The sequence below is a fragment of the Schistocerca piceifrons genome, chromosome 3, assembly GCF_021461385.2.
Source record: "Schistocerca piceifrons isolate TAMUIC-IGC-003096 chromosome 3, iqSchPice1.1, whole genome shotgun sequence".
Lineage (NCBI taxonomy): Eukaryota > Metazoa > Arthropoda > Insecta > Orthoptera > Acrididae > Schistocerca > Schistocerca piceifrons.
Genome location: NC_060140.1, coordinates 778,478,480 through 778,622,658, shown reverse-complemented (window position 1 = coordinate 778,622,658; position 144,179 = coordinate 778,478,480). Strand labels below are relative to the sequence as shown.

Sequence of the window (144,179 nt, the reverse complement as noted above, 5' to 3'; positions counted from 1 at the left end):
AACTTTAATTCATAATTGGTGTACATCGCTCTTGATACGTTAATAACAATCTCAATATAAACTGGTAATGGCGCCTTGCTAGGTCGTAACAATTGACGTAGCTGAAGGCTATGCTAAGTATCGTCTCGGCAAATGAGAGCGTTTTTGTCAGTGTAGCATCGCTAGCAAAGTCGGCTGTACAACTGGGGCGAGTGTTAGTAAGTCTCTCTAGACCTGCCGTGTGGCGGCGCTCGGTCTGCAATCACTGACAGTGGCGACACACGGGTCCGACGTATACTAATGGACCGCGGCCGATTTAAAGGCTACCACCTAGCAAGTGTGGTGTCTGGCGGTGACACCACAAAATCCTTAACACTGACACACACACGAATAATTATCCCCTCCAAAAATAAACACACAACTACACACAATTTAATTTGCACTCTACTTACTATTTTGTCACCGGAGGTTTCTCATGTGCATATGGGTTCGATATTCCGCACAGAGGTACACAGGATGCTTGCACAATAGGCCTTACCTTTGTTATTTCTCTTTCATGTAATTCTTTTTCTTTTCTACAATTTTCCTTCCCCAGATCTCCTCAGGGTGTGGTTTTGTTGTTGTACATGTAAAAGAATTCATATAGGCATTAATATTTTACAACACTTAGGCGCATACATAATTACATTCATTACAATAGTAAGTATCATATTAATAAATCTCGCATTTTCTTTTATCGGGCCCAAAATTGCGGCGCCAATCTCGCTTCCGTCGGCCGTCGTAATTTAATTTATTATTTACTACAGAAATTGATTGGTAATGGTGATTGTTACCGACTTGCGCGGTGGACCTTAATCAAAATGATATTTCATTCAATTTTGATTTACAATTAAATGATTTTGTGAAGTTCTCTTTTTTAACAATAATAATCATCAGTGGAAATTATTTGTTACGTTAATGACGTAAGACTCACTGCATCTTAAAACATGAGCATATAAGTTTAACAATGGAATAAATTCATATTAATTTCCTCGGCTAGTCAGCTCACTTTAAAGCAAAAAACTTTAGTTATTAATTACAATTGCGGCCCACACACGCGCGAGAGTATTTTTTCTTCCCTCCGTTAACCATTGCATTGTAGTCGGAGTCCTTGGCTCTGGCTCTTGGCAGTTGTACTAAAAATAAGAATCTTAAAGCTACGTATTTTGTGCAACGTCGGGCGGCTGTGGAGAAAAATAGCGGGCGAGTTTTTCGCTTCCGGTAATTTTTATAGGTTAATATCGCCACGCAATGGCGTCGTTGGCTGCATCGGCCGCTGCGATTCCTGCATTGTAAATTACTCGAATGCAGGTTAATTCAAGGAAGGCGGACATGAAATCGGGATCACCTCTTACAAATTAAAAGTGAACAATAATATTAAATCAATGTATTATCTGCTTGTTTAGTACAAATATGCTTACAATTACCAGCACTCGCAGGAAGTCCGTCAACACGCAAAAAAGACAAGAGAAGAAGTGAAGACGTCTACAAAATTAAAAAAAGAGCGTACCTTGTCGTCTCTTCTGATCATTTTGTTTCGAGTGTTCTGTATATTTCTTTGCTCTCGAAACTTACACAGAGAAATCATTACAATTTTTAAGTGTCTCTTCTTTATAAATACTGTTTTTAAGTCTTTTCTTAGTATTTCACTGGGGACAGTATACAAGCAATGAGGTTAGAGGCTGGTAATAAATTGTACATTATGAAATCTTTGCAGTATCTCTTCCATAATTTCTGGTCTATCCGTTCCACGTTGAACACCTTTGTTCAGCGTACGTGCATCTATCACGATTCTGAGACTACGATCTCTTTTTCTACTATGATCAAGGGATTGTTATAGGGACTAGTAGTCGTCTCTATAACGTTCCATTCCAGCATTTGATCTATTTCTTGTTGTACAGCCTCTTCTTCGGACAGCGTTACCGCGTACAGTCGTACAAAGAACGGTTTGTGAGCCGTTACATTTAATTTGCACTGATATCCAGTAACAAGCCCCGGTTTATTAGTAAACATGTTTTATTTCTCATAATTACGTTATAGAAGGATGATTTCTGTTCAGATGTAGCGTTTGGTACTCCGTCCACAGTACTCTCTAATTCGTCTTCCGAACTATTGTCTACATTTAGATTTCACATACTGTAGTATTGCATATTTCTGCTTAAACCAATGTCATCAGGCAAGGAACAATGTGAATAGTTTGGTATAGACTACTCACATTTTCAGCAGCTTCTTAAAACTCACACTATTTTAGATATTATCTTTTGAAATGCACATCATTGTTTTATTGTTGCAGTCAATTATTGTGTATTATCTCGGTGCTCAAATCTAGCACGACGATAAATTGATATTCAAATTGTTCCCCTTGGATTTCCAAACAGATAAATATTTGATGGGATATACGTTAGCTACTTTTTCCCATAGAACTGATTATTTTAACTCCGAGTATGGGCATTACTACTACTACTCCTGGTCTTTCTTTTAACAAAACGAAAATTTTTCCGGACATAGGACTTTGCTGTGCTCTGGTATCTATTACAACTTGCATTTGTAGGCCGTGCAAATCGACGGGCAATATTATTCGTCTACAGTTATCTGTGTCTACTTCTTGGCTTTCCCATAACAAGTCCTCATCCACATCAAGGCCATTCCAGAAAAATTCGTGCGTTTCTGACACCGATAGCGGTGTATCTGGTAGTTTTTCAATTTTCTTTTCTTGGACATTCATAATTTCTATATGGCTGTTGTGCGATTGTTGAAGCCGTTTTGCCCCAACACTGTAACCTTTTTATTAGTTTCCTCGATTAACGAACTTTGTGTTACCAACAATTCGCTAACTGTCAAGTCAGGTAAATTCTCTTCGAAAAGACGGCTATCATCTTTCAAACTGCTTGGAAAAATGTGCTCTGTTTCTGCTTAACTCTTCTCCCGGCCTCACGAAACCCATACCACTCTCGTCTGACTGTATGACGTCAGTTTTAACTTCGTAGATGAAGTATTCTACGTGGTTTTCAATTAATTGTACCTGGTCATGATCGGCAAACTCATCGCGCACCTCTTCAGAAATTTCGCCTCGGTTTTCTTTAGGAAAAGCGTTGTGGTTGGCCACTTCAGTTACTACAACATTTGGACAAGCCTGCCTTTTCTTCAAAAACGTTCATTTCATGAGGGTTGAGCAGCGTCAGATATGTCCGCTCTCCCTTTAGCACACCTCCTATAAAATCCTCTGTAACTCATCGGTTCGTCACATATCCGACCGAACTGACCTAGCTACACCTCCTCACGTTTCGCATTTTCCTGAGCGATAACGAAAGTTTTATCTCACATCAGCTTGTTTAATTCCGCCTGCGAGACAGGCTGTATTGGAGACTGCGTTACCGTTGTTGCTTTAACAGCGACCGCCACTTCCTTAATGATTCGCACTCTATTTTCATCGTTATTACGGACAGTAATCGCTTTATCGACTGTCATTTCAAATTCAGTTCTGTTACCGCGGACGCGTTACTTGCTCTATCGTCTTGCACATTCTACCGTCGCCGATATAAATTTGCAATACTTCTGCACATAAGATAAACATTATTTCATCATTCCCATATTTTAGTAATACCCGAAGGTCAGTCTTACTTGATCACTGTTCCTACCCAGTAGCAGAATCTTTGCAACATGTGAATTACGAAGCATAAGAGAAAAAGGAGCAAAATATCTTTATACAAGTAGTGCAAGCTGTCCTGTATATTAAGCCAATCGAACAAAGTCACCCCTCAAAAAATGGTGACTTATATTTACATAACATCAGATATTATACTATATACTTATATTAAATTAACAATAAAGTATTAGAACCTAATAAAAACGCAAATTTGGAAGTGTCGAGACGCGAACCACCGCCCTAACATGCAACTTAATAAGGAACAGTGACACTACTCATTACTCTACACCAACTACACACTTCTTATGTCCACTTGCTGGACACCTTAATAGTAGACATGTTACTAATAGAAATTTAATTATAACAAATTGTACCAAGAACAATGCGTTTTGGGTGGATCTTCAGTGTGTCGCTGCCTTCAAGTAGCATACTCTTATAATAAGCAAGTTACAATAATTCTCTTGCCACGAATATGATGTTTCTCATTATTTTATTGGAATGAATCACACAGTTAACAACGGATTATCCAGTGATTCTCAGTTTGCTGGTGCTCGGAAACGGCATATGTATTAAAAGGCTTGAAATGAATGCCAATATGGCGCCTCACAACTCCGTACTGAAGGAAGACGGCGTGCGTGTGACAAGTGGCGTTGTGCCATCTCATTGATCAACGCTCAGACGCACGCTCAGAATATCTGACATGTTAGATATTGCTCTGCACGTTCAGAAAGACTCCCTAACGTGCTATTCCACGCTATGACGTATGAAACTCGGCACGCTCAACGTTCGGGTGCACGGTCCGTGTGCCGACGGCTTTAACCTCGTCCGCTAGCACGCCGATCGCCGCGTTAATTTTTCTCTTAACCGTCCACGGTTCAGGCAATGCCCTTTCGCAATTTTAGTTGAAGTCGGTAGCGTGCAATCCACCCTGCTTCCCTGCTTTTTGAGGGAATCGAAACGCTCATCCTTCGCTAAGATTTTAGTATCATGTGCGTTGCATGACACATAGTGCAGCTTTTCGTTTAATATATTTTCTACTTCGGTTACTTTTGTAACTGCTTGGCATATGGCAGTCGCTAGCGTTTCCACTTCCCTGTTTCTTGGCTCTAGCATCTACTTCTGATACTAAAGTTTGCAAATTCATAACCATTTCCCTATCGTCCTTTCGCACTACTTCCACCTTTTTAATTACTTTATATTAAAAAAAATGTCATCAATAGACTTCCCAGTTTCTGTTCGATCGTCTCTACATCCGTCTCAAAGCGACTATTTATGCTTCCTATATTTGACTATACCTCTGTCATGTCCTGTTTAAAATGACCGATTTCGGTATTCATTACAATTATTTCTCTCTTGATTTAATTCATTTTCGTGTTAACAACTTCAATATCATTGTTAACCGTCTTGGCTGCTTTGTCCTGATCATCCATTTTACTTAATTGTGCATCAATTTTACTGTTAATAGATTTGAACTGAGCATTGTTTTGGATTGGGCTTTTATTGATGCGGAGTGAGCATTAATTGATAAAGACTGAACATTAATTGCACTGATCAACATGCTCAACAAATCGTTTGTATTTCCGGATATTACTGGTTGTGACTCTAGCTCTGGTTCTTTCTCAATGGTTTTCTTTTATCCACCGTCAATGGATTCGATTTTTATTTTGATTCCGAATTCTGTAGCATCTGCAAATTTCAGGAATTCAATTTTTGTTAGTTGCTATGTTTCAGCGGTAGCGTCCGTGATGCTAACCGCCGGATCCTCAACAATGGGTTCCGCTGCCAACGTTCCCCTTAGTCCTACCGATTGTTCTCCGTTAAGTACGATCAAATTATCAGTTTAATTCATGTTCATCAAGTTGCCTGTTTTAATGATTAATGCAAACTAAGAAATTTTGTGGCTTGTTCTACCATTTACTATTGCCATTTGTGAGTGCCTTTATTCGTAGCGAAAGGGTTAATTCGCTACGAATCTGTACAATGTAAAATTCGTGCCAAGGACAATACCAGATCGATACTGTCGTGTCAGTAGCGTTGCCACGTGTAACTTCCCCTTCTTAATCAGCCTACTGGATTGCGATATAACTGACCGTGATCGCGTATGCCTAACGAAATTTTACAGTGAGTAAAGCTAACGTTATCGAAGGAAAACAATACCGGTTAGTAGAAGGAAAGTGTACAACAGACCCTTCTGAAGAAAGAATCTATTCTAAACTTAATCTAAATACTGATAATAGTTTTGTAATGGACAAAACTTAGTGCAGTTGCTCACGAACCGCCGCGGGGGAAAACGGATACAAAATAATATTTAATACAAAAAAATACTGACTAACAAAAAAAGGGTAATTACGCGGATGCCAGTCCACTGGGGCAATTAATATCCAGAATCCTAAGAAAGGTAATGCCAAAGAAAATTAAACAGAAAATCATTGGCGTGGCAACAGAAGGAATCAGAAAGCGCTGAGTTTGCAGTTACTTAATCTGAAAGAGTAACTTTTAAAAGCAAAGTTAAACGAAGTTGACGGTTAAATAAATAAGTATAACTGAAACTTTGTTACATAAATAAAATGACTTTCAGTACCTTCACCGTAACGTAATGCAAAACTGGAAAAAGGCAAGCAATTTACTTTTAATTGAAAGATTGAATTGAATCTGCTTTAAGCAAAGGAACATCTGATTTCACTTTTAACATAAGAACAATAAGGTGCATACCAAGACAGAAAAAGTCACTCGCTAAGCTAAATACAGAATAAATGAACTGCACACTCTTAATTTGTGCTGTATCTTTAGTTATTAGTTTAGCCAATGAAATGTTACGTTACTTTAAGTTTGTGAAGTTAATATTCAAACTTGCAAACTCGTTAAGCCTCTGTTACACAATACAAGAATGAACAGTTACTGAGTTGTCTGGGGACAATGACAACTCAGTAGCCCTACAAGTTTTAACTACCGCAGGTTATTAATCGTGAAAGTTAGTCAAACCTTGTGAAAGACATGCCGCTAGGTAATGCCTGTACAATATTAACGGTGTTTTGATGTTGTAGCTGTGCAGATGACGAAGAACGTAGCAGACAACAATGCTGAGCTGCTGCTGGTTGAGAACCACGAGTCGCCTCCAGAGCCACGGATAACTATGGGACGGGCAACTGCAGCTTTCTCCGCTTGTCCACTACTACCGTGCTCCCAATACTCGCGGGTTAACAAAGTAGGCGCGCCTACACTGGCGCAATCATAGCTGCACACCGTGTATGGGGGCTCCCAACAAACTCTTCCACACTCTTTCATGACTCAAGCTGCACTGCTTCCTCTCCGCTCGCAGCGCGACAGAGACTCTACATACGTAAAGATAAACAACGGCACAGCTACTGCCATTTCGTCGTTGCTATCAATACATGTAAATAAAGTGTCCTTGGCTATTACCCAGTAATTTAAAATATTTATATTACAATTACAATCAGTTATATAGTTTCAAGAATAAATACACTATTGCACCCACTACATATTAAATATAGTTTCTGTAATAGAGCTTACAGATTCTGAATTAGGAGTAGAGCACAAATTTTCAATAGATGTTGAAATGGCAAAAATTTTGGATGGTGCGGAAGGTATTTTATCTGCATTTTCGGTGTTACTCTACAATATTGTCCTGATAAATTACCACATTGGCGAAACATGTTCGAGTAAGAGGAAATAAAACTATTTTTGCACGTGGCGTACCTGATCTAAAAAAATAAAAAAAGATAAGAGAAGCGGAATCTCACTAAAAATTTGTAGAAAGACTGAATACCTAAAGAAGCTACAAAGTCGTATTCCATGCTATTAATCAATCGTTTTCTAAGTTGCAGAGATGGGGGAAGGACCAGCATATTAAACAGAACAATCAATTAATGCAGGGCCTGTGTAATACCGCCGCAGAAGCCGGCAAAGACAGGCGTTTAAAATTATCTTTGTAACAAAAGCACAATGTACGGGGGATATTCAATTTTTTTTTCGACAACTTTTGTTTGAGTCTCGCTTGAGAGCACTTACGTTTTAAATCTCACACAAAAAGGACGTGTAATTTTTACTCGTGTGTCAAAAATGTAGTAGTAAATGACATGTGAGACAAAAAATATATAAAAAATACATGGATTAAGAGTTATCATAGACGCAAGAATATTTTCATTTATTACGCCAACGTTCACTCACAGGCATGACTTTTACCTGCAATCATAAGAAGAGGCAGTAATTTCTTCCATTCTGCAAGATATATACTAATCATCAAGATTTGGTGGCTGGACTGGCAACCACAGAAATTTATAGGTAATTTAATAATGTCAGCGTAAATTAATAGTGACTTCTATTAAATATATGTGTGTGTAATAAACGAACAACTGACTTTTTGTTAAGCACCAAGTTTGATGCGAAATATGGTTCGTGTGACTTCAGTATTGGCACGTTGGTTGTATTTTTCTTACATTGCGAGGAAGATTGTTCATGGCACCAATTTAGTTTCGTCAAGAATTCATACTTTAATTCCAGTATTGCAAGTAGTAATTATCTCTCATTACGTAAATTTCATGCTGATTTATACACTTTGTGTTAGCTGTTGGTCTGGCTCCCAGAACGGTTATTCCAAAATCGACCAACAGACATAGCACAAGCTCTGCAGTTTAAAGCCGGGTCGCAGGGGCGAAAACCGAAAAATTTCGAAGAATGCCACATTAGTCATCTTCGGGTAAAGCAGCAAGACATTGAGAAACAATTGGTTACCACCGGGTAACTGAGGTAGACCGCGTCTGCAAAATAGCTAAGGTAGTGGACTTGTATTAGAGATGTACAGAGTCAAAAACTCCCGCTGGTTATCCTTACTGAGCTTTCGCGTTGGTTCCCATAACCATTTGAGCCCTGGGACAGGATGGTTCCATACCAGATTCCGGTCGATTTCCTCCACCATTATTGTCTGATCTCAGCTAGTAGTATGTCTCGAGTGCCTACGACATTGACGATAAATTAAACTTTAACTTTCATTCCTGATACTTCCATGCGTAACAGAATGAATCCGTGAGACCCAGTTTAAAATATCCACGACCCGAAAACTGTTAAGGCAAGGTAGCAAGGATTCGTTGTGATACTTTCAGACTGGCGACAGGGACGTAAACTGATGCTGCGGTTACTTAAATTAATTATGCACGTTCTCATGCTTCAGTAGACTCCTCGATTGTTCCCTAATCAGATAGTCGTAGTATTGGCAATAATATCGGCTGCGTAATCTGAAAAACCCAGTCTTATCGATAATAGACAGAAATGAAACTCTTCGCGAAGCCGATCTTTGTTCCCGCTTCAGGTTTATCTCCAAGAGACTGTTCACATGATTGCTAGTAAAGGGGAAATATTAACACAAGATGGTGAGACACGAAAGGAATTCACATGGAGTCTGTACTTTCGAAAATGAAGTAATGACAATAAGAAGGGTTCAAACGCCAATTACGTCGACTGAAAATCTTTCCGGAATGTCATGTGAGTGATCGGCTTTGTATTCATAGGTATCGACAACGTATTACAGTTTGCGGCGGAGGTACGCTATGGACCATTGTCACTTCACTCCTTTCCTGTTGCAGTTGCGAGTGGTTCGCTGGTAGAACTACTGCCGGTGAGCCTCCGTGTTGGTTCGAATCTCTCCAATTTTATGTTCATGGTCTACATGTGCTGAGGGTTCTTCCAATGAAACTTAGTCTGGCTTCCGCCTGCCTTGCGATTGTTTTTTTGTGGTCATTCTACTCTAAATGGCTTCGTACCTGTACTTCTAGATATTTTGTGGAAGTAGCTGCTTCCAGTGACTGTTCTGCAATCGTGGAATTGTACATTAATGTGTCTTTCTGTCTTTGTATACGCAATACGTTATATATGTGTATGATAAGTATCATTTGCCACTTCTTGCACCAAATGCCGATCTTATGCAGATCTTCCCGCATTTTGCTACTACACTCCTGGAAATGGAAAAAAGAACACATTGACACCGGTGTGTCAGACCCACCATACTTGCTCCGGACACTGCGAGAGGGCTGTACAAGCAATGATCACACGCACGGCACAGCGGACACACCAGGAACCGCGGTGTTGGCCGTCGAATGGCGCTAGCTGCGCAGCATTTGTGCACCGCCGCCGTCAGTGTCAGCCAGTTTGCCGTGGTATACGGAGCTCCATCGCAGTCTTTAACACTGGTAGCATGCCGCAACAGCGTGGACGTGAACCGTATGTGCAGTTGACGGACTTTGAGCGAGGGCGTATAGTGGGCATGCGGGAGGCCGGGTGGACGTACCGCCGAATTGCTCAACACGTGGGGCGTGAGGTCTCCACAGTACATCGATGTTGTCGCCAGTGGTCGGCGGAAGGTGCACGTGCCCGTCGACCTGGGACCGGACCGCAGCGACGCACGGATGCACGCCAAGACCGTAGGATCCTACGCAGTGCCGTAGGGGACCGCACCGCCACTTCCCAGCAAATTAGGGACACTGTTGCTCCTGGGGTATCGGCGAGGACCATTCGCAACCGTCTCCATGAAGCTGGGCTACGGTCCTGCACACCGTTAGGCCGTCTTCCGCTCACGCCCCAACATCGTGCAGCCCGCCTCCAGTGGTGTCGCGACAGGCGTGAATGGAGGGACGAATGGAGACGTGTCGTCTTCAGCGATGAGAGTCGCTTCTGCCTTGGTGCCAATGATGGTCGTATGCGTGTTTGGCGCCGTGCAGGTGAGCGCCACAATCAGGACTGCATACGACCGAGGCACACAGGGCCAACACCCGGCATCATGGTGTGGGGAGCGATCTCCCACACTGGCCGTACACCACTGGTGATCGTCGAGGGGACACTGAATAGTGCACGGTACATCCAAACCGTCATCGAACCCATCGTTCTACCATTCCTAGACCGGCAAGGGAACTTGCTGTTCCAACAGGACAATGCACATCCGCATGTATCCCGTGCCACCCAACGTGCTCTAGAAGGTGTTAGTCAACTACCCTGGCCAGCAAGATCTCCGGATCTGTCCCCCATTGAGCATGTTTGGGACTGGATGAAGCGTCGTCTCACGCGGTCTGCACGTCCAGCACGAACGCTGGTCCAACTGAGGCGCCAGGTGGAAATGGCATGGCAAGCCGTTCCACAGGACTACACCCAGCATCTCTACGATCGTCTCCATGGGAGAATAGCAGCCTGCATTGCTGCGAAAGGTGGATATACACTGTACTAGTGCCGACATTGTGCATGCTCTGTTGCCTGTGTCTATGTGCCTGTGGTTCTGTCAGTGTGATCATGTGATGTATCTGACCCCAGGAATGTGTCAATAAAGTTTCTCCTTCCTGGGACAATAAATTCACAGTGTTCTTATTTCAATTTCCAGGAGTGTATGTTCTGGCGTTGCGACTTCCCCGTATACACAAGCATCTTCAGCGAAAGGACAAATGGAACTTCCAAAGTTATCCACTATGTCAGTTATATACAGGGTTGTCAGAAACAGTCTGAAAAGCTTGTAAGGATGAACAGTTTTTGATGTTGCTGAGCAACAGTCAAGCAATGATTTTTGAACGAACACACCGCCATTTGACTGTGTTGTTTCGATCTTTCATGTCATTTTCAAGTGTTTGAGTTTATGTCATTAAGATATGTTGCAACACATCAAGCTCCAAATTGGCCATAAATGAAGAAAAAAATTAGCTCCCCACGAAATGCCAGATGTCGAATCGTTATCTTGTAAAAAAATTAGTAATAATAGCTGAGTAACGTCGTATTTTTAAAAAAATAGGTTAACTTTGGTACTAGAAAACAGTCAAATGGCGGTGTGTTCACCTACAAAAAAAATGCTTGTAAGGGTGTTCCAGGATAAGTTGTGCTGAGAAATATCTGTTAAGAAAAAATTCGATACATTGCATCATTTCCAAATCAATTAGCACTGAAGTTAGCCGATCAGGCCATTGTGCAGGCAACTTGGAGCGGCCCGCCAGAGACGTGTTCTTCGTTTGGTTTCCTAAAACCGAACAAGAGAGCAATACAATAATTGGACATAACAGTAGCAAGAATCGAACCAGAAGCAAAGGCTGAGCAGTCTCGTGGGCTGTCACCTACGCTATGAGAACAATTGTCATCAAGTGTATCAGGTGGGCCGTTTTAATTTGCGTGCGCAACGACCTGATTGGTTAACTTAAAAGCTAATTGACTCGGTAAAGGCGCAACGTATCGAGGTTCTTTCTTAACAATTATTTCTCAGCACAACCTACCCTTCAACACGCCTACAAACTTCTCACACTGTTTCTGACCAAGCTGTGTATTCTGAAGAGTAATGCATCTGTAACACTCTCTTGGGGTAATCTCAAAGTTTCTAAAGACTTCTCTCCGTTGAGAATGAACGCCGTGTTTTGTTTACTGGAAACTCTTCTACATCTGTATCTACATTTATACTCCGCAAGCCACGCAACGGTGTGTGGCGGAGGGCACTTTACGTGCCACTGTCATTACCTCCCTTTTCTGTTCCAGTCGCGTATGGTTCGCGTGAAGAACGACTGTCTGAAAGCCTCCGTGCGCGCTCTAATCTCTCTAATTTTAAATTCGTCATCTCCTCGGGAGGTATAAGTAGGGGGAAGCAATATATTCGACACTTCATCCAGAAACGCACCCTCTCGAAACCTGGCGAGCAAGCTACACCGCGATGCAGAGCGCCTCTCTTGCAGAGTCTGCCACTTGAGTTTGCTAAACATCTCCGTAACGCTCTCACGGTTACCAAATAACCCTGTGACGAAACGCGCCGCTCTTCTTTGGATCTTCTCTATTCCCTGTGTCAACCCGATCAGGTACGGATCCCACACTGATAAGCAATACTCAAGTATAGGTCGAATGAGTGTTTTGTAAGCCACCTCCTTTGTTGATGGACTACATTTTCTATGGACTCTCCCAATGAATCTCAACCTGGTACCCGCCTCACCAACAATTAATTTTATATGATCATTCCACTTCAAATCGTTCCGCACGCATACTCCCAGATATTTTACAGAAGTAACTGCTGCCAGTGTTTGTTCCGCTATCATATAATCATACAATAAAGGATCCTTCTTTCTATGTATTCGCAATACATTACATTTGTCTATGTTAAGGGTCAGTTGCCACTCCCTGCACCAAGTGCCTATCCGCTGCAGATCTTCCTGCATTTCGCTACAATTTTCTAATGCTGCAACTTCTCTGTATACTACAGCATCATCTGCGAAAAGTCGCGTGGAACTTGCGACACTATCTACTAGGTCATTTATATATATTGTGAAAAGCCATGGTCCCATAACAGTCCCCTGTGGCACGCCAGAGGTTACTTTAACGTCTGTAGACGTCTCCCCATTGATAACAACATGCTGTATTCTGAAACTTCCTGGCAGATTAAAACTGTGTGCCCGACCGAGACTCGAACTCGGGACCTTTGCCTTTCGCGGGCAAGTGCTCTACCATCTGAGCTACGGAAGCACGACTGACGCCCGGTACTCACAGCTTTACTTCTGCCAGTATCTCGTCTCCTACCTGCAGAGTGAAAATCTCATTCTGGATGCTGTGTTCTGTTTGCTAAAAACTCTTCAATCCAGCCACACAGCTGGTCTGATATTCCGTAGGCTCTTACTTTGTTTATCAGGCGACAGTGCGGAACTTTATCGAACGCCTTCCGGAAGTCAAGGAAAATAGCATCTACCTGGGAGCCTGTATCTAATATTTTCTGGGTCTCATGAACAAATAAAGCGAGTTGGGTCTCACACGATCGCTGTTTCCGGAATCCATGTTGATTCCTACAGAGTAGATTCTGGGTTTCCAAAAACGACATGATACTCGAGCAAAAAACATGTTCTAAAATTCTACAACAGATCGACGTCAGAGATATAGGTCTATAGTTTTGCGCATCTGCTCGACGACCCTTCTTGAAGACTGGGACTACCTGTGCTCTTTTCCAATCATTTGGAACCTTCCGTTCCTCTAGAGACTTGCGGTACACGGCTGTTAGAAGGGGGGCAAGTTCTTTCGCGTACTCTGTGTAGAATCGAATTGGTATCCCGTCCGGTCCAGTGGACTTTCCTCTGTTGAGTGATTCCAGTTGCTTTTCTATTCCTTGGACACTTATTTCGATGTCAGCCATTTTTTTGTTTGTGCGAGGATTTAGAGAAAGAACTGCAGTGCGGTCTTCCTCTGCGAAACAGCTTTGGAAGAAGGTGTTTAGTATTTCAGCTTTACGCGTGTCATCCTCTGTTTCATTGCTATCATCATCCCGGAGTGTCTGGATATGCTGTTTCGAGCCACTTACTGATTTAACGTAAGACCAGAACTTCCTAGGATTTTCTGTCAAGTCGATACATGGAATTTTACTTTCGAAATCACTGAACGCTTCACGCAAAGCCCTCCTTACGCTAACTTTGACATCGTTTAGCTTCTGTTTGTCTGAGAGGTTTTGGCTGCGTTTAAACTTGGAGTGAACCTCTCTTTGCTTTCGCAGTAGTTTCCTAACTTTGTTGTGGAACCACGGTGGATTTTTCCCGTCCCACAAAGTTTTACTCGGCACGTACCTGTCTAAAACGAATTTGACGATTGACTTGAACTTTTTCCATAAACACTCAACATTGTCAGTGTCGGAACAGAAATTTTCGTTTTGATCTGTTAGGTAGTCTGAAATCTGCCTTCTATTACTCTTGCTAAACAGATAAACCTTCCTCCGTTTTTTTATATTCCTATTAACTTCCATATTCAAGGATGCTGCAACGGCCTTATGATCACTGATTCCCTGTTCTGCACTTACACAGTCGAAAAGTTCGGGTCTGTTTGTTATCAGTAGGTCCAAGATGTTATCTCCACGAGTCGGTTCTCTGTTTAATTGCTCGAGGTAATTTTCGGATAGTGCACTCAGTATAATGTCACTCGATGCTCTGTCCCTACCACCCGTCCTAAACATCTGAGTGTCCCAGTCTATGTCTGGTAAATTGAAATCTCCACCTAAGACTATAACATGCTGAGAAAATTTATGTGAAATGTATTCCAAATTTTCTCTCAGTTGTTCTGCCACTAATGCTGCTGAGTCGGGAGGTCGGTAAAAGCAGCCAATTATTAACCTAGCTCGGTTGTTGAGTGTAACCTCCACCCACAATAATTCACAAGAACTATCCACTTCTACTTCACTACAGGATAAACTACTACTAACAGCGACAAACACGCCACCACCGGTTGCATGAAATCTATCCTTTCTAAACACCGTCTGTGCCTTTGTAAAAATTTCGGCAGAATTTATCTCTGGCTTCAGCCAGCTTTCTGTACCTATAACGATTTCAGCTTCGGTGCTTTGTATCAGCGCTTGAAGTTCCGGTACTTTACCAATGCAGCTTCGACAGTTGCTTGGTCCCCGCATGTCCTGACTTTGCCCCGCGCCCTTTGAGGCTGTTGCCCTTTCTGTACTTGCCCGAGGCCATCTAACCTAAAAAATCGCCCAGTCCACGCCACACAACCCCTGCTACCCGTGTAGCCGCTTGCTGCGTGTAGTGGACTCCTGACCTATCCAGCGGAACCCGAAACCCCACCACCCTATGGCGCAAGTCGAGGAATCTGCAGCTCACGCGGTCGCAGAACCGTCTCAGCCTCTGGTTCAGACCCTCCACTCGGCTCTGTGCCAAAGGTCCGCAGTCAGTCCTGTCGACGATGCTGCAGATGGTGAGCACTACTTTCATCCCGCTAGCGAGACTGGCAGTCTTCACCAAATCAGATAGCCACCGGAAGCTAGAGAGGATTTCCTCCGATCCATAGCGACACACATCATTGGTGCCGACATGAGCCACCATCTGCAGATGGGTGCACGCTGTACCCTTCATGGCATCCGGAAGGACCCTTTCCACATCTGGAATGACTCCCCCTTGTATGCACACGGAGTGCACATTGGTTTTCTTCCCCTCTCTTGCTGCCATATCCTTAAGGGGCCCCATTATGCGCCTGACGTTGGAGCTCCCAACTACCAGTAAGCCCACCCTCTGCGACCGCCCGGATCTTGCAGACTGAGGGGCAACCTCTGGAACAGGACAAGCAGCCATGTCTGGCCGAAGATCAGTATCAGCCTGAGACAGAGCCTGAAACCGGTTCGTCAGACAAACTGGAGAGGCCTTCCGTTCAGCCCTCCGGAATGTCTTTCGCCCCTTGCCACACCTCGAGACGACCTCCCACTTTACCACAGGTGAGGGATCAGCCTCAATGTGGGCAGTATCCCGGGCAGCCACAGTCGTAGTCCGATCGGGGGATGCGTGGGACGAGCTGGCCGTTCCCGACAAACCCCCATCCGGACCCCCACAGTGTTGCCCATTGGCAACAGCCTCAAGCTGTGTGACCGAAGCCAACACTGCCTGAAGCTGGGAGCGAAGGGATGCCAACTCAGCCTGCATCCGAACACAGCAGTTGCAGTCCCTATCCATGCTAAAAACTGTTGTGCAAAGAACGCCTGAACTAATCTACAGAGAGCACAAACAAATCGACACAAAATTTAAACGGTTATTAAAATACAAGACTGCCTAGTAAATGCAGTAATGCTGCTACTTGCGCACTGCTGACACACTGCTCGGCGGCGGAAGGAGACTACGTGATTTTACACTATTCATGTATTAAAACTCGATGCTACAACTCTCAAATACTATAATACGCCAGAAATTTTTGAATTAAAAAATGCAAGTACCAAAAACACGCAAAGAAATTAAGAATTAAACTATGTAACAAATAAGTGAGCTAGGAGTATACGACTTTCTGCTGGCAGCTGCTTATTCAACGGCGGCAGGGAGCACACTGCAACGGAGTGAACGCTGGTATGAAACTTCCTGGCAGATTAAAACTGTGTGCCGGATATGGATTCGAACTTTAGTTTCATTGTCAAGTACTCTACCGACTGAGCTACCCGAACAAGAAGCTTCACATCAGCGCACACTCCATTGCAGAGTGAAAAATTCTTTCTGGAAACATTCCCCAGGATGTGGCTAAGCCATGTCTCCGCAATATCCTTTCTTCCAGGAGGGTTAGACGTGCAAGTTTTGCAGAAGAATTTGTATAAAGTTTGGAGAGTAGAAGTGAAATATTGGCGGAAGTAAAACTGTGAGGACGGCTCGTGAGTCATGGTTGGGTAGGTCAGTCGGTAGATGGTTCAAATGGCTCTGAGCACTATAGGACTTAACTTCTGAGGTCATCAGTGCCCTAGAACTTAGAACTACTTAAAACTAACTAACCTAAGGCCACCACACACATGCCCGAGGCAGGCTTCGAACCTGCGACAGTAGCGGTAGCGCGGTTCCAGACTGTAGCGCCTAGAACCGCTCGGCCACTCCGGCCGGTTGTAGGTAGAACACTAGCCCGCGAAAGGCAAAGGTCCCGGTATCGAGTCTCGGCCCGGAATACAGTTTTTATTTGGCAGGAAGTTTCATCTCTTCAATCCGATCACACGGTTGTTCTAATATTCCGTACTTTCGTAGTTTGTTCATTAGGCGGCAGTGCAGAACTGCATCCAACTCCTTACGAAAATCAAGGAGCACGGTATCCAGGTCGCCTATGATCTAACGTCTTCTGTGTCTTGTGGACGAACAGAGCGAGCTGGGTTTCACACGATCGTTGTTTTCGGAAGTCAGTTTGGTTCCTACAACTCAGATTTTCGGTCTACAGAAATATCTTAATACGCCAGCATGAAACATGTTCCAAAATTCTACAACAGACCGACATCAGAGATATGAGCGTATAGTTTCGTGCGTCTGCGTCGAAGACCTTTCTTGAAACCGGGAATGACCTTTGTTTTTTGCCAATCGTCAGAAACTACTCACTCCTCGAGAGACCCACGGTACACTGCTGCTACAAAAGTGGCAAGTAGTTTTTGCTTACTCTGTGTGTAATTCAACTGGTATCCCGTCAGGTGGGGTGGCATTTCCTCCGTTGAGCGATTTCAGTTGATTTTCTATCCCACCGTCACTTATTTCGATATCTGTCATTTTTATGTTCACGCGGGGATTTTTCTTTGTGATACAGTTTTGGAAAGAGACGTTTGGTATGTTTAGCATTTCGGCCTTTTCTGTGTCATCCTCCGTTACTATACAGTTATGGTCACAGAGTGTCTAGACGTATGTGTTCGATCCATTTATTAATTTGGGCTAAGACCAAACCTTGTTAGAATTTTTTGTCAAGTCGATAGATAGAGTTTTACTTTCGAATTCGTTGAACGCGTCGCGGATGGCTGTCCTTAGGCTGCTTTGATTCGTTTAGTTTTTGTTTGTATGTGAAGCTATCGCTACCTCTTAATTTTTGCAATGAAGTTCCCTTTGCTTTTTTTAGCAACTTTATAACATGGCTGTCGAACCAAGGCGTGGCTTTTTCCTGCCCTACAACTTTGGTCGGCACGTATCTGTCTAAAGCGTATTATACAATGCTCTTGAACTTTGTCGACTGATATGGCCGATAACTCAGTGCTCTTGTTAATTATTTCTGAGGGACAGAAGGATGGTTGGAATTTAACGCCCCGTCCACGATGAGGTCATTAGAGGTGGAGGACAAGCTCAGAATGCAGAAGGATGACAAACGAAATCGAGCCGACATTCGCCTTACGCGATGTAAGGAAGTCGTGGAAATCCAAAATTTGGATGGCTGGACGAGGACTTGAACGAACATCCTTCCGAATTCGAATCCAATGTCTGAAGACGCTGTTATATTTATAATAAATAAGAAATCAAATAGTTTCCCGAAAACTAGTTACCCTTAAGAGCATCGCAAATACACTCCCGGAAAGAAGTGCAGTACTCTCAAGGCTGGTGTTCAGCTACGCCAGCGTATAAAATGTGTGCATTCTAAGAGGTTGCAGCGTTAATGATTCATTTGTCACGGTCATTGGTGATCAGAGTTCTCAGGAGACCTGTATGGGCATCCTATGTGTTTGACTTTGCAGGCAGTAACTGTGGTGAGTTTTTCAAATCATGTTTCAAAAATAATTTTTTATTGGTGAAAAGTCCCGAGAACATGGTCCCGGGTTCGATTCTCGGCGGGGTCAGGGATTTTCACCTGCCCTGACATAACTTGTTGTTGTTGTGTCGTTTTCATCATCATCATTCATCCCCATTACGGTCGGAGAAAGGCAACGGCCAACCAACTCCATTAGGACCTTGCCTAGTACGGCGGTGCGGGTCTCCCACATTGTTCTCCTACGCTCTGTCAAGCAGCATGGGGTTTCATTTCCATTTCCATTGATGAAAAACACCCTATCCTGAATGATATTACACGCAGACATGTTAAAATAGCTTTAAAGCTCAAAATAATTAGTTACGAAATTTTGAAAATCACCAATGATAAAATACCGAGCATACTTGTGCACTGGACTATGACTAAAATATCCTGAAACTTGAAGTAACTTTTTATTTTCTGTGTAGCTATGAAGAGTAACTATGTATTTGTCAACGGTTACCTATGAACATAAGTCTTGGAGGAGCTAGCTGGAGCACAGTGGATGTATTTATCTTGCACCACTGGCGAACACTTGTCGCGCAACTGGCGAACTGTCGACACTTTTAGTCTCTAATGAAGTAACATAACATTCGTCTTCACTTTCTGAACCGCTAAATTCAGTGTCAAACACAGATCACTATAGCCATCCCTTTTTGAAAGCATTTCCTTAATATCAATAGAAGACAGGGCCTGAAAGCGCACTTTTTGATGTCGAGGATCCAAAGCTGCATACAGTAAAGACGATATGTAGTGGCAACTACCTCAGCAAAAACACAACCAGGCTACAAATGTAGTGCCAAATGCTCTCTAGCCGCCGAGCATTTAACTGTCTGTCCCGAAACGGATATAATCGGGGTTTTATTTTGTCGAAGGTCCGTTCTTACTGAAGTCGGGTATATAAGACTCTAGAACCATAATCAGCAGGCGCGGAGTGGCCACGCGGTTTGAGGCGTCCTGTCACGGACTTCGCGGCCCCCACCCGCCGAAGGTTCGATTCCTCCTTTGGGCATGGGTATGTTCTTAGCATAGGTTAGTTTAAGTTAGTTTAAGTAGTGTGTAAGTCTAGGGAACGATGACCTAAGCGGTTTGGTCCCTCAGGAATTCACACACATTTGAACATTCCATAATCAGCACATAAATCTCATAGGCGAGGTTTCACACAAAGGAAAATTCCGAAGTCTGGTATCTCGTGTACGAGATTCATGTGGTGATTTGTAGTTCTAGAGTCGAGTATTTTACTGTTCGTGTAGTTTCTGCATGATCTGTCATTGACTGTATCAATACCCGTTCGCACTGTGATATATTCGTACTGTTATTGTCAATTGTAGGCTTGAACTCAATTGTATTCTCTTAAAATTTTTTAGAATAGTAGACCTATCCTCGTTCAAAAAAATCTTTCTATAATTTCATTGTATAATTACGTGAGAAACAGGTTATTTTTGAGAATTTTCAGAACTTTATCTTCTTACAGAACTTTATCTTCGTAAGTTACTGGTACGAGCGTTTGGATGCGTCACTTATTTCGTATCAAATCAGCGTTTGTGGTTCACAGTTGCTGACGAATAATAGCAAACCCCTGAATTTCATTGTATATCAGTGCAAATAAACATGCAGTTTTGAGAATTTTCGGAGACTAGCAGGAGCTGAGCTAGTGAATCGCTGTCACACGTGTAGGTACCACTGCAATGGCAATTTTTGGCCGGGATATCCCTTTCGCGGTTCGGCCGCCGTATTGCAAGTCCTTTTAGTTGACGCCACTTCGGCGACTTGCGTGTCTATGATGATGGACACACAACACCCAGTCCCCTGCCGGGAATTGAACCCGGGCCCTGTAGCGTATTACGCGGTAACGCTACCGCTGAGCTACGGAGGCGCACGGGCTACCATTCATACCACAACACTAATTGCTGTGTTTGGAGTGGTGCCATTACCGTGAAGCATGTTCTGAGGTTGAATGTCCTCGGACTGTATTTAGCAATGAACCGCAGTTTTTGACTGCACCGTATGACCATCGTCGACAAGTATTGCAGCGACTTAGAAACAGATCCAAATCTTCCAATGTTTTGGAGAGGAACAGTGATATTACTCCTGGCGTCACGGTTGTTGGGAGCCATCGGGTATTACTTCAGGTCAAAGCTGATAGTGACTGAGGAAACTTTAATGGTACAACACAACGTCTCAGACGTTCTGGGTTACCATGTGTTGCCTGTCATGCGACCCTGCCGTGGTGCCATTTATCAGAAGGCCACTGCTCGTCCACAGATGGCTTGAGTCTCTATGAACTGTGTGCATGATGTTGAGGTACTCCTATTGTTACTAAGATCCCAAAATCTGTTCCAACAGAACATATGTGGCACCAGCAGGGACACCCCGACCTGGTTTCAGTACCCAGGAAGTCAAAGACCAGTTTCAACGGATGTAGCCCAGCTTGCCTCAGGAGAGCATACGACGGCCTTATGACAGTCGTCCCAACCGAATCAGTGTTTGCATCCAGGCCAGATGGGATGCGACGGGATACTGATAAGTGTGCGCATACTGCCAAGTTCTTCAGAAAACTTGTTCATCGTTGGCACAAATGTATCCAATTGGCTGGTGATTATGTGCTGCCGGCCGCTGTGGCCGAGCGGTTCTAGGCACTTCAGTCGGGGACCGCGCTGCTGCTACGGTCGTAGGTTCGAATCCTGCCTCGGGCATGAATGTGCGTGATGTCCTTTGGTTAGTTACGTTTAAGTAGTTCTAAGTCTAGGGAAATGATGACCTCAGATGTTGAGTACCATAGTGCTTAGAGCCATATGATTTGATTGTGTGGAAAAGTGAATATTGGTAATTAAAGATCACATTCTAAGGATTATTTTTGCGTTTGATTTATTAAGATATTTTATTAAAATGTTCCCATCCAGACCCAATTAACGAAGGTGGAGTCATTACTTTTCATTCAACCCTCGTAAATTTGAGTACATTTTGTAATCACTGAAATAACATCACATACCCTCTCAACTCGCGAAGTTTTTTTTCATTCCGTCCTCCCCTTCAAGATACTTCACTTTTTGTCAAGTTGAGAGAACATGACAACAGTATTATACAGGAAACACTTTGCTGATGTTCTGAAGAATGTTAGTGATTTGATCACGAACAACCTTCGGGCTCTTTGGCCAACGTCGGGTGAGAAGTGAATCTTGAAACCGCTAATAAAAAAAAATGCGACTTAAATAAATTTTACCAATAGAAAAACACAATATACATAAAATAATGGGATTCAGAGTGTTTGCAAAAGAAAGTCTTTCCTTTTTTGTGGTACACAGAAATCGTTACATTCAATATAAAATGTAGGATAAAGTTTTATTCAGAAATCGTTACAATTTAACAACAAAGGAGTAATGTAATAGAGATGATAAAGCAAACTGTGTTTGGTGCTATTTCAGTCCATCCACGTTCGCTTTTTAGAGAATTGATGATTCTCAAAATACTCTCTTGATCGATTATTGCTTCAACTGCGCTGTTAGCGTCAAAAATGATTGCACTGTAAGCACTGATAATTCCTAACTGTTGTACTTCTCACGTGTTTATCTTCGGCCAGTGTGATATCAGTATTGGCCTTTCGCGCATGCGCAGTTGGGATAGGTCCTGGGCTAAGCAACTGTTGACAATATTCTGCGAGCTTCGATGTTTATAGCAGTTGGTTCACGTGCTTCCAAGAATACGGACCACAGTCCTTTCCGTTCTATGTAAGGGTTGGGAATTATCTTGTTTTCCTGTTTTATAAGCAGCACTATAAAGAGTAAATATGCGCGGCGCACAGTGAGTGTGGAAGATGGGTAGAACGTAGCAACGAGGTCGCTGAGGAAGAACTCACTGGCGAACGCAGTGCGCTCTGCGAGGCCTGGCTGACACTGGTATTTGGATATTAGGAATTTCGTAACCACGATCCAGTGATTGACTAATTGCGGAGCATGAATGTCTTTCTTGGAAATCTGTACACGAGTGATTCCTTCTGGACTGTCTTGAGCAGCAGTTTTAATAGCGAAGTGTTATAATTTAGTTCTCTAAAATAAGGCTACTAATGTTTTTCTAGGGCATAGGCATTTGAAAACAAGCGTTCTGAGTGAATTCTTTTTTTTGTTTAGGAAACGGAGTCACTGTAAATGTAACGAATATAAAATTATCGGATTTCCGGCCGGGTGATTTACCCACTTGCGTAACGTTTCTACGAACTCACACGACCAGAACCCGAGAACATTACATTACATTCAGCTCAGTGGGAAAGACAACGACATCATATCAGTGGAAATATGTTTCTCAGTGTTTCCAAGTCTAGCTGGTGGAAATGTTAATTTCGCAATACTACTTACTAGCAGCCATCTTTCAAGAAGGCACGTGGCTTTGGATTGCTATTTAACTCAACGATATTTTCGGTTGCTAGTGCACTTGAGATAGTGCTCTGACAAATATGAAAGCTATCAGCATTGCCTACTAGGAAAGCAGTTGGCAAAATTCCCCATTAAGAAACCTGTCGACTGAAGTTTATAAAAGCATTAAATTCCGAACTTGTGCAATTAAGTTAGAAATGAAGAAGTATCTGATAACAGAGTAACATATTTAGAGATTCAAAAAGCTTGATAGAATGTTTTTTTCTTTTTTCAGTTATTAATGAATACGCAGAAATTAATGTCAGTAGGTTAAGTGAAAAATGACGTTTCACAATATTGGGTTATTCCATATTATGAACGGAGGAATGAGACATACCGTCGTTTCGGCGAGTACCCAAAAGGATTAAATAGAATTATTAAGTGACTTTATTTTTCCTTTATTTCGCTGTAATTATTAGACAAATGTTAGTGTGTCTTCACACAATCAGTCTCTATTTCCATTTACCAGTGATCATTATATGTCTAACAAAATCAGCCCCTATTGCCATTTACCAAGACCAGAGACAGATAACTGAGAAAATGAGGATAAAGTCTACTTAACAAGTACATTGATGTACAAATATACCAAGTGCTGACACATTTCCTGAAACTGATTTATCTGCAAACAATTCATTTCCATACTTATTATTCACACATAGATACTGGCGAGCAAGCGGTAGAATACGTGGATATTTATATAGGGGAAGTAAGACTATTTGTTGATTTCATCATCTGAAAGGTTAACATCCAAATTAGGTTTCAATTTTTAACACGAAATGCAGAAAGTATACCATATGAAGTACCACTCGTAATGACTTTTAGGGAATGCTGAGTAAAGAAATCTTGCATTCTTTCTTAATTCTCATCGACAAAGTACTCGAAAGTTATTTTACGTGATTGAGAAGGAACTCGGTAAGTTATTACTCTCTTAAACTGGTGTGAAATCCGCGACTTGCGGCAGACGTTGTAAGAGGATTGCGTGTACATGTTTCACAGTCATCTCATCGAGAACTGCTATTGACATTTCAAGTACACTGTTAAGTTCGCAGGACAAATGAAATCTAGATTTTCAAACGTTATCGATTAGAGATAATCTCACAGAACGCCAAAGATAACATAGTGACAAACATTCTGCAATTCCCGTTGCAGCTCGTTGGGAAAACTCAAGTCACACAATTGTACCGGTTAATCGATACCGATTAATAGTAATTTTTGTACTGAAAAACCTACGTTAGATAACATTTTATCTTTGTCATTCGTTAAGTTGTGGCGAACGTAAGTATCACAAGCGGCGGGTAAGAGAGATGGAAGATGAGGATAAACTATAAATACGATTTTGTAGTTCCTGTGTCGTTCAGAAATACGATGCAATGTTCCTTCGGACATGCATACACCCACGTCCAAAGAAACATTGAACCATATTTCTGCAGAACACAGGCACTGCAGTATCGTATTTGTCCGTCGACATCGGGTAAGCGAGTCTGAATTAAAATGTCTTCTCTGTACGGGAATACACATTATGGATGTACGAATGCAGGTTGTAGACACGTGGTTGACGTCATATGGAAGTTTGGGGGTGCTCGTGAGTCGTGCTCGGACAGCGTAATAGTAAGGCGACGTCTCACGATAAGCGGGAAATCCGGGTTCGACGTCCGGTTTGGCACAGACTTCCATTGTAGTCATTCCATTGTACAGCTGATGGTTGTCCACATTCACAACTGCGAATACATTTCGTATAAGCTATAAACTTTGCATGTCAGAGTACGGTAGGAGTGAATATATCCTCGAGACTCCTGCTAGAAGAGTAGGAACCTATGGTGGAGCCTTAGGCTACTGGTAATGACTGAAACGTCGAAACCAGGATAGCCAAAAAATAAAAGTTGTTTGATCATTGACTGACATAAACATAGACTCAATACTGACGAGATCACGGTCGCTCTGCGCCAGTAACATGGCAAATACAATGGCAAATACAACCGGATGACGGTAGAACAAACAGGTCGCCCAGTTTAAGTAAACGGCTGTTTAGCAAAAGAAACAGTGTTAAGTTCTAGCTGCTCTGCCTCCCACTGATGGGATGAAATATAAACTAGACAAGTGTTATCGATGGAGTGAATCTTCGGTTGTAAACTGTGTCATTAATCAAAAATAGGGCAGTAGACGGTATTGACGAAGATGATACAACACACATATGACTTTAAAAACAAACTCTTTAGTTTCCCGGTCCGCCCCAATAGCTGAGTGGGCAGCGTGACGGATCGCCGTCCTACGGGCCCGGGTTCGGTTCCCGGCTGGGTCGGGGATTTTTCTCCGCCCAGGGACTGGGTGGTGTGCTGTCTTCATCATCATTTCATCCTCATCCGGCGCGCAGGTCGCCCAATGTGGCGTCAAATGTAATAAGACTTGCACCAAGGCGGCCGGACCTGCCCCGGAAGGGGCCTCCCGGCAAACGAGGTCAAACGCTCACTTCCATTTAGTTTCACGCAATAAATTTATTTTGGAGCAGAGCGTCGGAGTCGGGCCTGTTGCTATAGTGATAAGGCACCTGGCAAACGAAGGATTGCGGAATGCTATCCTGGCTGGACAAGAGATTTTTTTTCAGTGTGTTTTTAACCTAGCCTTTGTCATTCAAAGATGTGGAGATTTCCAGGATGGTCAGGTAGTTTTGATTCCACGTTAAGCTTTGGATCCCTTTCCCAGCTGTCATTAGTGGGGTGGTTGGCGAATACCCATGTCGTCGAAATGGCGTCCAATTAAAGACTTACATCACTCATTTGAGCCACTCGAAATTGTTGTTTTAGTGAGTTAGAAGAATTTGTTACTGCTATTGAGTAAAATATGTTATACACAGGTAATGGAAAACTTAACAATACTTTCGTAAATCGGAAGAACTTTTAAATCTTGAAGGTGAGAAACTAAAATTTCTGAGTAATACCGGTAATACGCCATTGTTGCAGTCATCATGTCTTTTGTGTCTTAATTTCCTGTGTATTTTAGGCTGATGTACGAAATTTTTCGTTTAGGTTCACATACATTTTAAGTCAGATTCTCGTACAGCTTGAAGTTATGGTCGACTACATACTGGGCATCATGTGATAAACCTTTTGCATTTCTTTCTTCTATGTTTTCGTCTTCTTTAAAGGCAAAGAGAAAAGATGAAGCGGTAGCCCAGCGTAGAGCCTGTGCCTACTATCATGTATTTTTGATGTTCAGTTGTTAAAAAACTGAGGAGTTTTTTCTTGTGCCAGTAGTAGGAAGAAGGATTCGCGCTCAGCTAGTGAACGAGTGAGAAGCATGCCATTTCTTAGCGAGTTATTGTAGACCGCCATTTTGGGTCGCTATGAATAAGTGAGGAGTATATATTTCATATGTGCACCGTTTAGAAAAATACAGTACTGTTTTATTAACAGAAAGGTGGTGTGAGTTATTATTTCAAATAGTACGATAATGACAAGAACTGAAGCCCACCTGTGTAATTTGGAAAATTACGAAGATCCGATAATCTCAATAGGAACACGGTCAAGACAGGAAAAGGTAAGTTAAAATAAAACAAAATATGCCAAATCATCAGAGACAGACTACAGACGACAGGATAAAGGCTAGGAAAGAAATAGGGAATGGATGTTACTATATGACCATTGCACATCTTTGAGTGTAGTTCAGTCAACGAAACGGAAGGCTTTCCTCAATCGTTTTTTGCATGTTACGTTCGAAAGCTGCCACTGAAGTCAAATTTATTCTGTAGCTGGTGTTCAGATACGACAGAGTAATGCGTGAAAATGTTCGAAAAATGGTTGGTTTACCCCTGAAGAAAAAATTGCAAGTGGTAGGAGCATAATACACTGCGTCGCTATCGACACTCTGCGGAAAATCGTGGTCAGAACGATCGTCTGATTAACTTTTGACGTTAGAGTGTGCTCTTTCATAGTCACTCCATGTGTCATTGCAGGATGATAGAGATTCAGTTCATGTCTTTATTTACCGCTGTTCTTCTGCATACCAGAAGGAGTTACGTGTTTTATACGAAGGTAGAGGAAGAGACAAAAAGTCTTACCTCTTTTCAGTCATACCAAATTTTCATATCACATAAAATGAACCTTATGTAGCGTGACAATCACGTACAAAGTCTGACTCTTACAAGTATTTTTCCTTGATCGTTTCGTGCTCTGCATCCGCACTCAGCAAATGTACCGCGAATCCCTTTACTCGTTAATTTATTCACTGCTCTTTACTTTTTCTGTATGTGATTTTAGCTTTTTAGCTTCATTCGTCATAGAAGGATAGACACAGAGAGCTTTTTCCCACAATGTACATGATTAAATTTTGTTTTAATATTAGTATCGTTACATTTTTGTAATTTAAGCAGATGCGTGGTCAAATGTTGAATGATCGTAAACACTGAGACAAATGGAATCTGATAAAGGGATCATAGCCTGAAGAGACTAGAAAGAAATCGACTTAATCACGGAATACTCTATGTATATTTTCAATAACTGAAATACGTATTCAGATCATTTACAGACCGCGTAAGCGATGTGGAGATTTTCCAAAATCTTCAGTTTTTACGTTTCTAGATTTACAAAAGCATTCCGCATTGACAGAAATATGAAATTAACTGAAAGAAATGAAATACAGGCCGCAGTATCCCGGTAAAAGATATGTAGAAACAAGACATAGAGTAGCTGGAAGCACTGACTTGCAGGATACAAAAATGACTTTCGCTTCCGTTTTGTATTCATCCTTTTCATAGTTTGCCTTATTAATGGTCACAATACAACACACCGTAGCTTAAAAGGATGCGAACAATGTTCGTGGGCAAAGATTAGCACTCTAAATAGATGCACACGATCATGGAAACTAATAAAACAACGAAAGACAGCAGGGCATAGATAAACTGCAGCGCCCTTGCCTTTCGCGAAAGGTTACCGAATAGGAAAACACATTCACTGGATCCGTGTCCACATCGAGTTCTCCAGCACTCGTAAGAAGCAGGCAGAGAAGCACAGTGCGCAATTGCACAAGGTGCACTTTGCGTGTGGAAAAGTCTACTTCAGCGAAACCGACAGGCCAGTAGCAACACGCATCCGCGAGTACGAGCACTAAATTCTTGTGCAACACAAGAAATCGGCAGCAGCCGGACATCAGAAAGACTGGGTCCAAGACGATAGCATTTAGTAAGGATTGTGTGGTTGCAAAACAGGCTGGGCCACTAAAACCCAAGACTGGGGAGCACAGTCACATATTACAACACCCTAACAATATGAATAGAGACGACGGCTATAGGCTTGCATCATACCGGTTTCCAACCACCAGATCCCTACGAGCAGCACTGACAGCTTGTGAGCAGAACGTTACCTGCAAGAAACTGCAGCTGCGCGTTCCATTGCTCGCAGTCGTAAAACAGCGCTCAAACTAATCAGTACCTCACTCGCCTGAGGCCAAGGACTCACAGCCATCTCTCATACTGAATAGTCCACCAGGCAACAGCTAATCCCCACTTCTTCCATCGCAGGAAACTAATCGTACAAACTTTTCCTCTTTTTTCACCATAGTGTACAAATCAAATAAACAGTTTTCAAAATTGTGACATGATGCTATGCCCTATAAATAGGTCAAAAAGTGACCCCTCGGAAACACTGTACACCAGTTCGTGCATTAATACTGTAGAACCAGAGGATGGCTAATGCAATGCTGTTCTTATCCATTAATGATAGTTACACTACTCGCCATTAAAATTGCTACACCACGACGATGACGTGCTACAAACGCGAAATTTAACCGACAGGAAGAAGATGCTGTGATATGAAAGATTAGCTTTTCCGAGGATTCACACAAGGATGTGCGCCGGTGGCGACACCTACAACGTGCTGACATCAGGAAAGCACCGAACCGATTTCTCATATACACTCCTGGAAATTGAAATAAGAACACCGCGAATTCATTGTCCCAGGAAGGGGAAACTTTATTGACACATTCCTGGGGTCAGATACATCACATGATCACACTGACAGAACCACAGGCACATAGACACAGGCAACAGAGCATGCACAATGTCGGCACTAGTACAGTGTATATCCACCTTTCGCAGCAATGCAGGCTGCTATTCTCCCATGGAGACGATCGTAGAGATGCTGGATGTAGTCCTGTGGAACGGCTTGCCATGCCATTTCCACCTGGCGCCTCAGTTGGACCAGCGTTCGTGCTGGACGTGCAGACCGCGTGAGACGACGCTTCATCCAGTCCCAAACATGCTCAATGGGGGACAGATCCGGAGATCTTGCTGGCCAGGTTAGTTGACTTACACCTTCTAGAGCACGTTGGGTGGCACGGGATACATGCGGACGTGCATTGTCCTGTTGGAACAGCAAGTTCCCTTGCCGGTCTAGGAATGGTAGAACGATGGGTTCGATGACGGTTTGGATGTACCGTGCACTATTCAGTGTCCCCTCGACGATCACCAGTGGTGTACGGCCAGTGTAGGAGATCGCTCCCCACACCATGATGCCGGGTGTTGGCCCTGTGCGCCTCGGTCGTATGCAGTTCTGATTGTGGCGCTCACCTGCACGGCGCCAAACACGCATACGACCATCATTGGCACCAAGGCAGAAGCGACTCTCATCGCTGAAGACGACACGTCTCCATTCGTCCCTCCATTCACGCCTGTCGCGACACCACTGGAGGCGGGCTGCACGATGTTGGGGCGTGAGCGGAAGACGGCCTAACGGTGTGCGGGACCGTAGCCCAGCTTCATGGAGACGGTTGCGAATGGTCCTCGCCGATACCCCAGGAGCAACAGTGTCCCTAATTTGCTGGGAAGTGGCGGTGCGGTCCCCTACGGCACTGCGTAGGATCCTACGGTCTTGGCGTGCATCCGTGCGTCGCTGCGGTCCTGTCCCAGGTCGACGGGCACGTGCACCTTCCGCCGACCACTGGCGACAACATCGATGTACTGTGGAGACCTCACGCCCCACGTGTTGAGCAATTCGGCGGTACGTCCATCCGGCCTCCCGCATGCCCACTATACGCCCTCGCTCAAAGTCCGTCAACTGCACATACGGTTCACGTCCACGCTGTCGCGGCATGCTACCAGTGTTAAAGACTGCGATGGAGCTCCGTATGCCACGGCAAACTGGCTGACACTGACGGCGGCGGTGCACAAATGCTGCGCAGCAAGCGCCATTCGACGGCCAACACCGCGGTTCCTGGTGTGTCCGCTGTGCCGTGCGTGTGATCATTGCTTGTACAGCCCTCTCGCAGTGTCCGGAGCAAGTATGGTGGGTCTGACACACCGGTGTCAATGTGTTCTTTTTTCCATTTCCAGGAGTGTACAAACAGCAGTTGACCGGCGTTGCCTGGTGAAACGTTGTTGTGATGCCTCGTGTAAGGAGAAGAAATGCGTACCATCACCTTTCCGACTTTGATAAAGTTCGGAGTGTAGCCTATCGCGATTGCGGTTTATCGTATCGCGACATTGCTGCTCACGTTGGTCGAGATCCAATGACTGTTAGCAAAATATCGAATCGGTGGGTTCAGGAGGGTAATACGGAACGTCGTGCTGGATCCCAACGGCCTCGTATCACTAGCAGTCGAGATGACAGGCATCTCATCCACATGGCTGTAACGGATCGTGCAGTCACATTTTGATCACTCAGTGATCAGATAGGGACGTTTACAAGACAACAACCATCTGCACGAACAGTTCGACGAAGTTTGCAGCAGCATGGACTATCAGCTCAGAGACCATGGCTGCGGTTACCCTTGACGCTGCATCACAGACAGGAGCGCCTACGATGGTGTACTCAACGGCGAACCTGGGTGCACGAATGGCACAACGTCATTTTTTCGGATGAATCCAGGTTCTGTTTACAGCATCATGATGGTCGCATCCGTGTTTCGCGACATCGCGGTTAACACACATTGGAAGCGTGTATTCGTCATCGCCATACTGGCGTATCGCCTGGCGTGATGGTATGGGTTGCCATTGGTTACACGTCTCGGTAATCTCTTGTTGGCATTGACGGCACTTTGAACAGTGGACGTTACATTTCAGCAGTATTACTACCCGTGGCTCTACCCTTCATTCGATCCCTGCGAAACCCTACATTTCAGCAGGATAATGCACGACCGCATGTTGCAGGTCCTGTACGGGCCTTTCTGGATACAGAAAATGTTCGACTGCTGCCCTGGCCAGAAGATTCTCCAGATCTCTCACCAATTGAAAACGTCTGGTCAATGGTGGCCGAGCAACTGGCTCGTCACAATACGCCAGTCACTACTCTTGATGAACTGTGGTATCGTGTTGAAGCTGCATGGGCAGCTGTACCTGTACACACCATCCAAGCTCTGTTTGACTCAATGCCCAGGCTTATCAAGGCCGTTATTGCGGCCAGAGGTGGTTGTTCTGGGTAGTGATTTCTCAGATCTATGCACCCATATTGCGTGGAATGTAATCACATGTCAGTTCTAGTATTACATATTTGTCCAATGAATACCCGTTTATCATCTGCATTTCTTCTTGGTGTAGCACTTTTAATGGCCAGTAGTGTAGTTACGTATAGTATTTACTGCCACCTATCGGAACTTCATGAAACTGTAGGGACTGTAGCGGATTCAAAATGGCTCTGAGCACTATGGGACTTAACATCTATGGTCATCAGTCCCCTAGAACTTAGAACTACTTAAACCTAACTAACCTAAGGACATCACACAACACCCAGTCATCACGAGGCAGAGAAAATCCCTGACCCCGCCGGGAATCGAACCCGGGAACCCGGGCGCGGGAAGCGAGAACGCTACCGCACGACCACGAGCTGCGGACGTCTGTAGCGGGAATATTCCACGATGTCACACGACAAATTCTGCATTTTTTCAACAGAAACTGGCCGAGAAAGAAAAATGTGCTGCATTGAACGCCGCAAGTGTTTCTGGACCATATTGTTAAGAGTGTGTGATCGATCCCTGCAAAGAATGTGACGAACCGACACAAGTATGGGGTGGCGCGCCAACCGAGTCTCCACTCTGTCTAACATTAAACGCGGCTTACAAGGTAATGACCTCATCCAGTCTCAGTCTTTCAGCAAAAAGATTCTTGAGATTCTTACTTCCTGTTTAAATAAAAAATTGATGTTTCACTAACTAAACGTTTGATTAACACAGAAATAGATTCGTTGACATTCCTTATTTAATGAAGTTCATCTCGTATTCTAACCTTCTCATCTCATCACACAAAAGTGCATTTCTGGGTTTGAAAGTAACATTTTACAAGCTTTAACCATACTTTGTGGGTTGCTCCAATAATTTTAGCCGTATACGTGGGAAATTTTGAGTTGTATTGTAGTAGGAAAAATGACGGACAACATACAAGATTACATAAGAAGGGAACGTCCAAGTTATCAAATAAAAACTTGTAAATTCAATGAGAAAGGCCGAGAGTTTGTAAAAGGAGGCGGGCCAGCGCCGTGGCGTCGCCGCCCCCATCGCACGAGCTGCGTCGCCCAGTCGAGTTCCACTACTCGTGCCTCACTGTACGTGCTGATTTATCCAGTCGATGTAGGAGGCGACGCGAGTGAAGACGGCGGGGAAGTTGGGCCGGGCGCAGCCCAGAGAGAAGGACGTCAGGCCCACCAGCACGCCGTCCACGAACAGCGGGCCGCCGGAGTCCCCCTGCGCACAACCGCTCGTTACTTTATGTAACCTACCTAAAGCATCTGACTGTGTGACGCACAGTATCCTCACAGATCAACTCAGGTTCTATGGTACTGATGTTATAGGTAACCAAAGTGTAATGTCATGTCTAATCTAAAGAATACAGACAATCTATACAGGGTGTTACAAAAAGGTACGGCCAAACTTTCAGGAAACATTCCTCACACACAAATAAAGAAAAGATGTTACGTGGACATGTGTCCGGAAACGCTTAATTTCCATGTTAGAGCTCATTTTAGTTTCGTCAGTATGTACTGTACTTCCTCGATCCACCGCCAGTTGGCCCAATTGAAGGAAGGTAATGTTGACTTCGGTGCTTGTGTTGACGTGCGTCTCATTGCTCTACAGTACTAGCATCAAGCACATCAGTACGTAGCACCAACAGGTTAGTGTTCATCATGAACGTGGTTTTGCAGTCAGTGCAATGTTTACAAATGCGGAGTAGGCAGATGCCCATTTGATGTATGGATTAGCACGGGGCAATAGCCGTGGCGCGGTACGTTTATATCGAGACAGATTTCCAGAACAAAGGTGTCCCGCTAGGAAGACGTTCGAAGCAATTGATCGGCGTCTTAGGGAGCACGGAACAATCCAGCCTATGACTCGCAATTGGGGAAGACCTAGAATGACAAGGACACCTGCAATCGACGAGGCAATTCTTCGTGCAGTTGACGATAACCCTAATGTCAGCGTCAGAGAAGTTGCTGCTGTACAAGGTAACGTTGATCACGACACTGTATGGAGAGTGCTACGGGAGAACCAGTTGTTTCCGTACCATGAACAGCGTGTGCAGGCACTATCAGCAGCTGATTGGCCTCCAGGGGTACACTTCTGCGAATGGTTCATCCAACAATGTGTCAATCCTCATTTCAGTGCAAATGTTCTCTTTACGGGTGAGGCTTCATTCCAACGTGATCAAATTGTAAATTTTCACAATCAACATGTGTGGGCTGACGAGAATCCGCACGCAATTGTGCAATCACGTCATCAACACAGATTTTCTGTGAACGTTTGGGCAGGCATTGTTGGTGATGTCTTGATTGGGCCCCATGTTCTTCCACCTACGCTCAATGGAGCACGTTATCTTGATTTCATATGGGATACTCTACCTGTGCTGCTAGAACATGTGCCATTACAAGTACGACACAACATGTGGTTCATGCACGATGGAGCTCCTGCACATTTCAGTCGAAGTGTTCGTACGCTTCTCAACAACAGATTCGGTGACCGATGGATTGGTAGAGGCGGACCAGTTTCATGGCCTCCACGCTCTCCTGACCTCAACCCCCTTGACTTACACTTATGGGGGCATTTGAAAGCTCTTGTCTACGCAACCCCGGTACCAAATGTAGAGACTCTTCGTGCTCGTATTGTGGACGGCTGTGATACAATACGCCATTCTCCAGGGCTGCATCAGCGCATCAGGGATTCCATGCGACGGAGAGTGGATGCATGTATCCTCGCTAACGGCGGACATTTTGAACATTTCCTGTAACAAAGTGTTTGAAGTCACGCTGGTACTTTCTGTTGCTGTGTCTTTCCATTCGATGATTAATGTGATTTCAAGTAATAAAATGAGCTCTAACATGGAAAGTAAGCGTTTCCGGACACATATCCACATACCAAATTTTCTTTCTTTGTGTGTGAGGAATGTTTCCTGAAAGTTTGGCCGTACCTTTTTGGAACACTCTGTATATATAAAAGAAAGCCGTGTGAGTTACGCTATTTATAACTCAAGAACGGCTGGACCGATTTGGCTGAAAAGTGGTGGAGATGTAGCTTAGAACCAGGAGACGGACATAGGATACTTTTTATCCCGTTCGACCACTATAAAACGTGGTATAACAAAAACGCATCTGGCATGGAATAACAAAACGCAAATATCAGCTAAACGTCACTATAAAACATGGTATAACAAAAACGCCTCTGACATTGAATAACAGCAGTTGATTCTTCTGGAATAGTGGCCACATTGTTAGAAGGATGCCGTACGGCTCATTCAGCATTAATATTACCGTTATATCTTCAAGCTATTGAAGAACCAACATGTAATATTACAAAAAACTCAGCAATGGCCAAAGTTTTATCAGCATGCAAGATCATCATCTGGGACGAATGCACAATGGCGCATAGACGTGCATTAGAGACACTCAACCGAACATTGAAAGATCTACGCAATGACTCGAGATGTTTTGGAGTAGCAATGATTTTACTGTCTGGCGATTTGCGCCAAACACTGCCAGTACTCCCAAGATCAACGGCTGCAGACGAAATAAATGCTAACCTCAAATCATCGAATCTATGGCGCTATGTGAAGAAACTTCAGCTGACAACAAACATGAGAGTTGAATTGCTTAATGATACATCTGCTGAAGATTTCTCTGCGCAATTGCTGACTATCGGTAGTTGTCGAGTACCTGTCGAAGAATCGAGCAGATTGACTTCATTTCCTCATAATTTCTGTAACTTTGTCTCATCGAAAGACGAACTTTTCAAAAAAGTATTCCCAAACATCATTATTAACTACAAAAGTAATGAATGGTTGAGTGACCGAGCAATTTTAGCGGCTAAGAATAAAGATATTGATGACCTAAACTACATAATTCAGAATGATATCATTGGTAAAATGCATTCATTCAAATCCATTGCCTGTGTAACAAATGAAGATGAAGCCACCAACTATCCAATTGAATTTTTCAACTCCTTGGATGTGCCTGGCTTACCACCGCACAATTTACGCCTAAAAGTTGTCTCCGTAGTAATGATGCTTCGAAACATAAACCAACCAAAAGTGTGCAACGGTAAGCGTTTGGTGGTACGTAAATTGACGAACAATGTTATTTACGCGACGATACTCAAAGGAAAATTCGAAGGTGAGGAAGTTCTCATTCTGAGGATCCCGATGATCCCAACCGATATGCCGTTTGAGTTTCAAAGACTTCAGTTTCCGATCTGTCTTGCATTCGTCATGACCATTAACAAATCACAAGGCCAATCCTTGAATGTTTGTGGTTTAAATCTGGAATATGCATGTTTTTCACACGGTCAATTATATGTGGCATGTTCACGGGTCGGAAGACCATCTGCGTTGTTTGTTCTTGCGCCTGATAATAAAACAAAAAATGTCGTATATCACAAGGTACTTAATTGAAGAGTGGAAGCTATGCACCAAAAAACATAAAGAATAAAGAATCATCAAAATACTTAATTTTTTATCTGTATTTCCTAATAAAAAATTGAACTTAACATCCAAAATCTGATTATTTATTGGTTTTAAGGCGGAACAGAGTTCGCCGGGTCAGCTAGTTACATATAATAGCTCGGCCAATGGAAGCATGGGACGTTCCTCTATCTGGGGCCAGATCACTAGTGGAGTTCCAGGAAACTCAAAATTAGGTCAAATATTGTTTCACATATACACTCTAAGACAGTAAACGACACACCAAGAAGGAATTATCCGAATGGGACGGAAAGCGATAGAGACAAACAAATGTAAAAATGTAAAAAAAAATGAATGAGTTACTGAAGAGAAGGAGCTTCACAGAGTGAGGAAGTCAATAACGCACTGGTCCACCTCTTGTACATATGCAAATAGTTATTCGGCTTGGCACTGAATGAGAGAGTTGTTGGGTGTCCTCCTGATGAGTATCGTGTCAAATTCCGTCCAATTGGAGCGTTACATCGTCGAAACCACAAGGTGGTTGGAGGGCCCTGCCCATAATGCCCCAGACGTTCTCAATCGGGAGAGATCCGGCGATCCTGCTGGCCAAGGTAGGGTTTGGAAGCACGAAGACAAGCGCTAACAGCTCTCGTCGAGTGCAGGCGGGCATTTGCCTTGAATGCCAGTAAATTGGGAGGTATAATGTCGTCGATATACCACTGTGCTGCAGGTTACCGCAGAGCACTATCAAAGAGGTCCTACTATGAAAAGAAAAGCCACCCCAGGCCATAATTCCCGGATGTTAGGCCGTATAGCGCGCGACAGTCAGGTTGGTATGCCACCGTTATCCTGGGCGTCTGAGACACGTCTTCGCTGGTCGTCGGTGCTCAGTTCGAAACGAGACTCACCACTGAGGACAATTTTAATTCGTTAAATGAGATCGACAGGATGTGCAAAATGGCTAAGCAGGGATGGCTAGAGGACAAATGTAAGGATGTAGAGGCTTATCTCACTAGGGGTAAGATAGATACTGCCTACAGGAAAATTAAAGAGACCTTTGGAGAAAAGAGAACCACTTGTATGAACATCAAGAGCTCAGATGGAAACCCAGTTCTAAGCAAATCAGGGAAAGTAGAAAGGAGGAAGGAGTATATAGAGGGTCTATACAAGGGCGATGTACTTGAGGACAATATTATGGAAATGGAAGGGGATGTAGATGAAGATGAAATGGGAGATACGATACTGCGTGAAGAATTGACAGAGCACTGAAAGACCTCAGTCGAAACAAGGCCCCGGGAATAGACAACCTAACATTGGAACTACTGACAGCCTTGGGAGAGCCAGTCCTGACAAAACTCTACCACCTGGTAAGCAAGATGTATGAGACAGGCGAAATACCCTCAGACTTCAAGAAGAATATAATAATTCCAATCCCAAAGAAAGCAGGTGTTGACAGATGTGAAAATTACCGAACTATCAGTTTAATAAGTCACAGCTGCAAATGCTAACACGAATTCTTTACAGACGAATGGAGACATTGGTAGAAGCCGACCTCGGGGAAGATCAGATTGGATTCCGTAGAAATGTTGGAACACGTGAGGCAATACTGACTCTACGACTTATCTTAGAAAATAGGTAAAGGAAAGGCAAACCTACGTTTCTAGCATTAGTAGACTTAGAGAAAGCTTTTGACAATGTTGGCTGGAATACTCTCTCTCAAATTCTGAAGGTGGCAGGGGTAAAATACGGGGAGCGAAAGGCTATTTACAATTGGTACAGAAACCAGATGGCAGTTATAAGAGTTGAGGGACATGAAAGGGAAGCATCGGTTGGGAAGGGAGTGAGACATGGTTGTAGCCTCTCCCCGATGTTATTCAATCTGTATATTGAGCAAGCAGTAAAGGAAACAAAAGAAAAATTCGGAGTAGGTATTAAAATTCATGGAGAAGAAATAAAAACTTTGAGCTTCGCAGATGACATTGTAATTCTGTCAGAGACAGCAAAGGACTTGGAAGAACAGTTGAACGGAATGGACAGTGTCTTGAAAGGAGGATATAAGATGAACATCAACTAAAGCAAAACGATGATAATGGAATGTAGTCGAATTAAGTCGGGTGGCGCTCACGGAATTAGATTAGGAAATGAGACACTTAAAGTAGTAAAGGAGTTTTGCTATTTGGGGAGCAAAATAACTGATGATGGTCGAAGTAGAGAGGATATAAAATGTAGACTGTCAATGGCAAGGAAAGCGTTTCCGAAGAAGAGAAATTTGTTAACATCGAGTATAGATTTAAGTGTCAGGAAGTCGTTTCTGAAAGTATTTGTATGGAGTGTAGCTATGTATGGAAGTGAAACATGGACGATAAGTAGTTTGGGCAAGAAGAGAATAGAAGCTTTCGAAATGTGGTGCTACAGAAGAATGCTGAAGATTAGATGGGTAGATCACATAACTAATGAGGAGGTATTGAATAGGATTGGGGAGAAGAGAAGTTTGTGGCACAACTTGACAAGAAGAAGGGACCGGTTGGTAGGAGATGTTCTGAGGCATCAAGGGATCTCAAATTTAGCATTGGAGGGCAGCGTGGAGGGTAAAAATCGTAGAGGGAGACCAAGAGAAGAATACACTAAGCAGATTCAGAAGGATGTAGGTTGCAGTACGTACTAGGAGATGAAGAAGCTTGCACAGGATAGAGTAGCATGGAGAGCTGCATCAAACCAGTCTCAGGACTGAAGACCACAACAACAACATAAATGATATGACAAGCCAAAGACGTGACTGTAAAGGCTCCAAACAGCGTTGGGATACCAAACTGACTGTCGCCCGCCATAGGGCCCGACAACCAGGAGTGATGTTCTGTGGTGCCATTCTTTCCACATCAGGACCCTTTTGGTTGTCATCCGCAGCACTCTTACAGCACAGCGGTACTTCGATGATATTCTACGCCCCGTTGTGTTGCTCTTCAGGGCAAGTCATCCTGAGCTTACATTTCATCAAAGTAATGCCTGCCCGCACATGGCGAGAGCTGTTAGTGCTTGTCTTCGGCTTTCCAAACCCTACCTTGTCCAGCAATGGCGTCAGATCGCTTCACAATTCAGGGCGTTTGGAGCATTATGGGAAGGTCCTTCCAAAATATCGTGGTTTTGACAACCTAATCTGCCAATTGGACAGAATTTGACATGTTATCCATCAGGAGGACGTCCAGAGGTGGACCAATGCGTTATTGACTTGCTCAATTTGTGAGGCTCTTTCTCTTGAATCAGTCATCCAATTTTTCTGAATCTGTAATCACTTGCTTGTCTTTTACACATGTACACTCATGCTCATAAATTAAGGATAATGCTGATACATGATGAAATAACGCTCTGATGGGCGGTTTGCGGGTTTAAATCACCTCGGGATATGACCATGCGGTGCATTTGACCTGCGGTCGTCGCACGGTGGCGCTGGCAGCAGTCCACATACACAGAGGTGTGTTGGTGGTACATGTCATTGTACAGTGCAGCGAGTAAGCGTGCAGATGTTTTCAGACGTGCTAATAGTGACTGTGTGTTGAAAATGGTTCAAAGAACATATATTGATGACGTTATGAGGGGTAGAATACTAGGGCGACTGGAGGCTGGCCAAACACAACAGGTCGTAGCACGAGCCCTCTGTGCGCCACAAAGTGTGATCTCAAGATTATGGCAACGATTCCAGTAGACATGAAACGTGTCCAGACGCTACAGTACGGGACGTCTACAGTGTACAACACCACAAGAATACCAATATCTCACCATCAGTACCCGCAGACGTCCACGGAGTACTGCGGGTAGCCTTGCTCTGGACCCTACCGCAGCCACTAGAACAGTTGTATTCAGAGACACAGTCTACAGACGACTCAACAGACATGGTTTATTCGCCCGGAGACCCGCAAGGTGCATTCCACTTACCAATGGTCACAGGAGAGCCGGTAAAGCCAGGTGTCATAACACAGTACGTGGTCATTGGAACACTGGTCCCAGGTTATGATCACAGACGAGTCCAGGTATAGTTAAACAGTGATTTTCGCCGGGTTTTAAATTGGCGTGGACCAGTAACCAAATACCAACCCCTTAATGTCCTTGAAAGGGACCTGTATGGAGGTCGTGGTTTGATGGTGTGGGGTGGGATTATGATTGGTGCACGTACACCCCTGCATGTCTTTGACAGAGGAACTGTAACAGGTCAGGTGTATCGGGAAGTCAGTTTGCACCAGTATGTCCGCCTTTTCAGGGGTGCAGTGGGTCCCACCTTCCTCCTGATGGATGATAACGCACGGCCCCACCGAGCTGCCATCGTGGAGGAGTTCCTTGCAACAGAAGGTATCAGGCGACTGGAGTGGCCTGCCTGTTCTCCAGACCTAAACCCCATCGAGCATGTCTGGGATGCTCTCGGTCAACGTATCGCTGCATGTCTTCAAATGTGTGGCACCACATTCTGCAATTATCCTTAATTTATGGGCATGAGTGTACATCACATCTACCAATATCCGTCCCTGTCGAATAATACCTTCCTGATGGGTCGTTTTTTATTTTTGTCTTAGAATGTATGAAAACTATCTTCAGTGTAATTTCCAACAAGCAGATTTAGTTCTTTCTGAGTGTGACACTATTGTTGTAACCAATGCAAACATACTTAGAGCCACAGAAGAAATGGTAAGCGATGTTCTCAACAGCATTATTTAGTGCTTTGTTGCAAATGATGTCACTCCCAATTTAAAAAAAAACGTTACATATTCACTTCTGTTGATCTTGGGATGCTACACCAAATATAAGTGTAACGCACGCCGAGGTAATAATGACTAGGGTTGAAACTTCAAAATTTTTATTTGTGCATACCACTGAGAATTTAAACTGAAAAAAACACACATTGAAACTCCTAAAATAACTTAGTTCAGTAACATCTACAATTCGGATCACTGCCAGTCTTGAAAAGAAACAAATCACTAAATTGACACATTTTGCGTATTTGCAGTCAGTAACGACATACGGAATAATGTTCTGAGATAACTCGTCTTTTGGAAGCAAAGTCTTCATTGCTCAAAATCATGCTATAAGAATAGCTCACCCACGATCATCTTGTAGATCTGTGTTTAAGGAGTTAGGTTCTTTGAATACTGCTTCACGGTATATTTATTTTCTCATGAAATTTGTTATAAATAATCTACAACAGTTCAAAATGAAGAATGACGTACACAATTACAATAGCAGAAGAAAATATGACATTCATTACTCCACATTAACGTTGTCTTTAGTACAAAATGGGTTGCACAATGCTACAACCAAAAGTTTTGATCATTTACTCATTGATATTAAATGTCTGGCGAACAGCATAGTTAAATTTGAAACAAACTGAAAAAATTTTCTCCTTTACAACTCCTTCTGCTCTCTAGAACTTTTTGTAACCTGTAAAGAATGCCGAGTACGGATTACTAACTCACGTCTGTATTAAAGGATTTTGTACATGGTTAGCATGTACCCATATTTTCAAACGAATGTGTAATGGAATGTAAAATCACTCGTTCCATATCATTACTATTAATCGCACAAATGATCCATGGAACAACAAACTAACAAACTTTAGTTTTGTCCATACTGGATGAGAGGTCGTGGTTGTGAATGTCAATGTTAAAAAATATGTCGGCTCAACCACTTGTTTATAGTGTAAAACACTAAGATTGACGCGTGTCGGAAGTCAAGCTTCCATCATCAGAATAATAAAAGTAAAAGAGCCTGTTAAAACTCGCTAAAATGTAACATGCAGCAGGCACAATAAAATTGATATTAAAATTAAAACGTCGCGGCTACTTCCCTTGTTGCAGCCGTGTCATCCAAGATGCATCTCCACATAGTCGTCAAAATATAAAAAACTCTAAAATGGTGTCGCCTATGGTGTTCAACATCTAACCACATGGCTCTCTCCTCTATCGTTGTAAACCGCCCGTGCGTCTTCGTTAATACCACACACCACACACCACGCAGCCAAACACGATACTGAAACGCGAGTGAGCTCACACGCAAGTAAACAAGGAAGACACAGAGATGTCTATACAAACAGATAACGTATACATGTTCCAAGGACCTCATGAAATGATGGTATCCTGCCAATTGCTAAAAATGTAGTTACTAAAAGAAACCAGTGAAATGTTTGAAAAAGTTATTTGTATCACCAGTTAACTGTTCATTCAGTGTGTTCTGATTATCCACGCTATGTATCGTAATTTCCGGCTGTTCTAGTAGATCCAGCTTTTTGCCTGATCTATTCCCAACATGGGGTGTCCCGTTTCCCAAATATGTGTGGCTGCAGCTGACTTTTCGAAATTATTAAGCCGGAAAGCATCGCTATGTTCTTTGTAACGTACTTTAAAGGACCTACCAGTTTGGCCTACATAACATGCACGTGTTACACTGAATTTTATAGACCTCAGCTCCCCCATAATACGCTGCGATTTAAACTAAGAAATAAATTACAGCAGGAAAGCGATAAAAAAGAAGGGTTGGCATTCTCTGGATCAGGTGGTCGAACAGCTGCTGGGGTATAGCCTCCCATTCTTGCACCAGTGCCCGTCGGAGCTCCTAAAGTGTCGTAGGGGTTTGGAGGCGTGCAGCGATACGACGCCCGAGAGCATCCCAGACATGCTGGGTGGGATTTAGGTCTAGAGAACAGGCAGACCACTCCATTCGCCTGATATCTTCTGTTTCGAGGTACTCGTCCACTATGACAGCTTGGTGGGGCCGTGCGTTATCATCCATCAGGAGGAAGGTGGGACCCACTGCACCTCTGAAAAGGCGGAAATAATGGTGCAAAATGACGTCCTCATGAAACTGACCATTTACAGTTCCTCTGTCGAAGACATGCAAGGGTGTACGTGCACCAATCATAATCTCACCCCACACCATCAAACCACGACCTCCATACAGGTCCCTTTCAAGGACATTAAGGGATTGGTATCTGATTCCTGGTTCACGCCAGATGAAAACCCGGCGAGAATAACTGTTCATATTATTCCTGGACTAGTCCGTGAACATAACATGGGACCACTGTTCCAATGACCATGTACTGCGTTCTTGACACCAGGCTTTACGGGCTCTCCTGCGACCAGGGTTCAGTGGAATGCACCTTGCAGGTCTCCAGGCGAATACACCATCTCTGTTCAGTCGTCTGTAGACTGTGTGTCTGGAGACAACTGTTCCAGTGGCTGCGGTAAGGTCCCGAGCAAGGCTACCTGCAGTACTCCGTGGCCGTCTGCGGGTACTGATGGTGAGCTATCGGTCTTCTTGTGGTGTTGTACACTGTGGACGTCCCGTACTGTAGCGCCTGGATACGTTTCCTGTCTGCTGGAGTCGTTGCCATAATCTTGAGATAACATTTTATGGCACACGGAGGTCCCGTGGTAAGACTTGCTGAGTTTGACGAGCCTCCAGTCGCCCTAGTATTATATCCCTCATAACGTCATCACTTTCTTTGAGCCATTTTCAACACATAGTCACCATTAGCAAGTGTGAAAACGTCTGCACACCTACTCGCTTCACCGTACTCTGACATGCACCAACACACCTCTGCGTATGTGGACTGCTGCCAGCACCACCGTGCGACGACCGCGAGTCAAATGCACCGCCTGGTCATACCCCGAGGTGATTTAAAGTCACAAACCGCCCACCAGAGCGTTGTTTCACCATGTATTAGCATTATCCTTAATTTATGAGCATGAGTGTACTTTCAGATTTTTCCATACGGAGGATCCGGGTACGATTACTTGTCCGCCGGAGATTTTATACGCTCTGGGACTAGGTGTAGTGTTGACCTAATATTTCAACATCATCGACGTGCAAGTCACCAAAATGGCGTGAAATAAAGACTTGCACTAGGCAGTCGAACAACGCGGCCAAAAACGGCACACGGTCGTTTGATGCAGAGATGTGACGGAGTAGCTGACCTGGCACGCGCCGATGCCACCTTGCAGCACGCCGGCGCACAGGTTGGTGTCGTGCACTTGCTCGCCCACGCTCTTGTAGGCGCACTGGCACTCCACCTGGTTAACGATGCGCAGCTCGGCCTTCTGCAGGCGCTCCGACGGCTGCGTGTCCGTCTCCTGCGAACAAATATGTAAGAGCAGCGTTTAACATTCATCTTTATCATCATCTAGCTCTCTACTTCGTTATCTACACTACTGGCCACTAAAATTGCTACACCACGAAGATGATGTGCTACAGACACGAAATTTATCCGACAGGAAGAAGATGCTGTGATATGCAAAAGATTAGCTTTTCAGAGCATTCACACAAGGTTGGCGCCGGTGGCGACACCTACAACGTGCTGACATCAGGAACGTTTCCAATCAATTTCTCATACACAGACAGCAGTTGACCGGCGTTGCCTGGTGAAACGTTGTTGTGATGCCTCGTGTAAGGAGGAGAAATGCCTGACCATCACGTATCTGACTTTGATAAAGGTCGGATTGTAGCCTATCGCGATTTCGGTTATATCGTATCGCGACATTGCTGCTCGCGTTGGTCGAGATGCAATGACTGTTAGCAGAATATGGAATCGGTGGGCTCAGGAGGGTAATACGGAACGCCGTGCTGGATCCCAACGGCCTCGTATCACTAGCAGTCGATATGACAGGCATCTTATCCGCATGGCTGTAACGGATCGTGCAGCCACGTCTCGATCCCTGAGTCAACAGATGGGGACGTTCGCAAGACAACCATCTGCACGAACAGTTCGACGACGTTTGCAGGAGCATGGACTATCAGCTCGGAGGACCATGGCGGCGGTTGCACTTGACGCTGCATAACAGACAGGAAGGCCTGCGATGGTGTACTCAACGAGAACCTGGGTGCACGAATGGCAAAACGTCATTTTTCCGGATGAATCCAGGTTCTGTTTACAGCATCATGATGGTCGCATCCTTGTTTGGCGACATCGCGGTGAACGCACATTGAAAGCGTGTATTCGTCATCGCCATACTGGTGTATCACCCGGCGTGATGACATGAGGTGCCATTGGTTACACGTCTCGGTCACCTCTTGTTCGCATTGACGGCACTTTGAACAGTGGACGTTACATTTCAGATGTGTTACGACCCGTGGCTCTACCCTTCATTCGATCCCTGCGAAACCCTACATTTCAACAGGATAATGCACGACCGTATGTTGCAGGTCCTGTACGGGCCTTTCTGGACACAGAAAATGTACGGACTGATGCCCTGGCCATCACAATCTCCAGATCTCTCACCAATTGAAAACGCCTGGTCAATGGTGGCCGAGCAACTGGCTCATCACAATACGCGAGTCACTACTCTTGATGAACTGTGGTTTCGTGTTGAAGCTGCATAGGCAGCTGTACCTGTACGCGCCATCCAAGCACTGTTTGACTCAATGCCCAGGCGTATCAAGGCCGTTATTACGGCCAGATGAGGTTGTTCTGGGTACTTATTTCTCAGGATCTATGCACCCAAATTGCGTGAAAATGTAATCACATGTCAGTTCTAGTATAATATATTTGTCCAATGAGTACCCGTTTATAATCTGCATTTCTTCTTGGTGTAGCAATTTTAATGGCCAGTAGTGTACATAAACCTAAAATCTACATCTACATCTACTTTAAACCTACATCCAAATCAAATCTATATCAACATGTCTACCCCTAAGGCTACATCAAATGTAGAATTTATATTCCACAAGCCAGTTCAAATTGCCTGGCCCATGGTAGTTACAGAGCCACTACCATTTTCCATACATCCGTGAATGGTACGTAGTAAGAACAACTGTCGATAAACCTCAGTATGAACTCCAATTTCTCCTATTTCCTCACTGTGGTCTTTTACGAGGCGTATGTGGGAGGAATTAAGACACTGTCTAATTAAAAGTTTTCGGAACCCCTATGTAATTGGACTACTAGGTGTCACGAGAGGCGGGACCCGCCTGTGTAAAAGGAGGGAAAGGAGGGGGGGGGGGGGGGGGGGGGGGAGATTGCGATGTCAGCAGCAGCGAAGCAGGACCAGCAAAATGGGTCGATCAGGAGAGCTCAGTGACTTCGCAGTTGGGCTACTCGTTGGATATCACCTTAATGACAAGTATTTCAGGGACAATTTTAACTCTTCTAAAGCCACCCAAACCGTTCTGTTGGTAATATACTAGTGATGTGGAAACGCGAAGGAAACATCACAGTTAAAAGCATGACTCGGGTAGACATCATCTACTGACACACAGGGAGGTTGATTGTTGAAAAGTCGCATCAAATCAGCGAAATGAATCACTCGTGAGTTGCACAGTGTCACCAGCAGTCCAATCTAGCACAATAACTGTGCGTAGGGTGCTGAGTAGAATGAATACAATGGTCGAGTATTCCTGTTGTCAATGTTAAATGATGCTTGAGACGGAGTAAAGAGCTACGCTGCTGGACACAGGATCACTGGAAGCGAATGATTTGGAGTGACGAGTCACTGTGTAACCTGCGACAGTCCGATCGAAGGGTTCGCGTCTGGCGAGTACCTGTAGAACGTCACCTACTGTCATGTGTAACATCAACAGTGAAGCGGGAAGGAGATTCTGTTACGGTATGGGGATGTTTTCCGTGATTAGGTTGCAGTTCGCTTATTGCGCTTTGGAAAATCCTAAATGCGGAAGGATATGAACACATTTTATAGTATCGCGTTCTGTGTACAGTAGAAGAAAAGTTCGCAGGCGATGGAATCTTGTAATAGCATGAAAACAACCCCTGTCATAAAGCAGCATCTGCGAAGGAATCGTTTTTTGGAGAATGTTGTTTGTTGTCTTCAGTCCGAAGACCAGTTTGATGCAGCTGTCTGTGCCACTCTATCCTGTGCTAGTCCCTTCGATTTCCAAGTAATTACTCCACCTACATCCTTTGAATCTGCTTACTGCACACCATCTCTTGGTCTCTCCCCCCCCCCACCCCCCCCCCCGCCCTCCCCCTCCACTAAATTGGTGATCCCTTGATATCTCAAAATTTATATTACCAACCGATCCCTCTTCTAGTCAGGCTGTGCTACAAATTTCTTTTCTCCGCAATCCTATTCAGTACCTCCTCTATAGGTATCTCGTCTACCCATCTAATCTTCAGCATTCTTCTGTGAGCACCACATTTCAAAAGCTTCTATTCTCTTCTTGTCTAAACTGTTTATCGTCCATGTTTTCACTGCCATACAATGCTACACTCCATACAGATACTTTCAGAGAAGACGTCCTGACACTCAAATCCGTTCTCGATTTTACACTTTTCTTGCCATCTTCAGCCTATATATTTTATATCCTCTCTACTTCGACCGTCATCAGTTATTTTACTGCCAAAATAGCAAAACTCATGACCTACTTTAAGTCTCTCATGTCCCTAATCTAATTCCTCTAGCACCATCTGATTTAATTCGACTATATTCCATTACCCTCGTTTTGCATTTGTTGATGTTCATCTCCTATCTTGCTTTCAAGACGCCGTCCTATTCAGTTCAACTGCTCTTCCAAATGCTTTGCTGTCTCTGACAGAATTAAAATCTCATCGACAAACATCAAAGTTTTTATTTTTTCTCCCTGGACTTTAATTCCTTTTCCATAATTTTCTTTTGATTCCTTTACTGCTTGCTCCGTACACAGGTTTGAATAACACTGAGGATAAACTACAACCCTGTCTCACTCCCTTCTCAACAACTGCTTCCCTTTCATGCCCCTCGATTCTTCGGTTCTTATAACTGCCATCTGGTTTTTGTACAAATTGTAAAAGCTTTTCGTTCCCTGTATTTTACCCTTGCCTCCTTTAGAATTTGAGAGACAATGTTTCAGTCACCATTGTCAGAAGCTTTCTCTAAGTCTACAAATTCTGTAAACGTAGATTTGCCTTTCCTTAATCATTCTTGTATGAGAAGTCGTAGAGTCAGTATTCCTCGCGTGTTCCTACACTTCCCCGGAATCCAAACTGATCTTCTGTAAGTATCGGTTTCTATCAGTTTTTCCGTTCTTATGTACAGAATTCGTGTCAGCATTTTGCAACCGTCGGATATTAAAACTGATAGTTCGGTAATTTTTCACATCTGTCGCTTTCTTCGAAATTGGAATCATTCTGTTCTTCTTGGAATCTGCAGAATAACAGACTAGTCTGCCAGAGTCCTGACCTGAACCAATGGAACATCTTTGTGATGAGTTAGAACGTCGACTTTACTGCACAGCACAGCCAACCTTTCTACCTTGTCTGGTTTCGGTTCTGGAGTTAGAAGGAGCTGCCAGTTCTCCACAGACATCAGACCTGAACTGAAAGTGTCAAATGGTTCAAATGGCTCTGAGCACTATATCAACTTAACTTCTGAGGTCATCAGTCGCCTAGAACTTAGAAATACGGTCGCAGGTTCTAATCCTGCCTCGGGTGATGGATGTGTGTGATGTCCTTTAGGTTAGTTAGGTTTAAGTAGTTCTAAGTCCTAGGGGACTGATGACCTCAAGAAGTTAAGTCCCATAGTGGTCAGAGCCATTTTTTTAAAGTGTCCCCCTGCAGTGATCAATCCGTCATAAAGGGGAAGAGCCTACACAAAAGTTGGTCAGATAGTGCGTGTTGTCCGACTGCTTTTGGAACGCACGTCACGATGCAAAACACTTCTTTTGTAGCCCTCAGGAGCTCAGCAATCATTTGCTGGGTATGGGCTTGGCGACTACGGGATTCATGAGCTGAGGACCGGTAAGCTCTGCCAGTCTTCTGTCACCATAAGCTGTCGCCATGCTTCAGTGACCACCTTGCGGTGCAGCGGAGGAACGCTTTATCTCACAGGGAACGGGGATCTTGGCATGGCAGCCCGGATCGCGAGGATGTTATAAACGTCCGTAAGGAACCCTCTAGTTCCAAGGTGTGTAGCGCGCCGATGAGATGCATGGATGTTGAGCTGCAACAGTCATTAGCGGGCAACCTCTGGAAATCCTGCCGCACCTCAGTTGTACGGGGTGTTTAAAAAGTCTCTCCGCAGTGCCGTAAGATTGTTAGCCGCGCGTGCCATGTGCCGCAGTGAATGTACCGAAATGAAACTCAGTGAAATACAAGTTATTAATTTACTGAATATTCATTTTTAATTACAAATTTTCACATTAAATGTTGAAAGTGTCCCTCCTGTTGTTGAATACACAATTCAATTCGTCTAATCATGTTTCCAAACACAAGCTGTAACATTTCTTCCACTTCTTCTAAAACAGAAGCAGTGAAAGTGGATATTGCAGTTTTCAGTTCATCGATGGATTTTGGACGGTTTTTATAGACAGTTGCTTTCGCTGCACCCCAGAAGAAAAAGATAGGTGGTGTTAGGTCAGGCGATCGTGGAGGTCAAAGTTCCTGTGAAATTATGCGATCACCAAAAACATCAGCAAGCAGTGACATTGAAACCCAAGCTGTATGCGTGGTTGCACCACATTGTTGAAAATAACCGTTCAGTACTTCACATAACACAAGTTCTCCTATGAAAGGGTATACAATATCACTGCAGTATCGTTGTGCGTTTAGTGTTTCGTTGAAAAATATGGGACCCACAATCCGACGTCTAGAAATTGCAATCCAAACTCCTATTTTCACAGAATGAAATGGTTCTTCATGAATACACAATGGATTTGCAGTACTCCACATACGAGAACTTTGCGAGTTCATGTACCCGGATAAATGAAACCACGCCTCATCCATGAAAAACGTTTCATTAAGAATATCCCTTCTAATTTGTTGAACGAAATTTTTGAACCGTTGATAGTAATGCAGTCTCTTGCCATGATCAGTATTTTTCAGTTCTTGCACGACTGCCACTTTGTATGGGAAAAGTTTCAATTTTTTCTTAGAGCTGTGTGGGCCGTTCTGACACTAACATCGATTTCCTGAGCGAGTTTTCTTACAGCCTTGTTCGGACTCATAGATATTTTATCGGAAATATCGAGTAGTTTATCCCCAGAGAAAACGCCAGGACGATCAGTTCTCGGTGCATCTGTCACTGAACCCGTACTTCGAAATCTGTTAATCTAATCTCGCACAGTATCGCGATGTGGGAGTGTTGTCTCGGAAAACTGAATTAAATGTTTGACGAACTGAAACTGTGTATTTACTGCCAGCTTTGTACACTTGTTCGACTAAAAACACACGTTCTTCAATGATTAGCATTTTAACAGTGACAAAAACGAAACAGACGAACAAAGGAACTAAACTTAAACGTTCACGTCAACACGTAAAGAGACACACCAACGATACTACTGATGCTGGCTGAGGTAAACGAAACAGTGGAATGTTGGGAGCGTCCACTTGAAGGGAAGTAACGCAGGCGGGCGAACAATCATACAGCACGCGCGGCTGACAATCATACGGCACTGCGGAGCGACTTTTTGAACTCCCCTCCAAGGCTTACCTAGGCATGCAGGGTTCTGCTCGTGAGCCCGAGATGGAACCCTCGAAATTATCTCCTCCTCCTCCCAGAGAAAGGGTGGGCCACTAGTAGGTACTAACATCCAATTAAGTAAGAGGGCTCGTGAAGCCAGTCCGTCTGTCTCAGAAGTTAATTCTAAAAGTTTTGGATCTAGTAACAGCACACATGGTGGTAGTCATAACGTGTTTTTAATAATAAAAAGGAAAGAGGACACCTTCGGGAAAGTTTCACCTTTCTGTATTCAAAAAGGTTAGAAGTCATTGCTGGCAGTTTAAAATCAGTTAATCGATCGTGTACTGGGACACTGTTGGTAGAAGCATCTAGTTCCCAACACATTAAGAACCTCCAAAAAGCTCAGTGCCTTGGGCAATATGCCATCGAAACTGAGGTGCGCACCACATTGAATTACAGCAAGGGTTTTGTGACGTGCAGGGATCTGGTGGATATTCCCAAGGAGGAAATGAAAGATGAATGGACTCCAGAAAGTATAAAATGGTTCAAATGGCTCTGAGCACTATGGGATTTAACTTCTGAGGTCATCAGTCCCCTAGAACTTACAACTACTTAAACCAAACTAACCTAAGGACATCACACACATCCATGCCCGAGGCAGGATTCGAACCTGCGACCGTAGCGGTCGCGCGGCTCCAGACTGTAGCGCCTAGAACCGCTCGGTCACTCCGGCCGGCCCAGAAAGTATAGTCGACGTGCAAAATATCATGATGGATGGGGGTCTTGTAATGTCTAAATCCTTTATACTGACGGTTAATAGCACGAAATTTCGTGAGCATGTTAAGGCAGGTTCCGTTCACCTAAACGTGCGGCAGTATGTCCCCAACCCAAGGCACTGTTTCAAATGCCAGAGCGTTGGGAAAATTACTCTTCAGAGTCACGGAGAAGCCATTTGTCGCAAATGTGCCAAGGCCGTCCAAACAGGAGTCTCTTGTTCATCTCCATTGAAGTGTGTGAATTGTTCCGGAGCTCACCCTGTCTAGAGTATGCGTGTATCTGCAATAACGGGAGATACAAGAGTTTAAGATGATGAAGCGAATCCCGTATAGTGAGGCCAAAAAGATGTATAAAGCTACGCTGTATTGAACGTTCGCTACCTCCTTTGCATTGCTTCTTAAAGAGACAATGCACAAAGCCAACGCTACTACACAAACGGATGTTGCCAGAGTCAGCACTAGTACCTTCGATTGCCAATAGACTTGTGCTGCTGCATTTATTTCGACGCATGTATCTCCCCCCAGAACTTCATAAAAGGTCAAGGTCGCCGCCGTTGTGGAGCTCCTTGCCCTGAAACGCCGTCCAGTGTGCTACCACAACCACAGTCGCAGTTACAGCTCTGAAGACTACCCAGATAAAAAAAATCACGGGCAAAGCATCCACCGCTGCTGGAATCTGGAAACAAACAGTCAAACGATGTCGACATAACCCTTATGACGTCTCCCTCGATTCTTCTTTGGAGGTGATAGACCTTGATGTCGAACTGAGGTAATCATTGCGCCCTAAAACAGAGCCTCCACCTATTATGGACTACCTTCCCATGAAGAAAGTCAGGCTGAAAATGCTATCCCCACTATAGATGGCTCCCATCCTGCAGTGGAACATTAATTGGTTCAGGACACATGTGGAGGTACTGGAACTGCTAGCTCCGGGACACCGCCTGTGCTTGTGTTTGCAGGAAATGCACTTTAAAGGGTTTGATGCTGTATGTTCTGTCCCAAGGAAAAACGTGACTGGGGAAAGGATCAAGGGCGGAATTTCTTTCTTTGTCACCATACCTCAGCTAAACCCTCCTAGCTACTGTCCTGCAAGCGGTTGCACATGCAGTTCACGTATGCCAGAGCTCACAGCTAGTTCGCTATATTTACCTCTACACAGTGCAATTAACTGATTACTCCGAGTCTCTAACAGGTCTTATACCATTTCTCCTACTGGGAGACTTCAGTGCCCATCATATATTGTGGGGTTCGACTTCTCCTTGCACTCGGGGTCACAGTTTGGAGAGCCTCGTAACGTCACACGAGCTGTGCATTCTCAACAAAGACACTCCCACTCATTTCTGTGCTGCTACTGAGTCATTCTCTGCCACTGACCTCTGTTTCTGCTCTCCAGCCCTCACGGACTCTGTTCAGTGGGAAGTCATTGACGACCTTCATTCCAGTGACCACTTCCCATTCACATTCATCTCCTGGATGGAGCATTGGCCGCACAGAAGCCACCACAGTGGATGGTCAGCTGGGCTAACTGGACACTGTTCAGCCAGCTACATGTGTCTGAACATCACGACAGTGTCCAGGAATAGTTAGACCACACCACACGAGTGATCCATCATGCCTTTGACTTATCTATCTCAAAGTCCTCAGGCCACCTTAGGAGGCAGCCTATTCCTCGGTGGACTGGTGAGTGGCGCGTAGCAATCCGGGACAGGCGTGCGGTTCTTCGACAGTTTAAGTGTCGCCCAACAACAGAAAACCTCAAAGTCTTTCAGGTCGCGAGAGCCAGGGTTCAGTGCATAATTAAGCATGGCAAGAAAAGTTCAGGGCAAGCGTTCCTGTAATCCATCAACCATTCCTCTTGTTTCGAAAAAGTATGGGAAGCCGTCAGGAGGATTTCCGGTAAACACAGCAGTTTACCAATAGCAGCAGTTCTGCAACAGAGGTGTCTCCAAACAACGCCTGGAGACATTGTTCAGACGGTGGCAGAGCATTTTCCAGTGACTGCTGCCGATGCAAGCCAGGATCCGGCGTTTCGCCGCTACTGTGCAACTGCAGAAAACGGCAAGTTCAACTTCTGGTCCCACAGTTCTGACTCTTACAATTGCCCGTTCTCTATGTGGGAGCTGGAATCGTCACTGTCTGAGACTCGTGATACTGCACCTGGTCACGACCAACTCTGGTACTGCATGCTTCGACAAATGTTTCAAATGGCTCTGAGCACTATGGGTCATCAGTCCCCTGGAACTTAGAACTACTTAAACCTAACTAACCTAAGGACATCACGCACATCCATGCCCGAGGCAGGATTCGAACCTGCGACCGTAGCGATAACGCGGTTCCAGACTGTAGCGCCTAGAACTGCAAGGCCACACCGGCCGGCCATGCTTCGACATTTGTCAGCAGCATCAAAGGAAATCCTCCTCGAATATTTTAATTTTGTATGGTAGACAGGCAACTTTCCCAACTCGTGGAGAGAGGCAATTCTGATACTACACCTCAGACCAGGAAAGTAACACTCAAGTCCCAATAGTTACTGGAGCGTTGCCTTAACGAGATGTGTAGGGAAGTAATATTAATTTGTGATAAGGTCTTATGGGACCAAACTGCTGAGGTTATCGGTCCCTAAGCTTACAAACTACTAACTTAAACTAACTTACGATAAGGACAAGACACCCACCCACTCGAAGAATATCCGGCGGGAGGGGGAGAAGGGAGCCGTGACAAGACGCCCAAGACCGCGCAGCTATCCCGCGCGGCGTGTGGGAAAGTCCCGGTTAACAATCGTCTGGTATGGGTGTCAAAGACTAAGCAACTCCGTAGCCGCTCTCAGTGTGGATTACAGGGATTTCTGTGCAGTATCGACAGCCTGATCCTCCTAGAGGCTGCGATTCAGCAGGCTTTCCTACATAGACATCACTGTCTTGGCATATTCTTCGGTATCAATAAGGCGTATGACACTAGTTGGTGATCCAATATTCTCGTGCGACTCCATCAGTTTCGTGGGCACCTCCCCATTTTTTTGGCGTCCTTCCTGTCTAAGCACTTTTTTAGGTCTCGAGTTAGTGACATGCTCTCGGATCATTTTGAGCAGAAGAATGGTGTTCCTCAGGACAGTGTTTTAAGTGTTACCCTCTTTGCCATAGCCATAAGCAACGTCTACGGTAAGCAGTCCTGTATTGTGCTCCTCGTTTGTGGATGGATTTACTGTTTTTTGTTCCTCCTCCAGTGTTGCAACAGTGAGCCGCCAGATGCAACTTACAGTGCAGACGTTAGATAAGTGGGCGGCAAAGATAGATTTTCAGTTTTCTTCAGATAAATGTGTGTGTTGATTTTAAACGTTCTCGTCGTATTTTAAATTTTCCTGATTTGCACATGAGGGACACAATAGGACATTTTAAAGACTCCAAACTAGTATCGCTACCGTACCTGAGAGACCTGAAAGCTAGAACCCAGAAAGCACTCAATATCGTCAAATGCCTTAGCCACGGGTCTTGAGGAGCAGACAGGGCGCGTCTGCTCCAGTTTTACAGGACTTTCGGGGGTTCACGGCTAGATTATGAATGCACAGTGTATGAGTCAGCGAAGCCTTCTTACTGAAGATTATTGACACTCTCCACCATGAGGTGATTAGGTTAGCCACATGTGCTTACAGGACCAGCCCCATATCCAGTCTCTGTGCTGAGGCTGGGGAACCGCCACTCACATCAGGCGGCAAGCACCTCAAGGTGCACCAGGCATGTAAGCGCCTCGCAGCTCCGACTTCACTCACATACCATACTGTTGATCGTCTACCTCTTGAATATCTTTTCTCCAATCGTCCACAATCAACAATGCCGTCTGGAATCCGGGTACAGCTTGTGCTGGAATGACTTGGTGTGGAGCACATACAACATGAAATCCAGTGTTTTATCCTCCTGCCAGCATGGAGTAATTTTAGACTTATTGCAGTACAGAATAGATTGCAACAATGGTTCAAATGGTTCTAAGCACTATGGGACTTAACATCTGAGGCCATCGGTCCCCTAGACTTAGAACTACTTAAACCTAACTAACCTAAGGCCATCACACACATTCATGCCCGAGGCAGGATTCTAACCTGCGACCGTATCAGCAGTGCGGCTCCGGACTGAAGCGCCTAGAACCTCTCGGCAACAGATGCCGGCAGAGATTGCACTACCGCGTCTGTTCTTAATGCATTATTTATGAGATTTTAAGAGAGCACCACAACTCTACAGTTGTCTTAACGAATTTGTCGAAACAGGGGCACTCCGTTGATAGCTCTGTTGCTTTATAAATACCTGATCGTATCCTCGAGATCCGACACTTTACTATCTTCGACGCGGAATTATATGCGATCTTGCGGGCTCTGGAGCATATAAGATGTGCTTTAGGTGCTAAATTCTCAGAGTGCCCTTTACTCTCCACAACGCTTGTACCCAGCAGATAAAGTAGTCCAGAATATCCAGAACACCCTCCTCCAACTACAATGGCTGGCGAAGAAGATGTCTTTTCCCCGGGTACCTGGGCCCTGGGAATTGCGGGGAACGAAAGGGCAGATGTAGCAGCCAAGGAAGCGTGTCGTGATGCTCAGGTTACTTAAGTATACCATCCGCGTCGATGGGAGGTTGAGTGACTGGAAGTGGCAGGTAATAAACTGCGTCTAGTACAGCCCACTACGCGGCCGTAGCGAACCTCCCTTCAACCACGAAGACGCGATGAGGTCCTCCATACTCCTCTTCGCACAGGCCACAGTCCTGTGACGCGTGGCTTCTTGCTCCGGTAGGACGACCCTACGCTGTGTGGAGCTTGCGGCCTAACGATCACTGTGCGCCACATTTTACTACACTGTGTTTTGTTTTCGGACCAGAGGGCAGCGGCAGATTTTCCGGGAGATCTGTCCTCTATTTTAACTGACTTTCAAACGAATGTGTGGAGGCCTTCAAGGATTCGTGATTTCTCCAAATTGATTCCAAAATATTAGAAGATGTTCTGAACGTGTTAATAAGGTGACTGTAAGCACTCAGCTAGTCACATTTCCCTACGCCCTTCGTTTAGATTTTCTCTGGTTTTATTTCTGTTTTAATCCCTGGCGTAGCATCTTTCACACTTTCTCCGTTGTCTTAAGGCGTGTGAGATGAATGATTATGTGAGTGAATGCGAGTGATGTGGGAGTGAGTGCATGAGTGTCGTTTTGTAGATTCCATCCTTAGTGGTGCAACAATTTTAGCGATTTTATCCACATTCATTCCTTTTAAAATGTGTCAGGGCGCTGATAACCTCGCCATAAAGACAAAACGCCCGCGCGCAAGCACACACACTCTTTTGTAGCGTTTACCATTGCAGCGTGTTGTTTGTCCATGCAACACAACGCTCTTGCGGTTATTAAACGAGCATGCATTCAAACGTGCTGTTGTTCATTGATCATCAATATTCTTCAATTAATCCAGCCTTGTAAGCGCCCCAGACTGACGCACACTCCGCTACAGAGTGAAAATCTCATTCTGGAAACATTCCACAGGCTGCGGCTAAGCCATGTCTCCGCAATATCCTTTCTTCCCAGGAGTGCTAGTTCTGCAAGGTTCACGGAAGAGCTTCTGTAAAGTTTGGGAGGTAGGAGACGAGGTACTGACAGAATTGAAGCTGTGAGGACAGGTCATGAGTCGTTCTTGGATAGCTCAGATGGGAGAGCACTTGCCCGCGAAAGGAAAAGGTCCCGACTTCGAGTCTCGGTCCGGCACACAGTTTTAATCTGCCAGGAAGTTTCATAACAGCGCACACTCCACTGCAGAGTGAAAATCTCATTCTGGTAAGCAATAGTTAAAAATCGGTCGAACAAGTGTTTCAAGTACCTTCTTTTTCGTGGATGAATTACATTCCCTTAAGATTCTACCAATGCATCGTAACTTGTGGGCATTCATCACCCGGTTGCTCCGGACTGTCACTCCCAGGTATTTTATGGCGGTCACTGTTGGCAGTAATTTATCGTCGGCAGCGTAAACGAATAGTCACACATCCCTTTGCCTGTTTATGCACATTACGTTAAGTTTATCAACTTTCAAGCCCAAATGCCTGTCCTTGAAAGAATAGTTGATTCTCTGCAGGTTAACACGCATTTAGCTGGTATTCTGGCACGGGGACCTTCCAGCAGAAGCCTGACGGAGCTTCCGAAGTTATCTGCGAGATCCTTTATAAATATTTTAAACAGTAATGCCACTTTAATGATCCACTGAGGTAACCCTGTAATTACCTTTACTTCTTTAGGTTTTATCGCGTTAAGAACGAGGTGTTGAGCTACACCAGCAGGAAACTCCTCGAACCAGTCAACAGTGGTACGTAATTCTGGTGCGACTACTATAAACCAACATCAAAGCAGGAACTTTATCTACCGTTCCTCTTGTCCACAAGGAACTGAAGCACACTGACCAGCGTAAATCACTAATACACTGTAAGGCCTCATAGCCTAGTAATGGATTTCTGCCCGCCCGGTTGGCCGTGCGGTCTAACGCACGGCTTTTCGGGCGGGAAGGAGCGCCTGGTCCCCGGCACGAATCCGCCCGGCGGATTTGTGTCGAGGTCCGGTGAACCGGTCAGTCTATGGATGGTTTTTAGGCGGTTTTCCATCTGCCTCGGCGAATGCGGGCTGATTCCCCTTATTCCGCCTCAGTTACACTATGGCGGCGATTGCTGCGCAAACAGTTTCTCCACGTACGCGTACACCACCATTACTCTACCACGCAAACATAGGGTCTACACTCGTCTGGTGTGAGACAGGGGCCGCACCGCACAGTAACCCTGGGTTCGGTGTGGGGCGGCGGAGGGGTGAAGTGGACTGCGGTAGTCGTCGTGGGGTTGTGGACCACTACGGCTGCGGCGGGGACGGAGCCTCTCCGTCGTTTCTAGGTTCCCGGTTAACATACAATACAATACATAGAATGGATTTCTGAGTCTACTCTAAATCACAATTTACCCCGGATTCCTCCAGAAGAGCCTTTTCCCGTGATTAAAAAGGAGCGGAAAGTACATCCATATATAAAAAGTGGAGGTAGTACCGTTTCACAGAACTGACGTCCTACAACTTACGCCTCCGTGCTGAGTGGTCGACGCGAATACCTTCCGGTACTGGCAGGAATTTTTCCTTCTAGGGAGGACTAGTAGGGGTGCACTAAGCCTCGTGAGACTGACTGGGGGGGGGGGGGGGGTTCCAAGACCGATTAGTGGCGGTTCCGAGGTCGAGAAACCCGACAACGACCAGGAGAGCGGTTTGCAGATAACGCACCCCTCCCTACCGCATCCGACTTTGCCGTTCACAGAGGATGACGCGGCGATCGGTGGGGCCCGATTGGCCCGTCTAGGGCCAGAACGCGGAACTTGACGTCCTGTACCATCCACATCACTTTGTAACAAAATCTTACAACATATTCAGAGTTCATATTACGAGACCCAGAAACATCGAACACAATTGCATCTACTAGCGCTACGACGATACAGGAAACCGGGAAGATTCGATGTTTCTAGAATAACGTAAAGTTTTTGTTTTAGTACCACTTCGACATCTCCTATACAAAAATGAGTTCTGATGGGACATGACACTACATATACAGTTGGGTCGAACATTTGCTCACAGACAAGAGGCAGCGCACTATAACTGGATTATCATCTACAGTCATTGAAGCAATATCTGGTGTGCACAGTGATGTGTAATAGGATCGTTGCTGATCAGTTTACACATCAACGACTTGGCAGATAGTGTTGGTGCAATCCTGGACGTTTTGTAGATGATGCATTTATCTGTGATAAAACTCCATCCTGTAAAATTTCCAGTAATATGCACTTAAATCTAGACAATACGAGTATATCAGCCTAGTGCAAAGACTGATAGCTAATTCTTAATACAGAAACATGAAAAATTGTGTATTGTTAAAAAATTAAAAGTGTAATACCCTTAGACTACAGGATAAATGAGTCACCTAAAATAAGTCAAGTCATAGAAATATTTGTGAGAAACTGTGACGATATGTAGTGTTCTACTTCATATCTCCCACAGTCTCCTTTGTGGGTTAAGACAACAACAGGAGGGTCAGGGATTTTCTCTGCCTCGTGATGACTGACTGTTGTGTGGTGTCCTTAGGTTAGTTAGGTTTAAGTAGTTCTAAGTTCTAGGGGACTGATGACCATAGCTGTTAAGTCCCATAGTGCTCAGAGCCATTTGAACCATTTGAACCAACAACAGGACGCGATTAATTGATAGGAGTATGGCAAATTGGAATTTGCCTACAACAGAGATTTAAACACACGCTGTTTCGGCCCACATTCGAATACTGATCCAGAGTGATGCGAGATCCAATTAAGAGCGGTTGTCCAGTGTATACAAAGAAGACCAGTGTGAATGCTCACAGGTGTATCTGTCCTTTACAGACCGCACAGATCAAACTGGACAAATAACAGGTTACTCAGAGGCGTATAAGCAGTCATTCTTCCTTTGGTGAAATATGAAGTATAGGGTCACTCGCAAGTAATTCTGGCGTTTCAGGAGATGACTGAGCAGCTGCAATAGTGGACAGATGTGTTACAACATGTAAACATTTCATCCGCTCCGTATCGTCGCATGGAATCACACCGAGGTGACAGAACCGATGGGATAGCGTCATTCATGTATACAGATGGCAGAAATATCGCGTACACAAGGTGTAAAAGGGCAGTGCATTGGCAGAGGTGTCAACTGCACTCACGTGATTCATGTGAAAAGGTTTCTGACGTGATTATGGTCACACAACGGGAATTAACAGACTTTGAACGCTGAATGGTAGTTCGAGCTAGACGCATGGGACACTCCATTTCGGAAATCGTTAGGAAATTCAAGATTACGGGATCTACAATGTCAAGATTGTGCGAGAATACAGAATTTCAGGCGTTACCCCTCACCACGAGCAACGCAGTGGCCGACAGCCTTCACTTAACGACCGAGAGCAGCGCCGTTTGAGTAGAGTTGTCAGTGCTAACAGATAAGTAACACTGTGCGAAATAACCGCAGAAATCAATGTGGGACTTGCGATGAACGTAGTCGGTAGGGTAGAGCGATGAAATTTGACATTAATGGGCTCTGGCAGCAGATGACCGAGGCGAGTGCCTCTGCTAATTGCACATCACCTGCAGCGTCTCTCTAGGGCTCGTGATTATATCGGCTGGACGCTAGATAACTGGAAAACCGTCGCCTTGTCAGATGAGTCCCGATTTCAGTTGATAGGGTTCGAGTGTGGCGGAGAGCCCGCGAAGCCATGGACCCAAGTTGTCAACAAGGCACTGTGTAAGCTGGTGGTGGCTCGATAATGATGTGGGCTGTGGTTACATGGAATGGACTGACTCCTGGTGCGAGAATACCAATTTTCAGGCATTACCTCTCACCAGAGAGAACGCCGCGGCCGTCGGTCTTCACTTAACGACGGAGAGCAGCGGCACTTGAGTAGAGCTGTCAATGCTAACAGACTCATGGACTTCATGTTCCCAAACAATGATGGGATTTTTAAGGATGAGAAAGCGCAATGTCACTGCCACACGTGTTCGAAATTGCTTTGTAGAACATTGTGGACAATTCGAGAGAATGATTTGACCACAGAGATCGCTCGACGTAAATCCCACCAAACATTTATGGGACATAATTGAGAGGCCAGTTCATGCAGAAAATCCTGCACCTTCGCAATTATGCATGGCGCGATATTCCTTCAAGGAACTTCCAATGACTTGTTGAGTTGCTGCACTAAGCCTGCTAATGGAGGTCCGACACGATATTAGGAGGTACGAGATGACTCCTGTCACTTCAATGCAGTTCGTGCCAGCAGACAGTCAACATAGTGAAAATATTTACAAAGCGAGCTGCATTTCCGCCTTTCAGTGCAACTCGTAACAGCGACTATAATGGATTTCACTTGTGTACTACCTTACCACGATATTATTGCACGTGGGCTGCCGTGACCGTTATCGGGAACATGTTAACAGTAAACCGTTACAGTAAACAACTACAGTGTTGACTGAGGAAAACGCTTCTCATTGTAAATTATTTCAAGACAGTTGTGAATATAGTATCAAGTGGTTCAGCGTATCCCGTTGAATTATCGCGATAAAAACTCACAATAAGCCGACTGAAGCTCCTTCATTCCCAGGTGCAATAACACTGAGGTCGACCAATGTTTACGCTTGCCATGTAACAAACAGTGCCCCATATTGAGAAATTGTAGTGTGACTTAAAAATTTGGAGAGAGTTTCCATCCCCTGACTTTTGTCTATTTGCTATGTGTCTTGTATTTTTTTCACATTTGTCCTCAACAATCCTGAAGGTATGTATGATAACACTGTAATCAGCGTATTCGAGAATGCTGTGACAGAAAAAAGTATCTGTCGTCTGTTAAATCCTTATCTATATAAAAATGCTTGTTTGTTCCGAATTTATAATCCCAAGAAGTAAAGGCCCGATTTAAGCGCTGTTTCCTGCAAACATATCCTTTTTTATCTTTCATTCCCCCTCTGAAAGAGATGGCGGGCTGTAGGAGAGCTTAGCCCTTTTCAGCCAACCGTTGTAGTTGGTGCTGTTGTGACACTATTTATTTGCGACACAGCGTGCTTAATTTTATTTTGTAGGAATTTTGATTGCCTATAGATGGATAGTTGAGAGGAAGATGTTGTTCATTAAGCTTCCTTCAGTCCAGATCCTAGCATTTGCCTTATGGCTGAAGAAAATCCTCTCGGTCGAAAAAACCACGACTGAGATTGATTGCCTGTTGTTCGGCTTATATATCTTCATATTATCCCAGTGGTCTTGATAATGTTGTATTGTGATCTTGGAATAGTGTTGATGCAGAAAATTTCCGTCTAATTCTGTAGAAGATGAAAAATATGAGAATCTAGTCAGAGAATATTGTCTTTTTCTATAGGAGTTGATTTAAGTAATTTGGCTCAAAAAGTTATTCTTTCTATATCAGGCTGCTACATCATCCCAAATACTTGTAGGTTTTCTTGGTCTGTTGACAGTTTCATTGATTTCTCCATTTTGTAGGGGATTAAGTTGGAATGAATTCGATAATGCTTCGTGTATCAAGTAGGGGATAATCTGGAGATGGTTTTTAGCTGTATAGCTTTCCCAGCAACGATGTACAGGTTTTCTGTTAAAATCGACTGCGAGGAAGACAATGCTCCAATTCTCAACATTTCGTCTTCTATATAGTGTGATTTCTCTAAACGCTATCATGTTGGTATCGGCTGTTATTCTGACCAAACGTTAGCCATATAAACCACACGACCTATGGGGAAAATTCAGAGAGGACTAGAGGGTTTGAGCGAAGATATTTGCACCATATTCGTACCGTTATGAACGATGACACCATTCTATTTTCGGACAACTTGTTCAATGAAGCTCTCAAAAATTGAAGACATCTATATAACCATCAACAACAAAACACTCATCCAACGTGGCGTGATTGCACCACAACGTTCTGCGTATGACTATTATGATCGAGATTTATTAACAGAATTACAATTCAGTGCTGGTGACTCACATTTGTCGTAAGAAACGAACAACTCTTATTTGCAGATCAAAACCTGATGTACGAAATAATTACAAGTGCTGTGGCCAATTGAAGTGGCGGTCTATTTTTCCTCGACACGCCCGACGTCACAGGAAAAACGTTCCGCGTCAGTTTAGCTACAATTCGTTCTCAAAATGGAAATGCTTTGGCTCTTGCCTCATCGGGTTTTTCAGCTACATTATTGGATGGTGGCCGCACAGCTCAAAAAATGTTCAAATGTGTGTGAAATCTTATGGGACCTAACTGCTAAGGTCATCAGTCCCTAAGCTTATACACAACTTAACCTAAATTATCCTAAGGACAAACACACACACCCATGCCCGAGGGAGGACTCGAACCTCCAACGTGACCAGCCGCACAGTCCATGACTGCAGCGCCTAAGAACGCTCGGCTAATCCCGGCCGCACAGCTCATTCGGCGCTCAAATTGTCTTTGAGCGTACATCTTGCGGAGGCTCAAACATGTAATACAATATTTCAAAAAGTTCTGGCATGGCGAAAGTATAGCAAATTTGTAAATTGATTGTCTTGGATGGCCGGGGGGTGGCCGAGCGGTTCTAGGCGCTACAGTCTGGAACCGCGCGGCTGCTACGGTCGCAGGTTCGAATCCTGCCTCGGGCATGGATGTGTGTGATGTCCTTAGGTTAGTTAGGATTAAGTAGTTCTAAGTTCTAGGGGACTGATGACCTCAGAAGTTAAGTCCCATTGTGCTCAGAGCCATTTGAACAATTTTTTTGTCTTGGATGAGTCACATAAGAAGTCGGTTGAAGCGCTTGACCGAACACTTTCCAGACTTACGAGGAAATGCACAACCGTTTCTTAGAGAAGGAAATGGAAAACTAAAATGTGTTGATAAGCCTCGCTGTTTCGGTAGCAAATTAACATATTATGGCCAAAAGAGAGATTCCCCAGTATTACATGATTTAATTCGACTACACTCCATCGTCCTTATTTTACTTTTGGTGACATTCAGCGCACAAACTCTTTCCAAAGAACTATCAATTCCGTTCTACTGCTGTTCCAAGTGTTTTGCTGTCTCTCACAGGATAAGAAACTTTAATTCCATCTCGAAAAGGCGGCCGCTGTGGCCGAGCGGTTCTAGGCGCTTAGAGCCATTTCGAAAATTCTCCTTGTTTACCTTTACTGTTTGATTAATGCACAGATTACATAACATGGAAGACAGGCTGGAGCCCTGTCCCTCTACCTACTCAACCACCGTTTCCCGTTCACGTCCTTCCACTCTTGTAACTGCAGGCGGGTTTCTATACTTCTATACAAGTGGTAGATAACCTTTCGTTGCCTGTATTTTATTCCAGCTACATTCAGAATTTCGGAGAGTGTAATAAATCGATTTTACTGAAAGCTTTCTCCATTACAACAGAGAGAGAGAGAGAGAGAGATCATAGAAGGTGACGTCACCTTACCTGCACGAGCCCCCAGCCGACAACTATGGCGACGTCATCGTCTTGCACGGGCTGCCCCTGCTGCGGCAGCGTCGCTGCGGCGACCTTCACCCCGTCCAGCTGGAACGGCTCCACAACCTGCAGAACACGCGGTGTTCACCTCCAATCCAACCGTTCATATATTCCCATATCTAGTTCTGCAAATCACACAGCGAAGAGTATTCAAGTTACACAGGGTGAAGCTAAATTCTGCCTACAAAATTGCGGAGATCGTTCGTGGGCATTTTTTTAGTATTTCGGCCTCCTCATCGTACACCAAGCATACAGGGCTCGGTCCGTTCCAAAAGCGCCAGCGTTCATCTCCGATACCTGGCTACCACCGGAACATCTGTCCATGGGTACAAGAACGTTTGGGATCTGTGGGAGGGTGAGCCTTGAGATATTACAGGTTGACGGAAGTAAGCCCCAAACACAGGTGCCGAGTAGGGAATCCTCCTGGCTACCAAAGGGATCCAAGTTAATTTTAGAACTGAAGAAGTGAAGGAATATTTTTACCCAAGATTACATATTAAAAACTAAACTTTTAAATCACCATCCGCATGTTATTAGTGTTTATGCTGATGGATCTAAGCTGGGCACTTCTCCGAACATGTCCTCAGTACCAGGCTCCCAGAGCAGTTTTCAGTTTACTATACAGAACTGATTGTTAGCATGAGGCCACTGCAGCAGATGAGACAGCACTGAGGCAAGGAAGTCCTTATTTGCTCTGATTCTTAAAGCGCCTTCTTGCTATTGGATAGATGTACCAACCAGACAGGATGGTCCAAGATATGTAAGATGCTCTCCTTTTCTTGGAAAGGCAGAAGAAGGAATTAATTTTCTCGTGGGTACTGGGGCATATAGGGACGCAGGTAAATGAAGTGATGCGGGTGCCAAGGAGACTTGTTGCCTTCAGACTGCTGATCACTGCTCAGTCTCCCTGTGGGCAGTCACCACATACTTAACAGAGAAGACCATGTGTTGGTGGAAGGCTCACTGCCTGAAACTGAGGAGTAATAACTCGTGCTCTTTGAAACTTTCAGTTTGATGATCTGAGGTCAGATCTGTGTGTTAGATAGGACCTTCCTGTATGATGACATGAAGAAGTAGCCCTTGCAGGGTTATGAGTAGGTCATTGTTTCTTGATTCATGGTTTCTCTTATGGCTAGAGAGCCCACTACCTCGCCAAAGATATGGAACGTGGGTGTCAATACAGGATATCTTTATTGAATGTATTCTGTTTGATGATCTGAGAGCAGATCCGTGTGTTAGATAGGACGTAGCTGTATATTTTAAATGACAGTTATATGAGTGTTGTATGTGTTTTAATCTGTTCTGTGTTGTCGGGACTCCTTTCTAAAATGTTGACTGTAAGATTTTAGTGTACTCCAGACTGCTTTGGTCACTCACAGTTTTTAGGCAGTCATCCAACCAGAGCTATCTGACCCCTGATTCTATATGTCCTACCACTTTATAACTAATTTTGTCTACAAATATATTGCTGTGTTTCATTTTTATTTCGAAGATTGTGTTTTATGAGTCCCCACACATCATTGAACTTTAAATTGTTCTTTATTGTGCTATGTTTGTTGATACAGTTTGGTTTTAGAATTTTTTGTTTTATTCTTTTCTTCACACTCTCCATCTTGCACCTGAATTCTCACACCCTCTTCCCTTTACGCCTGCTGACTACCCCTCTCCATCATCCACATGCCTCCTGCACTTCTCCCTCCTCCCCCTACTAACTGTCCATCTTCTCTTCCCTTTCGCTCTTTTCACCTCCTCTCACACCACTTCCTGTCCATCTCGTCCTCCTCCTTATCTCTATCGATTTGTTCCTTCCCCCTATCTCTGTCCTTTTTCTCCTCCCCAGTAAATGTGCTCACCTTTTACTCCCCTCTGTGTCCACTTGCTCACTCCCTCTCTCCATCCTTCTCCTCCTCACCCCTCTATGTGCCCATCAACTCCTCCACTTCCTTTCTGACCATCTCGTCCTCCCCCTCTATGCTCATCCCTACCTCACCCCCTCTCTGCACATTTCCTCCTTGCCTCTCGACTGCCCATCTCCTCCACAGCCCTTTCTACACATCGCTTCCTCCCCAAATCTCTGCCTGTCTCATTCTCCCCCCCCTCTCTGCCCATCTCATCCTCCTCCCTCTCTGTCTATCTCCTCATTCCCCTCTTTGTGTCCAAATACTACTCGTACCCCTCTCTCCTGGTCCATCTCTTTCTGCTCCCCCCTCTCAGCCAATATACCCTTCCTTCCTCCCCTCTCTGCCCATATCCTCCTCGTCACCCCTCTGCGCATCCCCTCCTCACCCTTCTTTTTATGTCCATATACTCCTCCTCCCCCTCTCTTTCTGTCCTCCTCCTCACCTTTCCCCTTTGTCTGTCCACCTCCTCTTCTCTTCTCCCTGCCCATCTCCTTCTGCCTCCTTCTCTCTGTCCATCTTCTTCTCACTGTGTCTCTACATCCGCATCGATATTCCACAAGCTATCTGACAGTATGCGGAGGAAGGTGCTCCCCCCTTCCTTGCTCCACTCGTGAATGGTTCATGGGAAGAATCATTGGCGGTAGGCGTCTTGGATTATCTCTATTTTCTCGAACTTTCTCATACTGGGCATTTCGTGAAATGTATGTGGGAATATGTAACATGTTGTCTGCCTCTTCCTGGAAAGTACTCTCTTGAAATTTCAATAGAAAACCTCTCCATGAAGCACGATGCCTCTCTTGCAGCGTCTGCCTCTGGAGATTGTTGACCATCTCTGTAATGCTCTTACTCTGACTGGACAAGTCCATGACGAAACGTGCTGCTCTTTATTGGATCTTCATCCTATCTGGTAACGTTCTCAGACTGAAGAAAAATACTCGAGAATCGATCGAACAAGAGCCTTGTAATACACTTCTCTTGGGGATGTGTTATTTTTCATCAAGATTCTTCCAATGAACTGCAGACTGACATCAACTTTTCTTACTATTTGTCTTATGAGCTAATTCCAATTAAGATCTTTCTGGACAGTTATACCTAGATTTTTTACTGCAGATGCTGTTTTCAGCAATTTGTCATTAATACTGTATTGTACATTAATGGATTTCTTTTCCTATAGACACAATAAGTTACATTTATACACATTCAGGATCAACTGCCAGAGTGTGGACCACTCATTAACCCTCCGTCAGTCATTCTGCAAATTGATGCCGTCTTCTGCCATTGCTACTTTCTTGTAGACAGCCACATCGTCTTCAAATACTACCCTTCTCATTTCTTGCTGCCCCCTCACTCTATAAATCTCCTCCTGCTCCCTCTCTCTATTCATTTCCTCCTCCCCATCTCTTTACCCATCTCATGCTGACCCATCTTTCTCACTGTCCCCTTCTTCCCCCTGTCTCCCCATCTGTCTCATTCTGCCTCTCTCTTAATATCGATCCTCTTGCCTATTCATCAAAACCTTCTCCTAGCCAGGTCCACGGCCAACTGTAGCTCTGCAAAACAGGATGATGAAGCAGGCCAACACCAGAACACATTTGTCATGCAGGACAGCTTACATGTCAGAGGCAAGAAATGATTTTCCAGTCCCCTGTGTATAGGTTACTACTACTTCACACAGGGCAATCTACGTGTCAGGGGCGTTTAAACGGTTTTTGGCCTATGACACGTAAGCCAGCTTGATTCCCACACAACACAGCTATTCTGCAGGGCAGCCTATATGACATGGTTTCAAAGAATACGTTTCTGCCCTGTCTCTGCTCCCGTTGGGGCTAAGGGCTTATATATCCATCACACTGATATTTGTGAAGTTTGCTATTTTTGTGCCAAATTTGGTTGAAATCTATCAAGGCGTTTGGGTGTAGACCCTGAACATACATACATATAAACACACACACTATATATAAATAGTGTGTGTGTTTTTACTGTCTATTTATTTATTTGAAGGGTGCTAATGAATTGACAGTTCAGCACCTTAAAATACTAATTGCTAAGTGAGGGTTTTGGTGTAAGGGACCTGGAGTCTACGATGGCTCTTTCGATTGTCATTTATTATGAAGGGTAGATCCTGTGGGAGATAAAGGTCTGTCCATAGGTTGCCACAGGTTGTCAAATAGAACACACTTAATTGAAATATGCTCCATCGATGCCTGTGTTCTGCATGTTCCACCCTGCAGAAGAAGAATCTATATGCCAAGGGACAATGTCCAACTCTTAGATTTGTATTGGCTGCTTCCTCAGTTGATTTTGGTCAGAAAGAGGAAAGCCATCAGAAATTTTGTCGTTGCTGTTCAGGTTCTCCCTGTGAAATATCAGGCAGAAGTCAGCCACATCAAGCAATTTCTGTAAATAAAACAAACAAAAAATGCGATTAGCGCTGATTTCATCACGCTGACAATTATGGGAATTGCTATCAGATTACTTTATACATATATATTAGCAGCAAACGGCTCCTTTGAAAACAGGCCACTGCTCCTCTTCTTAAACTGCTCAACGACAATGAATACCGAAGTGCAAATGGCAATTAAAACAAGAAGGAACATTTATATTTCCAGTAAACTATATAAAAACTGGGTAATAACATATCTCAAAGAGGAATTGAAAACATTTAACTCTGGGCAGGAACAAGTAGAGGAACTCTGAATCAAGTGTACTAGAATAGTTGAAAGAGTACTGGATAGATACACTGAAGAGCCAAAGTAACTGATTCACCTGCCTAATATCTTGTAGGGCCCCCGCGACCACACAGAAGTGCCGCAACACGACGTGGCATCGACTCGACTAATATCTGAAGTAGGCTGGAGGGAACTGACACCATGAATCCTGCAGGACTGTCCATAAAACCGTAAGAGTACAAGGGTGTAGAGATCTCTACTGAACAACACGTTGCAAGGCATCCCAGATATGCTCAATAATGTTCATGTTTAGGGAGTTTTGTGCCTAGCGGAAATGTTTAAACTCAGACGATTGTTCCTGGAGCCACTTCGTAGCAGTTCTGGACCTGTGGGGTGTCGCACTGTCTTGCTGGAATTGCCGAAGTCCGTCGTAATACGTAATAGACATGAATGGATGCAGGCGATTAGACAGGATGCTTACGTACGTGTCACCTGTCAGAGTCGTATTTAGACATATTAGGGGTCCCGTAATACTCCAACTGCACACGCTCCACACCATTACACAGCCTTCACCAGCTTGAACAGTTGCCTGCTGACTTGCAGGGTCCATGGATTCATGAGGCTGTCTCTATACCTGTACACATCCATCCTCTCGATACAATATGGAACGAGACTCGTCCGACCAGGCAACGTGTTTCCAGTCATCAACAGTCCAATGTCGGTGTTGAAGGGCCCAGGCAAGGTTCAAATGGCTCTGAGCACTACGGGACTTAACTTCTGATGTCATCAGTCCCCTAGAACGTAGAACCACTTAATCTAACTAACCTAAGGGCATCACACACATCCATGCCCGAGGCAGGATTTGAACCTGCGACTGTAGCGGTCGCGCGAATCCAGACTGAAGCCCCTAGAACACTCGGCCACACCGGCCGGCGTTTGTAAAAGCCTCGTCGCCACTGCCGTGGAGGCCGAGTTGCCACTGTTGTTACAGTAGGCCGAGTTTGTGAGTTCGTGAAACGGCTTCTGTTTCTGTAACCGGCAATACAATTCTCCCTGCCACTATTACACAGATGTGCCCCAGGGTCACGTAACACGATAGGAGAACGAAGGTTCTACAACACTCCAACAAATTAGTAACAAAGTCACACAAATGAGTTAAAAAGGTTTACTTATCTTTGTGACTTGTTGAATAATGAAGTCTGTAGCACTGCTTGTAATATAACACAAAAAAGGCCCTCATTGTCAATGGCAATGTGCAAATAATCGTAGGTCAATTTCACAGAAAATAGCAAGCGCAATTTACAACAACTGTCTGTTCACTTCAATAAACGACGTTCCCTACCTAAGTCGACCCTGGCCGATAATCAATAACCAAATGGGCGAGAGCTGCTCTTCTGTCTTCCGAGTAGGCTTCTGTCTGCTCTCGTCCGGTCATTGACGGATTATACTCGGCCGGCAATTGGCCGAGGCGAAGTCGATATCTCCATCCTCAGCGCCGTCCTTCGCGCTGGTGGAACTCGCGCAAGTGGCGAATCTGTATGGCACAGGCACCGGCTCGCATCTTTGCGTCTGTGGTGCTTTTGACTTAGCTGTGGCTTGTTCGGACGGCACAGCAATTTGTCAACATAGTCACCAGCTCTCTGCAAACTACGCTCGGAAAGATCTAAGAATCGTTCAAATTCTCGATGACTGAAATCCACTCCTTGGTCAAGGAGCCGTTTGAGAACCTCTATGTGAACGTCCTCATTGTTGGAAATTTGTTTATGCCCCCTCCCCCCCCCCCTCCCAAATGTTCCTCCAGGTATCTCAAAAGATGCAAATCCCATGCTGCAAGATATGATAATGATGATATTTGGTTTGTGGGGCGCTCAACTGCGCGGTTAGCGGTTATCAGGGCCCATACAAATTCCCGACCATTCCTCAATTCAATCTCGCCACTGTGATGAATGACGATGAAATGATGAGGACAACACAAACACCCAGTCATCTCGAGGCAGGTGAAAATCCCTGAACCCGCCAGGAATCGAACCGGGATCTCGTGCTCGGGGCGCGAGAACGCGACCGCGAGACCACGAGCTGCGGACTGCAAGATATGGACTGTATGGTGGATGCTCCCTAACCTAACAATAAAATACTGAAGCGAGGCTTGTTTAAGGGCACCCCCGAGTGTCGTTCCATTGCCGGGCAGGAGAACAGTGCCGTTGCTTAATGTTCTGTATCTCTCTTTCTTTATGGCATTGTTCAGCAATAGTAGTGTTGTAGAGTACGAACCGGTCTAACGGCTGTGATTTTTGTCATTAACACTATGTACACATCTCCTTCACAGTAGAAGGAAGCGGTGATCATGATCTTGCCTGCTGATGGCACCACTTTCCATTTCTTCCGCATAGAAGCTCTCTTTTGTCGCAGTCATGAGATAATGCAACCATATCTCATCGCCCATAGTGATGCCCCTTAGGAAATTATTGGTTTCCACGGAGTAACGCTGAAGGAAGTAGCCATAAACCTTGCGCCTTTATGTGCAGGTGACAGTCCTCTCGGTTGTTAAGTGAAGGCCTTCGACCATTGCGTTGCCCGTGGTGAGAGTTAATACCTGAAATTTGGTATTCTCGGCATACTCTTGACACTGTGCATCTCGGAATCTTAAATTACCTAACTATTTCCGAAATGAACTCTCCCGTGCATCTACTCCAACTACCATTCCGTGTTCAGAGTTTGTTAATTTTCGTCGTGCGGCCGTAATCACGTCGGGAACATTTTCACATGAATCACCTGAGTAAAAATGACAGCTCCACCAATGCACTGCCTTTTTATATATTGTCTAGGCGATACTACCACCGTCTGTATATATGCATATCGCTATCCCATGACTTTCGTCATTTCAGTGAATAAACAGTTCAGCTCGGTGACCTTGTTCGATACTGTAAATGCTTTGTTAGCCGTTGAAACTTGTGATGAATTCTCCGGCATTGGGAGACCAAACGTTAATGAGGAAATTATGTTTTCGACCACAACCGTATGCCCATAAAACGAATGACAGAAATTACTTGTAACATACATTCTAATGTCTCTATAGATAGTAGGGTAAAGCATGAACAAAGACACTATTGATATCAAGTTAATTATACCCATTAATTACCCCTCCCCCACTACTGACATCACAGGTTTTCCCCACCTGGAATGTGTCCCCTTCCGTCACCTCTCTGGGTAATTCCCTCCCCTCCTTTCCCCTCCCCTCTCCCTCTGGGGGACTCTGATTGGTGAGAGGGAGAGAATGAGACTGGGTGTAAATGTTGCAGTATAGTTAGTATTAACCTTTTATCATAGAGTAAGAAATTGTGTATGTGTGTGTGTGTGTGTGTGTGTGTGTGTGTGTGTGTGTCATGTGTCATGTAAATATTTATCTATTTGTGCACACCATGTGTACGAAGATTGTGTACTATATACAGATATAAAGGAGTACATTGTAAAAAAATATCAGCAGACCGTGCGCGTCAACGAAAATTGTACTTGAAAAATACGTGTGCGCTATGCACGAGGACAAAAATTTGATATCATCTAAATGGCGAGAGAAATCGCTCAGTCTGCGTTGAGCTGCTGGGCTGGGAGGATCTCACGACTGTAATATACTGTCAATCACATTGCATTAAACAATTTACGGCAATGGGATATTGTTTAAACAATTTGTAGGGTGATTTCACATTGTACCTTCAATTTATTTTATTTAACAACTGCGGGTTTTGATGGACACCCAAAGAAGAGTGGAAGAGATTATGTGGAAAAATTAAGGGTATGGCAGCTGATTCTGATATGGGGTATGTCGTGGAGGCAGAACTCACATACCCTATTAGTTTGCATGATGTGCATTCCGATTTGCCACTGTGTCCTGAGCAATTAGTTCTGCACGGAGTCTACACCACAAAACTGATGACGACGCTGGGGAACAAGAGAGATACATTATTCACTATGGTAATCTCCAGCAGAGTCTCAGATTAGGGATGAGGCTTGTTAGAATCGTCTTTGCAACCTCATCCAAGAAATCCTCCTGGTTGGAGGAGCATATTGATTTGAGTACGACACTGAGGGCTTCCGCAACATGTGACTTTTAAAGAGATTTTTTAAAATTAATGAATAATTCAGTTTTCGTCTAAACAGTGGAGGACATGAGAGAAAATCGTTAAAATTTGATTATAACCGAATGTGAATTGGGACGCAAAAATGCAGACCAAATTTTAAACGGGTCACAATTTGAATGAGAACTTTGTTGCTGTGGAGATGGTGAAGGTTGCGATAGAGTTCACGAAACCTGTCTACGTGGGGATGTGCATACTAGACCTATCCAAATTGCACATGTACCACTTTCATTATGAGTTTGCAAACCCAACATTTAGCTAATCCTAAGTTACTTTATACGGATGCAGGGAGCTTCATCTATTGGGTGAATAACTGCGGTCCATTTGAAGTAATGAGGTGCCACAGTGAAGAATACGACACATCTTCGTATACGGTCGATTCTGCTTACAGTATTGTTTCATAGAAAAAGGTTATCGGACTAATGACAGACGAGGTGAATGGGTCACCAATAGTGGAATTTGTAGCTCTGTTGGCCAAAATTTGTGTGTCTTGCCCATTGGAAGGTGCCACTCAGAGACGAGCTAAGGGCATCGAGAGCCCTCAGAATCGAAGAGTATTTGCTGTGCCTGTATGGTAGAGTCCATGGTGCTCCACCACAGCCACAGCATATGATGCAGCAAACTACAGTGCTATTACAAATGATTGAAGCGATTTCATAAATTCACTGTAGCTCCATTCATTGACATATGGCCACGGCACACTACGGATACGTAGAAAAACTAATAAAGTTTTGTTCGGCTGGAGCCGCACTTCAGGTGTCTGCCGCAAGAGCGCTCGAGAGCGCAGTGAGACAAAATGGCGACAGGAGCCGAGAAAGCGTATGTCGTGCTTGAAATGCACTCACATCAGTCAGTCATAACAGTGCAACGACACTTCAGGACGAAGTTCAACAAAGATCCACCAACTGCTAACTCCATTCGGCGGTGGTATGCGCTGTTTAAAGCTTCTGGATACCTTTGTAAGGGGCGTGCAGTGAGCGAAGAAACGGTTGAACGCGTGCGGGCAAGTTTCACGCGTAGCCCGCGGAAGTCGACGAATAAAGCAAGCAGGGAGCTAAACGTACCACAGCCCACGGTTTGGAAAATCTTACGGAAAAGGCTAAAGCAGAAGCCTTACCTTTTACAATTGCTACAAGCCCTGACACCCGATGACAAAGTCAAACGCTTTGAATTTTCGGCGCGGTTGCAACAGCTCATGGAAGAGGATGCGTTCAGTGCGAAACTTGTTTTCAGTGATGAAGCAACATTTTTTCTTAATGGTGAAGTGGACACAATGTGCGAATCTGGGCGGTAGAGAATCCTCACGCATTCGTGCATCAAATTCGCAATTCACCAAAAGTTAACGTGTTTTGTGCAATCTCACGGTTTAAAGTTTACGGCCCCTTTTGCTTCTGCGAAAAAAACGTTACAGGACACGTGTATCTGGACATGCTGGAAAATTGGCTCATGCCACAACTGGAGACTGACAGCGCCGACTTCATCTTTCAACAGGATGGTGCTCCACCGCACTTCCATCATGATGTTCGGCATTTCTTAAACAGGAGATTGGAAAACCGATGGATCGGTCGTGGTGGAGATCATGATCAGCAATTCATGTCATGGCCTCCACGCTCTCCCGACTGAACCCCATGCGATTTCTTTCTGTGGGGTTATGTGAAAGACTCAGTGTTTAAACCTCCTCTACCAAGAAACGTGCCAGAACTGCGAGCTCGCATCAACGATGCTTTCGAACTCATTGATGGGGACATGCTGCACCGAGTGTGGGAGAAACTTGATTATCGGCTTGATGTCTGCCGAATCACTAAAGGGGCACATATCGAACATTTGTGAATACCTAAAAAATTTTTTTGAGTTTTTGTAGGTGTGTGCAAAGCATTGTGAAAATATCTCAAATAATAAAGTTATTGTAGAGCTGTGAAATCGCTTCAATCATTTGTAATAACCCTGTAATATTCGTATGAGAGAATGTGGGGCGTATACTGTGCAGCGATCTAAAGTTGGCCTGTCGCCTCATGACAAAAAAATAGGGTCATTTGTGATGACAGGAGTGAAACTCTCCCATACTCACACAGTTCACTTGTTGAGAAAGGCGGGGTAGGGACTCTGATTGGTGAGAGGGAGAGAATGAGACTGGGTGTAAATGTTCCAGTATGGTATGACCCTTTTATCATAGAAAAAGAAATTTTGTGTGTGTGTGTGTGTGTGTGTGTGTGTGTGTGTGTGTGTGTGTGCATGTGTGTGTCATGTAAATATTTATCTATTTATGCACACCATGTGTCTGAAGGTTGCGTACTTTATACAGATATAAATGAGTACATTGTAAAAACATATCAGCAGACCGTGTGTGTCAACGAAAATTGTACTTGTAAAATATCTGTGCGCTATGCACGTGGACAAAAATTGCACATGATGTAAATAGATTAGTCTTTTTTATGTTTCACCTGCCACTAGCTGTCCAGGTCCGGCTGGTTTTTAAGTGGAGATATATATTTAGTTCTCCATCCTCAAAATTATTATTTTTCAACCAGTGCTACTATTTGAGCGATCAAGCCAGATGTTCAGACGAACCAATTGTCAACCAGTGGTACAGTGTGTGTTACAGTGATCAAACCGATCGTACAGATAAAAAGACTATCAACCAATGCAACTGTTCGGTGGACTGCGGATTTATGTAGTTTTTCGTGTACGAAAGCAAAAGTATCTCTGCATTGAAAAAAGATTATGTTAAATTTCTTATTAAGAAGCAAATTGTGTAACTATATCTGAAAAAAGTGTATCTGCATTGAAGAAATTATTATGTGGCATGTGAATAAAAAGAATTGTTTGTGGGAATTGTATAAAAATGAAATCGTTACCGCACATCTTTGGTGTTGTTATTTACAAATACTTATCCCGGTGGTCCATTGATCGTGATTGGGCCTAATATCTAACGAAATAAGCGTCAAACGAAAAAACTGCAAAGAACGAAACTTGTCTAGCTTGAAGGGGGAAACCAGATGGCGCTATGGTTGGCCCGCTAGATGGCGCTGGCATAGGTCAAACGGATATCAACTGCGTTTCTTTAAATAGGAACCCCAATTTTTTATTACATATTCGTGTAGTACGTAGAGAGATATGAATGTTTTAGTTGGACCACTTTTTTTGCTTTCTGATAGATGACGCTGTAATAGTCACAAACATATGGCTCACAATTTTAGACGAACAGTTGATAACAGGTAGATTTTTTAAATTAAAACACAGAACGGAGGCACGTTTGAAAATTTTATTTCGGTTGTTCCAATGTGATACATGTACCTTTGTGAACTTATCATTTCTGAGAACGCATGCTGTTACAGCGTGATTGCCTGTAAATACCACATTAATGCGATAAATGCTCAAAATTATGTCCGTCAACCTCAATGCATTTGGCAATACGTGTAACGACATTCCTCAAAACAGCGAGTAGTTCGACTTCCGTAATGTTCGTACATGCATTGGCAATGCGCTGACGCATGTTGTCAAGCGTTGTCGGTAGATCACGATAGCAAATATCCTTCAACTTTCCCCACAGAAAGAAATCCGGGGACGTCAGATCCGGTGAACGTGCGAGCCATGGTATGGTGCTTCGACGACCAATCCACCTGTCATGAAATATGCTATTCAATACCACTTCAACCGCACGCGAGCTATGTGCCGGACATCCATCATGTTGGAAGTACATCGTCATTCTGTCATGCAGTGAAATATCTTGTAGTAACATTGGTAGAACATTACGTAGGAAATCAGCATACATTGCACCATTTAGATTGCCATCGATAAAATGGGAGCCAATTATCCTTCCTTCCATAATGCCGCACCATACATGAACCCGCCAAGGTCGCTGATGTTCCACTTGTCGCAGCCATCGTGGATTTTCTGTTGCCTAATAGCGGATATTATGCCGGTTTACGTTACCGCTGTTGGTGAAACCAACTGTTCGTCTAAAATTGTGAGCTATATGTTTGTGACTATTACAGCGCCATCTATCGCAAAACGAAAAAAGTTGTCCAACTAAAACATTCATATTTCTTTACGTACTAAACGAATATGTAATAAAAAATGGGGGTTCCTATTTTAAAAAAACGCAGTTGATATCCGTTTGACTTATGGCAGCGCCATCTAGCGGACCAACCACAGCGCCATCTGGTTTCCCCTTCAAGCTAGACAAGTTTCGTTTGACGCTTATTTCGTGAGATATTTGGCCCGGTCACTATCACTGGACCTCCCTATATATATATATATATATATATATATATATATATATATATATATATAGTGTAATTACAGTATTCCACCCTGTGTGATTGGAATGCCAATTTAATTACTTTGTAATTACCTATCAATATGCTCTGAGAGTAAGCACAGAAAGGTATGCCCACCAAAATTGGTAGTGTGACATCGTTCCACAAATTGTTTAAATAAAGAATGTACCACACTGCCTTGGCTCTGACAAACAAACATTGATATCCTGAGCACGCAATGCCAAACTGACAACGCTTTGTAGGGAGAACAAAGCGTTTAAATATACTGAATGTGCAATGTGAAGTCCATGCAACAATTTTTTTATATAATATTTCAGTACCTTAAATTGTTAACGCAGTGTGACTGACAATGTATCACAGTCCAGTAGATCAGCGCTGACTGAGCGATTTCTCCCACCATTTTTTTCCTGGGCAGGGGAGGCGGGAGGGGATGGGAGAGGAAGGGTAGTGATTTCCCAGAGAGGTGGTGGAAGGGGCACATGCCGGCTGGAGAAAACCCATGACGTCATCACGGGGAAGCGATAATTAATCGATCAATTTAATTAATTAGCATAATTAATTTGACATCAATTTGAAGTAATAAATATTCTCATTCCCGCTTTATCCTATTACTTCTAGGTATGTAGATAATAAATCAGGTTATAACACTTAAGGAAATGCAAATTTCGGCTCAGTCGTTTCTAGATTTGCGTCCCTCATGGCAAACTGAACTGTTCATCGTCATCACTGAAGTTTGTATCAAAATCGTGGAAAGATGCCCCATAATAAAGTCGCGAATGTTAAGCCTGAGTCTGCCAGCAAATTTCAGATTGTTCTGGAAGCCGTGCGCAGCTTGTAGCGGACGCGTCACGCTGCAGAGTACCTTGATGAGGGCGATGTCGTGGAGCCACGAGTCGTCCACGTCGTAGCCCGGGTGGACGATGGCCGCCTGCAGCTTGTGGCGAGTGCCGCCCTCGTTGAGGCGAGTCGTGCCGGACACCACCGACATTGCGTGCATCTCCCTGTGGTCAAACTCACGCCGAACAGTCGCCACTCTTGCTGCTAACGAACAAATCGTAAGTATGTCCTGAAATATAAGGTGTTCCAGAAATACACGGCAATATTTCAGGGCGAGGTTCAGCACATGCAGCAGGCAAAAAAGCCTCATATGAACATGGGTCCAGAAGTGGATATTTATTGGGATATCGGGCATGGATGCAGGTTATCGCGTACTTCACTAATGATCCTACGGATTCGCCCTAGCAGTCCTACAGTCCTGTGTGACGATAGTGTCATGTGATAGCGGTCTCTCTGGACCTGGCTGGGCTGGAACTACTGTACTTCACGGTGGGCACTACAAACTGCCTCGGCAGACAACGAAGTATAACACAGTTAGCATGTACACCGTTACTTAACAAAATGTCAGTTTGGTTTCCAGAAGGACTTTTCAACGGCAAATGCTATATATACTTTCACTAATGAAATATTAAATGCTCTGAGTAACCGGAAGTAACCCGTTCTGATTTTTTGTGATCTATCAAAGGCTTCTGATTGTGTAAATCATGGAATACTTCTAGATGAGCTCAAGTACTGTGTTATGAATGGGACAGTGCTCAAATGAAACTTCCTGGCAGATTAAAACGGTGTGCCGGACAGAGACACGAACTCGGGCAAAGGTCCCGAGTTCGAGTCTCGGTCCGGCACACCGTTTTAATCTGCCAGGAAATTTCATGTCAGCGCACGCTCCGCTGTAGAGTGAAAATTTCATCCTAGTGCTCAAATGGTTTAAATCATACCTAACTGGAAGAGTGCAGAAAGTTGAAATAAGCAGTTCACATAACATGCAAAAAACTGATACTTTCTCAAACTGGGGAACAATCAAGAATGGGATGCTGCAAGGTTCGGTCTTGGGTCCTCTGCTGTTCTTAATATATATTAATGACTTGGTATTCTATATTCACGAAGATGCAAAGCTAGTACTTTTTGCCGATGATACAAGTATAGCTATCACACCCGACAGACAAGAATTAACTGGAGGTGAAATTGTAAACGATGTTTCTCAGAAAATCATTAAGTGGTGGTCTGCAAATGGGCTCTCATTAAACTTTGACAAAACACAGTACATACAGTTCCACACAGTAAATGGAATGACACCATTAATAAATATAGACTTCGATCAGAAATCGGTAGCTAAGGTAGAATATTCAAAATTTCTAGGTGTATGCATTGATGAGGGATTGAACTGGAAAAAAAACACACTGAGAATCTGCTGAAACGTTTGAGTTCAGCTACTTATACTATTAGGGTCATGGCAAATTTTGGCGATATACATCTGTGTGAATTAGCTTACCACGCCTATTTTCATTCTCTGCTTTCGTATGGCATCATATTATGGGGTAACTCATCATTGAGTAAATGAGTGTTCATTGCACAAAAGCGTGTAATCAGAATAATTGCTGGAGCTCATCCAAGATCATCCTGCAGATGCTTATTTAAAGAGCTAGAGATCTTCACTGTAGCCTCACAAATATATATATATATATATATATATATATATATATATATATATATATATATACTTAGGAAATTTGTTATTAACCAACCAAACGAATTCAAAAGTAATAGCAGTGTTCATGGCTACAACACTAGGAGAAAGGATGATCTTCACTACTCAAGGTTAAATCTAACTTTGGCTCAGAAGGGGGTAAATTATGCTGCCACAAAAGTCTTTGGTCACTTACCTAATACCATCAAATGTCTGACAGATAGCCATATAGCATTTAAAAGGAAATTAAAAGGATTTCTTAATGGCAACTCCTTCTACTCATTAGATGAATTTTGGGTGTAGTAAGTGAGTAATTTCCCCAACCCCCACAAAAAAATATTAAGTGTCATGTAATATTTTGTGTAATGTAATATCTTGTATAGACACCTTTTATTAACCTGACACGTTCCACTTCAATACGAAGTGTCGTATTCATGATCTATGGAACAAGTACTAATCTAATCTAATCTTTACTGATGTTGTAAGGTGGGTTCCTGCAGGTACACATTAAACACTGCTGCAGTGTTGTAATGTGGCCACTCATTCACCTGTATGTACTGTTTTGGACAATGGTGTAATCAGGTGCTGAGCATGCATCCATGAATTTCACGTATGGGTTACCAAATGGCAATGCTGTAGAATTTCGTCGGCTGTATCACGAACAATATCCAGAATGCCCGTGCTCTGACAGGAAGACATTCCAAGAAGTCCACTACCACGTATATGAGCATGACAGTTTCACACCTTTACCTGGAACAAGAGGACTGCCACGACGCACCACACTTGCAACTGAGAACACTATTCGTTGACGCTGCGGAACAGAATCCACACATCAGCACTTGGCGCTCAGGTCGTTAGGTGGATGTCCCTCACAACATTGTCTGGAGGTACCTGGCTGAGCAAGAGCTGTATCATACCACCTATAGTGCATTCAGGCATTGGTTCCTGCAAGTTTTCCTGCAAGGCTTATATTTGTCGGTGCTTTATCCAACAACGTGGTATGAGGCCCAATTTTCCAGAAATGGGTTATGGACGTATGAGCCAACATTCACACGTGATAGCACCCAAAATTACATACTCATCATGATCGGGCATATGTCAATCCACATGCAACTGTTGAAATGCCCCATACACAAAGTTCCGCCATCAATGCCTGGTCAGAAATTGTGGAAGACCACTTTGTAGGACACTATGTACTTCCCTGCTGTTCGAATGGGTGGAGGTACAGATGGTTCTTGTGCAAAAGGTTGCCTCCTATGTAGGAAGGTTTTTCACTACAACTCCGGCAACAACTGTGCTTCATGTACGGTGGAGCCCCTGATAATTTTTGTGCTGTTGTCCGCAAACACCTGATTCGCCGTTATGCTAATCGCTGCATAGGTAGAGATGGACAAATTGTTTCGCCTCCATGCACACATGACCTAAGCTCATTGAACTTTTTCCTGTGGGCCCATTTAAAGGCGTTGGCGTATGCTACACCTTCGGAGGATGAAGCATCACTTTTTTCAAGAATGCAGGTTGGTAACCAAAGAGTACATACAACACTGGGAGTTTTTGAAAGGGTTCGTATCTTACTGCAGAATCCTGCATACTGGGAGAGGGCGGGCATTTCCAAAACATCTTATGAGGCAGTGAAATGAGAGTTCTGAAAGTAAACTGGAGTTTTTTATGTATTAGGTAACCGTGTTCAGTGTCTGATAACTCTATAAATATCCATTTCCGGGCTCATGTTCATACCAATTATCTAATGACCTGAAGTATTTCCCTGTATTTTCGGAACACTAGGTACGTTTTCAGTTTTTCTCCATGTATTAAAAAGTAAGTCGTGTACAGTTTAACTAGTGGCTTGCAGAGTATGTAAGTGCATGTACATTGACCAGCTTGCTTGGAATTTCTAGTGGTTTTCTACCCCCATGGATACGTTAATACCTATCTTGACTTGTTTTGTCCAGGGTTGAAGGGTCCACTGCTTCATGTTGTGCCGCTTGGCAACACATCCTAGCTGTGATGAGGATCTTTGGCTCTGTACGGTCGCGCTATCTGCTGTGAAGGTTGACCGTAGCGGCCGGGGAGGGCAGTCTGATGTGATCCTACGACCAGGAGAATACTGCACTTTTAAACTACCGGCTGCAGTTAGCTGGCGGGGCTGTGGGAAGTGTGCTGTGGTAATGGTCTGTCTCTTCGCCACATTTTCTGCAGCACGTTGTTGGTTTGCATTTGTACTGGAGTCCGAACTAGAAGCCAGTAAAAATGGCTTGTTTAGTCTAGAATGTGTTCGAGCGTATTCTCTCTGCGAGATTGTGGATATCATACCGACTGTTTTCAGGTATCGTTTCCGAAGTCATGCAGTTCGATTTTAAATAAGGAAATCTGTTTAGAGTTTGCAGGCGTCGCTTCCGTCTGGGTAGTGACGGTTACTGACATAAGTAGCTAGGCTCTGGGGTTTGCCTTAATGGAGTTATTCCCTCTTTGCGTTTTGGGCGTTAATGTTGTATGACCGAATTGTAAGACGTGGTATCTTGACGTACGTTTTATCCTTTCTGTATTTAACTGATTCAGTATTATAGATGACAGTGGTGGCCAGGGAGTGTCATCTAAAAATTTTGTGTATTGTATGTTAAGAAATATCTTTTAGTGGTTAGTAATTCGATCTTAAAAGTTATTTTATAACTACAAGGTTGTCATTGGAATTTTAGAATGGAAGTTGAACTCATGGAACTGACCTAATGCGGTGTAATTTTAAGTTAGTTTACTGTTATGGTTGCTAAATGAGTTTTGTTTTAAGGCATATTCTCCTGCGCATAATAATTATTATACGGAGTGTGGTTTGTGGATTTGTTAATGTATTCTGAAGAATTATCTCCGAGTCGGGACTGGGTTGTAACGCCCACATCTGTGTCGGGACTGGAACGAAGTTAATATAGCCACAGGTGCAAGTTAATTTTATGGGAATTGTAACCTTCTGTCTCGGCCATTATTAATATTGTTTTTTTTCAGACGACCAGACACCTTCTTATGCAGCCAATAATTGAGAGGTGAGTGTTGAACCTCATTTTTGACGTCTCGTACCCTGTGGACGTACCCTCGGTCTACACAGCTACCAGTGCTACTCACTGTGTTGAAAATCACCACAAAAATGTCAAAATCAAAATGAAACAGAATATGATGCACTTATTTTATCGATGTTTCCATTAATCCGCATCAGTTAAAACACCGCCTTTTGGACGAAATAAATTACCTCTATCGATGTATTTTGCCTTTGCATATCGAACGTGTTACTTCATTTACTTCAGAATGCTAATGCTGTTAGGAGGAAGTCTCGAAAAGTACATTACGTCGCGCTCTCATTACGTCCCGCCTTGCGGGGTTAATCCATAGAAGTTATCCCTTATAAAACTCGTTATGTCGCTGCAACTAAGAAGTGGTTATGTCTACCTTTGAAGCAGTCGGCCGGAGTGTGCGTCGGCCAGTTTTATGTGTCAGCCTGAGATGATATTCGGGACCGAGTGCAGGGAATTGAATGATGCACAAGCGTACATACACTGCCTGAGAAAAAGAAGTGAAGTACACAGAACGGGAGGAGGAAACGAAACGAAACTTCACTGATTGATAGAATATGTGATCCAGAATGAGATTTTCACTCTGCAGCGGAATGTGCGCTGATATGAAACTTCCTGGCAGATTAAAACTGTGTGCCGGACCGAGACTCGAACTCGGGGCCTTTGCCTTTCGCGGGCAAGTGCTCTACCAACTGAGCTACGGAAGCACGCCTCACGCTATCTCCTCACAGCTTTACTTCTGCCAGTACCTCGTCTCCTTCCTTCCAAACTTTACATAAGCTCTCCTGCGAACGGGGCGTGAGTCGTGCTTGGGTAGCTCAGTTGGTAGAGCACTCGCCCGCGAAAGGCAAAAGTCCCGAGTACGAGTTTCGGTCCAGCACACAGTTTTAATCTGCCAGGAAGTTTCAGAATATGTGATGTTGTTTCAGTGATTACAAAACCGACTCTAATTAACAAAGAACTTAGTAGTATGAGTCCACTTATCGTTATGACGTTGTTCTACCTTTCGCTTGGATGCGTACACTGACTGGATTGGTATGGATGTCTTAAACTCATTGTATCCTTTCCTGTGGCAGACTGCCCCACGATTGTTGCAACTGGTCCTTGATATCCTGGATACTGTTCTGGGATGGAGTTGACGCCAGAACTAGTTATACATATGTTTTGTCATTGATAGGTCTGTGGATCTTGTTAGCACTCGCATATCTCAACATCACACAGGCAGTTCATAGAGAGACTTGCCATATGAGGACAAGAATTTTCCTGTTAAAAAGTGGCTCCATGATACTTTCGCTAGAGAGGTAACACTTGAGGACGCAGCATGTCTGAAACGTTACCTGTGCCGTCACAGTTTCCTTACTCACTACCAGCCCTGACCTGCTCACCACACTATGATGACAGTAGTAACACCGCTGTGCCTCCCCACAACATTGGAAGAATGGGACCTCCGTCAGGTCGCCGCTATATTTCCTGACGATCCTTGGTAGCACAAAAAAATGGCTCTGAGAACTATGGGACTTAACTTCTGAGGTCATCACTCCCCTAGCACTTAGAACTACTTAAACCTAACTAACCTAAGGACATCACACACATCCATGCCCGAGGCAGCATTCGAACCTGCGACCGTAGCGGTCTCGCGGTTCCAGACTGTAGCGCCTAGAACCGCTCGGCCACCCCGGCCGGCCTTGGTAGCACAGAACCGCATTTCATCGCTGAACAAAATGCGATGTCATTCAGCAACAAATCACACGTCCTGGATACGGCATCACACCAAACGCAGATTCTTGTGTTCTGGTGTTAACGATGTTGTTGTTGTGGTCTTCAGTCCAGAGACTGGTTTGATGCACCTCTCCATGCTACTCTGTCTAGTGCAAGCCTCTTCATCTTCAGTAACTACTGCAACCTACATCCTTCTGAATCTACTTAGTGTATTCATCTCTTGGTCTCCCTCTACGGTTTTTATCCTCCAAGCTTCCCTCTAATACTAAATTGGTGATCCCTTGATGCCTCAGACCGTGTCCTACCAACCGATCCCTCTTACTAGTCAAGCTGTACCACAAATGCCTCTTCCCCCCCCCACCCCCACCCCCCAATTCTGTTCAGTACCTCCGCATTAGTTACGTGATCTACCCATTTAATCTTCAGCATTCTTCCGTAGCACCACATTTCAAACGCTTCTATTCTCTTCTTGCCTAAACTAGTCTCCATACAAATACTTCCAGAAAAGACTTCCTGACACTTAAATCTATATTCGACGTCAACAAATTTCTCTTCTTCAAAGACGGTTTCCTTGCCATAGCCAGTCTATATTTTAATATCCTCCCTTCTTCGACACTCGCCGGTCGCAGTGGCCGACCGGTTCTAGCCACTTCAGTCTGGAACCGCGTGAGCGCTACGGTCGCAGGTTCGAATCCCGCCTCGGGCATGGATATGTGTGATGCCCTTAGGTTAGTTAGGTTTAAGTAGTTCTAAGTTCTAGGGGACTGATGACCTCACATGTTAAGTCCCATAGTGCTCAGAGCCATTTGAACCATCTTCGACAGTCATCTGTTTCTTTGCTTCCCAAATAGCAAAACTCATTTACTACTTTAAGTGTCTCATTTACCAATCTAATTTCCTCAGCATCAACTGATTTAATTCGACTATATTCCATTATCCTCGTTTTGCTTTTGTTGATGTTCATCTTATATCCTCCTTTCAAGATATTCTCCATTCCGTTCAGCAGCTCTTCCAGGTCCTTTGCTGTCTCTGACAGAATTACAATGTCATCGGCGAACCTCAGTTTTTATTTCTTCTCCATGGATTTTAATACCTACTCCGAATTTTTCTTTTGTTTCCTTTACTGGTTGCTCAATATACAGACTGAATAACATCGGTGATAGGCTACAACCCTGTATAACTCCTTTCTCAAGTACTACTTCCCTTTCATGCCCCTCAACTCTTGTAACTGCCATCTGGTTTCTGTGCAAATTGTAAATAGCCTTTCGCTCCCTCTATTTTACCCCTGCCACCTTCAGAATTTGAAACAGAGTATTCCAGTCAACATTGTCAAAAGCTGTCTCTAAGACTACAAATGCTAGAAACGTGGGTTTGCCTTTCCTTAACCTATCTTCTAAGATAAGTCGTAGGGTCAGTATTGTCTCGCGTGTTCCATCGTTTCTACGGAATCCAAACTGATGTTCCCCGAGGTCTGCTTCTACCAATGTTTCCATTCTTCTGTAAAGAATTCGTGTTAGTATTTGGCAACCGTGACTTATTAAACTGATAGTTGGCTAATTTTCACATCTGTCAGCACCTGCTTTCTTTGGGATTGGAATTATTATATTCTTCTTGAAGTCTGAGGGTATTTCGCCTCCCTCATACATCTTGCTCACCAGATGGAAGAGATTTGTCATGGCTGGCTCTCCCAAAGCTAATGGAATGTTTTCTACCTCTGGGGCCTTGTTTCGACTTAGGTCTTTCAGTGCTCTGTCAAATTCTTCACTCAGTATCATATCTCCCAGTGCTCTGTCAAATTCTTCACTCAGTTTCATATCTCCCATTTCATCTTCATCTATGTCCTGTTTGATTTCCATAATATTGCCCTCAAGTACATCGCCCTTGTATAGACCCTCTATATACTCCTTCCACCTTTCTGCTTTCCCTTCTTTGTTTAGAACTGGTTTTCCATCTGAGCTCTTGATATTCATACAGGTGGTTCTCTTTTCTCCAAAGATCTCTTTCATTTTCCTGAGTTAACGATAGCCTACGCATATTACGGTAATTTTCTAGTTCGGCTGCTCCTGTTCTCCAGCCAATTGTGGGAGATCACAGAGAGTGTTGCTTTGAGTCCATTACCTGTTCTTGAATGGCAGGTGCAGATGTGGACGGGTCACAATATGATCTGTGCATAATACGGCGATCCTCCCATGAGGTGGTCAGATGTGGTCGACCAGAATCGTGACGATGAGAATGTCTACCCTCACATTGTCATGAAGTCCAACATCGGGCCACTGTTACACGTGAATGCTCCACAAATCTGCGTATTGCACGCTTCTACCAGCCGGCGAAACGAAAACCCACAATGAGTCCCCTTTTCAACTTTGTTTATCATGCTACGTCACCAGAGTACGCGGCGTCTTCGTGTCCTTCACGGTGATCACTCAATACCTAACTTCCTTTACATAGCTCAGCTGGCCTGATAAAGCCAGCCGATGTGACCGTGCGGTTCGAGGCGCTTCAGTCTGGAACCACGTGACCGCTACGGTCGCAGGTTCGAATCCTGCCTCGGGCATGGATGTATGTGATGTCCTTAGGTTCAATAGGCTTAAGTAGTTCTAAGTTCTAGGGGACTGATGACCACAGATGTTAAGTCCCATAGTGCTCAGAGCCTTTTTTTTTTTTTTGGCCTGATAAGAAGACTAAACACGAACAGTGCTAGCGCACTCTGGTTGCCGCTCTACTGTATGGTTATAATTAAAGTGTAGCTACTGATAGAAGTCTAGTGTAGCCTGTAATTATTGTATGGCAGGGAAACTTGACTGTTAATGACGAACCGATTTACGCTGGAAAAAAGTTTAGTTCCAATTTTGGCCACCAGGTGTAAACCTAGCGCTACGAATTCAAGGAAGACGTATAGAAATGTTTCCATATGTAATGGATTAGGGACTGGATGTGGGCAGAAACGGTTAAGCAACTGAGAAAGTTATAATGTTGGTTTTGTTATTAGCCACCGCTTACACAATTTGTTCAATATGAGCACCAGAGACGTTAATGAGATGCTGTACAGCGCCAGATTTTCACCTGGTGGCCAAAACTGGAACTAATTTTCTCCAACGTAAATCTATTCAACATTACCTCATTAGCATATCTACCAAAATCCGCTGCCTTACGACAGTAATAGCACAAACTGGACCTTCTCGAGTAGCTACACTTTGATTATAACATCCTGGTACCTTTCACAGAGAACTGTAGCTCTAATCATTTACGTATCCACCGACGCTATGTACTTCCGACCTCGTCTTGTGGCTGCTTCGTTTTTCTTCTCAGGCAGTGTATGAGCCGCAGCAGGCCGCGAGGTGAGTGGTACTCACTGAAGGCGAGAAGCGACGCAGTGCGCCGCGGTGAGCGCCCAGTACTGGTTGAGCACGGACGCGCCGCACGCGTGGCGGTATGAGGTCGGCTCTCCGGGGCGCAGCAGCTGCAGCGACAGCTGCAGGCGTAAACACACCTCACTACGGCACCCGTCCCGACTGCAGACGTATCACACCAGTAGACGTCAAGCCGAGGCTGCGGGATCACTTGCTCATTTCATTTCCAACGAACATTCGCAATTTCACTGCTAGCCTCGCTGTACTGTATTCATCGTGTCCTTGCGTAATAAAATATTCACAATCCAAATAGCTACAGCGACAGTGGGACACCCTACAACATTATTTAACTACAGTAGAGCGTCGATTATCTGAACGTCGGTCAACCGAACGACCGCTTAACCGAACTGTGTACTCGCTGCACATGTTACTCTCCCACCCTACCGTCCATCATCCCCCCCCCCCCCCCCCCCAACCACTCCCAAACCAAGTTTCCCACAGTAGTCGCCGCACTGGGCCACCACTGGCGGAACATTGCTTCTAATGGGGCCTTCACAAGGCGCTGCTGACCGGCCAAGCCGCCAGCCGCTGTGTTTCAACAATCAGTACACCTCTGTCGGCTTGGCACTGGCAGTAGATGTAGCGGCAGTATCAAAGCTGTTCACAGCAACAGCTGCGCCAGCTTAAGAGTTGAGGCGTGCCGCTCCGCGCAGTTTGAAAAATTGCGCGCCCCCAAGAAGAGTTTCTCACGGTGCAAACAGTCACCTTCTGTTCTCTGTTACGACCACTTGTGTGCTGCTGCGTGAAGAAGTGAACTTGACGATACAAAATGCTAAAACCTAAACGTATTGTCCTTTCTATGAGGGACAAGTACGAGATTATTAAAAGGTTAGAAGAACGTGAATCTGCAACCGCTTTATCCAATTTTAATTTTGTATACTGTGTGTATTGTTCACGCAAAATGCGTATTTAATATGTATATATTTTTGTTTAATAAACTGTGCCACATACTATATATTCCTACTGAAGTTTTCTTTGTATGTTACTTTGTAATACTAAAAGAGATGCCTGTTTTTATGAATAAATTTACTGTACAGTACTTCTTTTTGGCAAATAAACATGTACAGTCCGATTATCCGAACAAACCAGTTTTCCGAACAACCATGTCTCCCAATTACTTCGGATAATCAACGTTCTACTGTATTAATTTATTTTCTGTAAACAGAGTATGGTACAACGGGCAGTACATTGCATTAAGGACACAAGAAATACTTATACACCGTCCAGTCGTGTTAATGTGACCACAGCCTACGTTCGACGTCAACGTGCAATGACCACTCACAAACATCAGTTGGCAGCACTGTCAGTGGAGGGTGTATAAATCGTGTCAGGGGGACGCAGAAAACAGTGCAGTCGTTATCGTGATGCGGAAACTTGGCGATTTACCAGACGCCCAAAACAACATTATCCTTGGCTGGCGAGCCACGGGAGGAAGCATTTCTGAAACGGCTAAGTTTGTAAACTGTTTGCGCGCCACCGTACTATCCGAAACCGGCGCCGTGGGGAACTACGGCCGTGGCGATGTGTGCTGGCCAATAGACGTGCAATTGTTGACCGATTGACAGCCCGGATGAACCAAGGGACTGCTACCAACATTGTCTCCTTAACGACAGTTCAGGGAAAGTTACTGCGTGTGGGCCTCTGCAGAAGCCGCCTGGTTCATGTACCCATGCTGACTGTTCTTCATCTGCAGCTGGACGTCCACTGAATGTCGACAGGTGGCCTTTCCAGGTGAATCACGTTTTATGCTCCATCATACAGATGACTGTTGGCGTGCAAGGCGGAACGTCTCAAAGCAGACACCCTGAAACAGTCGTAGGACGGGTCCATGCCAGAAGGGGGAATGTTATGGTCTGGGGAATGTTTCGTGGCACTCTCTGAGAATCTCGTCATTCTAGAAGGCCCAGTGGATCGACATAAGTATGCATCTATCCTTGCGGATCATATTCAGGCCTTTCACAGGTGGTCACGTTAATGTGACAGGACAGTGTTGGTGCAATAACAAAATTATATACAACTGAAGACCTAGGCTGTAAACAGTGGTAAGTTTCAACAGATGAATAACAGGGATATTACCTGTAAAACATGTTACATGATTAGATTTATTTCTTTTAGTTGATAGTATCGCGGAAAAAAACGAGAAATGGCGGCTCTATGCCCACTTTCAGATTCTCACTAATGGTAACTTTGTCAGGATGTGCGCATATAAACAGTGGTAAGTGCCGAAAACATGGCTGCCAGTGTGTAGTATTCACGCCAGGAAAATGCTTTTCAGGGAGTATTTATACAAACAGAAGTACGATGCGGATAACTACGACTCAGACGAAGATACTGAAGATGTTCCTGAACGCGAATGCGATTCAAAATTTTCTGCTAATCGGGTAAAAGTGACTAGTTATTTAAGCAAGTAAACAATGCTAACATAATTTGTGTACTTCACCGTTATATAGGTGAATTTAAGTGACGGTGCAGAACTGTTGAGGTCCATCCTGAACACTGTTTACATACTGTAGTAAGGAGACGATAGAATTAATTTTAAATTGTGCAGAATCATGAATAATTTTTGAGGTTGCTATGCTTTATTATTGCAAAAAATAGCAGTGAAAATTTTAGAGTGATAAAATGCAATGCGTACCTTTTAAATTTGTATTTTTATGAAGTTTCACAGTAGTGTTTCGTTAACTCGCCCAGCAGTCTTACAGTGGTAAGTCAACAGTAACCCATGTTAAGTACACTGCGTTTGCAAAGTAAACAATGTTAAGGAGCCATGACGTACTTTTAAGAATAAAATTGTGGACAAAATTTACTATTGTACAAGATAAGACTTTCCTTTAGAAAAGGGTGTAGCAACCCGCTTATTTTGGGGGTGAGCACTCGCGCCTTGTGGTGTGGTGGGGAATAAGGGAGAAGTGCGCGCATCATGTGGTCGCGACCACGCAGAAAGAGTGCCAAATGTGAAATACGTGTGTCAGTTTTGACTGCGGCGCCATGTAATAGCAGCATTGGCAACTCGGCATTGTTTAATGGCGACAATGTCTTAGCACTTCGATCTACAGTGCGAGGAATCTTATTGTTTTACACAAAAAGCTGGTTCGCAAAACGTTTAGTGTATCAGAGGACGCCTAATACTTTCAGAAAGTGGAGTTTACAAAGGCACTCCAGGTCTTACCACGCCAGGGAATACGGAAAATGTGAATGATCTGAACGTGTACAAGAGGTTTTAATATTTAGAAGGAAGCTCGCTGAAGTGGATACCCTCCTCATACTCTCCCAAAAGAGTTGAACCGCCTCCCCCTCCCAGACCAAGAACTCCGTCCCAGCATTTATCCCTCTTACCAACTTTAAACCCATCACATCCGTTCCACCGCATCAGAACTCCCTCTCCGTCCATTCTCCACATTTCACCTGCCCATTTCCTTTCCCTTCCACCCTCTTTTCCCTAACCCCTTTCCTTCATCAAATTATAGCCTCACTAATAATCCTCTACTCGATCATGTATCCCAACAGCTACTCCCACCTTATCCATACACAGGCAACTGTTCCCCATCCCGATACCACGTCCATTCTACCCTCCTCAACGACCAACTTACCCCTTCAATGGAATACCACCCCAGAGCAGATCCTTCGAGCTTTAGTGCCGCATGCTTGTTTATAACATCAGTGTTCTGCATAAAGGTTTTATTAAAAATGTTTTTAAATAGTTTTAAATGTAGTACTATTTTGTTTGTGGTTTTACCTTTTATCATACTGGTCTTTAATAAAAGCGAAGGAAGTCATGTCTTTATTCATAAGATCTTCCATTACAGTTTTCATCTTTTTAAAGTTTTAAAGACTTTAAATATCTCACCCTTCTGTTCACTATTGTTTCATTTCATTTACATTTTCTTGTTAATTGGCAGAGGAGCGGGTTGTCTATACCACATACACCCCCTTCGCGGACCGCCTTTATTGGGCTAGGGGGGATGAAATGACAATGAAGGGGAAAAAATCTGAAATGGAGGAAGAATAGCGAGAAAAATCAAGTGAGTCTGACGTTTCGGATAAGCTACAAAATTGGACTATGTTTAGCCTGCTAGATGCAACTGAGCATTTGTGTCCACTTCAGGTAGAGGTTTCACGGGGTGCCGTTATCAGTCATGGCAATCATGCGTCCCACACATATTATGACAGACGACGTTCACAGACTTCTCGCAAAATCTTTGTAAAGATTTTGTTGCATATTGTTTAGCACTCTACGAACATGTGGATATCACAGGCACACAGCTGTATGCGACATTCTTATCAGTGTTAAAAAAGTAAAATATGTAGGCCTGTCAAGGAATTTATTAGTTATGGGTTTACTGAAGGAGGGCCAGTCATGTTGTGAAACAAACCAAGATTCATAGAAAAACTGAAAGGGAAAACATAAAATCTTCAAGTACCCTATTCGTGCTGGTATGAAGCTTGAAGTAGATGCAAAGTAACAGGGAACATAAAGCCATTCTGAATTTCTTCAAACATTTGCTTCAGGATCGATTTTCCTGTTTTGCACAAGTCTCTACCCTATTCCCTGTGACGATGGTCGCTGCTCGCAGACTTTCGCTCATCTTCTTCTCGCGGAGCCCTTTCACTGTGAAGCTCTGCCCTAGAAGTATTTGTAAAAAATGACTTATCTGAATACAAAATCACCATTTACTCGTATTGCGTTATTTCTCCAAACAACCAATTTGTCCCTTACCATTGTTTACAGCTGAGACCTTAAACTGTGACATTCAATGTCAATATGTATATACATGCTTTCGAAAGTACAACAAGGATACAAACAATAACGGTTCTACTAATGGTTTATATAGCCTATTATTATTTAATATAAACTATGCGGAAAACTGAAGAAATCTAACTAGAAGGCGCTAAGAGACAAAAGAAAAGAGAATAGGAAGATATATACCATTCCCGCCCCCCACCCACCCTCCAAGTCGGTTGCTTGAATTCTATTACTACCGGGAAACCCCAACCCTTTAAAGACTCGAAGTTCCACTTATAACACAGCTTCAAACTTCTGATTAATTTCCAAATGAGTTGGCGTGCTAAATATTTGACGTTAAGTATGTAAGCAATAAAAAGTTTTGATAATGTTCGAAATTATGGTTTATGTTTGTTGGAAGTCACTGTGTGCTGTCGTTATGAAACGCCGCTGTATGAATATATCTGGGTAATTTGCGCTTCATTTTAAGCACGTGCAAGTTTTTCAAGCATCTCAATGTTTATACTGTCATATCTCCTATACTCTACGTCGTACAATGATATAATTTTGTAAGTACATTGACTATTATATGTGGATATTGTCTGCGAACTGTATTGCGAATAGAGGTGGTAGTAAAGAAGCAACAAATTAAAATGTCATGTCTGATTCTGAATTTTACTGCATGCACAGTGAAAAAGTATCCTTTCCTTTCATCATTTTGTGGTGGGTGTCAGAGAGAAGTTTCGTAATGGTTTGAAATTATGTTTCAAGTTTGCTGGAAGTTGCAATGGGCTTTCATTCGCAAATACTGGATGAATAAATTCCGGGTATTTTAGGGGCATCAGTTACGCTGCATCGAGACAAAAGCACACAATTTCTCTAACTGTAATACTTCTCTTATTGTGTTAAACTTAAGATTGTACTGTAAGGGGTTCACCAACCTACTGGAGCAAATGTAATTTCAATGTATTGCTCACGCGCTGCCTGCGACAGAAAATATCTTTGCTGTAATAGAGTCGCAGGTCAGAGCAGTCTCGGCACTTGTAGCAGCGAGCGATTGCAACAACACCTAACTATGGAGGTATCGACTCCATAATAATAATCTCCTTACCAACACCTCATTTTAAATACCAGACTCTTCCTCTTGGCGCACAGTCGCATTTAAATTACAGTTCATTTAATTTATTGAATATTTAAAGACCTTTTACTCAATATTTTAAGACAAATTGTCCACTTTACACTTTTCATAATGTAATAATAAATTTTTCTACATTACAAGCAAATAATGTTTGTAGCAAAGAAAATTCAATGTAATTATAATGAGTTACAAAGAAAATTAAACAGAATAGAACTGCAAATTAGTTAAGAAAAAATGTTAGTAATTTAGAACAGGACAGAAGAAAGATAGGAAAAGACAGATAAGATGGTTGCCTGCCACCGTCAATGGTTGGGAAGGGAAGTGTCGGAATTGCATCGACCCATTTCCTTGCTATTTGACTTTACAAGTATTATATATAATTTGACTGTACATAAAGTTACTTTCCTACATTATTTACATTTTTAAGTGACCCTTAGGCAATAACAGCCGGTCACTGTTTACAGACTATTACGACGTTCACTTCAGAAACAATTGCAGTAGTACTACCTCAGCGTCTGTCGCCGCCTCGCTAAGACTGTGTGGTCTGCATACAGTGCTTTTGTTTTTCTTTAATGGAGTTTTGATGTTTTTCACAAATTGCGACACCCTCTAAACTGTTCGTGTTAATTAAGGCCATAGAGGCATGGTCTTATCAGAATGTACTTCTGACCAAGAAGCGACTCTGGTAGCTGGAATTGGAGTTTTTTGTTAATTCTTCCTTTTGAGCTTTTGTAGTGATATTTCCATAGAGACTTTCACTCTCTAACACATTACTTTATTCATAACCAAGCAATGAAGCACCAATTTTCATAGATTTATCTTTAAAAATATTGCAATATAACGAAATATTTTCTTAAATATTTTCATCCTCTGTTTCACTCCCTTAGTGTGTAACACGCCCGGGGGTACAAGTGGTGGGGGTCCCTTAATTGGTACACGTGCTTGCTGCTTCTTGACCGTGCGCCCTGCTCACACCACATACCTGATAATCCCGTGGCGGTCGTATTGTTCTGCTCCACACTGCTGCTGGCTTGCCTGCAATTATGTATCTAAATATGCAAGCGGATTTAGGGAAGCCACTCAACATTAAACACAACACTGTCCTACGTCTGATATGAACAACTATATTTTGAGACGATGAGAAAATCGCATATTGCACTGTTTACATTCCAAGTCATAACAGATTATCCCAATTAACATTCTTGATGATTATCTGTCCACAATATCACTTGGACGATCGTACGCGTAACCGACGTGACGCAGGTGATCGTTAATGACGCGGAAGCCGAAATGATCGAACGATAGTTCTTACGCTCGCCACGCATACACAAATTTCTTTTGGTACCAGTCCTCCTTGACGCTATTAATCATATAACACTGCTCATAAAGTTAAATTACAGTTCACAGTTCACAACTGTACTAGCATGCGCGTAACGGTCGCGGCGCGACTGATTGTTGAAGATGCGGAACGCGATGACCGAACGCACGTCCTCACGCTCGCTTCAAGACACTGGCTCTTGACTGCACTCCTTTACGGTAACTAATTTTTTACTAATTCACATTAGTTCATTCTGAGAGCCCGAACACGGCGCGGATGATTGATGCTGTGCGACACGCAACGAGAGGATACACCAACACGTTATCGGCGGCACTGCTCATTTTTAATTAAATCATTACGCTCTTTCCTCTGAATCACTTCCATATTTCATCAGCTTACTGTAGTAGCACTTGTAGTAACACTTGAACTTCCATAATAACAATGCCTCTCACACGCAGAGCTACCCACAACACAACATCACAGTTCCGTGTCCCGCTCTCGACTCTGCAAACGCGCTGCCCGCAAAGATGCTCCGCAACTAAGCCAGCGATATGAGAATACGCTTACAAGTGGTTTAATTTCCAAGCCAAATATAAGTTTTTATAGACAGCTTTAAAAATGCTGTAGTATTTCTTTGATAATGATTTATTAAAAAAAAATTTCACCTACTGTCATTCCTCTTAGTGATCGAATTTCCAAAAATCCTGAAAGTCATATTTTTTTTATTTCTGACTGAGAAACCAAATACTAATTTTGTAGTTCTATCTTCAAAACTGCCTTAGTAGCAACATATTTCCAAATAGCCTTTCATCGCTCATTTCACCCTCTTAGGGGTGGAATATCGAAAAAGCTGTTCTTAAACGATGCCTACAGTGTAAGATCAACATCCTATCCAAATTTCAAGTTTCTATCCCTAGCGCTTTGGGTTTCGGGATTATGAGTGAATGAGTGAGTCAGTCAGTCAGACGGGCAGCACATCCATTTATATACTCGTGTAGAGATTTATTAGTGTCAGTACTTTACTGGCCTTGTTAGAATGGCAGATCTCGTAATAGGGGAATAGGAACGTTGAGTTACGCATTTACGACCAGCATTTTCTTTACTTGCAAGCCTCTATGTAAGCGTGCTTGTATGTATTTCTGTCTATAATATTTATGCTACGTGTTTATATAGTTTTGTAGCTGGGTTTGTATTACGTGTTACTTTGTATGAGTGTGGCTGCTTCATCTTCTGTATCTCTGTATGATGTTTCATTTTCTCTATCATCGCTGCTGTCGTTTAGTGTTATGGTTATGGTGGGTCTAGGTGCTGGTCTATGTGCCTTCACCCTGTTACGTATTCATCTCATAATATTCAGATAACTTATGGGACTGCAGCCAGTTGACATCTTCAAGTTATTTTAATATTCTGTGTGTCGGGAGAAACTCACATTTCATCTTGTAATATTCTTAAAATAGTGTTCAATGTTCCATAAAGGTCTGCCCTTTGGTCTGGATTCCTGTTATCATTTGTCGTCTGGCGTCTGTAGGATTACACATCTACATATGTAAGAGTCGCACAGTACTGTTGGCTGGTACACCCTGAGGAACAGGTTCAGGGGTTCCACTTCCTCCGGCTACACTGGCTCCATTCCGTGCGCTGTACAGTTGCGTCTTAAGTGTATCTGCACTTGATGTACATACAGTGTGGTGCCAAGCTTGTATTGCAGGATGAGAGAAAGGAGACGGTGAAACTCGTTGTCACCAAATGTCTTCTCCTCCGTAACAACACCGAGGAAACAATGCAACTGGCGCATCACTATCAACAGTATCACATGATCTCGCTTCAGCACGAAGCAGAAAGGTCTGCCATTTAATCCAGTAGAGTGATGCAAAGTCTGGTGATAAGGAACATAACGCAACCAGCACTCCTTATCAATTTATTCCACCACCAGCTTCCGAATCGGCCACCTAGGAGCCGAGCAGACAGGTGTGTGTTAGCGGTTTCAGCTACGAAGAGGGGTGGGGGAGAGGGGGAGGACAGTGTGAGCATTAACAGTGTAATACAAAGACACATAAGTCAGTGTTTAGGATGGTGTAAGGCGGTGTTGCAAAATCAAGGTGCAGCTGAGGATGTGAAAGAAATTATTGGATTATGTGACTTATATGCCACTTTGCAGGCCATGGTTTGTTATATCATATATAACTGCGTACGGTACTGTAGGTGAGCCAGCCAGTAATAGAAGTTACCCAATCTACAAGTGATAGGTGGTCATGTCATACGGACAGGTAATGTGGGGAACTTGTGAGGGTAGGTCGAACTACCCTGGAGTGTCGACAGATAGCAGGGAATAAAGTGTGATTTGACACTAAGAAGAATTACTCCTAGGGTTGATACACTGGCGGAGAAAGATCGCAACATCATAAAAAAGTTAATGTAGCGTAATGAAATTTCGGGAATACATTTTTGTAGGTAACATACACTACTGGCCATTAAAATTGCTACACCACGAAGATGACTTGCTACAGACGCGAAATTTAAACGACAGGAAGAAGATGCTGCGATATGCAAATGATTAGCTTTTCAGAGCATTCACACCGGGTTGGCGCCGGTGGCAACATCTACAACGTTCTGACATGAGGAAAGTTTCCAACCGATTTCTCATACGCAAACAGTAGTTGACCGGCGTTGCCTGGTGAAACGTTGTTGTGATGCCTCGTGTAAGGAGGAGAAATGCGTACCATCACGTTTCTTTCTTTGATAAAGGTCGGATTGTAGCCTATCGCGATTGCTGTTTATCGTATCGCGACTTTGCTGCTCCCGTTGGTCGAGATCCAATGACTGTTAGCAGAATATGGAATCGGGGGGTTCAGGAGGGTAATACGGAACGCCGTGCTGGATCCCAACGGCCTCGTATCACTAGCAGTCGAGATGACAGGCATCTTATCCGCAGTCCATAGCTCGTGGTCGTGCGGTAGCGTTCTCGCTTCCCGCGCCCGGGTTCCCGGGTTCGATTCCCGGCGGGGTCAGGGATTTTCTCTGCCTCGTGATGACTGAGTGTTGTGTGATGTCCTTAGATTAGTTAGTTTTAAGTAGTTCTAAGTTCTAGGGGACTGATGACCATAGATGTTAAGTCCCATAGTGCTCAGAGCCATATTCTCTTATCCGCTTGGCTGTAACGGATCGTACAGCCACGTCTCGATCCCAGAGTCAAGATGGGGACGTTTGCAAGACAACAACCATCTGCACGAACAGTTCGACGACGTTTGAAGCAGCATGGACTATCAGCTGGGAAACCATGGCTGCGGTTATCCTTGACGCTGCATCTCAGACAGGAGCGCCTGCGATGGTATACTCAACGACGAACCTGAGTGCACGAATGGCAAAACGTCATTTTTTCAGATGAATCCAGGTTCTGTTTACAGCATCATGATGGTCGCATCCGTGTTTGGTGACATCGCGGTGAACGCACATTGGAAGCGTGTATTCGTTATAGCCGTACTGGTGTATCACCCGGCGTGATGGTATGGGGTGCCATTGGTCACACGTCTCGGTCTCCTCTTGTTCGCATTGACGACACTTTGAACAGTGGACGCTACATTTCAGATGTGTTACGACCCGTTGCTCTATCCTTCATTCGATCCCTGCGAAACTCTACATTTCGGCAGGATGATGTACGACCGCATGTTGCAGGTCCTGTACGGGCCTTTCTGGATACAGAAAATGTTCGACTGCTGCCCTGGCCAGCACATTCTCCAGATCTCTCACCAACTGAAAACGTCTGGTCAGTGGTGGCCGAGCAACTGGCTCGTCACAATACGCCAGTCACTACTCTTGATGAACCGTGGTATCGTGTTGAAGCTGCATGGGCAGCTGTGCCTTTACACGCCATCCAAGCTCTGTTTGACTCAATGCCCAGGCGTATCAAGGCCGTTATTACGGCCAGAGGTGGTTGTTCTGGGTACTGATTTCTCAGGATCTATGCTCCCAAATTGTGTGAAAATGTAATCACATGTCATTTCTAGTATAATATATTTTTTCCAATGAATACCCGTTTATCATCTGCATTTCTTCTTGGTGTAGCAATTTTAATGGCCAGTAGTGTATTTAAGTGATTAACATTACAAAATCACAGGTTATTGTAAGGGCGAGACAACCCATTGCAAATGGGAAATGCTGGCACTTTAACAACCAATGTAACCGCCATAATGTTAAATGCACGAATGCGAACGTGCATGCATTGTGTTGTACAGGTGCCGGATATCAGAATGTGGGATGGAGTCCCATGTCTGTTGCGCTTGGTCGGTCAATACAGGAACGATAAATGCTGATTTGTCGTCCAGTGATGTCCCATATGTGCTCACACTGAGACATATTTGGTGATTGAGCAGGCCAAGGCAACATGTCGACGCTCTGTAGAGCATGATGAGTTATAACAGCGGTATATGGGCGAGCGCTAACCTGTTGGAAAACACGCCCTGGAAATCTATTCATGAACGGCAGCACAACAGGCCGAATCACCAGACTGAAGTACAAATTAGAAGTCAGGGTGCGTGGGATAATTATGAGAGTGCTTCTGCTATCATACGAAATTGCGACCAGACCATAACTCCAGGTGCAGACCCAGTGTGTCTAGCAGACAGGTTGGTTGCAGCCCCTCAACTGTACTGCTTCTAAGCAACACAAGGCCATCACCGGTATCGAAGCAGAATCAGCTTTCACCAGAAAACACAACAGACCTTCATCCTGCTCTCCGATGAACTGTCGCATGACACAGATGATGTCTCAAATGGCGGTGCTTTCTGGTGAATTGAACGCACCTGCGAGAGTCTGTCTCGGAGCTGTCCTTCCAATAATCGATTTTTACCAGTTTGTTGTGTCACTGCGGTGCCAAGTGCTGCTCAGATTGCTGTTGCAGACGCAGTACGATGCGCTAGTGCCGCACGTGAAACACGACGGTCTTCCCTCTCGATACTGCCACGTGGCCGTCCAGAACCCGGTCTTCTTGCGATCGTATATTATCGTCAACATCCCTGTCAGAAATCATGTACAGTGGCTACATTCCTGGCAAGTCTTACTGAAAAACCGCAGAGGGAACATCCAGCTTCTCGTACGCCTATTACGTGACCTAGTTCAAACTTAGTGAGGTGTTTAAAACGGCGCCTTTGTTGCTATAAGGGTGCTCTTGACTAACATCAACTCACCACGTCCGGCCTCAAAGGTAACTAATGCTCACGACCGTTACAGCGTGTATTTAAAGCAAACCTGTTTTTGCATCCTTGTAGTGTGCTGCTAGTGTCTCTCTTCTGCGACTGGCACGAAATTTGAATAGACATCTTTCCATTGGAGAAACACGCCTACCAACTTTCACTTAAGTCGCACCGTTCCTTCTTAGTGGTGCGACTTTTTTCCGTGAGTGTATTTAATGTTTAAATGATTGAAAAACTATTATGACTATGCTGGAGACTTTACCCACACTGATTTCTATATACACTATGTGATCAAAAGTATCCGGACACCCCCCAAAACATATGTTTTTCACATCGTGAGAGAGCAGAATGGCGCGCTCCGCGGAACTCACGGACTTCGAATGTGGTCAGGTGATTGGGTGTCACTTGTGTCCTACATCTGTACGCGATTTCCACACTCCTAAACACCCGTAGGTCCACTGTTCCTGATATGACAGTGAAGTGAAAACGTGAAGGGACACGTACAGCACAAAATCGTACAGGCCGACCTCGTCTTTTGACTGACAGAGACCGCCGACAGTTGAAGAGGGTCGTAATGCGTAATAGGCAGATATCTATCCAGACCATCACACAGAAATTCCAAACTGCATCAGGGTCCACTGCAAGTACTATGACAGTTAAGGAGGTGAGAAAACTTGGATTTCATGGTCGAGCGGATGCTCATAAGCGACACATCACGCTGGTAAATGCCAAAAGACGCCTCGCCTGGTGTAACGAGCTTAAACAATGTACAATTGAACAGTGGAAAAACGTTGTGTGGAGTGACAAATCACGGTACACAATGTGGGGATCCGTGGCAGGGTGTGCGTATAGCGAATGCCCGGTGAGCGTCATTTGCCAGCGTGTGTAGTGCCAACAGTAAAATTCGGAGGCGGTGGTGTTATGGTGAGGTCGTGTTTTTCGTGGAGGGGGCTTGCACCTCTTGTTGTTTTGCGCGGCACTATCGCAGCATAGGCCTACATTGATGTTTTAAGCACCTTCTAGTTTCCTGCTGTTGAAGAGCAATTCGGGGATGGCGATTGCATCTTTCAACACGATCGAGTACCTGTTCATAATGCATGGCCTGTGGCGGAGTGGTTGCAAGACAATAACATCCCTGTAATGGACTGGCGTACACAGAGTCCTGACCTGAATCCTGCAGAACACCTTCGGGATGTTTTGGGACGCCGACTTAGTGCCAGGCCCCACCGACCGATATCGATACCTGCCCTCAGTGCAGCACTCCGAGAAGAATGGGCTGCCGTTCCCTAATAAACCGGATTGAATGTATGCTTGCCGAAGTGGAAGCTGTCATCAAGACTAAGGGTGGGCCAACACCATACTGAATTCCAGCATTACTGATGGAGGGCACCACGAACTTGTGCGTCGTTTTCAGCCAGGTGTCCTGATACTTTTTATCACATAGTGTAACTATAGTTCTGTTATTCAAAATTGAGCTGCAGAGATTAACTAAAGAATTAAGTTAATGTTAGAAGTAGCTGGCGGGCTTAACTGACCAATCATGAGAGTGTCGTGCCCTGGCAGGTGGGGAAGAGCTGGGATAACCCAATGCCGAGTCGAAGACTTGACGTCATGCAGGCAACACGTGTGCATTACGAGTATTTGTTTCATTTAACTAAGTTTGAGTACCCAGTCAAGTACTGGCATGAAAACCTAGAACACACACAAATAGCGAGTGCTAATGTATGTTAGAAGCCAACTCAGTGGGAACATCGAGTCAGTGATACCAGAGGCGAGGTAAGCGAGCCTCCTCCGATGATCTAGGGAAGAATCAAGCGAAACTTGATAGAATTTACCCTCACGGTTCATTCGACATAACACTCCACATGCAGCCTTTCTGAACCACGTGCCCACGACACGCTTGGCTTTCAGTTATAGATAGTATCTGCTCTGTGGATGTCGCCGCCCCGTTGCTGGGCGGGTGACCATTGGTAGACAGGGACAAAGGTGCGTTTGTGGCAATCAGATACGTGACTTTCTGGCAGCATTGTGGAGAGCTGGAAGTCCGGTTTTACCTAGGACGTGTAAGCGCTCTATTAGGCCGAACATAGCTAGCCGGAAGGCGGCGGCCTAGACTGTGGAGTGTCACTGGCGCCGTTGGGGGAAGCAAGCCTGCTCGGGAAATCGTTGCTTGATTATCTTTTAGACTTCATGGTAAGCCGTTTTCTTTTTAATGGGCGGTAACTTTATTCTTAACTGCCATGTGGTGCACTGCACCTGGTTGCTTTCAGATCTAACTGGTATTTGTGGTCGTTCCTTTGATAGTCTGTTGGAAGTGAAGGCGCTCATTTGTATTTTTCTATCAGGCTGTGTTCAGCTGATTTTCTGGACACACATTTGCCATTTGTGGAGACCGGCGATTGCATGCTGGCTCCTTTTCGACCTAGCTGGTATTTGCGGCCGTTCCTACGATATTCTGTTAGGAGCGAAAGCTCTCATGTAAATTTTTCTATCAGGCTGTGTTTAGGCGATTTTCTTGACATACATTTACGTTTTGTGGCGAACGTGGACTGTATTTGGATTTTGATTCCTACTTACCATGTTACTGAGTGGCGTGGCTTGCGTGATTGTGTACATACATCTGTGCTTATTGTTAAAAATTTTCTATGAGCTTCTTGTCTGGCGTATTAGTTATTCAGTGCTTGCCAGCCTTCTTTTATTTATTAATGCCTTGTGTTTTACTAGAATAGTGTTTAATTCTGCTTATAAGAATGTTTTACGGGACTGACAATTAACCAGCAGATTTTAGTAAGTCCACATTACTTGTATCAGCTTTTGTCGGGCTATCCACGTCTGTAATAATTATATTGTGATTTGTTTGCTCGTCGTTTCTACCTGCTGGGCTTAGTCAATTATTCATGTATATTTGATGGGATACTGCTACTGTTCACTTGCCTGTAATCCCCTGAGCTTAAGTGTCTGCCTTACTGTGGCGTTGCGTATTTCAGTTGTATACTATACCGGCCAGAGCACCTTTATAATTATTTTCCCTTATGATTGATACAGGTGTTTCAGAAGGGATGGCCAATATTCAGGTATATGACAAGAATGACCATTCGAAACAAAAAAGACAAGTAAACATGGACTCGAAAATGTATACCTTAAAGGTTATGAGCACTTGTTCATTAGAAGAGTTGTGTTTCAAAGTAGCGAAGATGAAAAACTACTCACAGCTCTTAAAGTATGCATTATAGAGCACATGTTTACTGGACATTTTTTCCTGTTTTGGTCCACACTGCTACATCCAGAACTATGGAGAGCAAAGAGCTTGCAGTAGAAGAGATTTGTTTCGCAGTATCGAAGATCAATAATTACCCATAGCTCGTAACCTATGCGTTCTAGAGCCCATGTTTACTTGACCTTTTTTGTTTCGAATGATCACTCCTGGTCACATCCCTGAATGTTGACAATCACTTCTGAAACACACTGTATGTTCAGGCAAGTTTCACGAACTTCACGCCTTGTACCTAGTGTTTGATTGGCCATTGCGCCATAAAGCTCACTGTGTATATAAGGCTGATGGTCTGCCTGTATCTGCCTTAAATGTTTTTAAAATTGTTTCACTAGTGAAGTTTTCTTTTTCGCTTACGTTGGGCAGTGTTGCCGTAAGCTGCTCTTCACAGGCGAGGCATGAAATTAGCATGTAAAATTTAATTGCTTGAACGGAATTCATCGTTGTGGGCGTTTAACATTGGACCTAAAACTGTTTGTGCATTTGCTAAGTGTAGGTATTCGATTAATTAAAGTTCTTGACCTGTGACTCTCTGCTAACGGAGAATGCCATCCGGCAATTAATAACTGCTTTGTACCTCAAATTATTTTGATAAGAGAATGAAGGTGATTTTATTTTGGGTCTGCCAACGTGCAGTGATATTATTATTATTGTCACGTTGCACCCGTGCATTTTAAGGACAGTATTTATTGATGTGGTGAACTTTGGGCTTCACTGTTTTATTCAGTGCTCCCACTATTAAATCGCGTATTTTATTACTTGTAAAGTGTTCAACAGTTTCTTGGTAATATACTACCAGTACTTTTTAATCCCCAGTAATTTTGTTAATCAGCACCTTACCACTCCTCAATCATCTACCAATCATCTTACTTTCGCAAACCACAGCTTGCATTGTTAGCGTGTCTGACACAGTAATTCATCACGGCAGGAACGTTTCTTCTCATTCATTTATTCGATAGCAGATTAAATGCTACCATATGAAGAATGAAGGTGCAAGGGAAACACAAACGAATACCTAGCCCTTCTGAGCGAGTGAAACGAATACCTAAATCTAATGAAAAGAATGGAAAGCATGCATAACACTGAATTAAGCTAGAGATTAAACACAATAAAGACAAATGCGATGAAGAGGAGGTGAAAGTAGAATAATGATGACCTTAACTTCAAAACTGTGAACGACATAGTATTGGAAGAAGTGAAAAAATTCTCCTGTCAATGAAAGAAGATTATATAGGATGGCCAACTCAGGAATGAACGTTGGCACAGGCAAACAAAGCTTTCTTCATTAAAAAAGCTCTAATGTTATCAATTATTGATGTGGAAATGAGGCAGAAGTTCCTGCAAGCGTACGTCTGAAACACATTATTCTACGGAAGCGAAAAATGGATCTTCGGAAACCCAGCGAAAAAAAACATTGGTAGAGTTTGTATGTGATGCTACTGACGAATGTTGATAATCAAGTAGACAGACTGAGTGAGAAATGAAGAAATACTAAAAATAATAAACGAGGAAAGACATCTATGAAAAATCCATACCAAGAGAATGGACTCGGTAATGGGACATCTGTTACAGTATCCACGAATACTTAACTTGGCAGCCGGCCGCTGTGGCAGAGCGGTTCTAGGCGCTTCAGTCCGGAACTGCGCTGCTGCTACGGTCGCAGGTTCGAATCCTGCCTCGGGGATTGATGTGTGTGATGTCCTTAGGTTAGTTAGGTTTAAGTAGTTCTAAGTCTAGGGGAATGATGACCTCACATGTTAAGTCCCATAGTGCTTAGAGCCATTTGAACCATTCTGAAGTCAACTTGGTATTAGAAGGAACAGCAGAGAAGAAAAATGGGAGGGACAGAATAAGCCTAGAATACGGAAAGTAGATTACTAAAGATGTTGGGTATAATAATTAGTTGTGGACCAAAGATTGTACAGGACCACTTTTCACCCCATCTATGTCTGCGTCGTCAGGGTCCAGGGCAACAGACCCATTATCTTCCCTGTATATACAGACCAGCCTCTTGGCCTTTCTTCCTTAGGTAAAAAATCCAGCCTTTTATTCTCTTACTGCGTATCTCTTATTTTATGATGGTGACCATTTCTCATTTGATAGGTGGGCACCAATAAAATATTTTCACACTCTGAGGAGAAAGATAGCGACTGAAATTTCACGAGAAGAGCCGCGCGGGGTAGTTGCGCGGCCTGAGGCGCCTTGTCACGGTCCGTGCGGCTCCCCCCGTCGGAGGTTCGAATCCTCCCTCGGGCATGGGTGTGTGTGTTGTCCACAGCGTAAGTTAAAGTTAGATTAAGTAGTGTGTAGGCTTAGGGGCCGATGACCTTACCACAAAATTCCAGATTTCACGAGGAGATCCTGCCGCATGGAAAAACGCCTATGTTTTAATGATTGACACTCCAATTCGTTCGTGGCACACTCTCCTCCATTTCACCATAATACAAAACGAGCTACCCTTCTTTAGACTTTTTCGATGTCCTCCGTCAATCCTAACTGACGCGGACCCACAGCACATAGCAGTGCAGCAAAGAGGGCGGACAAGCCTAGTGTAAGCAGTATGTTTAGTACAAGTGTTGCATTTTCTACCAAGGGAACCTCCCCATCGCACCCCCCTCAGATTTAGTTATAAGTTGGCACAGTGGATAGGCCTTGAAAAACTGCACACTGATCAATTGAAAAAACAGGAAGAAGTTGTGTGGAACTGTGAAAAAATAAGCAAAATATACAAACTGAGTAGTCCATGGGGAAGATAGGCAACATAAAGGAGTACGTGAGCTCAGGAGCGCCGTGGTAACGTGAGCAGCTGCGGAACGAAAGGTCCTTGGTTCAAATCTTCCATCGAGTGAAAAGTTTAATTTTTTATTTTCAGTTTATGTGACAAACTCTTATGTTTTCATCACTTTTTTGGGAGTGATTATGACATCCACAAGAAAACCTAAATCGGGCAAGGTAGAAAAATCTTTTTACCCATTCGCCAAGTGTACAAGTTAGGTGGGTCGACAACATATTCCTGTCACGTGACGCACATGCCGTCACCACTGTCGTATAGAATATATCAGATGTGTTTTCCTGTGGAAGAATCGGTTGCCCTATGACCTTGCGATCAAATGTTTTCGGTTCCCATTGGAGAGGCACGTCCTTTCGTCTACTAATCGCACGGTTTCGCGATGCGGTCGTAAAACACAGACACTAACCTTATTACAGTGAACAGAGACGTCAATGAACGAATGGACAGATAATAACTATGCAAAAATAAAGAAAGTAGAATTTTCACTCGAGGCAATACTTGAACCAAAGACCTCTAGTTCTGCAGCTGCTCACGCTACCACGGGACCACGGCGCTCCTGAGCTGACATTCTCCATGATGTTGCCTATGTCGCCCATGGACTACTCAGTTTGTATATTTTGCTTATTTTTTCACAGTTCCACACAACTTCTTCCTGTTTTCTCAATTGATCTGTGTTCAGTTTATCAAGGCCTATCCACTGTACCAAGTAATAACTAAATCTGAGGGGGGTGCGATGGGGAGGTTCCCTTGTAAGTGTTCTAATAATTAATCGCAACCTTTGGTTTACTTCGCCCAAAACATTATCTATGTGATCGTTCCAGTTTAAATTGTTTATAACTGTAATCCCTAAGTATTTAGTTGATTGACAGCCATTAGATACGAGTGATTTATCGTGTAACCGAAATTTAGCAAGTTCCTTTCAGTATTCATGTGGATGACTTCACACTTTTCATTGTTTAGAGCTAATTGCCACTCTTCGCACCATACAGATATCTAGATACAAAATTATTAATGGCCTTAGCTGTCAATGGGCACTGATTTAAATTTACTAGGGAGATGCACTGACCACTGCGCCATACTGACACAGTGTTCGTCTCAACTGCACGATCTACCCTAGCACAACTCACGTCAGAACCAAATTCGCAACCTATCCGCGCACTACTGATGCGATGCACCTTGCTCATTATCCTGGGTACTCATGGCATATCGCCGATTCTTGTAAGAATTCGAGTGCGGTGTGCATCCGCCCTGAATTGATCAATTGATCGTCGTCACATGAACTACGTATGTGGTATCTGTTCTTTCGTACATGTATGAGCCACGTCTCGTCTACACGTTCATTGTTGGGAAGGAGTGAAAGCTGTCTCTTAACAAAGCGTCAAGCGATTTTTTATCGACTTTTTTAAATAGATATATTTTGCGTTTATTTTTGGTGGATTTAGTTGTTGCAGAATTCAGTTTTGTTGTAACGAGCTTGTGTCACTAATCCCATTATCCGTCAAATGCTTATTTGCTCAGGATTGTTTGTTGCTAAGAGATCACGTATGTTTTCCTAACTATTTACACTTCGAGTAGGCTCCTAAACTAATTGCTTGAAATAATTTTCGGAGAAAGCATTTAGTACAATTTCTGACGATGTTTTATATCTACAACCGGCTTTGAATAGGTATTTTTGTCGACAAAAAGAGGCTACATCGAAATCACCACCAAATATAATGGTACGAGTGAGGTACCTATTTGTCATGAGATGTTTTGATTGAACTGTTCAGGAACAGTATCGTCTGAGCCGGGGAGTCGGTAGTAGGAACCAATTAGAAATTTATTCCGGTTGTCAAGTATAACCACTACCCACAATAACTCACAGGGACTATCTACTTCAATATCGCTACAAGACAAACAACTTCTAATATCAACAAAGACGCCTCCAGAAACCGTATTTAATCTATCCTTATTAAACGCTGTTAGGTCCTTTGTAAAAATTCCGGCTGAACTTATCTCCGGTTGTAGCCCCCTTTCGATACCTACAACGATTTGAACCTCAGTGCTTAATATTAGCGCTTGTCTCTCTGGTTCTTTCCGAACACAGTTACGACAATTTACAACTATACAATTGATTGTTGCTATGTCTATCCCTTTCTTGTGTTCGTCCTGCACCCTCTGAAACTGAAGCCCTTTCTGCACTTTCCCGAGGCCCTCTATCCTAAAAATCCGTCCAGTCCATTCCACAACATCCACCGCTACCCATGTAGCCACCTCCTGCATCTAATGAACACCTGACCTATTAAGCGGAACCTGAAACCCTATCACCGTATGGCGCAAGCCGAGAAATCGTCAGCCTATACGGTCGCAGAACCGTCTGTGTCTCTGATTCAGACCCTCCACTCGGCTCTGTACCAGAGGTCCACAGTCGGTCTTGTTGACGATGCTACAAATGGTGAACCACCAGGTGGTGTCGGAGGAGCGCCGCCGCCCTGTACTCACCTGGCTGGGGAACTCGTTTTCTGCGGCGTCCTGGCCGCCCACCACGAACCCCCGCACCGGCTCCAACGCGTCGCCCACCATCTCGCCGCCCCACCGTCGCCCTCCTCAAGTGTCTGGGAGGGAGGCGCCACCTGCAGGCACAACCGATGTCCGTTACACACTCACTCACTTGGAGGATTCTCCTTCTGGCACACATCGAGCAAGGTGGCTCAGTGGTTAGCACGCCTGACTCGCTTTCGGGAGGACGACGGTTCAAACCCGCATCCGGCCATCCTGATTCAGGATTTCTGTGATTTTCCTTAATCGCATCAGTTAAATGTCGGGATGGTTCCTTTGAAAGGGCATGACCTACTTCCTTCCCTACTCCGATGGGACCGATGACCTCGCTGTCTGTCCTCCCCCCCCCCCCCCCACCCTTGAATCAACCAACCAGCCAACCTCTGGCACAGTGCCAACGACGCCATTATTCACCACAAATCTGCAGCTACCGCCACTCGTACCATCTGGAGTGCCCCAGGGAAGTGTGGTAGGTCCGCTGTTGTTTTCTATCTACATAAATGATCTTTTGGATAGGGTGGATAGCAATGTGCGGCTGTTTGCTGATGATGCTGTGGTGTACGGGAAGGTGTCGTCGTTGAGTGACTGTAGGAGGATACAAGATGACTTGGACAGGATTTGTGATTGGTGTAAGGAATGGCAGCTAATTCTAAATATAGATAAATGTAAATTAATGCAGATGAATAGGTAAAAGAATCCCATAATGTTTGAATACTCCATTTGTAGTGTAGCGCTTGACACAGTCACGTCCATTAAATATTTGGGCGTAACATTGCAGAGCGATATGAAGTGGGACAAGCATGTAATGGCAGTTGTGGGGAAGATGGATAGTTGTCTTCGGTTCATTGGTAGAATTTTGGGAAGATGTGATTCATCTGTAAAGGAGACCTCTTATGAAACACTAATACGACCTATTCTTGAGTACCGCTCGAGCGTTTGGGATTCCTATCAGGTCGGATTGAGGGAGGACACAGAAGCAATTCAGAGGCGGGCCGCTAGATTTGTTACTGGTAGGTTTGATCATCACGCGAGTGTTACGGAAATGCTTCAGGAACTCGGGTGGGAATCTCTGGAGAAAAGGAGGCGTTCTTTTCGTGAATAGCTACTGAGGAAATTTAGAGAACCAGCATTTGAGGCTGACTGCAGTACAATTTTACTGCCGGCAACTTATATTTCGCGGAAAGACCACAAAGATAAGAGTGATTAGGGCTCGTACAGAGGCATATAGGCAGTCACTTCTCCCTCATTCTGTTTGGGAGTGGAACAGGGAGAGAAGATGCTAGTTGTGGTACGAGGTGCCCTCCGCCACGCACCGAATGGTGGATTGCGGAGTATGTATGTAGATGTAGAAAGTGGACATGCAACATGTATCTTACCCAAACACATCGTATAAGATTTGTTCTTATCGCCCGAGTGTCCCAGGTACTGCAGCTGAGCCTAATATTGCCCACACTATGCTTCGATTAAAACTATTTGATAGTTGACGTCTGTCACTTACCGCTACAGTGTCGCCACATCGGCCGCCGGCTACCGCTCATTTATAGGTGGCACACAAACAGGGTGGGTCATTTCACAAATGCTGGTAATATATAACGCGGAACAATGTTGGAAGTGGCCACCGTGAGGTATGTAGGAAATGCGAGATGCCCTGTCGACTGGTGATTTTGAGTGACCAATGACAGAGCTGCGGCAGACTGAATTTACACTCACGTCCTAAGCTAAATACAATCTCACGATGTACAATATAGCCGAGAAAACGACTGTGCACAATCTACGGCAGAACTAAGAGCACGATCGCGTAGTTCACGGCGATTAAAACTAACATTTACGAGGAAACAGTAAAAATTCAGTTTCTGCGGGAAAAGCAAACTTCAATATTTCGCCATCATTGGTTACCTGAAACTATCCGCACACCAGCTACACGGGCTGCCGCATTGTCAACCGATGACCAGTCCCCTTTGGCACTTCAATGCAGATAATAATCGACACAGGCAGATTCCAATCGAAAAAAGAATGATAGGAAAAAAATAAGAGCAAATAAAATAAGTCAGTACGATGCAAGACGAAGCGCCAAAACATTAGGAATAAAAAAGTTGCATTGAAACCAATTAATTGAATAAAAATAATAAACTCTTTTGGTTGGATATGGAAATAAACGAATAATTTTGCTACATTTGACGAGATTCGAATGTACGACCTTCTACACGTCAGGTTGACACGCAAAGTATTGCTCAGTGCCACAGCGCTGGGTAAAGTAGTTACATTTATGACAAACGTCGCCCAATCGCGACGATGAATTACAGCCTTAAAAAATTATGGCTTCACGCAATGCCGTGCATCGCTTATCTAATGCAATCTGATCTAAGTGTTTTGATAACTGTGAATATGACGCTGAATCGGTCTTGTGCCGAAGCGAAAGTGTCCAGTATTGTTTGGTTAGTGCTGTGTATGAGCCCTGTGTGTTCCATTACCATCGTTGTGTATGTGCTTCTGTGTGTGTGTGTGTGTGTGTGTGTGTGTGTGTGTGTGTGTGTGTGTGCGTGTTATTTCTGGTGTGATTATCAAAATAAAAGTGCCGGACCCATGAATCGGAATTAAAACACCCCATGAAAGAATGGCCAACAAGGAACTGGAAAAGCCGGCCGGTGTGGCCAGCGTTTCTAGGCACTTCAGTCAGGAACCGCTCGACTGCTACGGTCGCAGATTCGAATCCTGTCTCGGGCATGGATATGTGTGATGTCCTTAGGTTAGTTTGGTTTAAGTAGTTCTAAGTCTAGGGGACTGATGACAGATGTTACGTCCCATAGTGCTCAGAGCCATCTGAACCCATCTGAACTGGAAGTAAATGCCCAGTTGTGGCAGTTTGGCATCGGCGAACGGTCCGAGAGTGACGTTGAGCGCTCTTATTGGAAGAAACCTGCTCCAATGCGTAAGTGCCAACCATCTAGTAATTTTAATCAGATTATTGTTCTGAAGGCAAAATGCACGCAAAATTTTGTTTCATGCCGTCAGAATCGATCTTCGGGTTTCCACTACATATGACCATAGCGTCGAGTTCCTACCGGTAAGAGACAAGACCGATATGTAATTTGAAGTATTCTAACCTTTTCTGTCATTTTTTCGTGCATCATCCATTTTGCAAAACAGTATTCTTGGGCATTGACCTCTTTTTATTAATAATGTGCGTTCTAATCAACAAACTTTGGGTATATGTATATTTAGGCTGTAATGTTCACGACTATCATTCCTTCTTGGCAGTTTCACTACCTTAAAGTGTGACACAGCTCTTTTATTCCTGTGACGTTGTAAAATTACTTGCAGACTATGTAAATATTTGTATTCTATACTACATATTATTCAGGGCAACGATTGATTTTCTACTGTGTATTAGCCTACATAAGTTACTAGCAGTATGATACCAAAAATTGTATCCTAATAATGTGGCCCTACAAATCTGGATACTAACCTTTCCGAACAACTGGCCAAATGGATACCCACAACGAGGCCTTTTTCAAATTCAGATGCTGATAACGCCGTCTAACATGAGTACGCGTTATTTCCATGTCCTTCACAGATACCACTCAACCTCCGACTCTCTTCACGCTCCTTATATAAGCCTCACCCGACCCGATGACAACTCTAACCACGAACAGCACTGCACTGGACTCGCATTCGGGAGGACGACGGTTCAGACCCGCATCCGGCCATCCTGATTTAGAAATGATAATTAAATCAACACCCTAGTTGCAAACAGGCGTTGATATACATCATTGGGGACATGTTGAAAATGTGTACCCCGACCGGCACTCGAACCCGGGATCTCCTGTTTACAAGGCAGACGCTCTATCCATCTGAGCCACGGAGGGCACAGAGGATAGTGCGCCTGCAGGGACTTATCCCTTGCACGCTCCCCTTGAGACCCACATTCCCAACATGTCCACACCACTACATTCGTAGTGCGCCTAATAGATGTTTGCAGATCACAAATGGCTCGGGGCACTGCGGGACTTAACTTCTGAGGTCATCAGTCCCCTAGCACGTAAAATTCTTAAACCTAACTAACTTATGGACATCACACACATCCATGCCCGAGGCAAAATTCGAACCTGCGACCGTAGCGGTCGCGCGGTTCCAGACTGTAGCGCCTAGAACCGCTCGGCCACCACGGCCGGCTTGCCCATCACACTCATTACTCGTGGCAGATTAATCTACCAAGTCCCGTACGAGTTGCAGGATAGGGTGTGTGTTCGCACAAGAATGTCAATGGCCGGGTAGCCATTCTTTAACTATATATGAAGGTAGTGTCTGTTCTCGAAGGAACAGATACCATTGATGACCGTGCAGCTTCTCTAGAAGGGAATGATGATTAAATCGACACCGTAGCTGCAAACAGGCGTAGATATACACTATTGGCCATTAAAATTGCTACACCAAGAAGAAATGCAGATGATAAACGGGTATTCATTGGACAAATATATTATACTAGAACTGACATGTGATTACATTTTCATGCAATTTGGGTGCATAGATCCTGAGAAATAAGTACCCAGAGCAACCACCTCTGGCCGTAATAACGGCCTTCATACGCCTGGGCATTGACTCAAACAGACCTTGGATGGCGCGCACAGGTACAGTTGCCCATGTAGCTTCAACACCATACCACAGTTCATCAAGAGTAGTGACTGGCGTATTGTGACGAGCCAGTTGCCCTGCCACCATTGACCAGACGTTTTCAGTTCGTGAGAGACTGGATAATGTGCTGGCCAGGGCAGCAGTCGAACATTTTCTGTATCCAGAAAGGCCCGTAAAGGATCTGCAACATGCAGTCGTGCATTATCCTGCTGAAATGTAGGGTTTCGCAGGGACCGTATGAAGGGTAGAGCCACGGGTCGTGACACATCTGAAATGTAATGTCCACTGTTCGAAGTGCCGTCAATGCGAACAAGAGGTGACGGAGACGTTTAACCAATGGCACCCCATACCATCACGCCGGGTGATACACCAGTATGGCGATGACGAATACACGGTTCGAATGTGCGTTCACCGCGATGTCGCCAAACACGGATGCGACCATCATGATGCTGTAAACAGAACCTGGATTCATCCGAAAAAATGACTTTTGCCATTCGTGCACCCAGGTTCGTCGTTGAGTACACCATCGCAGACGCTTCTGTCCGTGATAAAGCGTCGAGGGTAACCGCAGCCATGGTCTCCGAGCTAATAGTCCATGATGCTGCAAACGTCGTCGAACTGTTCGTGCAGATGGTTGTTGTCTTGCAGACGTCCCCATCTGTCGACTCAGGGACCGAGACGTGGCTGCACGATCCGTTACAGCCATGCGGATAAGATGCCTGTCATCTCGACTGCTAGTGATACGAGGCCGTTGGGATCCAGCGCGGCGTTCTGTATTACCCTCCTGAACCCACCGATTCAATATTCTGCCAACAGTTATCGGATCTCGACCAACGGGAGCAGCAATGTCGCGATACGATAAACCGCAATAGGGATAGGCTACAATCCGATCTTTATCAAAGTCGGAAACGTGATGGTACGCATTTCTCCACCTTACACGAGGCATGACAACAACGTTTCACCAGGCAACGACGGTCAACTGCTGTTTGTGTATGAGAAATCGGTTGGAAATTTTTCTCATGTCAGCACGTTTTAGGTGTCGCCACCGGCGCCAATCTAGTGTGAATGCTCTGAAAAGCTAATCATTTGCATATCACAGCATATTTTTCCTGTCGGTTAAATTTCGCGACTGTAGCACGTCATCTTCGTGGTGTAGCAATTTTAATGTCCAGTAGTGTACATCACTGGGGACTTGTTGATAATGTGTGCCCCGACCGGGACTCGAACCCGGTATGGCAGACGCTCTATCCATCTGAGCCACCGAGGGGAACGTGCCAGAGATAAGTCCCTGCAGGCGCACTATCCTCTGTGCCCTCGGTGGCTGAGGTGGATAGAGTGTCTGCCATGTAAGCAGGAGATCCCGGTTTCGAGTCCCGGTCTGGGCACACATTTTCAACATGTCCCTAATGATGTATATCAACGCCTGTTTGCAGCTAGGATATCGGTTTAGTTATCATTTCATTCTAGAGAAGCTGCACGGTCATTAATGGTATCTGTTCTTTCGGGAACAGATACTACCTTCATATATCCTGATTTAGGTTTCCCGTAATTTCCCTAAATCGTTCCAGACAAATGCCGGGATGGTTCCTTTGCAAGGGCACGGCCGACTTCCTTCCCCGTTCTTCCCTTATCTGAAGAGACCCATGACCTCGCTGTCTGGTCTCCTCCCCCAAACGACCCAACCCAACGAACAGCACTAATGCACTGTGCCGACCGCGCTACCTGTCACTGACAATTTCCCTCTTTATCGTTTACATAACCGCCGATGGCGTGTAGGTATACGAAGTGTCTCCTGGGAGCTTCATTTTTGTTCGTCAGTGTGTATTCCTGACTGTGAATCGTTGACTTCACTTCAGCTATATACCTAAAGCTTACTTTGCGACACTATGTTAATTTGCGTCGGTTTCTTTTACTTCTTACTTGATGTCTTTGTTTGTAATTCCAGGCATCGATTCTTTTACCATACTCGAATAATTCTCTTCCCGACAAATATTGTCAGCTTCTTTTTGCGATGACCGCTTATACCCATCCTTAATAAAAACATATTTTAGTTAATTTGTATCGTACTCTCCGTTTCGGGCTACATAGATAGAGTTTATGTTATGATGCCAGCTTCGATTATTTTACGACAAATATCGTAGTCTTCGCACCAGTTGCAGAGACCTCTTTACGCTACTTGGTTACTTTTTTGTGCGATAGACGTTTCTTGTATTGTCTTGCGACTGAGCATCGTAGCGGTAACACCTTTATTTTTGTGAATTAGGACATCTGCTTAATCAACATTTCCTATTTCATTTAGAACTCAAAATATGGAAATATGTGGTTATAGACGCAATACTGAGTATCTAGCCTGAAGCGTAGTCACCCATTCATTACTTTACGGTCAGACTTGACTCGTAGTACAGCAGTGTTCACTTTATGTCACAGATGTAATCCATCTAAAAGACTCTTATTTATCCCACATTAATTCGATCAGTATTTGCTGAGTGTACCCATCTTAATTTAGAAACACACCCACCTTATTGGCTAATATATTAGAATTCTGTTCGTTTAAATCTAGAGTTGATTATCAGTACAAGATACTTGTTACACTCTTACAACTACATTTGAACTGAAAACGAAAAATTAGGGAACCTGTTTTCCTAGTAACACAAAATTACGTCCAAATGATGGAATCATTTAACCATTGTAGGCTGTCAGTGTTTTTCCTTTAATGCATCATATATATAAATTGCATTCCTGGTTAGTTTCGGCCTTAAGCCAATTATCAAATGTATGATACTGGTGATTTTTTTTTGAGAAATGACATTTTGTGAAAGCAGTTGTCGTAAGCTAATTGGTATATGCAAGACCATATCTGTAACATTCGACGAGTGTACGTATCGGAATGTGTCTGTCTCCACATAACATGTAACAAATTTTGGTAATTTCCAAGAATGTTTGCCTATTGAAGCTGCGGGCTCCAAACGATAGATATCGAACGTGCGATTGTAAATCGATCACGCGACTTTGCTGGCGGGCGTTATGAGCTTGTTTATAGTGGCCACTACAGCAACTACAAAAGAAGAGCGTTACTAAAATATTTGTAATTACAAAGGAAACGACTTACCTCACTCGTCATCGACGATGTCGTCATGAGAAAGTCCATTTGATGTTTTTGCTACGGGGAGCATTCCCTTTTTGCCGTAGCCTGGGTGGACTCTGTCTAAGTCACGTAAAAATATAGTTAGAGTTTCACATTTCCGACAAAAATTCAAAAAATTATCTACATTGCATAACCATGAAATTAGATTCTTCCACGTGAGGCAATTGGCCGAAGAAACGTCTACAATACCAGACCTCCCACTCACTTCCGCCATAAATCGTTTGGGTTTTTCTAGCATCTCACAAATAATTTATCATAACGCCCGCCACCACAGTCGCGTGATCGCACGTTCGATTTCTATCGTTTGGAGCCCGCGACTTCGATAGGTAAGCATTCTTGGAAATTACCCAAAATTTTTAAATGTGACACACACATCACCAATATCACAGATTTAATAATGGCCTCAGACCGAAACTGGGCAGTAATGTAATTTATATGCATGTAGCATCAGAGGAATAAAACTGACGGCCTACATTGGTTAAAGAACTCTCTAAAAGAGAAGGCTTACCTGATGTGCCGTGGAGACTGCGATCGATCGGAAGCGAGGCGCGCGAGGGGGACACAAGCGCCGTTTCTCGGCAACAGACGGCCGCTGTTGCTCAGCAACGCAGACACAGGGAGCTCAGATCTGCGTAGAGCAGCATCCGATGCATAAAACATTAACCATCTCTTTCTTCAGTTTACCAATACAGGAAGTGGGTGCTGACAGGACACAGGACACAGGGAGCTCAGATCTGCGTAGAGCAGCATCCGATGCATAAAGCATTAACCATCTCTTTCTTCAGTTTACCAATACATGAAGTGGGTGCTGACAGGATCATCGTCTGACATTATATTCCCCGTAATATGAAGAACAGAATATGAAAAAAATGTACTCGTTACACTTTCTAATTCCGCAACTTCTCCAGTCGTATCCGAGGAGAGAAAGAAGACGTCAGATACTTCTGAGAGAGTGAGAATAATCATTCGACGGCTTAAATAATTACTATCCATATTGGTGTTTTAATGATGGAAAATTCCGCAAAATGAAAATAAATGGAGGTAATGGAGCTAAGGTTACTGTTCAGTAATTCGTATTCGTAACACTTTTTCTACTTTGCTCTACATTATTTTACCCTCTTGCTTGCAGCAAAGGGTATGTCTCATCGAAAGGCCGAGCGCTGACTTTTCCCCGTTCCGTAAAATGTTCAAGGATATGAACGAGGTAATTAAACTTTACTCCGCGCAGTACACTAATAAAATTCTATGAAACATTCGTCTAACTTTTGTCAGAAACATTCCTTTGACACGGAAGTATTATTTTCTCAGGTCTCACAATTTTCATTATAGAGCAGACGATTTTAAATATAGGACATTTCCGTTATGTCCATATAAGCTACCAGGACAAACTGTCAAGGCAAACGTGTCACTGCAACCTAGAGAAATGAAGTCTGGAAACGACCGCGTCGAAAATCAAAGACGAAAAAGAAGCTATTATTGTTGGCTTCTTTACGTCAATAAGAATTCCACGTGAACATATGTATTAATACTTTAATTACTTACGCTCTGCTTGCACAAGTTGCTATATTAATAACAACTTCTATACCCTGGCGCAGAGTTCTATCATACCCATCTGGACAAAACCACAATCACGGTGCGTTCCACACTAATGGTAGACAGCGAAATTTCTTACCAGAAGGTCCTCTTCAGACTCCTCCACCAGGAAATCTGCCAGTTTCTATCTGGACGTTCATGCTCAAGATGTGACTTAGTGCCGTAACCAGGTACAACGCCTGTTCACTACGCTGAATAGTCTGCAGGGCGACCAGAACTTCACCAACAAAAGTTCGAAGGTAGTTCAGGGACATCGTTGAATATTTTAGTTTAAGAACCCGTGGTCTCCCGTGGCTTCTTAAAGAGTAAATAGCTTTTCGTTCTATTTCTTACATCCATTTATCTTTGTGACTCTGCTGCGTCGAATATACACTGACCAGTCAGAACATTATGACCACCTACCTAGCAGTCGGTATGTCCAACTTGGAGACGTAAAACAGCGGTGCCGCATCGTGGCATAGAAGCAATGAGGCCTTGGTAGGTCGCTGGAAGGAGTTGGTACCACATCTGCACTCCAAGTCAATTCCCGTAAATTCAGGAGAGGGAGGCGGTGAGCTCTGAGGTCTCGTTCAGTCACATCCCAAATGTGTTCGATCGGCTTCAGATCTGGCGAGTTGGGAGGGGAGGGGAGGGGCAGGGGGGCAGCACATCAATTGGAACTCACCACTGTGTTCCTCGAACCACTCCATCACACTCTTAGTATTATGACATGGTGCGTTACCTCGCTGAAAAATTCCTCTGCTTTCTGGAAACGCGATAGTCATGAAGGTGTACGTGGTCTGCAACCAGTGTGCGATGGTGTTTGCGCGAGCTCCGCTGGACCCATGTATGCCTGCGTGTATGTTCCCCAGAGCATAATGGAGCGGCCGCTAGCTTGCCTTCCTCCCGCAGTATTGGTGTCAAGGAGCAATTTCCCTGGAAGCTGACGGAGTCGCGCCCTCCCATCGGCATGATGAAGAAGGTATCGGGATTCACCAGACCACGCAACGCTCTGCCACTGCGCCAACATCCAGCGCCGATGGTCACGTGCCCATTTCCGTCGTAGTTGCCAATGTCATGTGAAACGTCCCCTTTTTGAACAATTTATACAGGACTGTGCTTAAACTGACACACAATATTTTGTTAGCGCAACGCAGTCTGACTTTCAAAATTCCCTACAAAAGAATGGCCCTGACTAACATTAAACTATACCTTTCACAAATCACTTACCTCACAAAAATCTTCGCTGCTCAAGCTACTACAATACAGCGAGCGCCACTACTGCCAGCTAAATAAAAGATTCAAACTATGGAAGGCACTAACTACTGATAGGGATGGTTAGCAAATGAAAGATATTAACAGAGAACAAACAATGTATTTACCTTGATATCATATATAAATATAGCAGTTCATGACAAATTTCAAAACTCCGCCATCTCTCTCCCCACATCCACCACTGCTGGCGGCTCACCTCCAACTGCGCAACGCTACGCGCTGTTCACAGCCAGCTGCCTAACACTACAATGGCGAGTATTACAACAATGCAAAGCAGCCACAGACTGCACACAGCACAGCCAGTGATTTTCATATTGAGCGCTACGTAACGTTGCCAATAAGAAAACATAAACAGCCTACTTACATAGCCCCCGTGCTCCCCACAAAAAATTTTTACAAATGGTGTTGGGCACTGGCCAATACAGATTTGACAAAAATTTTTCACAATTACAGTAACAAAGATATAAAATGCACACACTTATTGATACAATGTTGGTCAAAAGCTAAAATTTTCTCACAGTCCATAAAGATAGTCCTGATCATTCATCATAATAGTAATTACAGTTTCTCATTAGTAAAAGAAATTTCACATAGAAGTAGTGGATTTCCATACAGTCTTGAAGAAGTAGTGTTGTCCTTCCAACGGAAAGACAGTGCTGACTCTTGAAATGCTGACAGGTAATAGGCCACAACAGAGCAAACCCACAGCAGAGTCATTCGAAGATGATGAATATAGGTAGGTAGGTCATCACAGAGCAGACCCACTGCAGTCCTGGTAGAGAGTATTGGTGTTAGTGGGCCATCAGAGGCGCAGACCCACTGCAGTCCTTGCAGAAATAATGGTACTGGTGAGTCAGCAAAGGTGTAGACCCACTGTAGTCCTAGTAGAAATAATGGTATTGGTGGGCCATCAAAGATGCAGACCCAATGTAGTCCTTGTAGAGACGGCCAGCAGCCATCTGTTGCGACTGTGCAGGTGCACAATCACCATCAAAGAGTCTTGCGGAGAATATAGCAAGTCTATAAACCACCACTTGTACACTCACAAAGTTTTTGGAATTGTCCTTAGAACAAGCAATGCTGTTATCCAGTCCCTTGCTGAATTATTAACACACATGCAAACACTATCAGTCCCTACTTCTCACATGTTGTCCATATACTATGACCAACGAAAATGTGTGCAGTGAAATGAATTCTTACAAGTTACTTAGTTTGATGAACTGGTGTCAATTACAATATTATAACATGAGAATACAATTACAAAGGTACAAAATACATCATTAAAGAACATAGCAATATAGATAACATTTGTAGTACAGGCTTTACAAAAGAATCGAACTAACATATACATCAGTGGAATTATGACATGAGTACATACATAAAAGATCACAATAACTTTTGAAACATCAACTTCACACATGAGCATTAACACAAAACAGAATAAATAATGTCTAAACATCTTTACAAAGTAAATAACACATTATTAATGCCAATTGTATTTGAGGATAACAATATTCCTCATCATAGTGAATGTAGCTTAGTATTAGAAAAAAAAATCCTATGAAACTACACAGAGACAGGAAGAAAACAACTACACAAGGGTACACAAACACATAGTGGGATAACACCAATAGGAAAGGATAGGGTTCGTTTTCAGTGTAACTTTTGGTACTGCAGTATTTTGTGAACAAAACCTTTTTTGTTCTTGGAGATCTCCCTTCGTTCATCATTATTCCCAAAAAGTCCTATCTGTACCTCTTTTCTGTATTCTAACCATATTTCTTTCAAAAGAAATATGGCTCATTGTACAATACTCATTTAGGCCCAAATCGTTTTCATATAACTTTCAAAGCATTCTTTCCCTATTCTCCGTAGTTAGGTTCTTATATAGTCTACCCCCTCTTAAGCTAACTTAAATCTACTGAGCTCAGATGCTAAACTAAGGGACGAGGCAATGCAGCAGCACATAAAACAATTAATATAAACAGCAATAAAAAAAATGGAAAATCGCAAAGCAAGCTACAATAAATCTAAATTACCAAGCAATTCAACATTACAACTAATATGAGCCAATGCGCAGCAAACAAAAAAATAAATCTGGCTTAGCAGAGTAACACAAATTAAAGTTCAGTAGCACTATGCCTGGCAAACAGCAGCTTATATCTAAACATGACATAGCTCAAGCAGAAAAAATAGTACACTAAAGATAACAATGCAGATAAGGGAAATGTATACTCACATCTTAATGTTACGTAATTAAAGTGGTGCACCACAACAACTTATTGTAAAAGAAATATTACCATGTACTTGAAAAGAATATTATGTATGCAGTTACTGTTACTAGTCCCTTCTTATTGTTCTTTCCTTTCCAAGTGCTCCTTTTTTGAAGAATGTGGATCACAAAATTATTATTTAATAGATCTGTTGACAGAAAGTGTTCACATTAGCAAATGCATTTAATTTTATTTTATGAAACCAATGCTGCAACACAGCTGAAAAACAGATGTCAAATGAAATAAGCAATTACGCAAACCAAAGCATAAAAACATCATTCAATAGTCATGTGGCATTTCGTAAGTCAGTAGCTCTCAACTCTCATAGAAAGACACTTGTCATAATCAGGTGTGCAGATGTACGAATATTTCCCATCAATTCATAAGCATTGCAGTAATTAGCACAAAGTACGAGTAATCATATGTTTTCAGGTGAAACGTCCCCTTTTTGAACAATTTATACAGGACTGTGCTTAAACTGACACACAATATTTTGTTAGCGCAACGCAATCTGACTTTCAAAATTCCCTACAAAAGAATGGCCCTGACTAACATTAAACTATACCTTTCACAAATCACTTACCTCACAAAAATCTTCGCTGCTCAAGCTACTACAATACAGCGAGCGCCACTACTGCCAGCTAAATAAAAGATTCAAACTATGGAAGGCACTAACTACTGATAGGGATAGTTAGCAAATGAAAGATATTAATAGAGAACAAACAATGTATTTACCTTGATATCATCATATATAAATATAGCAGTTCATGACAAATTTCAAAACTCCGCCATCTCTCTCCCCACATCCACCACTGCTGGCGGCTCACCTCCAACTGCGCAACACTACGCGCTGTTCACAGCCAGCTGCCTAACACTACAATGGCGAGTATTACAACAATGCAAAGCAGCCACAGACTGCACACAGCACAGCCAGTGATTTTCATATTGAGCGCTACGTAACGTTGCCAATAAGAAAACATAAACAGCCTACTTACACATGGTGTTAACATTGGCACGTGCATGGATCGTCGGCTGCAGAGGCCCATCATTAACAGTGTTTGGTGCGCTGTGTGTTCCGACACATTTGTACTCTGCCCAGCATTAAAGTCTGTTGTTAGTTCCGCCACAGTTCGCCGCCTGTCCTGTTTTACCAGTCTGCCCAGCCTACGACATCCGTCATCTATAACGAGGAGTGACCGCCCAACAACACGACTTCTGGACGTGGTTTCACCTTCGCTTCGCCACGTATTGAAGAAACTCACCACAGTACTCCTCGAACACCCGACAAGTCGTGCAGTTTACGAAATGCTCGTGCCGAGCCTCCGGGCCATCACAATCTGCCCTCGGGTAAACTCAGTCAAATCGGGCGCGCCTTCCCCATTCCACGCACGGACCGAACGCTCTCTGATACTAAATGCACCGCGCGTGTCTGACTAGCAGTCATTCCTCGCCTCTGACGGTGCTATCGCCTGGACGGTTTATATCGACAGTAGGTCAGTGGTCATAATGTTGTGGCTGATCAGTGTATCTGCGTAACTGTGCAAATGTCTACAGTTTACGCTGTATGTCGTTTTTTTGAAACAAGCCAGCTCCAGACACTCATATACCCTGTTGTTGACAACAGTAACGAACATTTTACACTTCACTGGGGAGCTTGGATCTTTCAGTACTTAGTTTCATACTGCTATATGTATCGATAATCCGCCGATAGCGTTGCGCTTGTTATTTCTGACTCGCGATCGGTGGCAGTTTCCGCGAGAAAGCAGAGGATTGTGATTTCCCAGTAGATACACAATCGAATGAAGAGTATCCAGTCATTCATGGAAAAATTACTGAAGTGGTTGGTGTTTAAAGCTTCACCTTTATTACGCTGAAGTTCCTCTAACTAAGGAATCACCTTCAGAGGAGGTCATGTTGCCAAGTACAGAAGGAATTAGCATATTTCATCAAAATATAAGCGGTATTAGAGATAAAGTTAGTGAACTGCTTGACTTTGACATTACTGGTATGTCGAAGCACAACTTAAATAATTTGACAATTCAGAGGCTTCCTTTACCAGGATACAGATTAGCTGGCTGTTTTTTAATGAGTTCCTTGCGGAGTGGGAGAATGGTCATGTACGTAAAAAACAGTCCGTAGACGTATCACGGCATTGCACTGAACAGATATTTGAATTTTGTGCAGGGGCAATTGATTTTAGTGAAACTGAACTTCAAATTGTCATTGTTTATTGGTCCCCTAACTCTGATTTCATATCATTTTTGCTCAAGCTAGAGAGGGTACTTGGTTCACTTTATAGGAAGTACCAAAAATTAGTTATATGTGGTCACTTCAATACTAATTTTCTATTGATCGTGCAAGAAAAAGGACGTTGGTAGATCTCCTAAACGCATATGATCTGATTCAGACTGTGTTTTTTCCAACCAGGGTGCAGGAGACAGTAGCACAGCCATAGACAATATATTTATTTATTCTTCATTATTAGACGGTCATTCTGTTAGAAAAATGGTGAATGGCCTTTCAGAGCATGATGCACAAACTTTAACACTAAAAGGCTTTTACTCAAACAAACGTCACATATAATTACAAACTATTAAGCTAATCCAATGGCAATAGAGTTTTTTAAACCTCGTTAAAGAACAAGAGTGGCCCGATGTTTATAGTACCGATAACATAGATGACAAATATAATGCTTTACTTAACACTTTTCTCATGCTCTTTGAGAGTTGCTTTCCATTAGAACGTTCTAAACGGAGTACTAGCAGTAAAAGGTAGCCTGGGTGGCTGAATAGTGAAATATTGGATGTAGTCACAATCAGGCTACAGTAGCCTATTACAAAAAGTATTGTAAGGTGGTTAAAATTGTTATTGGGAACGCAAAGACTATGTGGTACGCAAATAGAATAGCTAATTCACAGGATGAAATTAAAACCGTATGTTCGGTGGGGGAAGGAAGTGTCTGGTCAGCAGCATAATGTCGATGATATAGTCAGTTCGTAGTAAAAATATTTCTGTTTCTGATAAGTCAGGTATATGTGCAGTGTTTAACAATCATTTTCTGAGTATTGATGGTGAATTAAATAAAAACTTAGTTTCTATAGGGAATAATATAACTCTCTTGTTAAATGCCTTTCCGAGATTGATGTCTGAAATACTCCTCTGTGATACTGACAAGGGGGAGATTGAGTCAATAATTAAATCGCTGAAGACTAAGTACTGTCATGGATATGATGGAGTGCATAGCAGGATATTAAAGTACTGTGCTGTACATGTTAGCCCTGAACTTGGCCATATTTGTAATTTTTCCTTTAAGAATAGTTAGTTTCCTGAAGGATAAAAGTACTCAGTAGTAGAGCTGCTTTATAAAAAGGGAGAAAGGAATAATTTAGGCAATTTTAGACGTATTTCTATGTCATCAGTGTTTCTATGCCATCAGTGTTTGCTAAAGTTATTGAAAAGGCTGCCTATGTCAGGATAATTGATCATTTTATATCAAGCAGTTTGCTATCAAATGTACAGTTCGCCTTTAGAAGTCGTTTAACAGCTAAAATGCTATACTCTCTTTTCTCTGTGAGGCACTGGATGGATTAAACAAAATGTTTCGAACGCTAGGCATAATTTTTGATTTAACTAAGGTGTATGAGTGTGTTGGTCACAAAATATTACTCCAGAAGTTGGACCATTAGAAATATGAGGAGTAGCTCACATTTGGTTCACCTCTTACTTTAACAACAGACAGCGAAAGGTCATTATTCACAGTGCTGAGCATGGCTGTGACATGGCGCCTGAGTGGGATACGGTGAAATGGAGGGTGTCTCAGGGATCAATGTTGGGGCCACTCCTGTTCCTTATTTATATAAATGATATGTCCCCTAGAATTATAGGTAATTTTAAAATATTTCTGTTTACTGATGACTCTAACTTATTAGTAAAGGATTTTGTGTGCAACATTGGCTCTGTTTTAAATAGTGCAGTTCATGACATAGGTTCATGGCTTGTAGAAAAAAAACTAATGCTAAATCACAGTAAGACTCAGTTTTTACAGTTTCTAACACAGAGTTCAACAAAACCCGAAACCCGACGTTTTAACTTCACAGAAGCGGCATATGATTAGTGAAACTGAACAGTTCAAATTTCTAGGTGTTTAGATAGACAGTAAACTGTCATGGAAAGCCCATGTTCAGGATCTTGCTTGAAGACATAATGCTGCCATTTTTCTTGCATTTGGATCGCACTTCCTTAAGTTCTAGTGCAGTATATTGCTGCGTCCGTTTTCAATAAACTGCCACAAGAATTCAAAGATCTTAGCAGTATCTAACATTCTGTGTGGTGTCTGTTTGTTCTATATCGTGTCTCCCTACCACTTTCGCGCAACGACGCTCTGAGCGTTTTTTTTAGGGAATTGACTAGTTTGAACCTGGGACCTGTTGCTGGGAAGGAGACGTCAGACGACACATGACATGTAGAGTTCAGAAGAGTTCAGTGAGACTAGCGATGATATAACCAAATACTTAATGATTTCAGCGTCAGCTCCACTGCACTCCCTGTAAAAGAATCTTAATACTAACTAAATTTAGTGGAAGGGGTTCAAGGCTTTCCTATTTTTAGTTAGCTGGTAAAATAACGTCGAAAAAGCAGTTAAGTTTACCATTGGAAAATTCATTCTACTCACAAAACATTGTTTATAAATTGCACTATTGATAAAAGGAATTGTTTTAATACAGGATGGTAAAAACCAACTGCGTTCAACAAAAATGTGAACGAATATTCCCTGAATGGGTTTCCAAGTTCTACAATGGATAGAAGGATGACCTATGCCATATCACATCTGTAATCTAGGTTTAAATTAAGTTTCACAAAAGAGAAAACTATCAAAATGGTCTACAGTGACCCTCAATTATCTTTAATTACTTATCTAACTTGTCGTAAATTACAGTGGCTGATGTGGCTTCTCAATAACTATATAACAGAAAAATCATCGCGTTTCAGATTTTTAGTCAAGTGGTAAATGTGAACACCATGAGCTTTAATTGACGATCAACACTAGTATTACGCAAAAAGGGGGTGTAACAGATGAGACTTCTGCAGTTCTGAGTGAAGCTTTATGCGCTGTTATGCGGCATCGCGTGCGTTCATTACTTTGTCGGTGTTCGTCAGGGGGCGGCAGGCAGCACAGCTCTGCTCACCTCGCCGTCTCGGAAGCAACTCTCTCCTAACTTCTCCTTACTACAGTTTACCGAAGTTGGTTTAAAAAAACTATCTGGCTGTGTTTTCATGTGACCAATCAGGGTCTCAATGCTAAGCTTAAGCTCCGCCTACAAAAATTCTGTCCATCCAATGAGAAACGTTATACTTTTCGTGGTGGGGCAATGTTTTTAAAGTTTGCAACGTAACGCGAAAAAGTCTCACGCTAAAACTTGCATCTGGTGTGGTCCTTTTAGTGTTATCGTAAGATCTATACTGTTCTTCTGGAGGGCTCTATCTCTTAACATGGGCTGGGGGGTGGTCCTGACGTAACAGAGACGCGAAAAAGTCTCACGCTAAAACTTGCGGCTGGGGGGGGGGGGGGGTGGTCTGTCCCTTATCGTAGGGCCTTCTAGCTTAACACGGTTCTACTCTTGGCTTCTGTTGTCGTTTCTCCCCTCGGAACTGCGTCTGTCTCACGGTGGGAAGGTATGACATGCATTTAGGCATTCTTGTGTTAGTCTGTGGATTCAATTTGCTCACTCGTTACTCGTATTACTTTGGTTAATTTAATGTCACGATTTATTCGGAGCTATGTGACATACTACTGGATTTGCTTATCATGTCAGGGTTTTCATGGAAGGTGTTGGATTTGCCTGACACCTTACAAGTAATCCACGCGCTTTCAAATCGAAACTGAAGAGTTCCCTCATGGGTCATTCGTTCTGTTCTGTTGAGGAGTTCCTTGAAAAATTAAGTTGATTCCTATGTTATATTGTTGTTTGCGTTTACTTAAACTTATGGCTTAACTTTTTTGGATTCATAAACATTTTATTTTATCTGTTATTACTTTTATGTTGCAATTTCATATACTGACACTTTCCATAACCTTGAAGATTTGCTCCTCAATTTGGCCCTGCGGAAGTTGACGTGTAAATAAATAAATAAAACATCCGTAAACAACGCAGAATTGACCATATAACCGGTCTTGTAATTGAGAACAATATTATCAAGCTTATTCTCATATAAGGGAGAGGTGATCGATGATATCGGGAATAATTAATAACACTGAAAAGTTTTAATTGAAATTACCGATAAATAATGTCTCATTATAAAATACCCTCAGCAAAGTAGCGTCTGAGGGAAATCAAAGAGGTTTCAACGAGGCTACTTTTGTTTCTAAATTCTACTATATAAACCACTCGCGGGTATTGTTAGTTCTCTTGTCTTGTTTTCTGGGCTCTAGATAAGTCTACGTAGCTGCCACGTGCGCTATATCTGGCATTTCCATATGGTATGCTACGGAAGGAATCAGGGCACTTTTATTAAACTGCAAGAAAAGTGACTATAGTTATCTTATACGGGACAGACTTTGCTGTAAGTCACGGACGAATAATATTTGAGAAATTGTGTGCGTGAGTGAAAGTAGTGCTCAATATTACATTCTATTACACGCCGAATAACCGGTAATAGGATCTGTTGACTATACGAAATGACGTTAAATTAAATATAAAAACGGAATTGGACACTTAGCTTTATGAATGTAAAAGCGTAAGGAGTTTGAATGACTGCATCGAAGTATAGTAATGGACCATAGTCCTTGTTATAATATCTTTGAGTGACGAACCATAAAAATCACGGGCACTTTAGTTACCGTAATTGCTGATAGTAAGTGTAGGATCAACCCTCCTTTCTCTATAAACAAAGCGCAATCGTTCATGATCATTTAATTATTATTAAATGTTGTTAATAAAAGAACTAAAGTGATTTCCATAATAGCGTGTGTATTATTCAACGATAATCATAGGCAAGCTGCAAATTGTATCCCTGGATGACGGAAGGTTCGATTATGAAATATTACGAAGCTTATATTGTGATTTAAAAGCTATTTAACATTTCATTTCCAATCGGACTGAAATAATACAAAATCAGAAACAGTGCGGATAAGTAGTAACGTCGGAACCAGAAAGTTGAACTAATAACCAACATCAAAGACGTTATTAACTATCTTGTCTCCGGTAGCTAACGCAGCAACAAATGAAGGGTGATCGACTGTGCGAAATTTAGTCGCCGTTACAGTGAAGATGTTTGTGGCTGCTCCATCTGATGTGTAGGTATAACGAAAAGTCAGGCATATACAGTAGATAACAACATCAATATCTTACGTCAGAGAAGTCGACGACAGCAGATCGACGGAGGACGCTACAACCACTAGATATCATGAGAGGCGGACCCGTCGGTATAAAAGGATGCCTGAAGAATTGTGTTGTCTTGCTTGCGGAGAGTGGTTATAAAAAAAACTCATGAATCAGCTGAAGAAAACACTCATGAATTAAAAAGTGTTACCAGCAGTGCAGTTAGCACAGTGACAGTGCATAGTGTTCAAAACAACAGTGGAGCATTCCTCATAAGTCAAACATTTCTGTTGTCAGTGTTAGGGGATGCCTGAGGTGGTGCAGAGAAGGACGTCACTGGACATTGAGTGACTGCAAACGAGTGATGTTGAGCGTTGAGTCACTCATACTCAGTGGTAATCCGATGGCAGGTTTGGATCTGGCGAATGCCTGGAGAACTTTACCTGGCATCTTGTCTAATGCAGCAGTGAAGTACGGAGCAGGTACTATTACGGTACGGGTGTGTTTGCCGTGATTAGTGCGTTGTCCTCCCTTTTGCGCTTACGGAAGTCCTAAATGCTGAGTGATATGAACACATTTTACAGCACTGTGTACAGCTTACAGTGGAGAAACAGCTCCGGGGACGATGTTTGATTGTCGCAGCACGACAGTGTACCCTGTCATCAAGCAGCATCTGTGAGGCAATGGCTTGTGGACAATAACGTTTTTGAATTGGACTGGCCTGCCCAGAGACCCGACATGAATCCAATGGAACGTGTTTAGCACTAGTCAGAATGACGACTTCGCTCCAGAACCCAGGGTCCAACAGCACTACCGTCTCTGATTTCGGCTCTTGAGGAAGAATAGGCTACCATTCCTCTACAGACATTCAAATACTTCAATGACAGTGTCTCCAGCAGGGTTCAAGGCGTCATAAAGGCAAAGGTTTACACACCTCATTTCAATGTCCACTCTTAGGTGCTCGGATACTTTTGATCAGATGGCGTAGAGTGATGAGAGCCTGGCTCGCTTGTAGCAATCTGGACCACCGCCTCTGAAGGTGTCGCTGTTACGGTGGTAGAACATGCAATGTGTGGTTTTCATGAGCATTAAGAAGGGCAGAAATGATGTTTATGTTGATCTCTATTGCAATTTTCTGTACTGGTTCCGGAACTCTCGGAACCGAGTTGATGCAAAACTTTTTTTGATGTGTGTATAATATACTTTCAGTCCACAATTTGGGACAGTTCATACGTGTTATAAACTTACATTTGTACGCATCTGACAAACCACGTTGATTGAACAAGAAATATCATGATGCTTACGCGAAAGAGACGGATAGACTTGTTTGGTTTGGCTGCGAAAGTGATTCAGATTTGTGTACAAGAATAGCGTGTGGGCAGTGCCGCATAAGAAAGAGCAATTTTCAGAATAAATTTCATATTACCAGCTGAGTGTTACTTTAATTGGTATTAAATCACTCATTCCCTCCGTGGGTTGCAACATTTCTGCAAACATCAGTGCTTCGGTGGAAGTACCAGCCTGTGCTAAAGCTCCAAGTAGATGGTATAGGCCAAGGATGTAAAACTAACTTCCGTGTAACGTAACGAAATGCAGCGTAAAGACATTAACTTGTATTGCACCAACCGAGTTGCTTACGTACCGCTCGGTCCTGCCTCAAGTTCGTTTTTCCAGCAGTATTAGTTATGTTCACTGTGATACACGTCGGTATGGATTATCCTAGTGATGAAGAACTAGTCATTTGCATGTTAACTATCGGTCGGCTGAATACAATGGAAGAACAGTGCAACAACATTATTCTGAGCCGTTCTCTCAACGACGGCAACGACATCACAATACTTTTGGACCTGTACATGGTCATCTACGAGAAATGAGAGCCTTCTGTGCTCGAAAGGAAGATAATAACCGAGCGAGGTATGACAGAATCCAATCTGGAAACGAATGTGTTTCAAGCGATTTGTGACAATCGTTTGTCTTTGGATACAAGCCAGTCAAATGTTTTGAGAATCTTACATGAAAAATAACAGCATCCCTATCTTCGACTGTAAGTGCAATGATTGCAGCTCGTGGGCTTCCAATGTCGAGTGGAGTTTTCAGATTGGTTCCTACAGCACTATGCAGAAAAACCACAATTTTCCTTCTTTAGTTTTGTTTACAGACGTGGCCATTTTTACAAGAGGGCATCGTTCAACAGTCGAAATAGCCATGTTTAGGATTACAGCAATCCACATGTACTGGCGTGTGGCTCACATTAAACAAGTTCGTTGTGAATGTATGGGGTGTATTGCTAAGGATATGCGATAGCACCTCACGTACTTCCCGATAGTGATCATAGTGCTCGAAATTTTGAAGGGAACAATTGTGCATTTTTTAAGTACTGCTCTGTACTGTGCCATGACAGATTGAACATAAAGCTACAGAAGTAAACGTGTTTCATCTGAAAATTGTTTCATGACTTTCTTTTTAATGCTGTACATTTTACTGCTTGCATTCTTCAATGTTGGGATCGACTTTCTATGTAAATAAAGGTAATTTGAATAACAATCCAAATTAATCATAATTGTATCATCCAGACAGACCATACCTTTATACACATCATGCCATCTTCAGTCCGTTAGCAGAGTGTCCTTTCTCTACCACTGTGATGTCTTCTTATTCCAAAGGCACAGTTACGGTCCCCCCAACCCCCCAACAGCCCCAAGCACAAGATTGGTTTCATTACCTGAAATATTTTCTAGATAATGGTGACATATCTCAAAGTCGTACACGCTTTCCTCCACGATTCCTGAAAGTTTTGTCACTGATTACCAAGAAAAACAAAAGGTTGGAATCGATTGATTGAGTTAACAGTATAATAATAATCATTTACTGATAGCACAAAAGGTTGAATATGGTTTACCACGAACTACACTCCCTAAGATCATGAAAATATTAGGTCTAGATATTAGTTATTAGAAAAACAACGTGAAAAGGACAGTCAGTTACAAAGTTAATCGTGTTCAGTTTTGCAGCATTAACCATCCGGTTGCTGCAGCAAAGTCACTACGGCACTTACCTGCATACATAGCATTACTTTATTCAAAATCTAGCAAGACACTTGTTGTTGTTGCTGTGGTCTTCAGTCCTGTGACTGGTTTGATGCAGCTCTCCATGTTACTCTATCCTGTGCAAGCTTCTTCATCTCCCAGTACCTACTGCAGCCTACATCCTTCTGAATCTGCTTAGTGTATTCATCTCTTGGTTTCCCCCTACGCTTTTTACCCTCCACGCTGCCCTCCAATACCAAATTGGTGATCCCTTGATACCTCAGAACTTGTCCTACCAACCGATCCCTTCTTCTAGTCAAGTTGTGCCACAAACTCCTCTTCTCACCAATTCTATTCAATACCTCCTCATTAGTTATGTGATCTACCCATCTAATCTTCAGCATTCATCTGTAGCACCACATTTCAAAAGCTTCCATTCTCTTCCTGTCTAAACTATTTATCCTCCATGTTTCACTTCCATACATGGCTACACTCCATACAAATACTTTCAGAAACGACTTCCAGACACTTAAATCTATACTCGATGTTAACAAATTTCTCTTCTTCAGAAAGGCTTTCCTTGCCATTGCCAGTCTACATTTTGCATCCTCTCTACTTCGACCATCATCAGTTATTATGCTCCCCCAATAGCAAAACTCCTTTATTACTTTAAGTGTCTCATTTGCTGATCTAATTCCCGCAGCATCACCCGACTTAATTCGGCTACATTCCATTATCCTCGTTTTGCTTTTGTTGATGTTCATCTTATACCCTCCTTTCAAGACACTGTCCATTCCGTTCAACTGCTCTTCCAAGTCCTTTGCTGTCTCTGACAGAATTACAATGTCATCGGCGAACCTCAAAGTTCTTATTTCTTCTCTATGGATTTTAATACCTACTCCGAACTTTTCTTTCGTTTCCTTTACTGCTTGCTCAATATACAGACTGAATAGCATCGGGGAGAGGCTACAACCCTGTTTCACTCCCTTTCCAACCACTACTTCCCATTCATGTCCCTCGACTCTTATAACTGCCATCTGGTTTCTGTACAAATTGTAAATAGCCTTTCGCTCCCTGTATTTTACCCCTGCCACCTTCAGAATTTGAAAGAGAGTATTCCAATCAACATTGTCAAAAGCTTTCTCTAAGTCTACAAATGCTAGAAACGTAGGTTTGCCTTTTCTTAATCTTTCTTCTAAGATAAGTCGTAAAGTTAGTATTGCCTCACGTGGTTCCCTGCTTCGCCATTTTGCACTTCCTGTCTATCTCATTTTTGAGACGTTTGTATTCCTTTTTACCTGCTTCATTTATTGCATTTTTGTATTTTCTCCTTAAAGACGCTTTATAAAACGTTTAATTAAAATTTAGGATGTTGTTCAGTATTACAGCATAGGAGTCAGACCAGTGCTCCAAGGTCAGAACAGCACTGAATTGAGAGCATCAGTATTTACGTCGAGTAGAATCCTCTAATGAAGGTGAATACTAACCAAATAGGAAGCATAATTAAAATAAAGAGAATAATTAGGAACGAAGTTTCCTTTGGCAGGAGCCCAGATATTTCGAATCAGAGCGGCGCCGTCACGTAGGCCTTGATACTGGAACTTAAGTCAGCTAGTAATTACACATACAAGCAAAGGTCACAGGCTACCCTGAAAAAACTGCGTGTAAACAGGAGGAAACTAGACACTATGGTGTGGCCGGACAATATAGCGCATTGGGTACAATTTTAACAAACTAAGTGCACAACCCTACGCCGTCCTACAGGTTATAGTAGAAAAACATTAAAATGTCCATCCGATTTATAGACTGTCCATTATGTGAAGTTTATCGCCGTATAGGACCAGAGGACACAAAGTATAGTCACATTCATAAACACATTTTAATCACACTGTCGGTGCACAGTCTCTAAAATCTATGTGGTAACTAGAAGAGAGCGATATGCCCACACTAACAAGGGAACCTCCCCATCGCACCCCCCTCAGATTTAGTTATAAGTTGGCACAGTGGATAGGCCTTGAAAAACTGAACACACATCAATCGAGAAAACAGGAAGAAGTTGTGTGGGACTATGAAAAAATAAACAAAATATACAAACTGAGTAGTCCATGTTTAAGATAGGCAACATCAAGCGAATGAGCGGTCAGGAGCGCCGTGGTCCGGTGCTTAGCATGAGCAGCTGCGGAACGAGAGGTCCTCGGTTCAAAACTTGGGAAAACTGTAACTTTTTATTTTCAGTCTGTGACAAACTCTTACGTTTTCATCGCTTTTTGGGAGTGATTACCACATCCACAAGAAAACCTAAATCGGGCAAGTTAGAAGAATCTTTTTACCCATTCGCCAAGTGTACAAGTTAGATGGGTCGACAATATATTCCTCTCATGTGACGCACATGCTGTCACCAGTGTCGTATAGAATATATCAGACATGTTTTCCTGTGGAGGAATCGGTTGACTTATGACCTAGCGATCAAATGTTTCCGGTTCCCATTGGAGAGGCACGTCCTTTCGTCTACTAATCGCACGGTTTTGCAGTGCGGTCGCAAAACACAGAGAAATGAATAGAGACGTCAATCAACGAACGGACAGATCATAACTTTGCGAAAATAAAGAAATTAAAATATTCACACGAGGAGGACTTGAACCATGGACCTCTTGTTCCACAGCTGCTCACGCTAACCACGGGACCACGGCGCTGCTGCGCTGACGCTATCCTTGATGTTGTATATCTTCCTCGTGGACTACTCAGTTTGTATATTTTGCTTATTTTTTCATACTTCCACACAACTCCTTCCTGTTTTCTCGACTGATCTGTGTTCAGTTTTTCAAGCCCTATCCACTGTGTCAACTTATAACTAAACCTGAGGGGGGTGCGATGGGGAGGTTCCCTTGTAAGAAGACTCAGTGCCTTTCCTATCAGGAGCATACACGGATTCCTTCCGTGCTTCATACTTGAGTAGGTCCATTATAGTCACTGCCGTTAGGTTCAGGTTGCACCGTCTCCAGAATCCAAACTACTGCAGGTCCGCGATCGCTCAGTGTGTGTGGTTGCAGCATAAAGAAACCGCACTGACTGCTTGCGAACAGATCTCTCCCAAGCGAGCAAAACAATCGCCTTCCCTCTCGCAGCTCAGACCAGAAGCTTTCTTATGTGTCACTATGTTGTTTATAGCCGATATTTATGTTTCAAAAGCACCGAGGTGCTCAGAATTGTTTTGAGCGAAAATTTCATGGAGAGCCCCCATATGATTCCGTAGCGATTTTTAAATTTTTGTTTTAGATTACGTTTTCCACCACAAACAATAAATAGGCTCATAATTTTCCATATATATCTGCACGTCGTTGAGGGTTCTGACATCAATACTGGTTTCCACACCATCACAATCCCCCTTTTGACGTCCATTGCTCCATTAAGGCCTCCCCTACACTTTCACTCCGATCACGGTCTACAGTGACTTGCATACAAGGCCCACCTGCTTGCTTTTTCAAATCATGTTCCCACCTTTCAAATAGCTAGATCAAATATGTTCACAGCATTGTTGATGCGACTTCCTACTAAGCTAAAAACATACAGCAAGCTCAACACTCCTCTTGAGTTTGTGACAGCTGTATCAGCCTCTGTTTATACTAGAGCAACTGTAGACTGTGAGGTGGTCGTTGGAAACATGCAGGTCCGAAACATCTCGTGGCTGTTGATCTGAAATCCACTCACCTGATTCTTTCAGACGATGTCTGTTTCGCTGCAGTGGAAGCGCCGATCGTGGACTCGTTGAATCTGGATCCAGAGGTACAACTGCAATGGTGAATTGTGAAAGGAATTCTCTGCTAATGGTTTAGTCAGTAAAGAGCGTACACGATTTTAAAAAGTAATGCCATGTAATTCCATTTATGCAGTGGTACCACCACGTACATTGCACTTTATATTTTATTACACAATTATATCCAGCCTTCCAAGTGTAGGCAGATTTTCCAGAATGGATTTGTGCGACGCACTTACGCGATCTCACCCTCATGGACCGCGAATATGAAATGTGAGCAATAAACTAGATTGTAGTAAATGAAAACCACTTCAATATGTTGACTAAGGAGGCCACTTCTGGTGATTGTGTCTTTATTTAATGTAATGAGCTACGACCGACACACGTAGCCTGCTACTCATGACTGCCTTTCCAGTTCTCCGCGTTCTGGGTAGGGATCTGATGCATCATGTATCGGCCAATCAACGCTGCCGAAATTTTTTCTGGCTATGTATATTGCTGCCTAGCTCCGTTCTCTCACTTGGCTTACACCAAGCCACGTTAACAACGTGCCACGCCGTATGTCAAACACCATCCGAGGCTATCTTCCCACTCTCTCACACACAATAGGCTGGCAACATGTTGCACAACATCATGAAGTAATAAGTACGCTTTACCTGACGTAAGTGTTACACATTCCTCCCTTTTATTATTTTAGAAATGAGAAATTCTCAAAGCTAATAACAATTTTAGAAATTTATCAATAACTTAGCAATTCCCTTATCTCTGTCCTTCTTTCAGGCACATATGCGAATATAATACCGTAGGGAATAACTAATAGTTATTTACATTATACCTAATTTCACTGTTTGAGTTTCAAAGATTTACTTCTTGCATCAACTGCAGCAAATTGCTAGTGTGTCTCTATTAAGACATTTAGTCCTGACACGTTTTGCCGTTCATAAGCACTTAAATATACAGGGTGGTCAATTGATCGTGACCGGGCCAAATATCTCACGAAATAAGCGTCAAACGAAAAAACTACAAAGAACGAAACTTGTCTAGCTTGAAGGGGGAAACCAGATGGCGCTATGGTTGGCCCGCTAGATGGCGCTGCCATAGGTCAAACGGATATCAACTGCGTTTTTTTTTTAAATAGGAACCCCCATTTTTATTACATATTCGTGTAGTACGTAAAGAGATATGAATGTTTTAGTTGAACCACTTTTTTTGCTTTCTGATAGATGGCGCTGTAATAGTCAGAAACATATGGCTCACAATTTTAGACGAACAGTTGGTAACAGGTAGGTTATTTAAATTAAAATACAGAACGTAGGTACGTTTGAACATTTCATTTCGGTTCTTCCAATGTGATACATGTACCTTTGTGAACTTATCATTTCTGAGGACGCATGCTGTTACAGCGTGATTGCCTGTAAATATGACATCAATGCAATAAATGTTAAAAATGATGTCGGTCAACCTCAATGCATTTGGCAATACGTGTAACGACATTCCTCTCAACAGCGAGTAGTTCGTCTTCCGTAATATTCGCACATGCATTGACAATGCGCTGACGCATGTTGTCAGGCGTTGTCGGTGGATCACGATAGCAAATATCTTTCAACTTTCCCCACAGAAAGAAATCCGGGGACGTCAAATCCGGTGAACGTGCTTCGGACGACCAATCCACCTGTTATGAAATATGCTATTCAATACTGCTTCAACCGCAAGCGAGCTATGTGCCGGACATCCATCGTGTTGGAAGTACATCGCCATTCCGCCATGCAGTGAAACATCTTGTACTAACATCGGCAGAACAGTACGTAGGAAATCAGCATACATTGCACCATTTAGATTGCCGTCGATAAAATGGGGGCCAATTATCCTTCCTCCCATAATGCCGCACCATACATTAACCCGCCAAGGTCGCTGATGTTCCACTCGTCGCAGCCATCGTGGATTTTCCGTTGGCCAATAGTGCGTATTATGTCGGTTAACGTTACCGCTGTTGGTGAATGACGCTTCGTCGCTAAATAGAACGCGTGAAAAAATCTGTCATCGTCCCGTAATTTCTCTCGTGCCCGGTGGCAGAACTGTACACGACGTTCAAAGTCGTCGCCATGCAATTCCTGGTGCATAGAAATATGGTACGGGTGCAATCGATGTTGATGTAGCATTCTCAACACCGACGTTTTTGAGATTCCCGATTGTCGCGCAATTTGTCTGCTACTGATGTGCGGATTAGCCGCGACAGCAGCTAAAACACCTACTTGGGCATCATCATTTGTTGCAGGTCGTGGCTGACGTTTCACATGTGGCTGAACACTTCCTGTTTCCTTAAATAACGTAACTATCCGGTGAACGGTCCGGACACTTGGATGATGTCGTCCAGGATACCGAGCAACATACATAGCACACGCCCGTTGGGCATTTTGATCACACTAGCCGTACATCATCACGATATCGACCTTTTCCGCAATTGGTAAACGGTCCATTTTAAGACGGGTAATGTATCACGAAGCAAATACCGTCAGCACTGGTGGTATGTTACGTGACACCACGTACTTATACGTTTGTGACTATTACAGCGCCATCTATCACAAAGCGTAAAAAGTGGTCCAACTAAAACATTCATATTTCTTTACATACTAAACGAATATGTAATAAATATAGGGGATCCTATTTTTAAAAAAACGCAGTTGATATCCGTTTGACCTATGGCAGTGCCATCTAGCGGGCCAACCGTAGAGCGATCTGGTTTCCCCCTTCATGCTAGACAAGTTTCGTTCTTTGTAGTTTTTTCGTTTGACGCTTATTTCGTGAGATATTTGGGTCGCTCACTAACAATGGACCACCCTGTATATGGCATTTTCTGTAATATTCACATTACATACGCTTTTCAACACTTTTCCGTCCTTTTTCACTACACCATATGATTAGCCAGATACTGCCGTTGGCTTCTTTAATGAAATAAAAAAGAAAATATTTACATACATATATTATGTAAAAATGAAAATGAATGAAAATTGATTTGAAAATGGGGAAGAAATGTTGCTTTAAATATTTTTGTTATTCACTCTTTCAGTACGAACTTTGTTGTAGAACCCCTTATTTACGCGTGATAATAAAAATTCATTTAGACAGAATTAAGCACATTTAAAATTACGTGAACCTTAGCAACCCTCTCATGCTGATAAATTCATATTAACTGATTAAGAACATTTAGCTAAAAGTTATATAAATTAAATTTTTTACGTATTTCGGCATTGGCACACATTTTCTAAATGCAGTGTTTTTTTTTAAATATTTACTGAATTTTATCCCAGCGTTAGCTATGGAACACAGACTGTCTCTGTTAGCATAAGGTGGTTAAATATTGCCAAGCCGACCTGAACGTTTAATTATCATTGACAAAACACACTTCACTAAACGTTTAAGTTATTTGCTTTAGAAATTGAAAGAACCAACAGATTAACAACTTCGACATTAATTATCCGCCTATGAATGCACAAATGTAAAACCAGTAATAAATTCCGTCAGCCTCAGGATCGCTGTAAAAGAAAAATATTGCGTAATTCACTGCTAATTTTATCTGCTCCCGATTTACGGGTTTGGTTAATTTTTTAGCGGAACAATTTTTTAAATGTGCCGCCGCTGCAAATCGTTCGGTCGCGGCACAGTCCAGCAACACCAACGATAATCGCTAAAAACGCTGAAAATTCTTTAAAGAAATATTATAGATGACATGGGCAAGCTAATTTACATTAGTAATACACAATTTTGATAAATTATAATGTATTTAGACCACAACAATAATTAAACTTACATTACTTTGTAATTTCTCCTCTAATAGCGACTAAAGATAGATACAGACAAAAGAAGTCTACTCATTCATAAAATGCTACGTCACAGGTTCCTCTCTCTCTCAGCTCTCGAGGAAGACGACAAAGAATGCACATTATGTATTCCTATTTATACTATTGCTTATTGTTAATGTCTCTTTGTAATCTTACAACATTATTTTCCTCTGTGGCTGTATTTTAAATTTTTTTTATCGCAGATATTAACATATTTCGTAATTACATTATGAGTATTGAAATATTACAATCATAAATACATCGAGAATATTATTACAGAAAATATTACAATAATAACGAATGTCCTTTATACAAAATTAAATTATATTTTTTTGTTAAACAGTTACAGTACATACGAATTGCTTCATAGTGGCGTACATAGTACAATTAAATGTCATTTCATTTTATTAATAGCGTGTGTGCTGCCAGGGAACGTTACATTGCCCCCTGGCAGCATTTGGCAAAGAGTTTCTATACTTTGACACAATGGTGCCAGTAACGTTCTTTACAATTCTGTATTTTTATTTTTATGGAATGGCTCTTTTAATTAGTCCCAGTGTTATATATGTTCATGGCTCCCCCATTTGGGCGAAGGCAGACAGGAAATCTGGGCAAAACTGTGCCGGAGCCCAGCCATCCCAGTTGGTTCATGATTAATCTTGTCTCTTTAACAGTCATTGTTTTGAAATGATTTAGCAGTTTGTCATCAACGGTTACATAGTATCACAGTCACATACAGTTCAACGAAAGTTTGTTGTGTGTGTGTAACAACTCGTAATTATCATTTTTGCGATATACTGCAAGGTCACTTGTCCTAGAGTATATCACTTAGTTTTTTGAAATCATTTAGTACAACGTCACTTTTCATAATGTTCTCACTACCTACGTGTTACAAATCCATTTCCTACACTTGTTAGTGTTCATTTTCTCTCGTCAATTTGCGGGTATACATAATAAGTGTTCAATGTTTGTCAAAAATCGAGTTCATTGACATGTTATGCAGTTTGTGTAAATATTTTGGAATATGTCAATAATGCTGTAGTTGGTGAGCGGTACGGAGTGATTGTTGAACGGCGCTCGGCGCGGCGCGTCGGCTCGGTGTAGGTCACCGCCCCCGGTGTTGACAGCTACGGCGCGGAGAGGCGTGTGGCTGTCTGGTATGCTACGGGCTGCTGCGGCCGCTGCATGGCTGAAGTAGCCGGATGCTCGTTGTATATCAGCTCGCCCGTGTGACATCTTCTTGCAGTGCTCCAGCAATCATGCAACAAGTTCACAAACAGTGTACTATCCTTATGGGCATTTTTCCTGCTGTGGGAAAGAACGCACACAGTTATTGGTAGTTATTATTCAGTAGGCCTTCACTAGTCTGGTTTTCACAATGTTTCGTTGTCACAGTAACACGTTTTATGGGCACACAATATTTTTCCACCATGTCATGACTTGTCATTAGTCACACGCAAGTTTTCACCTTAGGACAAAATGTATCTCTGTAGTCAAAGCGCTTTCCTGGCGTCCCTTGACACACAAAGAGCTATAGTTCGACACTAGCTTGGTCCACCGTCTGTTATCGGCTCACTGTTCGTGTCGTGTTAGTTCCTTGTCCATTTGCACACACGGTGATTATACAGTTTCTTATTGCTTGTTCGAAACAACCTCGTGACGTATTGCTGCAGTTTTAACGGTCACTGTCTGTCTCTGCCACACAATACTGCACTTTTGTTTAAGTTTTTTCAGTTACAATGTCCGTTGTGCAATGTTTTGTAACAACACATTCGTAACTTATTTGTTCGCTCTTTACCAAGGTGTGTGATAATTGCGTACATGGTAACAAATATTAAAATTTCTTATTTTCCTTTGAAATTATGTCTCACTTGAATTGCAAGGTCCTACGTAACTACAGTGTAGTCTCTGTAGGCTAAAATTGACTTGGACTGTATCAGGCTAGCTCTTTTTACTGATTCGATCTGCACATGCTTCAATTGAAGCTTCTGTGTGCGTAACTTTGCGTTACTTAAATTTGCAATAAGTTTGCCTCCCACGGTGCCCTCGGGTCACTACTGGGTGCATTACTCTCTTTGATAATACTGGTTTGAAAATAAAGTTCTCAGGGTCTCATATTATTAATATTATTCTGGGTTCGAACCTGTCAATCTGACATATACACACACACACACACACACACACACACACACACACAGATATATATATATATATATATATATATATATAGAAAAGACTGTACCAAGAAATATTTCAAGTGTGACACACATATAGAAAATTATGCAGTACACAAACTAATCACTACTAAAATGTTCCTCCTGACTGATCTCTGTCACAATTTAACACTACAAATAAATTGCATTAATCAGGTTACCTGTGCAGACATTTAGAGCATGTTTAAACTAACACTAATTAAAAAAAGGCATAACACAAATAATCATAAACAAAAGAGAAAGTCAATCATATTCTTATAATTAAATACTTCTACACTAGTACATTATCTCTACAGATCACACATCATTAATGTTCATTCATTTCCAAAAGAATGGTGTCCCTTTTTACACATAACACATAGGACTATTAGTCATTTACTGTAGGAATATTATCACATCCTTACGCGGATACAGTCCCCGCACTCTCCCTGAGTGGGGATCTGCTAAGAGATAGCTACTTTTTCCTTCTTGGACCAAGGAATGGAGTATGAGGCTCGACAGTACGTTTTGTGAGGCTTCACCTCGATATTGTATTGATATCCCTTAACAATTCCTTGTCGTTCTGAAAATACATTTGCATAGTTAGATAATAACTGTACCAAATCCTGCTGTTGCATTAAGTTCAAATTTTCGGACTGTGATACTTTGTTCACAAGTGCGTCCACATTTGCTTTTAATTGATCACCTTGTACGTCTGGATAATAGAGATTTTGTCGTAGAGAATGATTGTCTAAATGTAGTATCCACTGATTCCTACATTTTATTTTAATACCATTACAATTAGGCACAGGTACCTCTTCAGATCTGAGCACGGACAATTCTATCCTTCTACCCGTGTTCATCAAACTTAATTTTCCCCGAGAAAGGTCGATTACTGCGTCCCTTTCTCTCAAAAAAATCTACCCCCAAAATGCAGGCTACCTTTAAACCCTTTACTACCAGGAACAAGTACGCTATGGTTTCTCCCCCTATATACATCTCTACCCGCACTTGGAGTTTAATTATTTGTCGCTGTGCACTGATGGCTCCAGTGACTTTGCAATTGTTCACAGGAAAAGTCAGCATACGCTTTTCTTTCCCCAGTACTCTGAATAAGTCCATACTCATGACACTGACAGTAGCACCTGCATCTACGATTGCTTGCACATCAATATTGTTAATTTTGATCTCTATTATCGCTTGTACTTTGTCTTTGTGCTCCTTTATGCACGTGGGTGGTTCAGTTATTAATTCATGTCCCATCTGTACCCTGTCATTATACCTGAGGATACAGATTTCCGATGTTTTGTTCTGTGTCGGGCTGCTCTCACTCCAAACCTCAGCCGACGATGGAGAGCGTATCTCGGCTAAATCTAGTTTGTTGGATTATTACTGGTGGATGGGTGTGGCTGCTCTGTGTCGCTGACCTCCACTATGTGTAAGTTGTGTTGCGTCGGCCGCCACGGTTGCGCAATTGGCGCATTTTGTGGTGGCGGTCGGTTATTATCATATCTTTCACTGTTTTGCCGGTACGGACTGGGCCTCTGGTTCTGTGGCCAAGTTCGGTTTGCATCGCCATTGGTATTGGTGTTCCACGACCCTCTGGCATTTTTCCATCTACTATTGCTTGGTGGGCCTGTTTCATATCGGTCATCGAACATCCTTTTCCGTTCATTGTTCACCGGCGGACTATTGCCTTTCCGGTCTCTACCTCTATTCCCGTTTTGTACATAATCTTGTCTCCTATTGTTACCTCCGCCGTTTCCATTATTTGGTGGAGGCGTGTTATTTCGACCATTTCTGTAACCGTTTCCGTTACTTCTAGCCCGTTCAGAGGCTGCCTTAACATCCTCCTGAATCAGGTCAATTGAGTCCAGAACAGACAAGAAATGTTCCATGTCGTTCTCCGGTACATGTATAAGTTTTTCCTTTACGTGTATCGGTAAGTGTGATTTCAACAGCCTGATCAAATCCCGGGATGAAATCTGCTCGTCCCAGTAACGGGTCTTATTAATTTATTTCTCAAAATATTTTCGCAAATTGCCTAATCGTGGAGAATACGGCTCTGGATAAAATACCTCTTTCCGTAATCTCTCCTGAATACATGTTGACCAATATTTGGCCAAGAATGCCTTTTCAAATTGCTCATATGTGTCGCAACTGTCAGCTGCTTCGGTTGCCCATAATGCAGCATCTCCTTGTTTGTAAGACATAACGAACTGTATTTTCTGTGTATGACTCCAAACGCTAGGCAAAATGTTTCTAAATCCCTTGATAAATACTACAGGGTGAACAGATTTCTTCTCCGTTGTAAAGATCTGAAACTGTCGGTTTTTAATTAGGCTTTCTTCAATCACTATTTTGGAGTGAC

The 144,179-nt window shown here is 43.4% G+C and overlaps 1 protein-coding gene across 1 annotated transcript; it reads right to left on the bottom strand.

Moving 5' to 3' along the window:
• Nucleotides 1–32,583: 32,583 nt before the first annotated feature.
• LOC124789057 (trypsin-3-like) lies at nt 32,584–78,089 on the bottom strand. The gene is made up of 4 exons (XM_047256348.1): nt 77,964–78,089; nt 64,068–64,184; nt 43,885–44,040; nt 32,584–32,727 (listed from the first exon to the last, which is right to left on the bottom strand). The coding sequence occupies exons 1-4, from the start codon at nt 78,087–78,089 to the stop codon at nt 32,584–32,586; spliced, it is 543 nt and encodes a 180-aa protein (XP_047112304.1).
• Nucleotides 78,090–144,179: the final 66,090 nt, after the last annotated feature.

What these genes read in the sequence shown, in the direction of transcription:
- LOC124789057 (XM_047256348.1), bottom strand. Translation starts at nt 78,089, where the DNA reads ATGTCGGTGGTGTCCGGCACGACTCGCCTCAACGAGGGCGGCACTCGC. An exon ending in ACGACATCGCCCTCATCAAG is followed by an intron (nt 64,185 to 77,963) that starts GTACTCTGCAGC and finishes CGTGTTCTGCAG; the next exon opens with GTTGTGGAGCCGTTCCAGCT. An exon ending in TCGGCTGGGGGCTCGTGCAG is followed by an intron (nt 44,041 to 64,067) that starts GTAAGGTGACGT and finishes ATTTGTTCGCAG; the next exon opens with GAGACGGACACGCAGCCGTC.